Below are 141,737 nucleotides of genomic sequence, written 5' to 3'. Positions count from 1 at the left end.
ACCATTATTATAAAATGGGGTCAAATTGTTGTATAATTGGTATTTGTTGTATAATTGCTAATAGGCCTTATAAAGATAAGACCTTTGATATTTCTGCAGAGGTGTAAGGATCCGTACATTTGGTACTGGATCAGAGTAAAAAAGACAACAGAACATAGAATATATTAAAGATTGAATTTCTGCCAAACAAAACTGTACACTTTTAGAGTGATTATCCCTCTTGGAATGATGTAGTTGCAGCCCAAAACCTCTAGCAAACCATTTCACAACACCTGAACAGTCCCTATGCACAGACTGATGCTTATTAAGGGAAGCAATGCAAAGTTGGAGAGGTTTTAGTCGAGGCACGTAAAGGTGGAATCTCCAAATTGGTCATTTCGGTACATTTAGGTTTCACCTGTGCCATTTCAACTGTTCTCAGGGAACTGTAAAACTCATTTAGTTTAATTTACATGTGACTATGGGTATTAATTCCATCTAAATCCAACTGTTTTGTCTCTTTTTTTCTAAATCAATCAATCCGACCTCTATACATGTTCCCATTCAAACAAAACCATAACCCATTTTGTCTATGTGGAAAATGAGTGCAGTAGCACAATTATTCCACCAGAAGGAGAAATAGACTGTGTTTTCACATGCAAGGCTGAGGAAAGACTGCTTTATGCTGGAGGAAGACAGAGTGCAAATTAATGCCGATTGCTGGAATAAACTCAGAAATGATCCAGAGACAATGTATTAGACATTAGTAGTGTTGATATGACCCTGAACACAACTTTTTATCACAAAACAGAAAAGGTTAGACATGATTCATAGTATTTATAATTATTTAAAGGCTGTATGCAGTGAAGCTTATTTTTTCTCTCCTCTGGCTGCTGGTTCTGTGAGTTTTGTTCATTGATTGGTAAGACTTAAGGAATCTGTGTAGTCTCCACTTTCATTTCGCGCTGTATCCTTTGTGTGGGTAGCATGAAGTAGCGAAATTGCTAACATTAATACGCACATCTTATTAGTTTTTTGCTGTATGCCCTTTAGTTGCTTGCTGTTGGAATTACGTTTTGTTTTGGTAAAATGGTTAGCGTGAGATTTTATCCAAGTTTCTTTCTTTTACGTGTGTATGCAGGATGAATTTGTTGTTGAAACTTTTTACCATGTTATTCTCTGTTTTTTGTTGCAATGTGAACCCAAAATTGCGGTTGGGTTCAAGAGGTTAGGATTTAAATTTTATTATCTGATAATATCATTGACTCATGTTTTAATCATCAGACAGCCCAGAGTGCACCGAAGTATAAGTTATTTGATGTGTATGCACAGTACACAGCCAGATGATAACCACAAATCATTAGTCATGCAACCATATTGTGCTTCTTAATCATATTTGCCTTTGATAAAGAATTCAGGAGACACTCATTACTACAAGATTACCAGAGGCTGATAAATCCTTCTGATTTATGATTCGCTTGTCAACGCATCATGTCAGAATAAGGCTGGGGCTAGACATCCTCGGGAACATTACCTCAGGAGCCAGAGGTTCAACATAAAGATATACAGACAGAAAGAGATTATGCATCAAATGTTGAGTTGTGAGGACATCAAAGGAAAGCATCTGTTTCATAACCTTGGAGGACTCTAGAAAAGAACAAATCCAGGCTTCTATACAACAGATACGCTGTCAGGAACAGAAGGTGGGCTGTAAGCTCATACTGTAGCATCCTCAATGAGGGTCCCACCTTCAGGATGCAACTGCTGAGAAAGAGGAAACAGTATATCTGTACATTTCATCAGCAGAGAGGATAGATATGTACAATGTCAACAGATATATGTTAAAGAGAGCTTGACAGGAAATGAGATGATTTTTATATGTTGTTGTTTGTTACTATGATGGAGGAGTCAGAGCAAGTTGTACATGTCATGGATATGGATAAATAGCAGATACAACTGCGTATCGACAATACTTTGTGATGATACAGCAATCAATAATCTTTGCATCCGAGTCAATGTGATGGTCCCCATCACAGTGACTCAGATGCAAAGATTAGTAAGTCCCACATTTCTATGCTTCTGCTTGCAGACATTTCAATCTGTGTCCAAATTTCAATATTATGAAGCAGCTCAGGTTTGTGTCTCTTGACTGTGTCATGGATCAGTTGCTCTGGTTTCTATCTATGTAATAGAGTGTTTAACATTTAAAAAACAATGTATTGAACATTAAAGTAACTTTCTGTTTATGGTGGATTTTTGGTTATTTATTTAACCAAGTTTCGTTTTGGAATTCAATGGCTTATTGAACCCAAACAGTTTACTTCAGTCAGCCTGTTTATGCTACCACTGTCATGGCCATGTCTCTGGCTATTCCTTGTGTTTCATGTGTTTTCCCTTGCCCTTGTGTCTCCTGTGCTCCCTTGTTTGTTTATCTCTCTGTGTGTGTCTGTGAGGTGGGTGTGTCACCCCTCTCACTCTCCCCAGCTCCCTGGTTACTGCCAAGCATACTCACCTGCTCCAAGCCACACACCTGCCTTCAATCTACTCATCAACTCTGCAGTATATCAACCCCGGTCATCCACTCACTCACCGCCAGATCGTTCTCCGCATTATGCCAGACCTTCCAGCGTTATTCCCCGGACTGATTTCCCGTTGCCGACCCTGCCTGCCTGTCTGGACTTACCTGCCTTGCCTGTGCCCCGGTCAACGACTCAGCCTTCTGTCCCCGACCCCGAGTTTAGCCTCCGCTTCCTCTGATTTCCGTCTGCCTGATCCCTGCCTGTTTCCCTCTGTGAGTCATATCCTGCCTGTCTGTCTGCTGAGTTCTCCGCTTTGAATAAAGCTCCAGAACTTTATCTGTCTCCTGGTCGTTCTGCTTTTGGGTCCACACCACACTCCGTGACAGAACGATCTGGCCACGACATGGACCCAGCAGACTCCCTCCTTGGTCAGCACGACCAGTTCCTCCGTGAGGTAATGGAAACCCTCAAAACCCTCATGCCCCATGTGGCCAGGATCGGCAGCCAGGTTGACAGACTGACTGCTAGCCTCTCGAGCCCAGCTCCCGTAGTCCAGCCCGACCAGCCTGCCCCCACAGCGGCTCCAGCCCCCCCGGCTCCCCCTTCCAGAGAACCCCATGTCCCGGCGCTGGAGCGCTATGCGGGGGACTTGGGAACGTGCCGTGCATTTCTGATGCAGTGCGCCCTTGCGTTTGAATTACAGCCTTCCACCTACACCACAGATAAGTCCAAAATAGCTTATGTTATAGGTTTACTAAAGGGGAAAGCGTTAGCCTGGGCCACAGCAGTGTGGGAGAGCCAACCGGCCGTTAGCTCCTCCTTCGCTAACTTCACTGATGAGATGAGGAAGGTTTTCGACCACCCCGTCCGGGGTAAAGACGCAGCCAGACAGCTCTTACACCTTCGTCAGAGCACCCGTAGTGTAGCAGAGTTTTCGATCGAATTTAGAATCCTCGCAGCAGATTCTGGGTGGAATGACGCCTCCCTCCAGGGGGTCTTTTTTAAAGGTCTGAGTGAAACTATTAAGGACGAGCTAGCCGCTAGGGATGACACCAACAGCCTAGACTCCCTTATATCCCTCGCCATTAGGATCGATAACCGGCTCCGTGAGCGCCGTAGGGAGAGAGTTAACAACCCACCATCTCGGCCCACTTCTCACCACCTCTCTCCTCTTCCTGCTAGAATCAGTCCTGTTCATTCCCCTGTCACTCAAACCATGGTCAGTGCCATCCCCTCTGTCCCCCAGGGAGAAGAGCCCATGCAGCTGGGCCGGACTTGCCTTACCTCCGCTGAGCGCCTACGCCGAATGAAGGCAGGTGAATGCCTTTATTGCGGCCAGACCGGCCACTTCCTTGCCTCCTGTCCCCTTCGGCCAAAAAGAAGAGGCTCACCAGTAGGAGTGGGAGTCCTGGTGAGCCAAACTACTCCCTCACAGTTCCGACGCATGCAGTTTCAAGCCACCATCTGTTGGGACCAGCAATCCCTACCAGTGCTAGCGTTAGTGGACTCAGGCGCTGACGAGAACTTCCTGGACCAGAACCTTGCCTCTCAGGCCGGCATTTCCACCGAGCCACTGACCTCCCCTTGAATGCCAACGCACTGGATGGGAGGCTTCTGGCCCGAGTCACACACCAGACCAGTCCCGTGCTCCTCATCCTCTCTGGTAACCACCGCGAAAGGATCCGGTTCCACCTCATCTCTTCCCCCCAAGCCCCAGTAATTCTTGGACAGCCTTGGCTAAGGCTGCATAACCCACACCTTGACTGGTCCTCCGGCTCAGTGGCTAGCTGGAGCCCCTTCTGCCATTCCTCCTGCCTGCAATCCGCCCTTCCCCCAACCAAGGGTGCTGCCCCCTCATCAGTTCCTGAACCCCTGGACTTGTCCACTGTTCCCTCTGTTTATCATGACCTCGGCGAGGACTTCAGCAAACAGCGAGCTCTCTCTCTGCCCCCCATCGCCCTTACGATTGTGCCATTGACCTACGCCCTGGAGCTCCCTTACCTTCGAGCCGGCTGTATAACGTGTCCCGTCCAGAGAGAGAAGCCATGGAAAAGTATATCAACGACTCCCTCACCGCTGGTATCATTCGGCCATCTTCCTCCCCTGTTGGTGCTGGCTTCTTCTTTGTCTCCAAGAAGGACAACTCCCTGCATCTGTGTATCGACTTCCGTGGGTTAATAATAATAATAATAATAATAATCAATCCTTTATTAGTCCCACAATGGGGAAATTATTTCTCTGCATTTAACCCATCCCGGAGGAGCAGTGGGCTGCAATGACCCCGGGGAGCACTTGGGGTTAGGTGATGCCTTTCACACCAACGCCCCTGCATGTTGCCGGTAGAGGGGTTTGAACCACCAACCTCTGTGGTTACGGGACACATCGCTCATGTACCTCATGTGCCACAGCCGCCCTGCAACAACATCACCATCAAAACAAATTATTTATCAAAGCCCCTCATCAACTTCCGCTTTCTGAGCCCCTTCACGGAGCCACCGTGAAGACACCAAACTGGACCTAAGGAATGCTTAAACAGCTTGGTCAGAATTTTTAAGACGGAGACTACAGTCGAAAACAGCACCTCTGACCCAACTCACCTCTCCAGCCACCCCCTGTTCCTGGACCCCCGAAGCAAATCAGGCTTTCTCGGAGCTGAAGAGGCGTTTCACCTCCGCACCGGTCCTGGTTCAGCCCAACCCCTCCCGTCAGTTTGTCGTGGAGGTAGATGCCTCTGACACTGGGGTCGGGGCAGTCCTCTCTCAACGCTCCCTCTCTGACCAGAAACTCCACCCCTGTGCTTTCTATTCCCGACGACTGTCCCCAGCCGAACGCAACTACGATGTGGGAAACCGTGAGTTGTTGGCGGTAAAACTCGCCCTGGAGGAATGGAGACACTGGCTAGAGGGAGCGGAACACCCATTCATTGTATGGACAGACCATAAGATCCTGGCTTACATCCAGACTGCTAAACGCCTTAACCCTCGTCAGGCTCGTTGGGCGCTGTTCTTCGGTCGCTTCAGCTTCACACTCACCTACCGGCCTGGTTCCAGGAATGTTAAACCGGATGCCCTCTCTCGCCAGTTCACCTCCGAGGAGTCCCCCACCAGCCCTGATACCATCCTCCCGTCTTCCTGTGTGGTGGCGGCCGCTACCTGGGAGATCGAGTCCCTGGTCAAGAGGGCGCAAGCTTCCCAGCCAGACCCAGGTAATGGCCCCCCCAATCATCTCTTTGTCCCTGACTCTGTTCGTTCTCAGGTTCTCCAGTGGGGACATACATCTCGAGTCGCCTGCCATCCGGGCGTGGGTCGCACCCTGTGCCTCCTGAAGAGACACTTCTGGTGGGCCACCATGGATACTGACACTCGAGCCTTCGTTTCCGCCTGCATGGTGTGTGCTCGTGGAAAGTCCTCCCACCAACCCCCTGCCGGCCTGCTTCGCCCCCTGCCGACTCCCGGCCATCCGTGGTCTCACATCGCACTGGACTTTGTCACAGGGCTACCTCCATCCCTAGGTAAATCCACCATACTAACCATTGTTGACCGCTTTTCCAAAGCAGTTCGCTTTGTGGCTCTCCCTCAGCTCCCCACAGCCTTGGAGACGGCCGAGCTACTGGTCCACCATGTCTTCCGCCTCCACGGAATCCCCTCTGACATTGTTTCGGACAGGGGGCCCCAGTTCATCTCACAGGTATGGAAAGCCTTCTGTCAAGCCCTTGGAGCCTCGGTGAGCCTCTCGTCGGGTTTCCATCCACAAACTAACGGTCAGGCGGAGCGGGCCAACCAAGACCTGGAGGCCGCGCTTCGCTGCGTCGCCGCCCAAAACCCCTCTTCCTGGAGCTCCCAACTACCATGGATAGAGTATGCACACAACTCTCTGTCCAGCGCTGCCACAGGTATGTCACCCTTTGAGGCTTCGTTGGGCTACCTACCCCCTTTGTTTCCCGCTCAGGAAGAGGAGATTGCTGTACCCTCAATCCAGGCCCATCTCCACCGGTGTCGCAAGATCTGGAAGGATGCTCGCTCTGCTCTCCTCCGCACCGCTGACCGCAACCGGCGCCTCGCTGACCGCCACCGTACCCCGGCACCCAACTACCAACCAGGTCAGAGAGTGTGGTTGTCCACTAAGGACATCCCATTAAGAATGGAGTCTAGAAAACTGTCACCCAGATTCATCGGTCCCTTTGAGATTGTTAGTGTGATTAACCCCTCTGTTGTGAAACTCAAGTTGTCCATGAGAATCCACCCCACCTTCCATGTCTCCCAGTTGAAACTGGTATCAGTCAAGTCCTTTATGCCCTCCAGCCGTCCCCCCCCACCCGATCATCCCACCCAGCGTTCACCGTTCCATGTCTCCCTGGGAGGGATTGATCCCAATCCTGGACCCGTATCAGATTTCCAGTCCTGCCTGGTGGTTCCCTTCTCATTGAGGGGGGGGGGACTGTCATGGCCATTGTCTCTGGCTATTCCTTGTGTTTCATGTGTTTTCCCTTGCCCTTGTGTCTCCTGTGCTCCCTTGTTTGTTTACTCTCTGTGTGTGTCTGTGAGGTGGGTGTGTCACCCCTCTCACTCTCCCCAGCTCCCTGATTACTGCCAAGCATACTCACCTGCTCCAAGCCACACACCTGCCTTCAATCTACTCATCAACTCTGCATTATATCAACCCCGGTCATCCACTCACTCACCGCCAGATCGTTCTCCGCATTATGCCAGACCTTCCAGCGTTATTCCCCGGACTGATTTCCCGTTGCCGACCCTGCCTGCCTGTCTGGACTTACCTGCCTTGCCTGTGCCCCGGTCAACGACTCAGCCTTCTGTCCCCGACCCCGAGTTTAGCCTCCGCTTCCTCTGATTTCCGTCTGCCTGATCCCCTGCCTGTTTCCCTCTGTGAGTCATATCCTGCCTGTCTGTCTGCTGAGTTCTCCGCTTTGAATAAAGCTCCAGAACTTTATCTGTCTCCTGGTCGTTCTGCTTTTGGGTCCACACCACACTCCGTGACAACCAGTCTGCCAATATCTCTTTTTTTCCACCTGATGTTCTACAAAATGTGTGTTAACAGGTGCTATTTTATGGAAGACGGAGAGCAACTGGCATAAACCACCCCACTCAGCTGATCACACTGAGGGCAGAGCATTTCTGTATTTGAGACTGCAAAGTCCTCACATGCTGCCAGAGTGTAACCCTGAACACCGCCAGGGCTTTGATGCAGCAGAGCCAAGCTGGAGGTTTGACAGATCTGTGAAACCAGTGCGAGAAGGAAGACGATGTGAATGTGAGAAATGCGGTGAGCCTGTAATGTCTCAAAGTTAATGAAATCTGGGAAAACACCACAGACACATTGAAAAAAGAGGGGGAAATGTTGCTGGGGATCACATTATCGTTAGTTAGTGACCATCCCAGCAAGAAAAAGTTACATTGATCTGAACAACAAAATGCCTCATTTAGCATATGTAGAGCAGATATTTGAATAACAACTAATTACACTGTAAGCAACACTAAGTGGAGGTGGAAAGAACATTTAACATGATCATTTTAGAAGGTTTTATTTTAAAAGATTTGTTTTATCAGTTGTTTCAAGCTATCTGATAATAATATACAAGCATATTTTATGTAGTGAGATGTTTGAGACACAGTTGGAGATACTGTTTATTCTCATAATCATTCTAATTATCACATAAAGAACGAGGAATCTTTACAGTTAGAGATCGATGTGAAGTCTTGCTGCTTGCTACATATGACTGCAACACTATACAAACATAAATTAAGATGATCCGGTGTTTGACACTTGGCAATAGAAGCACATTCAGCTAAAAAAAACTCTCTTCACATATGAAAACAGGATTCAGCTGTGATTGTGAAGGCCAAGCTGCTATGTCTTTAGTATTCCGGTTACAGTAAAGTTGTGTCTGACGTGAACCATTGGGTGAACTATTGCTTTACAGTTTCCTCTTGTGCTTCAAAACAGTCTGTTCACATAGCACATGGGCAAATAGTGTCCACACAATAAAGAAAGTTTAATTATAACGTTGAAATAATTATTCTGTCCTTATTCATGTGGGTGACGGCAAACTTAAATTAACCTCCCTATTTTGGGAGGCAACAGATAAAACTTGGAGTGCAGTTGTTTGTCCTTTTGAAAAACAAGTGAGACGAGAGTGATCTGTTGAGCAGATGAGTCACAATGCACAATGTTGTTCAGCTGTACTTCACTAAAACTGAAGGGACTAAAGCATGTCAGCGTCTGGTGATGGAAATCAGTACACGTTTTCTTAAAGGCTGCAGGGAGATATGTCTACTTTAACTTCTGCAACAGCGTGAACCAACAAGTTTCCTAACAAATTAAATAATTGAGCTTTTGGTTGAATAAAATGAGCTTGTAAAGGAGTGTCTTCATTGTTGAAGGAGAAACAAATGGATCCAAAAAGAAGTTGGTCAGAACGTAGTTTAAGGCAGAGGAGCATAAGGAGGTCAGACCACTGGGTAAACTAAATCTGTGGTGCTCTTAATCAGTGGTGGAAGAAGTATACAGATGTTAAACCTAAATTAGAAGATACTTTAGAGTACCTTAGAATGAGCCCTTCATATCTCCATAGAGGAGCTGGATCCTCTTCACAAATATAACACAGCTCAGATACCTCAGTCTCAGAAAGGGTATTAATTTGATTGCAATCTGCAACCGCACTGCGAAATGCCATTACATCTTACACAGTGGCCCTTTAAAATATTACATTACAATTTCTTAAGTTATTCTAAATGTTGTATGTTTTGTACATATTTTGTATTTTAAATGAATTAAGTCTGGCAGGACATCATTTCAGGCATCACACTGCACTGAGTCAGCTGACAGTTGGCCCACCACACCCAACACATCTCACGGTGCTGGTCGGGCAGCCAGTCAAAGGGCCTCACACCGTCACCCACTCGGTCTCTTGATGTTTGCTTGATGCTGTTGGCAGGATTCTCCTTCACCACAGCCTCCACCTGCTTTTGTTTTTTTCAGTTGCACAAACCCTAGACTGTGTTTATGTCTAGATCTACATGCTCTACATGTTGTTTATGATGTTATGTGTTCCATGTTTTTATGCCGTACTGTCACAAAAGGGAGCAAACCGCCCAGTGCCATCTCCATTTTGGAATATATTCGTCACTGCCACCAATTTGTGATTGCTTTATTTTCCTTCTTTGCATGAAATATCTAAATTGTTCCCTGCATTTATTCTCCCCATCAAACCATTTATTGAACCTCCACAAAGCACTCTTGAATTTTTACCTCATCACAATAAAAGTAAATATTGCACAAAGACATCTGCTTTCCTAACCGGATAAACCTTAAAAAACTTAAGTAGATTTACGAAACTTTGCTAAATGCTAGCCAAGTCGCCAGCTGATTGTTAACATTTTATTTATTTATAAAATACACCAACTTTAATTTGGTTTAAATATTTTTGGATTTGACTGCAGTTAAATTGGCATACAGCTTAAAATAATAACACTAGCAAAAAGCTTGATTACCCCTCAATCTGTAAATTAAAAATACATTGAACAATCATTTAGAAGCAGAATGTATAAAGTTGCTTTGAACAGTGGCAGGGGCAAATTTATTTTAACTTGAAATACATCACCAGGAGAAGCTAGAGCAGGTGGAACCATCAGTCAATCAGCTAACTGATACCAGCTGTGCCAGCTGATTGCTCAGGAGGATCCGTTAGACAGAACCACATACTGCTTGTCCTCAATACAAGACATATTAACTTGTCTTTTGACCCTAACTCCTTATAGGGGAGCAAAACATGAGCTTTTCCTTTCCCCCTGTTTTGTTATGGCCTAAAGCACGTTTGATAACTTGCCAACACTTTCCCTTCCCAATTGTTTTATTGTCATCTCAGTACTGTTGACTTGAAAAATGGGCTTACAATAAATACTTTGTCAGATTCTATGATAAATTATGCAATATTTATAAAAACAAGTGATGGAATAAATATGGTAACTAAGTGTTTTGCAAAGATTAAATAAGAAAAAGATACATACCTAAAAAAATAGTCCTAACACAGATCAGTACAGAACTCATATTTTCTCTACACTATATGGCAGCCGGTTTGTGTAATCCAGCATCGACATGCTGTTGACCCCTATCATATTCTGTGTGTCATTAATCATATGCTGTAGTTCATTCTGAGTTCATGAGATCGACTCATACGTGAAGACATAATGAGTTGCCTGTGATTGACTTCCAGCCACTTTTGCCTGCAAAACAAGTGTGGTGTGGTTTCAGCCTCTAGCTGGCACGGCTCACTCAGGCAATCTCAAGTTCCCCTGTATCATCAGATGTACTGCTATCCGATGCCGTGATTGTATTTGTCTTGGACATTGTTCTAGCTTTGATCATAAATTGCAGTAATTACTCCGGGTCTTATCCTGCCCTCTGGAAACAATGCTTGGAACAGGAGAAGCCAGTGCGTACACAAGAACCAACACAGAGGCCTCCAGTATGTGGGAGCACCGGTGAGAGAATAAATAGCCTGATTAAATGCAGCCTTTATGTTTTTCATCCACAATACACTTCACAGCTTCCAGTGTGCAGCCACTTAGCAGCGGATCACTTAAGCCCGGATGTGCTAACGAAACAGGGTGTTCTGTAATTGAACCAGATCTTTTTCTGCCTCCTCCTCCACCTTCCTTCTCCTTTTATCCTTAGGTCTGTAAGCACAAATAAATAAATGAGCAGAACCTGAGACGTGACTGCAGGGAATTGTTCATTATGGACTCTGGAAAACAGCAGCAATCAGGACTAACAACAGGCTCAGTGATTCATTTTGGTCTCTGAATAGTACAGGGGCCACACATTTAACCCCCCACTTTCCACATGCCTTGCCTTTCATCTTCTTCACACAAAAATGGTGTCTTCTGTAGCCTCCCCTCAACAGGAAACAAACATGTTTGAATTCCAAGTGCTGCGTGCATACCATGATAAAATTTTGTAATTAGAATTCCTGTTATACTGCACTGTAACTTCCTGGAATATCATGAACCTCTGTCTCTGGGAATTAAACACCAGGCCGCGGTGGAACCTCAGTGTGGTTATCCAAAAATATGGTGACAGAAATTCCAAAAATTCTCTATTTATAACCATAAAACCTTTAATGATGTGAGATCTAACTTCCTGTGGTGTTAGGACACGTTTTTTTTTAAGGCTAAGAGGTTGTGAGAGAGCTGATTATCAAAGTGCTCCAGTTTTCTATTTGAAAATCACACATACTGGAGCTAAACATGCAACATTGAACTTGACCAGGGTTATATGGTATACTTTTGTCTGTAATCTTTAAAATCACGTTTTAGCTAGTTCTTCAAAACTACATCTGTTTACGTCCCAGTGATATAGCCCTTTAGAGGCATTGATGTATAAAGAGAACTGGAGACAGCGATGGAGGCCGGGCCGCTATCAATCCTACAAATGTTGCCTTCCACCCACTCAGTCTGGGCTAATTCACATGAAGGAAGTAAAATAACTTGTCTATTGGATTCGGCTATTAATGCAAATAACAACTTCAAGGACCTATTGATGTAAAGAGTGAAAAAAGAGTGAATAAGTCTGTGTTGGAAGGCAGCCTGGTCTTCTAATAATGATGTTCCTATACTACAAAACTGCATTGTCAATTACATTTTTGAAGAAAACCTATTTTCTCCTGGATCACAAATATGTTTCCAATCATAGTTCGCAAAAAGTCAAGAGACCCCTGTCCGTGTACAATGGGAAACCAAAAAGTCAATGTTGACTTATTTCAATTAACCTCCGTCAGGTCATAGAAATAAAGCAAGCTTCTTTAATTAGTCCTAATGTTGTTTCATATGATTTTGATTTGTTCAAAATGGTTTGCCATATTGTTTGTGTTTTTTCTGATTGTTGTTCAGCCTGTAAGGGATAGATCTGCTGCTCAATCAGGGATAGTGAAAACAGGTTTGCATCATTATGTCCTCTAAGCAGAGAGGGGGCTGGACACTGTTAAGAAGTAGGAAAATAGATAAGATAGTTCTGCAGTAAATTATATTCTGCACCCTTATTGGTGTGTTTGGATGACCATAAATAAATGGTGATGTTAGCAGTAACTCAGAGATTTTACATTAATGTTTAGTTAATTCATTTGTTTCATTTTGTAACTTGCACGCTGTTGAGCTCACCCTTTAATTACCTGGGCAGGTGGTAGGGTCCAGTCTGATGAGGCTGAGAAGATAAAATGCCATTCATTGAAGGAGCAGCGAGGAAGGAGGTGGCAGTTTGCTGTGATGCTGCTGCTTTGTTATTTATTTTGTTTTATTTTATTTATTTGTTTCTTTTTGCTCCAGCTTAATTTAGCTTGGTTGAATTTTCTGGGTTACAGTTTTGTAATCTGTTTCACTTATCCTTTTATAAAGAAAGCCCCCCTTTTGCACTTACCACTGTGTATCGACTTGCTCTTTTTAAACATCCCTTTTAATCATCATCATCAACCCTTAATATGGGGTGGCAGAGCTAGACTGATAAAAAGTAGATGGATATGACCCAGAGCAGAATGGTGACTGCTTCATGCTGAATGCTGAACACACTTTCCCACAAATGTCTCATTCAGTTACTATAAAGCCACAAGCTGATGCTGATCTAATGTCAAAAATATGACTGGGATTCAACTATTGTTCCCGGGATTCAAGCCAAAATAATAGACTGATGATCTAGAGAATGTTTACTTAAAGGAATTTTAAAAACAAATTCCATGTGCATTAGTTTGAGATAACATGCTTTTTGGACTGTTTGAGTGTCTAATGAAGTTAACAGGAACTCTATACCTTGACGAAAAGAAGTGCTTCAAAATAAAAAGACTGAAAGGTGCTTATTTTGACCAAAAACAAGACTGAATGTACTTTCAGAATCTGCCCCAGTTTTGCAGTGAATTGTGCAACACTTGGGCTTTGCTTTATTCCCTCAACATTTCGTATTGGAAAACAGTGAGGGAAATATGCACCCACCAACAGTATCAAATGTGTAACCTGGGGGAGGTCATTACTTTATGATGTGGTATGTTCAGATGCCAACGTGTAATGATCCACCTCAAGACGTTTTGTTCACTGTCTTCTGCAAGTGAACACTGCTGTTCAACATGAGCTATTCCATTCAGCATTATTCACACAGATCAATGCTGCCTTCGCCTGTTACCACATGAGTACCCAAGAGGAAAATTACGTTGTCATTCTAATGCTCTGAGCGGTGTTTGGTTTAAAACTTAGGAATTTTGTTTTCACAAAAAGCATTGATCCTACTCTAGCAGATAGCAACCCCGTATAAACCGAAAAATATCTATCCTTGATTTGGTGATTTTAAGTTTAAAAAAAAGCACAACATTAGCACATTTACGACTTATTTAATTTACATTACAGTCTCCTACTTACACATCCAGCAGCATTACCATACATTTAGAGTTGAGTTTTCAGCTATCTCATTTGAATAAATCCAATATTTTCTCTCCTTTTAGCTCTGTTTTGGTCTCCACCATCTCCTGAGGGAAATATATAGCTATTGAGCTGCTGAAATGCTGCACTATCTTCACTATCAACTCACTAACATTGTCTGAATACCATTTGGTGCTAGGCAGGTAGTGTGCAGTGGGTTTATTAGAGGTTTTTGCTGTAAACATTTGCCTGCTTGAGCCAAATGTAACGCTGTTTAGCAGTGTGAAAGAATCTAAGCTGTTGTGGGCCGAAAAACCAAAACAGTTATCTGAAAGATGATCCATTCGATGAGGGAGACTACAGAGTCATAATAATACTCTGTGGGTTTTCATTTTACACTTTATCATTTGACCCATTGTTGAAATACAAAACAAGCAAGTTATTAGTGCAGCTTTAAATCTGGGGCTGAATATGAAATATAGTCACCGAAACAGCTTGTATGAAACGGATCTTCACTCTAAACTGCTCTGTGTTTTTCCATATTCTCAGTGGTTTCAAACAAACTTCATAAACTTGTTATGAACTGCCTTCAAATTAATTAAACTGTACATTAAGGTGAAGTTAATGCCCAGACCAATTTTTTGTTTACTGTCACCATATAGTCAAGCATTTATCAAGCTCTGTGCGGTTGGAGTTTTTTGCCTGAGGCTCAGTTTGCTCTTTTAGTCATCAGTTGTGACACATCCTGAACCTCAACATTATAATATTATCCTGCATTAGCCGGGGGATAAGGACCTCCAGTACATGAACACCCTGTCTGCTGGTGTCCATATACCGTAATTACATATTAGCAGTAATATCATGCAGAGTGTAAACAGATTTTAAAAAATAGTTTAGAGTTTGTGATTTTTCCCCAGGAACCCTGTTAACTACAGTAACCACCCATTCAAAAGGCTTCTTGTTTTGCCTACACTGTTGCCACTACACTTTCACTTGGCCCATTACTTGGCACTTTTCTGACCAAAGCAGTGTTCAGTCTTGTCTCAGATTGAACCTTAGAAATTCAGTGGGAGCCTCATGATATTGTTTCTGGGTAATAACTGGGTTTAACTGTAATAGATAATGTTCATGGCGTACTGAACTGAATCATGCATGAGAGCAACACAATGAGCATTCATTACAGTAAGTCATTCATCACAGGTATGATGTGTTTTATGTTAATCAAGCCAAAAATAATGTTTTTATAAAATGTGAGGTTGACAGGCAACCAGCTGTTTACCCTTTTGTTATTTATGCTAAGCTAACTTGCTGCTGGCTCTAGCTTCAAATGTAATGGACAGATACAAGAGTGTCATTTGTTTTCCCTCCAACTCTTGGAAAGCAAACGAATAAGAGTATGTTCCTAAATGTAGAAGTATCTCTTCAGGTGTTAAATGGTTTGTTTGTGGTCAATATTATGTAATGGCTAAACTGAGCTACTCATTGGGATGTGATGGAAGGGCTTGGTCTCCTAAAACTTATGAACCCATACAATGAAACTGCATTTATATTAGGTTTTTGGGGAATCGTATTAATCGTATAACAGGTGTGTATGGGAGTAGTATTGTAAACTATGCTAAACATGTCATAAGGCCCTTTTCTTCATGACTGTTTGTGTGTATGGAAGAGCAGAGCCTCAACCTCGACACAGAAAGCAGAGGAGAGAAGCACCCTGTAAATAAAACCCACATTTTTATAAATTGCAGCCACATGTTGGTACATTTTAAGTTTTACAGCTTTCATCTTTATCATTGAATTGTATCAAAATACAATATTTACTTGTATTTTGATATCTGTGTGAAGCATATAGTGACACAAACCAAGGGGATTGATTGTGGAAATTTGGAATAAATCATGGGCAGAATTTGGTGTACTCTACTGATGAAATGATAATGATTTTAATAATATTTCTTTTTTTTTTTAAACTAAGAATAATAGCTTTTGATTGAACTTAATGACAATACATCTTAAAGTTTAACCAGTGGGCTTTAAAAGGACTTTTTACGGAGAAGGACTCAGAACATTTATCCTATCCAAATATATAAACCTCAAAAGAGGAAGTAGCATGACAATATCAACATGTTATATAACACACAAAGAAACCAACGCTCAACTCTGATTATTTTACATTGCCTGCATTCAATCAGCACCCGGCTGTGGAGGAAATGTACTTATGATTACTGATTCATGATGGCATTCGCTCACATGAGTAAATTATTTACAGCCTTCTGATCCTATCAGGATTAACAGGCGGATAAATCTTTCTTCATTGGTTACGGTTACGGTTACTTAAAACCTAAACTGACCATTTGTTATAACTAATTCAAAATTCATGTTTAAATCACAGCAAGTCTGCCATTTTGAGCCCAGTCAATTAAATAAACAAAACCAGCAGAGGGAACCTACTGATGTTACAGATGTGTCAAAGGAAGCTGTGTTCTACAAACCGGACTGAACGGTATGAATGTTGTGACGTCATTAGCATAAATTAATACAATTGATGACACATCTCTGCTTGTAATTACTGCGCTGCCATCATAAAAGGATATTTATATATGAGCCCTGTAATCTGCTTCAACTGGCAAGCTTTGTGGATGTAGTTAACATTGAAATGGGTCTCAATAACACAGGCCTTGGTAATGCTCAATGTAAATATATGCTTTAATTCAATTCAGCTGTGAGATATGACATTAAGTAGTTTCAAATAGTTTCTAAGTAATTTCTTATTCAACCTTTTTTTTTTCTAAGTTCTCCATTTTTATGCTCACTGTCAAAGACGACTTTTGTTGGGGGTTTGATGTAATAGGTGAAGGCTTCTCATTCCACATGGCCTGGAGCTATTATGTTACAAAAAATAAATGCTGGAAAATGTTTTCAATGTCATTTACATGCAAGAAAAGGGACGTTTTGTTCCTCATTGTTGCATGAGGAATGGATCTTCTCTTTGAGCCTCGGTTTTCCCTACACTTTGTTCACTTTCTCGAGGCAGAGTTCCAACCAACGTCCGCCGCATCAGCGCGGTGACTAAGGAACAAAACATGCCCAATATGCAACACATCTGCCCCAAACAACTCCCAGGGTGGTCAATGGGTCAACATGCCTCTCAAAAATTCCTAAGACCCCCTTAGCATTATAGTGTTGTCAAACCACCATGACAAATATGGTTTTCACAACAATTATCAACAACAATCCCAAATATTACAGAAGGCAACAGTGCGTTCATGGCGTGCTCACTAAAACTGAGAATTCAAATTAACTGTCTTTGTCTTGGCTGTTTCTCTCACTGCCAACCCAACCATTTTTTTTTAAATTAGGTTTTTTAATTTTTCTGAGACAGTCAGTGTAAATCAATGGTCTTTTCAAGTAGCAGACCTCCACAAAGTCTAACATCTGCTATGTAAATATACTTGCCCAGCACAGACCCGCTTCACATCACTCACTATATTGTGGTGTCCTCTCATGCTGTTACAGAAGCTGTCTTATATAGTTTTAACCAACCTTGCATCACCAGTAACACTAGTCCACCAGCATATTTCCGCATTTGTCAAGGTCATTTTTCAAGTTTCTTTTTGGTCCCTTTCAGATCGGCTGAGTGCCTGGCATCTATTACAGCACATATTGGATTCACACACGTACCGAGACACAGAGGTAAACACGCCAAATGACTGAGTCTTTGTTATCATAGTTGTCATAGCTTCCCTGCTTGCACATGGAATTTATTTGTAAAGCCGTAGTCAACAGCCCTTTTCATCTTTAGTTTTTTCGTCAGGCCTTTTTTTCAGTGACACATTGTTTGAAACCAGTGGCGTTGCAGGAAGATACAAGTGCTTTGGGTTTGACTTTCACAAGTATAACAGAAACCTCAAAGCACACAATTTACACACAGAGCGTTAACCAACTTAAAGGAATATCCCTGTTTTTTTCAACATAGACCTTATTGTTGCCACTCTGACTACGGTAATAACCTAACTTAGCTAACTCTGTTGTAGTGATTCAGACAACATAGGCTACATCACCAGGGCAAGCAGCAGGGCCTCCTAAAGCTTTTAAAATAAACTTCCATTTTACAAAAATAATTTAAAACATTTGTCTCTGATCTGACCTTCACTGGACACAGACATTTGCCCGGGGCATTAGTAAGCTGTTGCTAACTGCATAGGGGTTGCTAACCACACTAACTGCATATTTATCTGCACCCGCCATTATTTTTAATTTTCTTTTTTTTAAAGCTGTGACCAGCAGCTCTACTGCTCGGTCTGTCGGTCAGCCCACAAACATTTAACGTGTGTGTCTGTGTGTGTGAAGGTATGTGTTTGTATTCAGTCCAATCTGCAAAAAGGGGTTGTGGCAGTGAGAGGGGCCTATAACCAACCCAGTCTCACGGCAGTTCGTGAAATAGTGACGAAATTTAAAACTAGGTTGCTATAACAAAAGGGCCCATAACTTCTAAACGGATTGACACACCATGGCAAACCTCATGAAACCTTTCTCGTAGATTCTTGTGGGAGGCATCATTGGTGTCAGCAGAGAGTTTGTTATCATTTTAACTGTGAATTGACTGGATGGCAGAGGCATACAACCATGAGGCGGTTTTTCATGTCAGGTTTAAACCAAGACTATGATCTTAAGTGCTGTGAGTGTTTAAAGATAGCCATAAAAAGCTTAATTATGCCGTAGGTGCTAGTAGTGGATATTGTATTGAAAAGCCTGAATGTTCTGATATGAAAACAAATTTTACAGATAATTTCAGTTATCAAAATGTAGTCCCGTTCCTCCCAAATGGATTTGTTGTTATACATTAGTATCTTTTGTAAATTCAAGGGGAAAGGGTTCATGTTTCCATGTTTTAACCAAAGTACACAGATGAGGATCAAATGGAAGAGGAGAGACAATGAATGGGTGGAGAGGCAGAAAGACAACATTACTGAAGAAACTGGTTTTGTTGCAGGATGAGCAGAGGAAGACGGGGCAACATGCTTGAGATGTACTGTAAACTGCAGCATCTGTTAGTCCAGAACAAAAGAGCCAGTGATTATACATTGTAAGTGGAGAGAGGGTGCACCTTGCCACATGGTCATAAAGCATCGTTTCTGAGTGGTGACATCATGCTCTTTCAAGATAAGCTCTCAGCTAATTGAATGGGTGGCTCAGAAACAAGACTGCTGTCCCTTATTTTCTTGTTGTCCCCGGAAATTTCTTGCAGTGCTTAGTGTACAGTAATTGGCCGAGGAAACACATGAAAGGAAGCTTTGCTTGAAAGACGCTCTTTCAAAAGTTGCCAGGTTTGACTTATCACTGTTAGCGCATACAAATTGCTTCAGTTTAACTTTGCTGTAGGGAAATTGAAAACATCCCACATGAATATGTTTCATCTTTGCTCTGACCCACAGGATTTTTTTTCCTGTGGGACAAAACAAGTTTTATCAGGTCAAAGTTAACACCTCGAGACATCTGGTTCCACCCGATCAAACCAATAGAAACGCCAAGGACCAGGACTGATGACAGTAATAAAAACACCCCGATATTTTTAGTTCTGTGATGTATGGATGTTTGACTCGCTGAGGCAGTTTAGAAGACGTTCTGAGCTTGTCCAGGGGGTTAAGTCCTGTGCCTCTGGGATATTGCTGACGCTTTAAGGGTGAGAGGTTGTGACAACTTGAGAGGCCCACTGCTGGAGAAAAATTCCAGTAGAATTATTTTATTAAGAGAAGTGGGTGTTAGAAGAGATAATAGTCCTTCAGGGGGTCCAATACTCATGGCTACACGGCGCCACTGCACATATCCTGCTCCACTGAAACAACCGAAACCAGAAAACACAGATTTGTCTCCTCCTGTCTCACCTTTGCTTATTTTCAAATTTCATATTAGACATATGAAGGGAAACAATCTTAAAGTAGAACACCATTCTCACTCTCAACTATAGTCTGCTCTCAACATTTTACTTTTAATTCTGATTTATTACACCTTCTTATTTTCATAGTTTTGTCCATCACTTCTTTACTCACAAGTGAATTTCTAAGATCTTGGATCACTAAAAAGAAGTTATACAGGGCAAGAATTATGAGCAGTCAGGTGATCATACAGAGTTTCAACAAATTTCAACAATTATTTGAAAGAAAAAAAACAACATTCTTCATGGGTCTTTAGATAAACTGTTGGCTCACTGTTTTCCTGGATCTCGGTAATTACTGTTATCGTAACTACAAGAAGGGTTGGCCAAAACTACATTGTTTTCAACGTAGATTTTCAAGGTCCATTGCATGACAGAACTCCAGTGATTTAGGACTTCTGCACCTAAAACATGCGTGTGTGTGTGTGTGAAAGCAGGATGCTGCGGCCAGGATAAATGTGTGTTAAACAATTTCCCTCTGTGGATGAGTGGTTGTTGGTGTTGACTGAATGTTTGCAGATGGTTTGTCCATCTCTGACCAAGAAGCCTGGATGTCCAGAGATGAGTGATCTCTTTTACGATGGGAGGGTTAGAGAGTTTGGGCTGTAACTTAACAATATCCTCACACTTGTCCAAACCAGAAATATTCCATCACTGACCAACACATCTGTGTGTCCTATGACTGAACTGTAAAACATCCAAGGTCACAGATGTTTGTGGTCATGAGGTCAATGGTGGTATTGGGAATAATAATTTGAAAAAGCACTTGCCCTTCCCTTACTATCATTGCTATGGAGCCATTGAGCAAGGCCCTCAACCTCCAACTGATTCCACCGCTCGTCCAACAGATAGGACTGTGTTTTTAGATAACCATGGATCTCATTTTGATTGGAAATGGATGATGATGAAGATCCTCGCACCCACATTCATTATCATTTTAATAAAAAGAAAGATACCTTATTTCAGAAGGGATCCGAGGACAGCCAGAATAGGTATAAACAGACTTCCGGATTGTTAAACGGGGTGAATGCTTGAAAATAACTAGTTTGTATGACAAAGAAAGAATATGGGGATAGTGTTGTAGTAACGTCATAGGGTAAGGGAGGCAAAGCCCCCCATGCCAACAACTCACAATTGTCCAAGTCAAAAAGGTGGTTGCATGATTTCATTGTTGATGGTGTGAGCATTAAGATGATGTGCATTGACAACACAATATACAATAAATGTGGCTTTGAACCATAAACCTAAGCTGAAGTTCGTTTCCCAGTCATAATTGTGACTGAACCCTATTTTCGTCATTCTGGATAAGTCCAACAGAGTCGCTAATTACGAAACTCCAGCATTACATGATTGCGTCTTAAAGGTGTTCAGTTTTGGACAATCTTTCCTGTAAGGCATTCATAGTGTTACACTCAGTTGAACGCACAAACACACAGACACAGTTGTGTGAAAAATTTAAGCTTGAGAGAGAAGTTCAACCCCTGCTTACTTTCTCAGCTCGGCACAGCTGACCAAATTCTGTGTGATGAAGGAATGCTTGTCGGTTTTGGGAAGTTACAAAAATTGAGATATGCAGGCCCCAAATGCCGGGTTTATGAGCTGTTTGAACCAGTACTTCAGTTGGTGCAAATGCCTTTATATCCCAAATAAAGTTGATCCTAACAAACAGAAAGGCCGTCAACTCTGGTAGCAGAATGATGAAATACCAGTGGGTGAGGTATTTGATCTCAACTGGATCCCAATATTGACATTATAGACCCATATTAAAACCAAGTGTACATTTAATCAGGCTAAATCATATCTAGATATGCGACTAGATACTAGACGCATATCTCTGTCTCGAATCAAGATGATTGTGAAGCAACACGAGATTGACATGCAGGTGAAAATGTGTGTGAATGTAGGTGAATAGGGAGCATTGCCTTCAGGGGAACTACACTGAATAAATAAAGGTTAAATGTTCACTGTGATGGATCACACAACACAATAGATTTTCTTACTGTGCGGAAGTTAATGGAAAAGAATGGCATTCTGGAACAGTCCGAAAAAGTATGCATGCATTTTAAATGGTCAGTAAAAATGTAAAGTACATGTGATTTGTGGTTGAGAAGTTTATTGCAAACACATTGGTATGGACCTTTTATATCCAACACCTCTGCCTTGGAAAGCGATCATCTCCTCCACGATCAAGCGAGCACATACAGAAATATTTGGCTAGATTGGATACTCAATAATAAATAAGAGCCAATATAGCACCACGATAAGAATGATATGTATTAAGTTAAACGTTTTTAATAGTACACTATTAAAAACAAACTAGGCAGGGAAAACCATGATTACTAATAGAAATACAGTGCTAAGTGGTCACAAATGTGCAGGGATAAAAAGATCTGAGAGGGAATTACTCTGATAGAACCTACGCTTGAAATGTACAAAAAGGTCCACCTCCATGACTTTCCTGTGCACCGACATCACACGTTCGGGGACAATGGAGCATTGTGTGGCAGTCATTCAATCCAGTCTTAGCAGTAACACTGATAGCGAGTGATCACAGAAAAATGATGTCACCACAGCTGCTTGCAGGAACAACAAAGAAGTACCTTTTAGGATGGGCAGATCTGAAGTCAGATTAAAGCCAGAAGGGAACTCGGAGTTAGAAGAGCCCCAAATAACACACAGAGACATTGATTAAATGACTCTGTTGGGTGAATTTCTCAGAAGATGTGAACTATGACCTAGGTCAAAAGTGTTTTGAGAAATGAATCAGTTTGTTTCTATTCGAATCCTTCTAAACCTCTCATTGAGTTGTTTTTATTTATTTAAAACATTCAGTGAACATTTTGACAAGACTTTAAATTGCTTTTAGAAAGTAATGTCACATTAACTACAATAACGGAAATGCTCAGTTTCTTTATAACCATGGCTACAGCATGTCTGAGTACAGCTCTTCCACAACTTTTATAATAAAGTTAGTCAACTTGCTGATACAGCTATTGGCTACAGTACAGCACACTACAAAACCTGAAAACACTGTACCCAGACAGCTCTGCGAGGTACAAACCAAAAATTGTACGCTATAGTAATTACTGCAGACATTTTAAAGCAGCACTTTAGGGTAAACTGCTGAGTGCATACGTGAGCCAGACATAGCATGTATACCACTGGGCTCTCATGCGTTTGGCCGGGACTGGCTTCAATTAAAACCCAATTACTGTCAAAGCTAATCAACACTCCTCATGGGGATCCCAGCAGGAATAATTAAGCTTACATTTATCTGTGCTGTCCATGCACTGTTGGGCTCTAAGTATGCTATTAAAATCCCACAGATGGTATTATCTAATTTTCTGGTTTACCATATTGATTCAATGGAATATTTGGAAAATCACAGTTTATCATGGGAACATGGTATTTATAGTCCTTATTGGTCAGACCCATCATAAATCTCATTTGGAGAGACGGCCACAAGCTGCCAGACTCTGGCCCCAGTGTATACTGCTGAATATGTACCTGGTGTCTGTTATTCATGGTTCATGCTAGTCCCAACCACAAGCTTAAATGTACTTTTCAAATATGTCAACCTCAGCGTAGACGACTATATTAAACCCTCCCTCCTCCCCTGTAATGTTGCAGTAGCCTTGGTGTTGAAGAATAAACAAAAACCTTGTATGTGTGCATGCTATTGTTCTGTGCGATACCTGCGCTCTAATGTCTTTTGGTATACGTCTTTGTAACACTGTGCAATTGCCCACGAGACATGATTGTGGAAAGCCAAAGCTGCCTTTTCTCTGATATTAATTATCTATTGTGAAAATTCAGGAGGACAGGCAGCTGCATCTGTTAAAGAAGACTTCAAATAGCAGGGGCAGCAGTGACAGTGCGCCTCTGTGTGTCGCCACTTCCCACAGCCCAAAGGCAAAGAGGGCATCGTTTGATTTAGCGACAGGAATGGCCTTCCGGGCCCTTGATTACCAGAACCCTGCGAGCTTTCATGTGGTCAGCGTTCTGCATGAGAAGGGTCACTGTTATCGATTAAATAATCTGAGTCAGTTAAGGCAGAAACAGGGAGCATTCATGTTACAAACTGAAGGCCTGACTCTTTGGAAATGGCCTAATCCATCTTCCTGGGAAATGAGGGGATAGGAACAATTATCTGCCAAGCAATAGAGCCATGCCCAGCGCTCACTGCAGCCTACAGTTCATCTTCCTGGAATGTGCGGTTGAAAAAAGTTACGAAAGCAGTGTTGGACTTCTGATTAAAGTGATGTTGTTAACGACCCAGATCAGATCTGCAGGACGTTTAATGTATGTAGACTTGGCCTCGCTGGAACAAAGAATCATTTGATTTTGGAGGAAGTTATTCAGTGGATTTTGTTCCACTGGCTCATTACTACTGTCGTCACAGCTATTCTACACTCCTGTATGCTGGTTTAAGTCCTACAAATGTCTTTCACTCATTGACTAATGAACATACACATGTGACAGAGATTACCTAATCAGAATCGATACTATGGCAAAATAATTAACTTTGCCCAAGTACCATTGATGTAATTAAGCACTTTGAATGTTTTTTGTGTCATTGAAATTACAAATGTAAGGAAAACATTCATACATTATGTTTGATGTATCTTATGTATGTAATAATTCTACTAATGCATTTTTAAAGCACCTAATGGTCTAGTTTCCCAGTACATTTCTGACATGTTATTTTACTTTTATCCAGTCAGACCTCTCAGGTTTCTCTGTCTTTTTATTCTTTTCATTCTGTTATTCTAAATGCTATTTGATGCTGTATTTGTTTTATTGTTTACTTAATAAAATTTGTATTTAAAAGTTTTTTCAAGTCTATCTTAAACTCGCATGCCTGTAAGCACTTTAAAACTTTTATTATTATTCAATGTTTGAATAGGCATGCAAGTACTGTTTTAAGATGGACTTGATAAAAACATTAACCAACCCGTATTAAAGGAAGACTTTAAATCATCCACCGGCAAAAGTCTTCCAGATGGCACAAAATGACGTGTTAAGCGTCATCTACCAGACTTTCGCTGGCAAATGAGCTGGCAGCGTGGAGGGAGTTTGAATGTTGTTTATGCATTCACTAGCTCAACCAGTTCTAAAACCAAATGCGTCAAAAAACGCAGCTTGGTCAGTGCTTCTCGTGTCTGACACCGACTCTCAAGCTTGTATGTGTCTCAGCGAAAAACAAGTGTTTGGACCCTTTGATCCCAAATTTCTTCATTTCTCGCCAGTTATTGTATCTGTTAAAAAGCTCACCCACTTTATTCTGAACATATGCATATGACAATTTTTATTTTTCTATTTGGAAGAGTTGAGAGACTATTAGCAAAGTGTTAAAATAAAACTGTCCAGATATGTACTCATCTCTGCAATTGTTAGTTCTTGTGTAGGATTTTGCTGGAGGAAAAAAGTTGGTTGACCAGTGGATTAAGCAAACCGAAATCCTGTTCCGAAACAATTCTTAATGATTTGCAGATAATCCATCATCAATGTCAGACTGAAGAATTCTGGTAATAAAAAAAATAAGAACAGTCATTGTTTACAACAGTGCATTTAAAATCAAAACAACTCCCAACAAATTTGTTGTTTTGGGTTGTACAAATTCTTCATTTTCTGGAACGGGACCTGCCTCCTCTTGGCCTGTCGCACTAATGGTTAGCCACCTGCTGCATAGACAGCGTCATCAGGCCGCTGAGCTCGCATCTGCAGGCCACAAACGTAGTTATCTTCTAAATAAGGGAGGGACATTATCTTGGATAATTTGTTTATCATCTAGTGTGGGTGTTGTCCATATGCATGTTCTGTGTGAATCACATCAAAGTCAGCAAGACAGCCTTTCACTGAGCTCCACCGCAGTAACAAAGCATGATTTACCGACATGTTGCTGGGTCCCAACTGTGGGGAACCCCATATTCTGCACAGAGCATAAACACACATATTTTTGAATTTTTGAATCAAAGGCAGACTCAGGGTGGGCTGACTGATGTGTTGTACTGATGCGTGGCTGCGGGTGGTCAACCAGGAGGGAGAAACCAGTCCTGGACTGTGTGATCCATTAATAAGAACCAGTCTCTCTGTGCCACAGTGAAACTGGTTAACACTGTCTTCAGTTACATGAAAGGATCAGCCCACAATCACTTAAACCTCAGTCCAAGAATTTAAATCTGAAGTTGGGACTCCACACAGCTTGTAGCCAAAGAGCGTACTGCTTTCATGAATGTCACATTATTTGTTTTATTCATGGCCATTTAAATCATGCTTTATTGTGTATTACACAATGTGAATTCAATAACATCAAGGAAAAGAAAACCAAGAGCAAGGTGCACAAAGACAAACATCTTAGACTTGAGTCTAACTTAAAGTTAGAGACACTGAACTGTCGTCAGTTTGTTTTAAAATATTCCTAAGCATTATGTAAAGTGCATTGAATTCCTTTGTGTTTGAAGGTGCTTTACAAATAAACCTTTCTTGCTTTGCCTTGCAAAGTGGTAAGACTGAGCCTAACATATATAGCGAAGTGTGCAGTTCAAATTAAGTATATAGTATATTAAAACCCTTCAAAAAAAAAAAGAATTAGGATGACAAAACAGATTCAACATAATAGAACATCACTTTTCTCCAGCTCACCATTATCAGAAGAACGGCAATGCAAGAGAAACAAGCTTTGGAAGAGGATCACTGAAAACATGTGTAAACCCAGTTTACACATGTTTCTCACAGCAAGCCAGAGATTTGTCACACTGTGTGTTGTGTCAAAATAACTTATCTGAGCTATTACCATTTTCATATTTTGAAGCATTACATAAAAGGCGTTTAACCTGCATTTATTTTATTTTAATTTTTGTTTTGGCCACTTGGGGGCAGCATATAAAGCTGTGAAAACAATGCTGACACATTATCACTTTGTAAAGTTGTTGTATTAACATTAAATAGTTGCCTATTTAACAGCAACATTAGCATTTATTTAGAGTATGTTTTGATTCTTCTGTCGCCTTTTAGCTCTGTTTGGTCTCCACAAACAGTCAACATCTGTCTCTTTAGCTGCTTAGTGCTCAACTGTGTTCACCAGCTAGTCGCGTCTTTGTCTATCTGTCGTTTGGTGCTTGGCAGGTAGCATTCAGTGGAAATCTGAGCTATTTTTGCAAAAAACAACGACTGCTGCATCTGGAGGTGATTGTGATGAGAGCGCTGACACTGAATCAGAAAATTAAGACTGTAAAATCAAAACGATGAGCCAATATGCTAAAAATGCTTTGTGGAGCCGAGCGTAACTGCAGAGTGATTATTATGGCAATTGTTTGTGTGTTTGTCACTATGAGAAAACCATCTTACATTTACTAAGCCATATCAACCATTAACATAAAATATTACAACATGGAAGGGGGGGGTGACTAAATTAAAATGACTAGGCCTAAACATTAAGCTGAGTCAGCTAAAGATCTAGACTGTGGCGCCTGGCAGATGACCACCTGCGTCAAGGCGCTGTCTCTGTAAGTATTAACATTACAACAACTCAGCTGCAGACAACCATTTCCAGTTATGATTCACCTGCAATTGATGCCAGAGTTACCCAGTTTGGCGTCAAGGGAGTCTACCTGCCATGATACGACTTTAATCTTACCTCAAAACAGATTGCAAATCAGCAGTGTTTTGCTTTCCCCGCGGTCAGGTGAAGTGATATTGATACGTTCTCAGATATTATTTGACAGATGGCTTGGATTTTTCAACATCTGAGACTCTGCAACGGTTGTGTCGTCAGAGCATTAAAGCTGCAAAAATAATGGTCGAAATGTGATTACCGTGTGGAGGCCAGGGTGATGATAGCATGTCAGAACACAAGATAATCCCACAGCAAACTCTTTCAAAAGTGTACGAGCCAAGAAAACAATCACAGTTTTTTTTTAGCCTGGGTGCTCATGTATGTATGTCAGAGAAGTCAAGCAGCGAAGAAACCGAGCCTGCTTCGTCTCTTTCTTTTCAAGAGATCCTATTTTTGACATTAATTGGTGACATCCTCAAAGCTATTTATTAATCCGCCATGTTGAAAAATCACCCACATCCTTTAAAACGTCGGCACACAGTCACCACATGCAGAACCTTTATCTGACGCACCAGAAGCTTTGCTGTCGAAGAAAATTCACATCACCTTCCGTCCATCGGAAATACTTTTATCATCTGTTACTCAGATTCTCGTCACATCTCATTAAATGGTTCCTCTGGACTTCTCCCCACTTATCAGCACCAGAGCATCAACATGCTGCTCATGCTCCACCGGTGTTTCAGCAGAATGTCATTTTAAGTGTCTCCTCTTTTCTGCTTGCATGTATTAAAGTGATTAATGTGTTTGTAATGCCATAGACACTCCTGACCGGACCCATCCTTCTTTGCTGTGGTCCTCCAGTTCCCTTTAAGCCACTTTCACCCTCTATCTTCGGGGACGTTTTCAGCCATTTAATCCGATGAAGGCAGACAACATCCAGCTGGTCATCACCTGCTGTTTATGGAACAAATCAAAGTTTTCCTGTGAGGCATTGTTTTGTTTTGCTTGGTTATTTGAACATACTCGTTCATTTATCCAACAGAACACATGCATTAAATATTCATAATGGCCGTGGTATTTAATCAAGTTGAGCTGTCTCACTCTTTTCTGACATTTTAAAACATTATATCCAGCAGGTCCTCTTTTCCTGAGAAAATGGATGATTTATTTTAAAACTCTTATCTGCAAAAAGCAACTGTCTGATGGCAGTCTTTCAAGGTAAATCACTTTGCACTCGGATGACAAAGGTGGCTAAAAAAGTATCGCCTCTAAGCATCTACAGTTACATCAAACAAGTTCGATACTTCCTCCCACTCCCCAGTTCAGTTGGTTGTCTATTGTCTCCAACAAAAGACCTTGACACTTTGAATTGGAGCCTGTGATGGATCGCTTTTGAGGTCAGAAGCCTTTAACGGTATACTGGTTTCATCCCAGCCCAGCCGAGCTTCCAGCCTTGAATAGATAGTTCCAACTTGTGTGACGACTAGAGCATTATTAGGCGTAGAGTCATAGAGCCATTGTGGGAAAGATGGTTTTGATGACTGGCTGATCATTTAGGTTTTGTGTTTGATTTACATGCACTCTGGTTTCTATATGTGCATCACAATTTCCATTTTTTCAGGAGTATAATAGTCATGAGGTTAATGGACTAAGAAGATGATTTGATGGATAGCTACAGTTGAATAATTGCAGCAACATTTGAAGTGGCACCTTTCAAAACATTAAATACATGAAAAAGGCAGTAGAAGACATACATTTGCAATCATTTTGAGTTTACAAACTTTTAAAATCACCAAAAGGAGTTATCACCAGACAGAACTTGGGTCCCTGTCCTAAATGCCTCATTCTTCCAAAATCATAGGCTTTACCTGCCTGAAAGAGTTCATTGTACCTCCATATGCATTATCTAACCAACATGGATATAACTTGTCTTGATACAAAACTCTAGGAATCAAACAAAGGAGTCTCTATAATACTTGTATCACTAACTTTATCACCATTGGAATTCCCTGCATCACGAGGGATGCCTCTCCCACAGAGGGAAAACAATGGTTATCAGATAGTTTTTTTTTATTCTAAGTTATTCCGGAATGCTGGTTAAATGGACCCTGAACCGCCTATGGCTTATTTACATTGCACATTAGTCAGGGCATCATTTCAATGACAAGCCTAATTCAAGTCTAAATGAAAAATGTTAATTGCTTTTGAGATGTCCTGAGGGTGATTTTCTTTTAGATGATACATTTTTACGCATACAGGTAACAGTTTCCTAGAAACACGAATTTCTTGTGATCACGGAAAATGTTCCCCGTTACCTACAATCCCTCTTTTTTTAGCAGCCTCACCATGACTGTTTTCCGTTTTCTACGCGCCCAACCACCTCGCAGTAAAAAGGGTCAAGCGCCCAGTTAAAATACAGAGGGTATAATTTTATAGCCTTTTCCCAACGAGGCTCCTGGTGCCGGTGTCGAGACGACAATGTGCAAGCAGCAGTGCCGCATACAGATCAGTTTCATTCTTTGTCAGTTGTGAATAGGGGCGGAGGAAGAAAACTCATTAGAATCCTATAAAAAGAAACTATCCGAGATCATAAAACACCCGACTGCAGGACTAAGTGCTCACTCACAGCCAGACAGAGACAGAGAGGAAACCTCTCGTCAAGTTTCTCTCTGACCTTCAGAGCATCCGCATTTTAAACAGATTCACTTCTTGGTTGTTTCGCTTCCACACTGGGCTCTGTGTATTTTTTAGTTATCTGTGTTGATGGCAGTCATTCCTCTGAATATCTGATTTTCAGGGGGAAAAAAAAAAACGTGGTCCCATCACTACTCTCTGTATTGCAGTCGGGCAAGCGTAACGCATGGACACTGACAGGGCGCACAAGCTTCATTTTTGCGGCACAAAGTTAAGGTTGTTCAAGTGATTTTTTTTCTTTTCTTTTTGGTATCTCAGATTTTTTTTTTGTTCAAGGATGCTAGTCTTAACTTGGAATAGATGCTGTGCTGTGGTGTTTCTCGTCGCCACACTGAAGACGGGGACAACCCAGGTATCAGAGGCGCACCCAAAGGCGAATTTAATCAAGCCAGCTCTGTTGGGAGAGACACCTACACCCCCCACAAACCGCTCCGACACTGTCCACCTCGGGATCACCAAGAAATATAACATCCTTGCGCAGGTAATTTCATTCATTTAATTATCTGTTGACAAAAATTAATGTGCCAGACCTACATTTGCGCAAAGCCTGAAATTGGGTTAAAGGATTTAGAACCATTTATTATTAGTGGTAATAACAACCGGACTATTCCAAAAGTAGTGTCTAGTCACTCTAACAAGCGTGACAAGGAAACGATCAGATTTTTCCTCATTTTAAATTACATTATAAGTGTGCTATTGATCCAGATAAGCGTGCGTAATTGTGCGGTACGTCTCCAAAACTTTTCCTACGGTGTATCTTGAGGTGTGTGAGTGAAATAGCCCAATGACTTAAAAGAACTCTCTCACGTGGGAATCGTTATTGGAAATTGCAGGGATTGGACCCCTCATAAACCCTAATTGCCTTTCAGACCTGACGCCACAGTCGGGTGCAGCGCACATCGACGGTAAATCATTAATGCCAGCAGAAATGTGAGAAAAAGTTAACACTTGGGGTAATTTTCTGTCTGGGTCTTAGTGTCATTAAAGTGGTCCAGACGCTTGCTGGGATTATGAGATTCTTACTGGTGGGCCTCTGAGGGATACTCTTACCAACCACTTAATACCCACTCAAAGAGTTATCAATTCCTGCTGTTTCAACACAGTGCCATATTACTGTAGTTTGACACCAAACGTGGAATAAAAAATGTTAAACATTTGGCAGGTTTCATTCTGGCAAACGTAAAAAGTTGCGAACATTACGAGTTTTATCAAGGGCGTAATTAGAGCTGTATATTTATATTGCTTGGCCTGGAAAGCAAAGTTTGATTTCTCATAAGTGGATATTTTAGTTTGTTTTTTGAAGAGGAAAACAGATACTGGTGTGAAAAGAAACATGATTCATCAGTCAAACAAAAAACTGACAAAAGCCAGCAGGCCTTCATTTCCCATTACCACTAACTCTAACTTTTAATTAAACATGTTGGAGTCTGATTATGTTAAGATCAGAGTACCTTTTTGAGCAGCAGATGGCACTGCCACATCTCCATCACCTTGAGTCTGCTCATCAGTTCACTGAAACAGCTGATCACTCTTGTCCTTGTTTTTTTACCTGATGGGCTCCCACACAACTCTTGTTTACATTTGGCCTGTTCAACTGTCTGTAATATCACTTTCAGTAGTGAAAGTGTTGGATATCTGTGAAGAGCGTAGTGCTGAGAGCAGCTCCTTGACATCCAGCTCAGGCAGCAGAAATAATGAAAAAGCCACTTTCTCCAACCTCAAACAATCCTGCCAGACCTCAATTTGAACGCCTGCTTACATCTTTGCCATCACAATAATCTGCAGCGGTTTGGAAGAGTGGACTGAGGGGAAACAATATGTGTATGCAGAGACCACCATACTATTGCAAAAGTAAAATATCATGGTGCTATGTGTCCAAATGAAGATGGCTATCAATATATATATATATATATATATATATATATATATATATATATATATATATATACACACACACACACACACAAATACATATATTATATATATATATATATAATATATAATATATATGTATTTGTGTGTGTGCTCTGGCTCCCAGGAGGTTTTCCAGAGCTGTAAGTAAAAGCCTCAGCTCAGCCCTGGCCAGATATGTGACTTGATTCTGGCAAGCAAAAAGCAATGACCTTCTGCATGTCATCATACAGTGGCCATTTATGAGCAGAATAAATCACAGATAACAAGTCAGCTCTCTTCACAAGGCTGTAATGGCAAAGTGTGGTGTCTATTTAGTCTGGGAGCGATCACAGGGAGTCTATAACTGCAATTACTCTACCTCAGATTTTTTTTAATTATGATTAATGCCTTGAAACAGGTTGCAAAGCACAAAACAGCACATTACTCAGTCATTTTCTTTCTGAAGTGGTTCACAGCAGGCACCCCAAAATATTTTCATCTTCGTCTGCAATTGTGGAGTGAATTACTGCTGATTAAAGCTTGGGTGTAAGTTTGGAAAATGGGCATGCATCAACTCACATTTTTTCTCTGGCATCTGCATTATGGGAAACCTCAGAGCTGATATACTGCAAGTAGATTTATGGTCAAGGCGTCTTGCTGTTGAGTTTGGTACAATTGGTGTGGAATAGTTGGCAGATTATCACACCTCTGGAGGATTCGCAGCGAGTTCAGGATGTGAGGGATTGTGACCTTGACAGTTATGTGAGCGATAATATAAATAATTCACCACAATGGCCATTTCAAAAAAAATCGTACTCATTTTTTTACTACCTTTTACAGTTAAATATTTCAATTTCATGAAATCTTCCCAAAAAATCACCCTCAGTGGTTTACTTTCAAATGTAGCAAATTATCGAGGGAGAGAGTCCAGCCACCCTGTGGAGAGAAGCCGCTGAAGCAGGAAAGAAGGGTGTAATTTGGTGTTTTATCCATCAGATTAGAAACGCTGCTGAAAAGCCTTAGCTTATTTGACAGCTTAATGTGCTTTTATTTCCTGTAGCTGCTGACATTGTTTGGCGATAAAGCTTACATAAGCCACACGCAAACCAGGGTCAGGTTTTGGCTATCCCTTGCGTTCAGTCGGGGAGCAAACCGCTGAGTGTTTTCTCGTTGTCTGATCCTTTTCACACCAGTAAATCTAAGAAAACCAAAAATGTACGCCTCTGAGACCTTGACACCCGGCACTCTTGGGTGGCACTGTTGGCTCCTTGGAAGGGAACCAACAGAAATGGATAGCATGGGCAGGCAGTGCTCACCACGGTAACCTCTGAACCCACAAGGGAACCGACAGCGTGGCGGCATTCATGCGGTACGTGTCTGTAAAAAATCAGCAGCCTGTCAGTCAGCCCTAACTAGTTGCTTTATTTAATTCAACACAGAGATTACTTTAACAAGCGATCTCTGAGCGCTCTGCCTATAAAACTAGAGCCATGTCCATTTCTCTTTCTTTCTCTAACTTTAAATGAATGTTTAGTGATCCTAATGAGCTGAGAAAAGAAGTGCAAGTGCTTGTTAGTGCTCGGCTCAGTTTGTGCTACAGCCTCTTGTCCTGTAGCCCTTCCAGTCTGTGGGTCCCTTGGGCGCTGTGAGGGTCCTGCACCGGAGCCATTAGGGGTCTCCTGTGGAAACCTCCTTTACTGAATTGGACCTGTTAATGAGAGAGGAGTCCCGTACACCTCTCATTCCACAGGATTACACCTTTTAGAGCAGCACACCTCCTAGATTACCACCAAGAGCTTTTCCGCTTTCCTTTGATAGTCTTTGAAGAGAGCAGTCATGTACGCCGTCTGTGTGCCTCTTCTCGTGTCCGATGAATAGGATCAACCCAGAATGTATACTTAACTTAAGGAAGGTCTAGTTTTTGGAGACTACGGATTCTAGCACTCAAAGGGACATGCCCATAAACACATGTGTTTTACGTGATGAAAGACGCCAAGCTGTGTTTGAAGACATGGTTTGTACGAGTGACTTGTATGCAGCCATCCCTATGTTATCTGATACCGGCTGTCTGTGCTTTCAGGGCATATGAAGGTTGTTTATTCAGTGACCTCGTTTATTTGGCTCTGTAAGGCCCCTGCCACTCATTAACACCATTCACAGTTTCAGGTTACAGGCCTGATTTCTGAAGGTCAAGTGCAATCACGACATGGAGCTCAAAAAGCGTGGATGTGTACTAAGAGTGTGAAGAAGTCCTTTTACTTAAAGCTTTATTGTAGTTTTTTTAATAATGTTTTTGACTCAGACAAACACTATGGAAGTACAGCATGTATGGACTTCTCTTATTTCTCAGTAGTGTCCCTTCACGTACGAGCAGTAGGGGACCGTATGTAAATTATTAAGGGGGAGAGTGGTTCAGAAAAGAGGGAGGGTATTACAGTTTTTCTTTTGGCACTTTTTTCGGTAGAGCATGGGAGCCCTGAAATGTATTATTTATTTTTGCAATATAGTTAATAGTCCCATTAAAAGACAGCCCCTCACTTTCTCCATGATTCAAAAAAGTGCAATTCCGAAACATAATTCTGTTTTTGATGCAAAAAACTCTTTTTAGACACAAAATGACTCACTTAAGTTAAGGGAAAGATTTTGGGATAAGGTTACTACTTTATGGAGGTTAGTGTCATATTGGTACATTGTTTAAAAGTTTACTCCCTGTAACCACGACGATGAAGTTCCCCTGTTATATTACTTATTACTTGTTATGGGGAGATGTTGCCATTTTTCAGTAAGTCAATAGGAGGTTTCTGAGAAAACACGCTGTAAAAGGGCCTACTACAGAGTAAAACATAAAGTTCAACCCCCCTAATCCCCAACATTTTTTTTACCCTCCCTAAATTTGAAGCCCTCAGACTGAAACTAAACAATAGAGACAATATTTTGCGTTTTTTATGCATTACAGTGCACTTCTATCGAGTTATATCAGCACTTTGGAATGACTCTAGCAAGGTAAATAAGGGACCCAAAGACCAAGGGGGATGGTTCAAAGCCCTGTATATCCGGCAGTAAATCCCTTGTAGATTGTTGCTCCTGCACATTTAAGGTTCTTCTTCAAAGCCACAATGCTTAACCAGCACGAGAGCAGCACGAGACAGGGCCGGGGGCTTCCCTTATGGCTCTGTCTGTCTCCTCCTTTATCATCTCACCAGCATACCAAAAGAGGCTGCAGAGTACACAGTTTTCAACCCGCTTCCTCCGCAGGACCCAAAGGCTGCGCTTTTATGTGTGAAGACTGTCGAGGGAAAAATAAGGGAGCAACAGAAAAAAAGATGTGAGATAAATGAGATGCATCCATATGAAACCCCATCCCTCAGAAGTTGCGAATGAGGCAATTTAAAACATGACAAGATAAGGCAAGATTATCAGCCGTGATTTGGGGGTCAGCCTTGTATCATTGGGTTTCAAAGGGCTGTCTTGCAGTTTGAGCCTATATGGAAGAGGTGAGCCCTGTGCTTAGTCTTCTTCTTCTTCCCTGCTCCCCCTCCACATGCACTATGCACTGTAATCGATCCAAGCCTCTGGCCAGAAAAGACAGATAGGAATCAGAGCAGGTAGTATGAAGTACTACTGCACTCGCCCGGCCCATTTATCTTCATATTTAGATAACAGCACATTTTTCATGTCAGGGGAAAAAACTCCCACTGCACTTTCTTGAATTCCTCTTCAGAACATATTACCTTCCTCAGCTGTGATTACACCCAAGGTTGAAAGTTCATTCTTGACTTTGGTAAGAGTAGTTTGTCAAAAACAAAATGATTATCTGGATGTTCTTTTTTTTTTAGCAAACTCCATCAGTTGAAGAAGACAGTGAGATGTGGTCAAAGTGGACTTTGTGATTCACTTTCTTGTTGAGAGTTAGATTAGCTGATCAAAACCATTCTCATGTCTTTGTCATGGAAAAAGAGCTTGAGCTGATTAGTTTAGCTTAGCATTAATAGTTGGGACGGCTTTTTCAAGAATCTAACATACACCATAGCTCCCCCAAAGCTCACTAATTAACACATGATCTCTTGTTGTAGTTGTAAACAGAATAGGAGAGTCGTGGTTTTTAGAGGGAGCTCTATTATTTTGCGCAGGAGCAGTGACTTCCTGGACTCTGAGTGAGTTTCTAGGCAACCTGCTCAACTGTTGGTGTCAAGAAATAGTTGCACTCCCTCTAGAACCACAAATTTAAATTTTTACATTTATTTAATTACAGATTAAACAAAGGGGAAACATTACATTAAAAAGTGAGCTGTAGAGGTGCTGGTGAGCATATTTTTGAGGAGAGAGCTGGGTTAGCTGTTTCCCTCTGCTTCCAGTCCTTTTACTAAGCTAGGCTAATTGCTTCTGTGCTCTGCCTCCATACTTAATGCAAATACTGAATACTTGTGAGAGGTAACCTTTTTTTCTCATTCAACTGTCTGCAAGAAAACCCAACTGTCAAACTATTCCTGTAAGATTAATGTTATTATTTTCATTTTTGTAAAGGATATCAGATTTTAAAGGCTACTCCACTTCCATGAAGTAAGGGGACTTGCAAGAGAAAGCTTACAAAACGGATGGTCAAATTGCTGGATCTTATGCTTCCCATTGATGCCGTTTATTCATCATTAAACCCTACCTCCTATTTTCTCAGATTTTAGTTACTCCAGAGCCACAGAAGACAGTAGCCTATACAACTGAATATTTCGCCTCACGACAAGTAAACTGGTCTTCATGTGTAGAATTGGTAGAGTGTCCCTTTGAAGCAAAGCCTTTGAAAATTCTGAAAACAGCTCTGAACACATAATTAGGAAATATTTGGAATCCATCAAACATCAGGGCTTTGTTACTTTCATCAACACATTAAGCATCTGCATTGTGGGAATATGTCATAATGATGGATGAGGATTCAGTTTAATATTCCTGCTCATTTTTCTATGCCTGTATCATTGCCTCCATGTGTTTCCAGGCTGAGAAAGTCAGTATGGCATTGGTCCAACAAGTCCAATCTCGTTCACTTTCTAAAGCAGAAGCACATCGTCGGGTAACAACTTCCAATGTGCTGAAATATTGATTGTCGAGTTAATTTTAACATGTGGAGTACATTCATGTGTGCCTGTTCTTTTGGGCATTGCAGCCCCTCCCTGCTGACCTCTATACCCCAAATGGAGTTTGCCATTAATTGTGGCTAAAATGATTTTACTCTGTTTCAAACCTCTCTCTTGTTCATTCTCATGTTTATTGTTCCATGTTTGTCAGTGGTAAGCCACACTAAATCAGATCTGTCAGGGCAATGCCAGCTAAATGTGGTTGTGGTGCCGGTGGTGGTCTGCCAGGCAAACATGTTGTTGTAATGTCGGTCTACACTGGACATAATTTACAATCCGGCCATATTCTCCTAATTTTAATTTAAATGGGTCCTTTCATCGTAATAAACATATACTAAAACATTAGAGAAACAAAAGAGAGTGGCGTAAAAAAATATAAAGATGTGCAGAAATTTGAGAAACACAATGACCTAACCTTTGTTATGTCTCGCCCAACGGATGTGGACTTGAGCCAGAGTAATGATGCTTCCCTGCAACTCTTCAAAATGTCCCTCGGTCTTGATGAATTCAGTGCAAATGTGTAACGCCATTTCATTTGGACCGGGGAGTTAATTTGATTTGTGAAAACTATTTAGGACAAACTCCTTTGCTCCTGCTCCAAGTCTGATGGGGACATGACTTGCATGTGTAGGGAATTATAACAAGTACCAGTAAATCTTCCCATTGGTGCATACAATTGTTATGGAAAAAAGTAATCATGGCTTTAATTGTAGTTCTTGCTGCTGTGGACAGCGGATGTTCTGTTTGTTAAGGTGGTCATTTTAGTGCACTTACGGAAAAGACTTAAAGTTCTTTGTGCGCTTTGCTGAATAACAGAATATGTCTCAACCTTTCAGTGTAAACACAAAAATACTAAAGCACAAACAATGGCAAATTGACTGTGAAGGAGTATGACTAGCTACAGAAATTGCCCCACAATTATGTCTGTAGACTCATTAAGCCTCTGAACACTTTTGGAGAAATTGAGAGAAACTGAAGTGGTCTCTCTTGGTTTGCAAATTGTAATAGCTCTATTGTCTGGGACCTGAATCAAATGACCACGCCAGTGGGAGAGATGTTAATCCTTACAACATGTTGTCCTCTAAAATTGTAGAGAGTTCACCAAAAGAGAACAACCAGCATATTTTCCCACTTAGCCCGAATGGTATCATGCCTTGCAAAGAGTTTGGGGTTAATTTGCTAAGGTTTCAGATCTCTGCATGCTGCTTAGACCTCTGCAACCGACTAAATACAGTGAAGGTTAATAGCATTTGGTTTTGATGTCCAAAACATCAAAAATTACATCTGTAATACTTAACAACACTGTCTCTTTCCAGAACCTAGGTTATGTGTAGGTCTCAAACTGTTAATGAGTAAACAGCCAAGTAACCTTTGATTAAATACAACGTTGTCTCTACTGGAACATGCTATGCTGTTAAAGTAAAAAATTTCTAACATGATTAATTACATTTAAGTTGGGCTTTAGTTGGGTCTTCATCAGGTTTTGATTTGGGGCCAAGTATCTTTTCTTTTCTGGGGATAGAATAAATACCTCTAACCTGAGCATAAGTTTTATTTGGCTTGTTAACTGCTACAATTTTAATTTTGCGACCTGAGGTGCATGGTGCAACTGTGGTGCGCTGTCCAAAGCATGGAATTAGAAGGAATGCAGTAACTTTGTTATGTCTGGGTAAGTCTAGGTTTACGGGGTTGAGACCAAATAAAATCCACTATGTTCGTTCTCTCTAACAATAGTGTCCTCTGCCACACAGCACTCTGATTATCTGGGAGAAATGTTGTGAACATAACAGATGTCCTTTTGTGGGAGATGTATAACAACACAACACTAGCAACTGTATGCCCCATCTAATTAATCTAATTTGGATGGAGATAACGCATTGGTTTTGCCATACCGAGAAGATCCACTGCACAATCTAAAGAGACTGTTTCGTGACGTTAGATGTTGAACTGAGTTTGACAATGTGGCTAGGGGCCATCATTGCCAGTCTGAATGATGCAATTAAGGGAATTTGTGACTTGTGCCACAACCAGATTTGTGTGATACATCAAAGGCAAATATAAGCGGCAACATTTTCTGTATAATTCACAAAAAGGGTATCTGATCTTTTGAATCAAACCTGCTCGTGCTTGGCAATATAAAGCCACAAAAATTACATAAAACACGAGTGCACCTTCTGACATGCACCTTTGACTTAATATGAGAAGATGGTTGGAGCAACTGCAACAATATTGGCTGGCGTGTTTGATTCTAACTAACTAGCTTACCTCACCTACCACTTTGTACTTCTAGTCAAGTGTCTCACTGGGTTAGAGCTCTGTACCTGTTGAAACTGCCATCTTATCAATGCAAATATTTCTATTTACACTTTCCCACAAAGTGTTTTTAAAATCAGGTTTCTAGCTTTGGGGAGAGCTGTTCATTAAGTTATCACTGAAATGATGCACTTAACCCATACCTTTGTTGAGTAAAATTATGAAAGTATGCTTGTGTACTGCAGGATCTTTTATAAATCGAGAAAATTGATTGAGTAAATGCATCTTTTTCCTCAGCAGGTGTATCCATGCAGCAATGATAAGGAGTGCAGCGTGGAAAGCTACTGCCACAGCCCTCAGCAGGCTCCCTCTCGCTGCCTCAACTGCCGCAGGAGAAAGAAGCGCTGCCATCGAGATGCCATGTGCTGTCCTGGGAACCGCTGCAGTAACTGTACGCGTCTGACACAAACACGTTTTCAGTGCATGCCAGTTTCAGTTTTGTTGTGACTGCAGGATATCATTCAGAAATAGGCTTCTTGCCTAATGCGGATATTCTGTGAAAAATTACTTGTGCAGTATTTAGCCCAGAGAGGAAGTGAAGGAGCCAGAACATTTAAGTAATGTTCAACACATGCTTTCAGACAGAATCCTATTTTTGAACTGTTTTCAATTGATGCCAAGAGGTGAGAAATCAGTGGTCAACGTTTGTACAGAGGCTTTGCAGTAATCGTTTTAGTTTTTGTTGACATAGTTTACCAACACTTTTGCAGTTAGTTCTACTGTAAAACCTAATTTAGCAACACTAACACAAGCTACTGCCATATTGATCCGATCTTTTAACTTGTTGGCCATCAGTTGGAACAATCTCTTAAGTTGACTTGTTGTTTTCCGTCATGTTTGATCTCTTCTTTAATCTGTCTGCAGATATTTGTGTCCCTATCTCCGAGAGTGTGCTCTCACCTCACATCTCGGCTTTAGACGAACATAACAAACTCTCCACCAAAGACCCCAACTGGAGGAAGAGTGGGAAGGCACATGCTAAGCATTCTCTTAAAGGTGAGATTATGTTTAAAACATTACCACTGGAAACCCTGCCCTCTGTAAACACTGTCACTGTTGTTTTTTTTCTCAGCTTTTCTGCTGTCGATGGTAGAATCTCTCTGTTGTTCACTGTCTGCATGTCCTACAGAGTCCGTGGACGACGCCAATCCACAAACTATGTTGATAATTACCCCTCTGCTCATGTGTCAGTGTCTGTGAGCCTAAAGCACAGCATGGGGAGCCTAGAAGAAACCACAATGCTCCTGCTGTTTCTGCACCTACATAAAGCCATGCAAACCCTGTCATTGTCAGCACACACACTTGTGTGATACACAAGTGAAAACCACAGAATGCAGGTTTGGCATGATTATAGCTAATAACTCTCTGAGCCCCCTGCTTAGTGTTCATGTCACCTGATTTAAGTCAATGTAAGGGCCTATCCATAAAGCAATTCGTTTAATGACACACTTAAATTACTCAACTCTAAATGCACCCTAAAGACAGCAGGCTGCAACGCTAAAGTAAATGTGAAAATAGCAGCACTACTTAAAGTTGCTATAAATAAGACCATTTACTTTTATTTTGTGCTTGACTCACTCCCTCTCCTTAAACATTATTGTATTATAATGGCCTTATGTTAGTTGCTGCTTGAGAAAAAAATCCACAAACAAGAATCTGTGGTGTTGAAGCAATGAACAACCAGTCAGGCTTAGCAGTCCATCATGCTGATGCTTGGAACTTGAAATAACTAATCAACAAAGTGTGGTTTTGTCAGCAATACAGGGCAACTGGCTTGAATGATAAAGCTTTTGGCAGGAGGTGATACACATTTAAAAACTGCATGACTAAATTATACTAATAATGCCTTCATAAGAGCAATGCTAACATCCTGCCAGGAATATCAGACTCAGACCAGATGGGACGATTCGGTTAATATACAGAATAAGCAAATTGTTTTCTTGATTTATGTTGAAAGCTTCATGATTTTCTTTGGTCTCCGACATGGCCACGTATAATGCAGTCTGAATTGTGAAGAAAGGGTTGCATAAACTTATCCGTATGGAAAACATAACAGCTTAATGAGCAATAATCGTACATTTCCTGTGCTTTACTTAACTGAAGCTCTATACAGCAAAACTCTAAGATGCTGGATGATTTATAATTTCATGCAGGTCTTTTATGTCTCTGATGAAGCATTTGGTTCTGTTTTATCTGCGCAGACAATATGTCAACTCCAAATACTGTTTGAAGATGTGTGTTTTGCTGGTTTCCAACTGACCAGTCCCCTTTCTTGTCCTCCTCTGTTAGGGCATGAGGGCGACCCTTGCCTGCGGTCATCCGATTGCTCAGAGGGCTACTGCTGCGCCCGCCATTTCTGGACCAAAATCTGCAAGCCGGTGCTGAGGCAGGGAGAGGTGTGCACCAAGCAGAGGAAGAAAGGCTCTCACGGCCTGGAAATCTTCCAGCGCTGTGACTGTGCCAAGGGCCTTTCCTGCAAGGTGTGGAAAGACGCCACCTCCTCGTCCAAGTCCCGGCTCCACATGTGCCAGAAGATCTGAAGCAGGGGCAGCTGCTTTCAGTGTTGAGGCCTCTGTCTCCATCTGCCAGGGAAAGTTTTTTTAAAGGATGGGTTGTGGCTGTATTGAAAAGGAGTAAAAGACAGAGACTAACAAGAGACAGAACAGACTGTGTGGGTTCAAGCTCGCAATATGGAGAGTGAGTGGGATTGCTTTAATGTGTTTGCTGTGAGTGGTCCATCCCTGCACCCACATACAAACATGCACCCTCACACACACAAGAGTACACACACACACACACACACACACACACACACACACACACACACACACACACACACACACACACACACACACACACACACACACACACACACACACACACACACACACACACACACCTCATGGGTTTGTGAGATCAATGAGCTCACAAACAAAGTTAGCCAGTATATGCTGTGATAGGTGTGGACCTTTTCTAGAAGGAGGCAACAGGCGTAGCAGTCTTTTATCAAGCCCCAACTTATAATAATAAGACAGAACGACTATTTATAGACAAGCCATATATTTACTGCACAGTACATGCTTTACCAAACCCCAAAGTCAACGATCTGATGTGTGATCTGATTCTGTGTTTCATTACTGGATCTGCCATGACTTGTTATCTGTTTTGTCAGATTTCAATATCTCACTCTACTTGGTGTTTGCTTTAAGTATTGTGGAATTCAGCTATTGCGATGCAAGACATTTACAACCAGTAACAATGTCCAGGCCCACAAAATACCAGTTGTATCAAATGAAGAACATATTCCATGCACTGTTCACTCCAGAGCTTGACTTGTGTAACAGCATCCTGAGACTTCAATGAGTGCATAATACTCTTAAACCAAAGAATGAAAGAATATTTACATCAGAGTGATATGTTACATCTGGGACATTAGCTCCTCGCTCGATTTTTAGCCACAAGAAGAGAGATAAAGTATTGTGTCTGTTGTGGAAACCTCGTTTGATCTGTCAGATACAGCTGCAATCTATTGTGATACAACTGCGTGGGTAACAACAGTTTGCACTGAGGTAGTGCTCTGCTGTAGACTTAGTGGTTCCAATACCGGACCAGAGAATGGTTCTGCCTTTCCAATCAAATGAACAGGATTCAAGGATACCATGGAAGGGCTTTTTTTATTCTTTTAACAAAGCCAGTAGGAATGGAGACGTGAGAAGATTGATTAAAGTAACTAAAACATGAACCTGATGCTTTCATAGAGAATTTCAGTTTGAATCAACGTTGTGTTGATGGCGTTCAGCCCTGTTTATTTTTCTATTTTTCAAACATGACTGCATACTTTCTACTCATGAAATACTGTGCAGTTTTGGGTTACTGGAGGAGAAGCAATGCTTTTCCCCCTCAGTACAACTTCTTTAAACATCCACTTGTTACCTAAGTAGTCAATATGTTATCACATTTGCCTCTTTTTGCTTCAATGGTTTTAGAGCATCAACTACACATATTTTGTAATCATTTAAAATATCAATAAGCTCTTATATTGTAAATAGATTGGAAACAATGAAAATGTATTTAAGAATCAGTGTATATCATGTATATATAATTAAAATATGAATCTTAAACATTACAACAAATTGATCTAGGTGAGAAGAGTAATGAGGGATGAAATGGGACGAGCACACTTCATTATTATTCAAAATAATGTAGTTGAAATGATAATAGCTGTGTGTATATGCAGAGGGGAAAAACATAGCTAGCTTTCACTGTTATTACAGACTGGATGCATCGAAAGGATATTCGGAGGAAGAGAGACAAGCTCATTATTTCCAAAATAGTTTGTGTAAATGGTGTCAAGATTTATATCTCACTAAATATTGTCCGTGTTAATACTTTAGATTTTTTTTGAATGAATAAAAGAATGTATTTTGTATCATTTGTTAAACTTGACTGGTTATTACTTGTGTTGGTTGTTATGTTTTGTTGAGTTTTTATAGTGTACAACATGGAGGTAAAACAGAACGAACATAAAATATGCTTACATTATGCATAATGTTTTTAGAATGATAAAATGAAAACGAGAAAAACGTTCATTAATCGTTCATTGTTTCAGACATACAAAACCTAATTTAACAAGTTGCAAATTTAAAAGTATGGGCTGATTCACCTGTTGCTTTGCATGACATGAATGTTAAATCCCCTGAGAACTTGGTTTCAGATTTTAAAGGTGCCCTGTAAGTTTTCTTGTAAACAAACAAAGATATGTTTACATTCAGTGTACTCGCCAAAATGCGTTGTGTGTATCCTTGATGTCTAAAAAATGTGCTGAATTAATTTCCATCCTCAGAAAACATTTGAAAAGCAGATTTTTGAACAGTTTAAAACCTTCATTATTTACATTCATGTTTACTTTCAAGCAATCTTCTTCTTTGTGTTTTGTTGGCGCATTGCTACGTTTCTTGTTGCTGCCACTCACAGATCAGTGGAATAATGTAGAACTATTGGCAGGATTATGTATTTATAGGACCCACTCATAAACACAGTGGTTCATTTCACTTTTAGTGGTCAAAAACTCTACAGGGTTCGTTTTTCTCAAATAAAAAAATAAATAATCAATTCGTTTTTCTCAAATAAAAAAAAAAATAATGACATGACTCAATCAACAAACAAAGTTATGGGGGACATTTTTTTGCGGAAATTGCGGAAATTATAGCCCTTAAATAAACATTAGCAACCCAGCTAAAATCTATCAGTCACTGCAATGACAAAACAAAGTGATCTTGAATCTCAACCAAATCCATTAGCTGTTACAAGTAGTTGCACTGCTAAAGCATGATCAAATTTAACAGAGCTCTTATATTAGTGAGATTATACGCAAACATGTAAATTGACCATATAATCCAAACTGAAATAATCATAATTTAAAATATATGTTGAGGCAAACTGATGTGGTGAATCCTGAAACAGTTCAAGGTTCACTTAAACCACCAACCAACCAACTGTGTCTGAATTTTAGATTATTTCATGGGAACAAATAAGACTTCAGAAAAACCCACTATAGGCTGATGCATTGCAGATGTGATTTATAGACAATGTGCTTTGAATGTTCCCTTTACAGTAAAAAAGGAAATGTTTGATTAGACCCCTTACTTTTTTATTGCATTTTATACAGGGAATATGATTGAATAGGAATTATTCAGTGGCATCTTTGAATGTAATCACTGTCCTCCATCACTTCAGACAATGTGGCAACATGTGCTGAAAGCCCTTCGAGAGGCCACTTTCCTGGTTAAACTCACAATTTTTAGAACATTATTATACAACTTCACTGGGTCCTGTTTTGACTGTTCTCAAGAGTAGGACATATTTTTTCCATCATCTCTAACAGGAAACCTACAATTTGCAAAAACATCAAATGCAGCAGCATCGTTGTGGCGCTATTGTTCTCCATAATACTCCTTATTATGTTCAAAATAAGCTTTTATTTATCGGCCAGGAAGCTTGGACTTTCGCATGTTAAAAACTTTTCATGCCCCCTACTCTAGGGCACAAAAAATGTTGAATAAAATTAAAGCTCAAATCTTAGCGGCAGTGCCATGCAGATACTTTCAAGCTATTTTCAGGTTGTTGTAAAAGCAGTTTGAACCAGATGTTATTAGGTGGCCAGAGAAACTGCTACAGCTCTACAATATATCTACTACAATATTGTATGTGATATACAAGCATTCTGCAGTAAATTTTACACCTTCTGTCAGTATACTTTTACATAACTGTCAGTGTAGCCAACATTACAAGATAAGCCCTACTCATTGGGATCAGTAAGTACAAATTCTTTAGTCTAAACATCTGGCGCTACTATGAAACAAACAGAGCACATTGGTATAGCAGGATATTTTCTGCCTCGTTGCAGTCTTGCTGGATATGATTTGCTTTCTCTCTCTAAGTCCTCTGTAAATTATTTAATAGTACATACTACATTTTTCCTCCAGTTTTTTAGCTTATTTTACAGACTGTGGAAAAGTCTGGGAGTGACCTCTTGTATAAATCTGTTCACCAGATGTTTAATATTTGTATTTCAAGAAAGATGTGACTCTTCAAGGTTTAGCTATTTACACCATTATCTTCTTCTGTTTTCTGTTTGTCTTCACCTTATTTAACAATAGAAGCAAAATCATGCAACAGAACTTTTCTACTATATGCAGTCAGTTTTGATGGATATTTTAATACCTCTTTTCAGTTTAAAGTATTGAGAGACACAATAAATAATTTCCTCACATGACAGTTAAAAGCAGAAACCTGTAATAATTATTCAGCACCAAACTCTGCGCTTTACAATGTTGGGTTTTCAATCCAGCAAGTGTCCAGTCATTTTTTTCCCATGTGTTTTTGATTGAAAGTAATGACTCTACCCTACCTTTGTTTGGATAAGGTTTCTATTTGCTAAAACATTGGATGCCTTTTTTATCTCCTCATACACTGGAAAAGATACATTCAGGATCTCCATGGAAAGAAGAGGTACATACAGAAAGAAAGCCCTTTTCTCCAGCTTCAGGCCACCCACAGGCTCTGGAGTCTCTACCAAAAACCTGCTAATGAGAGAGTCACTGTCACTGGCTCTGCACTTTCCAGCGTGTGTCAGCAGAAAATACAAATGAAGGAGTTCACACAGACAGGTTTGACTGCCCATGAAGTTGCCAGCTAAATAAATATGCTGAACGATTCAGGCTTTGATTTCATGCCCGAGTTGGCAAAGTGTGGATCATAAATGTTATTTGGGTATTTATGGCTCATATTATTCACTGTGGCAGAGAGGGAAAGTCTTCTCGAGCAAGCAGGCTTCATAACTTTATCACATGGACATCTGTCAAACTAACACTTATGACAAGTTGATGAAAATGATGACATCATTAGTTTTATGATGATTTGGGCACTTAGATGGCTTTTATTTGTCTTTTATCTATATGTCTTTATTTTAAAAGAAAATTGATTCGCACCCTGAGCAAAGTTAGACTAATATAAAGCCTGGGGGAAAAAATCTTAAACATAATGAAGAAGGTTGGTCTGACCACATGAAACTTGTGGTTGGATGCTTGGCGACATTTCACCCTTCTGTCACAGGGTCGGTTGGTCATTTTCAATCCTTTCTTCAGTCATGCAACCCAAAGTTCATGAATGTACTTTTGCCCTGCGATTATGAACAGGTTACTGTTAGCAGTCATTTTGTTCTACAACATGTAGAGGAAGATAAAAGATAATTTAGACACTGTCGTACTGCATCTAAAACAATGATGAGATCTAGTTATCACATTTTAAACATTACATCTGTAATTTACAGTGGTACACAGATAGTTTCAAGTACCAGTGCAAGAATGTAAAATTACTCAAGTAAAAGTCCAGAAGTATTATCAGCAAAATGAAATTAAAGAAAATACTTAAAATACTTGCTCCACAGATAGATGGCCCCTGAATGTGTTCCATTATTATAAATAACAATATTACTGTTAATAATGATGCATCAATGTGTAATAATATTTAACTGTTGTAAATGGTCGAGGTGCAGCTAATTTCATAAACTTTATTATCATTGAGGTTTTAGTATTGTTTAGTTTAGTCTGTTGATCCCCGACCTTGGGGTCATTTGATGATTATTGGGGTGGGAAAGAAGAATAAACGAAGTTCTCCGACAGAAATTTGTAATCATATTTTGGAATTTTTACTTATATTTGCTTGTTGGCAAAATAATAGATACTTAAACTTCTTGGGCCTCAAAACTTTATTTAAATAAAACCACCTGGAAGTCTTTTTTGTGAAAATGTTAACAACTTCCAGACATTTGAAATGTGAAAAGGAACAATGCTTTTTTTTGTAATAGGTCACGAACCAAAAATGATTGGGAACCACTGATTAATCTTAAAAAAATGTTTTTCCTACAATAAGAGCATATCAAATGTTTTTATGTAAAATCTTAATCTGAAAAGTTACTTTTCGCTTAGTTTTTCCTTCTGGAATGTAATGGAGTGTGAAGTAGCATGAAATGGAAATAATCAAAGTATACTCAAAGGAGTAATATGTAAGTCTACTAAATATCACAGAATATACTGCCACAAAATGGAATTATTTCATTCAATTTGTGAGAAAGAAACTTTCCTAGAAGCCATTTTGGTTCATGACCTATTGTCATTGTCCAGAGAGAACATACCCTTACTGAGGGCTAATATAAATTACTAGACTCAGCCAAAGCTATATCAGATATAAAAAAACATCTCAGCTTGGAGGCTACTTTTTTGCTTATCTTCTCTATCTATTGTAAATATGCAGTCTGCTCACATTAAAGCAATCATTAAACCTGGCAAAGTTTTGATTGTATCATTGCAGCAAGGTTCACAGTTATTATTTTCCACGACCTCTCTTCGCATTAGCAAACGGTCCAAGAAAAGAAAACGTTTTTTATCAGAGGTTATCCAAAAAGATGAAGTCTCTCTGCCAACTCTCAATCCCTGGACCTCTGCCTGGTCAACCACTGCTCTTTGTCATGCTCCACTGTTATTAAACAGTTATATTAGTCCTTAATGGAAATACCACAGTGTGTGTAATAGACTGTCCAATAACCGTGCAAACCTAAATACTCTAGAGTGTCATTTAGAGAAATCTTATCATGTCATGACAAATCAGTCCTTATTCTCTGAATATCATGATGTTCCTTCCATCAACAACACTCACGCAACACTCAATTTAAATGGTGCTTTTTAAATCCTCCAAATTCCCACTGTGGCTCTCTATCTTTCTCTGCTTACCAACATTTTATTTCAATACTTCAGTCAGTGGACCATTTGTTTATACTCATCCATCACACAGTGTTCAATCTATGAGTCACTAGCAAAAGCAAAGTATGGAGCCAGCGTGCTTTTTTTTTTTTTTTTTTACTGCGGGTAAGTTACAAAATGAAACCATTTATATGACCATTTCTATCAAGTCACTGCTATACCAAGTACAGTAGATTATCAATTGGTATGTCATCAGCAGTGGTGGAAGAAGTACTCTTTAAGTTAAAGTACCAGTTCCCCAATGTGAAAATACTCCACTGCAAATACAATAAAGAAAAGGTTCTGCATCCCTGTCAGTGTTTCACTGATTGTTTTTTTTTTTGCTGCATAAATGTGTATGTTGCATTTTACTGCTGTTGATGTTGTAATTGTTACCTATTTTCATACTGTTATGTGGTTTAATCTACAGCAATGCATAATCTATAAAATTGAAAAAAAAAATGATAAAATTGATATACTCTGTCCTACCATTCATAATCTCTCATACTGCTGGACCCATCAGCCGAGTTTTTTGTGTTCATATTTGACTGTAGGCTATGCTAAAGGTCCTCTTGTGGTTGAAATGATTCACACTTTTTGAAAAAACATTTTATTGACTGTTTTATACTGTCATACATACTGCTGACTTCTTAGTCCTAGAGCTTGTTTTGCTAACCAAGCTAACAGCTAACAGGGCTAATTAAGCTAACAGAGCTAGCAGCTAACATAACTGAACACCAAAAGGAGACTGAGAGTTTATTTTCAAAGGATGTGTTACACACACAACATGAAGCATAGATTTAAATGAGAGTGTATTTGTTGCGTGAGACATGCCAGTAAAAAACGTGTCTGATAGACTCGCTGTCTAGACGGGGTAATATTGGTCTGTATTGAATCAAACATTACCACAGTTGTCATTGCAGACACACTTGGTGGTGATCCGGACTCTACTGAATGCACTTTTCTAGTTGTAATTTAGTTTAGCATATATATACAGACAAAACAGTAAAGCTGAAGCTGCCCTCACTGTGTTCACACCGAGTAAAGTACTTTCTAGTTGTTGATGGGAAAATTTCAACAAAACATGGCAAGAATTAAAATAGCCATTGAATTCTTTAAATGCCTTTTCAAATACATCTAAAGCTGTCTACAAAGAAGTCATCTGCAATCACTTCCTTATTGTATTTCCTTGCAACTAGATATGCTATGTGCTGCAGCTTGATTACAAAAGGGTGACAGTGACAGAAACATTTCTTGGGCACAGCTGCTACATGGGCCGCCACTTTCATCTTATTGCTTTATGTCTCATATGTAGGGTAATTACATTGTTGGGTGTTGACAGAATGAAGTAAATATTCAATTAAAAAGGACTTTTGAAGAAATGTGTTTCGTTTTAAAAGTTCAACTGCCAGGGATGCAAGATTTCTGCTGCATATGTGAACTAGGGGTTCAAGTTTCCACATCACACTTGTGTACGTTGTATATTGGACCATGAATGGCTTCCGAATGTGATATTACAATTCATGCTCGTTAATACACATGTTAAACTCTGATCTAAGATGAGCACAGAGAAACCAGATAATTAGAGAAAGTATTTTTGAGTTAAATTCTAAGCATACAAACTGGCATTTCCAACAATTCCACAGAGGTGTATCATCTTAGCTCAGATGCCAGTTAATTGAATTATTTCCATCTCATTGTTTGTCCGCTCTGTTGGTTGATGTGTGGATAAAATGTGTTAGTGTAGTTAATATACAGTATGTTCTCATAAATCTCCAGCCTGTTCCCAATGATTTACCAAATATATTTTTATTTTTTGGTCACAACAATTTCACATCTTTGAAGTTGTGTTATTTTTCTCACATTGTGGTGAAAACTTTTTGGGTTTAGTGCTAATTTGTGCTCTTTTGTGGCTAAAATGCTGTTAGAAAGGCATTTAACTTTGCATGACCCAACTTTGTTGTGGTGTTTATTTCTATTAAACAGCTACAAAGTTAAAGCCATATTTATTTGTCACCTTTGTGTTTCTGGAGGACATGTTTAGTACAAGCCAACGTCGGGGGAGGAAAAATCATTGGCAGGTTGAGATGCGGAAAAAGGAATGCTGGTTTATGTGCCAAACCTCAAGTATTTCCTTTTTGTCCATTTTGTCTGTATTTATATTTAGTGATTTCTGTTTTTATACTTGTGAGGTTTACATTTTGTAATCTCTCTTATTTTATTCAACACGGCAGGGAAACATTAGAAGACAGTCCAAAACAAGTGGAGACAAACACATGGCAGACCGCCAACAAGTTTTGTCCGTATACTTTTCCTGAGAAGTTTCAGATGGATGGTTCATCTGGACATTAGGCAGGACATTCAAATAATGGGTCCAGTTACTTCATGCACAAGTTATGAATCAGAAAACATGTGCTCAAACGATTTCTGTTTTCCAAGGCCTCACATCTGCATAACAGCCTACATATATGACATCTGGTGGGTGATGTCTGTATATGTATATATCCAAATATATGCATAACCTCAGGTATATTTATATGTGTACATTATATGTATATATCAAGACCTTGTCATAGCTGAAGCTTTTACTATGCCTATCCCTTAATGGTTTAAAACAGGTGATATAACCTGACTGTATATCCAGCAGAACCTAAGCACAGACCATTTTTGAGTTAATACTGTTCCTCATGGCAACATTTCTATCATTAAAATAAACCCATTTGCACCTGTCTGAGTCTAATCTCCAACACTCTTTTGGGGTCACGACTGTTTTCCAACTTTGTCAATCTTGGAACATCTGTTTTGGCTTCCTTGAGCTTTTGCCTCTGCCAGACTACAGGGTGTAAAAAATTATGAGAACCCAAGAGGGAACTAGTTGTTTGTTGGTACACCCCTTGATTTTCTTTTCAGGAAACAGCACGAGGAGTACAGCCAATTCAAAGAGTGGGTAATTACAAGAGTGGGACCACCCTGGCAAGTGCAGGATCTGAACAATAGAAGTTAAGTAAGACAACAGAAGAAAACACATCAGGGTCAGTTTTATTTTGGGTACAACAAAATTAATGTAAGAATGTTCTCCCCAGCTTGATGTTGCTTGATGTAATCACGGCTAACGTTCATGCCAAATATATGTTTATGCGTGACCATTTGGGTTTTTGTTACATTTCACAATAAAGGATATAAACAGGCTTATATAAACTCACATCAGAAGACCTGCTTTTAATCTTACTGACCTTAAGATGTCAGCTTCATTACATCTTAAGTGAAAACCACATAAACCTACAGCGTAAAGCTTTTGTGGAAAATATAACACTTTTTCCTAACGAAGTGCTGCCTGAAAGGTGAGCTGACTTACCAAAGTTTCTTACAAAACTGGAAGTTACTGTGATGACAAGGTGGTCATCTCCCTCTGTTCGATGTGTGACAGTGAACCTTTTTCACAAGCTATGTCCCCCTTAGTTACTGTTGCTATGCTTGTCAAGCTTTCTAATCTAGCATAGCACATAAGGAGAGCCTAATTCATGATGTTTTTGCTGGGGATGCTAGCTTTTGTAATTAAATGCAATCTCTTGTTAAGCATTTCCGTCTCTCTGAAAAGAATGAAGTGTGTCACTGGAGTTTACTTGACATATTCTTAGACAAATTGGCATCCACTGCAGCGCACTGGACATTATAACTTGAGACTGTAGTGATTTTAAACAATGATTACTTTTTTGAGCGCAAGAAAAAACTAAAGCTTGTATGAAAAAACTCCAAGCATGGCAACACTGGTACTTACGTCATTGTTACTGAGTTCATTTTACTTTGTATATTATCACAGTTTATCTAATAGGCAGTTGTTTTGATTTCATTTGATTAATTTAAATTTTATTTGATGTTACAAAGAAGGATATCAATTGAAATCATAGAGGCCCTGAAGTGGGTCCTGCTTACCTGATGGACAGAGGTGATGATGCAACGCCTCCAAATTAGGTCTGAAATGCAAAAAATCTCTAGCAGTTGTCCAATTTATTCTTAGATTAAGAGAAAACGATAAAGATGTGCAATGTCAAAAATGCTTGAATCTTGGCTGAAAAACGCAAGAGCAGACAGTTAGCTCCATCCAACATACTTGAAACTGTTCTGTTCTCAGTAACTGATGGGTAAACGCTAAATCCTCTAACTAATACGAACACACACACAGTATCATAAATTCTGACAGAGTGTGACCAATCTCCATTTTTGCGCCAAGAACAAGCTTCATGCTGTTTGAAGATCCTACTATGGTCAGATGAATTCAGCTTCAAATGGAATGAACATTCAGCGCTCCAAATGGATACGGGGTCAACAAACAAGTGCTACGCTTTTGAGTGCAGCATGTGAATGTGTTTAGTGTGGAATGCAGGATATGCCATGTAAGATTCACAACCCCGCTTTGATCAGCGCTCACCCTGATTTACAGGGCCTGGATCGAAGATTTGTGTGTGGTTTTACTGGCGAGAGTAAGTCGAGGATAGCAGTCTCTCAGTTCAAAGGCTGTTTTTTTTGTACATAGGTGAGGGTTATACTGACTTCATGGTCAGATATGTCAAAACAGGTTCGATATTAGGTATGAAAATGTGTGCCTGTGTGTGGCGAAGGGGCTGTCTTGTCGTCATACTCAGAAATAGTTTGGTGATGTTGACCTCCTTAAATCACTCTTTAGTGCCTGCGTGTGTTTCTTATCACTTCTCCAGGATATAAACTGAAGCAAACACAATGTGAGGTCTAATGTGCTGGAGTGTTCATCCTAACCGAGTAAAGCATTGTTGTAGTGGGTTGCAGATGAAAAGACATCTGTGTGTCCAGGATGAAGCTGGACTAAATGTGTTTAATCATTTAATACATATAGAATACATATTTTTTAACCATATAAATTACTGTTTTTGGACCTTTTTTGATGTATTTTAGACAAGATAATAAACAAATGTTTAAATGTTTTAACAAATTTGGCCTAGTTTTAGATGCCTATACATCTCTTCTTTACCAGTAATTCATCAAAACTATGCTTACCAGGATTCTACATCTGAATAATGCAGCAATTCATTTCAGAATAGCTATGGTCATTTGCATGGGATTACAAAAGCCAGTGTTTCCACTTTGTTTGACAGCTCCACTTCTTTGGGACATTTAGTGTGACTAACTGCAAACCAACACAGCCTGTGTTTATTTTGCCATGGCTCCTTGGATGTCAAGAGCAATGCTAATTTTTTTGGGTGACTTGTTTTGTTGCTCAAAAACGGAGAGAAGTGGTTGGTTTAACTCTGTCTTTTAACAATTTACACCAATAGAAAGTCTTCATATGCTCAAAAGCATACATTTTTACACACTTGCTTGTAAACATTTAATAAAATGCTCCGTATTTATCTCCATCCTATGTTGTTTTTTAACAGATAGGGCTCTTGCATTCGCCACGATCACAGCAGGAGATCCATTTGTCAAACAGGCAAACTTGATACCGGGCGTCATTGTGCTCATTTCAACAGCTCCAAACCGTGACACTGCCCCTCCTACTCCTGGGGGACAAGCTTTAACCCCCACCCCGTCCCCATCTCGCTGTCATCCCTCATCTCGAAAGGGAGGCTTTGTCACAACGTCTCACTTTGGCAGTTTAACTTGATAGTTACCATTGAGTGCTTGTGGGTGGCAAAGGGTACAATTTCCTCTCTGCCAGATAATAAACTTTTTACAATTACTGGAACCTTCCCATGGTGGATCCACATATCCTTTCTCTATTTACCTGTCCTTCTGTCCTTGATCTCTTGGTTCTACGTCCATCTATCTTTCTATTATTCAAAACCTATAGCAAGGGCGTAGGTTTGCATATGGAGGGTATGGACATGTCCTTACCAATATTTGAGCAAACTTCTCATATAACGTTTCCATTATCTTCTATCTCACACGCACAGAAAGACTGATGAGCAGAATTGATGTTGACCGTCATGGAGAAATGCGCTTCTGCTGTGATCATTGGTTGTAGCCAGATGTCACCGAGATCTGGATCTTATTTGCTAAAAAAAGGTGACTGGAGAAGGCAGAGAGTGTGGCGCATTGCAAAATCTCCTCTGAGCTCTGTGCGAATGACAGCATATCTATGGTCACTGCAGCGATGTTGCAAACAAAAACTAAATTAGAATTAATTTAATTTATCATTGAGGTAAATAGGTGCCACATGCACTTTGAAATAGGTTAAAGACGAGAAAGAGGGGGGAAGACATTAATGAGAAAAGTTGATCTACAGGAGAATAAATGTTTGACAGCAATATAGAGTGCTTTAAGAGCCTTACTGCATTATGTTTAAATATATTTTTATATTTTGAATTGTCACCTGGCGCCTGAATTTAGTGTGTTCCTTTGCATGAGTAAAGACTTTTCCAACATAAATGGATGCATAAAAATTCACCAGAATGCAGGAAATTAAGTGTTTGAAGCTCAAAATTTTCTTGTGTCCCCACCAATGTTGAAACCAAACCTACACCCTTGATAGCAATCAATCTTTGCTTCCCTCCCACTGCTCCGTGGTGCAGGTAGTGGAATATTCCGAGCAGACCTACCAGCTATTATTTAGGTTTACGTGTCTGCAGAAGGCGAGCGCCAACCGTCTCTGTAAGCAATCAAGACAATGAGACAAATACATGCAGAGTCCCAAAATCATGCAAGCTCATTCTCGCTATTTACATGAGATGCCCTGCCCTTTGCCAAACATCTCCTTCACGCCATGTACCTCTATTTGAGCAGACTGTTGACGTTATTTTTTCAATCCCTGCTGTTAATCAGTAATGGAACCTTCCTTAAGGTCATCTCTGTTGCACAAATTGGACAGGACAGTCTAGAACATTGCTGAATGTTATAAAAATTGTCGATTTATTCTCCTTGAGAGCTTGTCCAAGGTTGTGCAGCATTTAAAAAAGGTTACTCAATGGGTGGCTTGGATCCCAACATGCTCCTTTGCTCTCTCTCTCTCTCCCTGGCTGGACTAAATTCATTAAAAAAGCACATTCATGTACCATGGGGATATTCAAAATCCATACTTGTGCCTTATCATGTATTACAGTTTAATGAGAGTAATGATAGAGCTGCCAGCTAATCCATCTTTCTCTTTACTAGAGGGTTCACTCAAGTTTTTCTGCACATGCAGGGATTGTGTTTGGATTCAATTTCAATTTGTGCAGCTTCACTAATTAGACTTCGAATTTTCTTGTGAAATAACAGCTTGAGCCAGATAACCAAATGCACACTTCCGTTTACTCGGTAACCTGCCTTTCCTTAAAACTGCTAAAACGTGCAGCAGTAGACCACATGTGTGATCGAACTCAAGTTGTGCTTTCGTGGGAAAAGTGTGAAGGGCAGCAAGCTCAAGAACCTTAAGCATGTTAAGTGAATCTGAAACACATATGATAGTGTTCTTTCACTAATCGCATGCCTCTTCACCATTTTACCTCCACCTGCAATCTTCCCGCCTCCCCCCAATGCACACACAAACGAACGCACACACAAACTCACACACTTTCCCTTGAGGGCGATCCTTTACCAGGCTTCCCTCTCTCTCTCTGAGCAGCGTGCTCAGTGGGGACCAGGGCATGAATGAACGACCTGGAAATCTCACTGTTTCAAATGAAGGGTGTGCGGAAGTGGAGCTGGCCCATTATACTTCCAAAGATTCATTCACTAAGTAAAAAAAAGAGAGAGAGGCACATGGGGAGAGGGAGGACAGAGGTATGGCCCCACCCAGCTAGCTCGTCCTCCCCCACAAGGGACTCCACTAACGTGACATCATGTCTCTGTCACAGAGCAGACTGCATTGTTGTCACTGACTGGCTCTAACTTTCTGCCTTCCCTCTCCCTCCCTCCTCTCATCCGCTCCCTCATGCGCCCTTTTTTCTTTTTTTCTCCCTCTCTCCCCTTGTCCTCCTCTCTTTTTGTTTTGTTTTCACGAACAACAAAGGGACGCCACAGTCAAGGCTGGAGACATCCTTCCTCTCTCTGTCCATTTAAAAAGACAGCTTCCCCTCCCACCCGTTCCTCCACTTGAATAGACAACACATGAACACACACAAACCTGCACAGACACACACACACACACACACACACACACACACACACACACACACACACACACACACACACACACACACACACACACACACACACACACACACACATACACACAGGACCTTTGGCTGCGCCCACAGCTTTACATTGGCCTCTAATTTCCTTTTATAGCAATGCCCATGTGCACACCGTGAAGCGCCCCACCATGATTTCCTCCACCCTCATACACACAAACATGCAAAAAAATACAGACACATACACAGAACCACAAAACTGGCTGCCAACCCATCATTTATCAACGCCTCGCTGGGAGGTTTTCTCACAGACACTCGAGGTGACGTCCCGCTTGCCTCTTGATGAACTGCTACCACCCAGATTCATTTACCATAACTGATAGGGAGTGAGGTTCTGTGTGGGCAGATACATTACATAACATTTGGTTTTTATTTATTATTGCCACAATGGTTTCAACAGCACATAACCTCCAGAAAAAATTGAATCAAAATTCAACCATCAAAACTTATATGGATCTGAGATTAATAGCAGGACATTTCCTATAGATATAACTGCACCAAAGGCGCCATGCTGTATTTATGATTTGGTCCATTATATGTACTTCATAACTCATAGTACATAGTGCTTTTCATGTGCTGCTTATTTCTTCTTTTGTTCTCTATATGTCTGGAGTCACAGCAAGTGCTGTCATGTATCATCAGAGGTCACGGCCCTTGTCAGAGGGAGTGATTTATATTTATCTCAAATGCTTCTCCCTGTTTGGGTCCCACTGTGTTTGAACTCAGCACAATAAGCAGTTAGTCGCCTGATATGCCTGCATGGTTGCATAAAGGAAGTCTGTTTGAAGTATTTAGGCGTCATTTATGGTGTGATATATTGCTTCTATCAGCTGCAGTGCATGATAAATTATACTCTTATCCAGTTGCTGAAATAAAGCGCCCCTCTGCTTTAGCATAGGTTTTCTCACCCAAGGATACTCTTGCCTCTGTTTTCATTTTTGGAAATGCTGAGAAACGCTAAGTGGGCTGATTATGAAGAAATAACACAATCTGTTTATTCAGCGCAGTCAGGCATGTCCTGTTGCTCAAATGTAGTCCTAATGTTATATCTGAAACTTTATCCTACACTGTCCTAATTTTTTAACAACTTTTTTTCCCTTTAAGACGTTTTACGTGGTATCTATAAATGTTAACAGTAAACCATGGTGAGTGTCCATGGTGACTGAAGTAAGATTTTCTGGAACAAATGGAATGCAGAAACAGAGCTGTGCATCTGCCGGGTCATTAGGAATACTCCTCATATGTGACATTAACGAGAATCACAGGCGTAACACTCTGCCACACATTGGACTTGAGTGAGTAATGAGACCTGAACCACTCGAATGATGGAGCCCTTCTATGTTTTGTTTGGAAAAAAAAGGTGCAATGAGGTGTTTTTCATACGCACGGATCTCTGCATATTATTAATGAGCGTTGGTGTTTTCCTCTAGTAACTCTACCCGCGCATAACCATGAGAAGTGATTGTTTTCCTTTCCTTTGGCACAATATACCTGACAGACGTGATTACTGTTGAGTCAGATGTTGCAAAAGTATACTGTATGTGTTCAGATATCTGTTTCCCAGCATCCTGATAAAGGCCCGACGGGGATTAAAAGTCAGCCTTCATGTTAAATGATATCATGTTTGGTTCAGTTAAAAGTATTCCAGTCTTGGCTTTTGTTGCAGACTTTGTGGCCTGAAGAAAAAATCAACCCTGACAAATCACTCTGTGACCGTCAGAACATCTGCATATTTGGGGTCTCTTCATTGTCATCATCAGGACTCATCAGTAATCACCAACTTCTGGGGTATGTTTCTGTTTTTCTGTTTGTTTTGGTATGTTTTTAAACAGGATCACATGTATAATATTGTGTGGAAGATCATAGGATTAATACATTTGAATGCATACATTTCTACCTACTGATAATTTACTATTCTGAGCACCCCACACAGAATACACTTGCTGTTATAGATTTCAGAAATCAAAAGTTGGTAGTAGTTGAAAATCTGCTATTGAGGCAAACATTGTGCCATTCCAAAAAGCCTGATGTAATACAATACTTTGATTTTTGTTTTTACAAAATTCTCAAGTGTTGACCTTCAGTTCATTCATTGTTTCATTGTCACATATTTTATTGGGTACTAAAACATAAGCATAAAAGACCCTGAAATCACACGCTTTTATATTTGTATTAAAAGTCAATGCTTTAATAATATTTGAGCGTCCCACATGATATCACTAAATATTTTACGACAGCATGAATTGTTTTAAGGTTCAAAAGGCTAACATGTACATGCCAGCCACTCCAAACGCTTTGACTAAAGTTATTGGGAGTGTGACTCTGGTTTCCAAATACGAGTGGATGATTCAGAGGGAGAATTTCACTTTGGGCTGGATGTTTTCAAAGGCTTTTATATTAATATAGAAGGTGGAGCCCAATCAAAACCATTGTGCTTCTTGCTTCCCACTTTTGTCTTGTTTAACAACTCAGAAAAAACAAAAGACAAATCAAAGTCAAGTAAATCTGGCAGTAACTTGGCAGTCAGCTAAAAAAAAACACAACCCAGATGTAAAATGTTGCCCAGCAGAGCTGCTCAGTGATTCAAACAGTGATTCAACTATCAGTCAGTGGCAGTCTCACCATCCAATGAGTCCTCAGGTGAAATGGGTAACGCCAAGTGATGACAGTTGTTGTAAGTGACCCCTAACTTTTCATTGTTTCTGTTTCATGTCACGACCCCATTGACCATCAACTGATACACTTGGCCAAAGGCTCCATCCCAAAGCCTTTTCGGTCCAGCTGTCTCCTCAGGCCATGACTGACTCCTGAGACAAACCCACTATACTCACCCAACTCCAATTATTATATCAGGTCTCCAGGCCTTTGTTTTGAGGCTTTGAAGGATGTTTTTTTGTGTTTGTTTGAGAAATTATGGGTGTCCGGTCTGCAAAGAGGGGAAAAAAATTACCTGGGATAGAAAATAGAGCGACCACAATGCTTTCACAATGCTTTTAGCTTCTCCTTTCTCTTACCAATACCTCATGCTGCAACCTGACTCCCCTTCTATTTTAACTGTGTGTTTATCTAAGCGTCTCCACGGACAGACTGATGTGATTCTTTAGTGGACATCCTTTCAGTGTTCCCCTATGAGAAAAGAGCAGGATTCCCATGCAATCTATTCTTCTCACACAAGCACCAACTGGCCTATACAGACATAGTACACTCACTCACACACAAAATGTACATGGATACTACCTATGTCCCGCCATAAACTTGTTTTAAGTAGTGATAATAAATTAAAGAAAAAAAGGTCAACATGTCATCAAACAAAGAGGCTAACACATGAATAAATCAAATACTTTAGATTTTAATACCTAAAACCCACAAACAGACAGTTTTGAAGAGCTAGATTAAACCTATACCTATAATAATTTTTCTTAAAATCTTTACCTTTCTAAAAGCTTTCGCTTAGCGTATCATCTTTCTCTTGGAATTCAGCACATTGGACAGCTCAATTTTATGTGCCTGGAAGTGACATAATCTTTAGCATTTGTTCACACATGCACAGGCCTTACATCACAAGCAAAACATTTCCCTCCAAGTGGTATGAATTCTTGTCCTGAAAGATCCTTTTAAAAAGTTCTGAACGATGAACCATGAAAACTCTCTCTCCAGGCAAACTAGGGTGATTGGCTCCGAATTGTATTTATAAGCATTTTGAATCTTCATCTGACAGTAGATAATAGTCTGTTTGTCAGAGGAAATTATTTGCATATCTTTGTCGTTATGTGAAGGAATGAGCCTGTATGGAGCCCCATTATCCCTGTGACTTTTTTTTGTTTACTCCTGTAATATAATCTGAGGCCTTCCGTGAGATAAGATCAGTGAAGGGGACGGCTTTATACTCCTACGTGACACTGAGCGTATCTCTCAATCAACTGCTGCATGATAAGGCAGACCTGACTGACAGGGTTTTAAACTGAGGGTCACAATACTGGGTTCAGGGCCTGAGAGTTATAATGGTAAACCCTAAATTACACAGTTGCACTTTAGACTGTGCGGTTGACTGAGGAACTGTGGTCTTTTGGCATGCCACTCGTGGACTTCATCGTGGAAGAGACAAGATTAAGAGTCTACAGCCATGCTAGTGTCTCTGTCAGGCTGTACTCTATAGCACAGTGATGCTCAGAGCTAAATGCTAATATCAGCATGCTAATATGCGCACCAGGACAATGCGAACACGCTGATGTTTATTAGGTATAATGTTAAACATGTTCACTAACTTAGTTTATGCTAAGTATGCTAACGTTTATGACTAGATCACAAAGCACAGGGCCGACTGGAATGTAAAATAGTTGTGAGGGATGTGTGAATAAACCAAAATACTGGACAGATAATAATTTTAAAATCATGGTAGTGCTTGGTGAAAAGTGAGGGGATCATCAAATACATGAACCTACAATTCATCCTGAGGGGGGCCTGAATGTTAGTATCAAATTGCATGACAATACATGCAAAAGTTGCACAGAGATTTCACCCAAAAACCTTAAATGTTAAACCACTCATGGTGGTGCTAGAAGAAAAGTCAGGGATCATCAAAGTCATTACGATTCATCATCTGCTTACCATTAATGTCAGCGCTGAATTTTGTATTGCCCCTTTTTGGAGATGTTAAGATGTTTTAATAGATAAGTGAAAACTCACTGCTCATGGTGGCACTAAAGAAAAGGTCAAAGGATAATACTCTGGGGAACAAGAATGTGAAAAAAATGTCATCGCAATCCATTAAACAGTAGTTGAGACTGAAAGTGGTGGACCGACTGTCAGAATGGTTGACATTACCACCCGCCCCACACACAAACAAACAAACAAACTCTAGGCACTCATGACACTGAACATTCAACAGATGTTACTATTTGTGATAAAACGACTGCAGGGCAGCAATGATGAGGTTATTCCTTAAAAGTAAGCGTTGCTTCACCACTGTGCTAGAGATTGGGTCAGACACAGTCATAGCTTATGTGTTTTTCCACTCAGGGGTGTCATCAGAGCCCACCATGCCCCTCTTGGCTGCTGAGAGGCATATTTAACCAGGACACACACACACAGTGGTGAGTCAGCAGCATGGTTCAGGTGTGTTTTTTTCGGGGTCTGGAGTTCAGCCCTTTGGTCTGACTATTAGGAGACACTGAAGTCATACCACTCAGAATTTCCATTGTCTGATGTTGTGTTACTGGAGTGATGCACAGCTTGTGTGAGTGGTCCCTGAAATATCCTTTGCATTAGTCACAGCTGCTGAGCCGTATGCAGTTGAAAGGTAGCAAAACTTATTATTGGAATCACCTGCTCCACAGCTGAACGGATTCATGGTGTAATAACATTAATAATTAAATACCATATCGGCAATTCAATCGAAAATTTTCACATGACATTATGAAACCTGTGTGCTCTCCTCTATGTAAAAACATTTCATGTCAGCATATTTTATAGGATATAAAAGGTTAGCCTGCTTGTCTTGGTCTAGTTTATAGTTTGATTGTGCGCATATGTGGCTATATAGTGATTCAGTGCCAGGATGTCAAAACCCTGCATCAGCACTTCCCCTCCTGTCCATGCACGAGGGGTTTTCCCACAAAATGCAATCGCAAATAAGCTAAATCAACATGCATCAAAACAGGAACATTATATCCAATGTGGCATCTACAGTAAGGACTGTGGGCACAAATAATGCCTGTCTTCGTTGTTTATACCTAAAACAGCTGCTCCGCTGAGTGCATCGCATGTTATTCAAGACAAAGCTGGATTACATAGTAACTAATATCTCAATATCCCTTGTCCATCTATGGTAATTGGCCGCATAAACACAACATCTGCTTACATGCAAGTTGGACTTTGTCCCCAAACCAAATCCCTGATGCAGCTTAGAAAGGTAAACTGATCTCATTCCCTGAATAATAATGCATTATAAGACAACAACCACAGCGAAACAAGAGCTCCCAGTCCAACTCTCATTCCGTAAATCAAATAATTGTGCTCACCAATTCACTGGGTATAAAATTACCCTTACCCTACACTTCTGACTGTCATCCGCCATCATACCCAAGAACCCATCGTCCTTACTGGTGGCATACAAATCAGTCATGATGTTATAAGTAGACCCCTCTAATAGGCAAGAAGCCATAAACCAAAACAGGTAAAGGCTCCCGAGCCTTAATTTGTCCAAAAACCTCCTATTCACATCTCCCTTCCTTGTTATCTTGGGTTTCACCTGTGGATGCAGGGGACAGTGGTGTCCTTGTTTGATTCTAATTATGGTCCTCACCTCAAAAGTTCCCTCCTGGGAACTTCCCTCCTCCCCCTCCAAAGGGCCTAAAGACGCTCAGACTGACTCATTAAGTGTCAAGGAAAATTAAGACAAGCCAGAAGTGTCTGAGAGGACGGTGGAGTCTCATTGGAGAGACTCTCTGTCAATTGCCTTATCTGCTTTGGCATGTGGAAGTGTCTCCGCAGGCCTGTTGACTGCTGAAAGATGAATGAGCTCATCAAGATGCTAGACCCTGAGCAGAGTTTTAGTGTTGCTGCCCCAGACATCAGTCTAGGGTCACTTTTGTGTGAGCTCTTTTATTTTAAGCTTAGAGTGGGTTACCAAGCTGGTCTATGATCTGTGCTGACAAATATAGCCCTGATAAAGTGTTTAGAGTTATATTGTTTCTCAGCCATCTCCTAAGATAAATGAGGTTATAAGAGCGAATGGTGCAACTCGAAACACGTGTCAGCAGCCTTTTCTTTTTTCATTCTTTGGCAGCAAGTCCAGTAATTAGGGAAGCTAACCACATCCTTATTTACTCTGTTCTGAAAGATTTTTTTAAACTCAAATTTCTGTTTCCAATATAGCCTTTCATCACTTTGCGCATTGATAAGAAATGGATGGCTAGATGTACCAGGCCAGTATGGATCAGTATCACAAATGGATCAGATAAGCACAAACAAAGCATTTTCCTCAGAAAGATAATTATACAGTCATTTAATACTTCCTCCTCCTCTGCATCCTCTTACACATTGCTGCAGGAATGAATGATTCCCCATGAGCAGGAGTTTCCTTCTGCCACTTCAAATTGTCTTAAATATCAACAGACGGAAAAAAGACAATTCAGCATACTAAAGGTCAGCTCAATCAAGCACATTTAACTCTTCTATGAAACGCACAAAGCCTATTCTTTGTGCACTGGGGATGGTAATTTAGTGGTGGGGCTCTGCCCTCCTGTGGTCAGCTCAGCTACTCTCAAGGTGTCTCAGAGGTACAATGAATTTTCCTGTTCAGTTTCTGTTCCTGTACACGGACGATTATCTCTGGAGACAAAGACCCTTTGGTTGCATTTAGTTAAAATTGTCCCCTTTGCTTTGCGTTATTCAGATCGTCAGCACTTTTTGACATGTCACAGTAGGAACAGCACTGGTGTAAATTATACAATAAATTATGGCTGAATTCCATTTAGCTGCTACAGTTTCAAGGCCCTTGTATTATGAATACACAAAAGCAATCAATGTTAAAAAGAGGTGAAATTAAAATAAATCATGAAGGAAAGCAGATATAATATATAAATAACGCTTGCCTGAGCAGGAAAGAGCTGCAGGTGGATTCAATATGGATCTTCCACCGGGCAAAGCTGCTCCATCTTTCATCCGCGATGCCTCTAGACAGCTTGTGAAGCAGCTCTCTGCTCTGCTCCGTTAAAAAGCTCCTAGTCCATAGTCTATTTCTGACAGAGCAGCGAGCGTTTGCACAGAGCAGCTTGAGCATGGAAATTTAACTAACTAACTACTAGATGTATTTCAAATGATATTTTGCATTTACTGTACACTATATTGTTTGGGAACTCAAACGTCAGACTTGTACTATCCAATGCTGGTGTCAATATTTTTTGTCGTGGCTCAATCCATTTCTTGAAATTTCTCATCAGAATCCCAAGCTGGCTGGGATTGTTAAAAGTTTCAGTAAAATACAAAAATAATAGTTTCAGTCCTTGATTATGGTTGGCCGAGCCGCGTTTGAAGCCATTGTAAAATCCTCTATAAACACACAGCTGTGACCACATTACATCAGTATTAAAAACAAAACAAATTGTTACACAATGTCAGATCTTGTTGTGAATTTTGATTTACTGTGTGGGTTAAGCGTGGATTAGTGCTTGGTGGAAAGAGATGGACAGGGTAGAGGAAGAGGTGGATAGAAAGGAAAGAAAGGATAAGCTGAAATCAATGAGAGAGAAATTGAAGAGCTGGAAAAGTCAGTAAAAGAAGCAGACTGTAATATGTGGTCCGTTCGCTGCTTCCAAATATGGTTTGCCAATAAAGATCTGGATCTCAGTTTTACACAATCAGCAAAATGTAGTTAAACATCTTGAACACTATGGGTTCAGCAGTTACGTTGGCCTACATGCTGAGCGTGAATGGCTAGAGAAGATGCTGGAGCAATTTTACTGCTTCTGGCTCTGTGCAAATAAAATGCACCTGTCCTGAGTCAAACACAACTGTACCAGCAAAGAGGAATGCTCATTAAATTGAACAATACTTCAACAATTATCCAGATAAATGTTAACAACCACCCCAATCTTTAAGTGTGCTTTCCACTCTCAGTGTGTGTTGCTGGACAACCATTGTGCTAAATGTTGCTGAAGAACTCCATGGAGTAACCTCTTGTGGCTTATTGCTTAATTCTACAACGCAACTATAGAGCTACTTATCAGCAAATTCAATATTACAAAATATCAATAATTTACAAATACAGTATTTTCAATCGTTTAAATAGAGCATGGAAGATTATTCTTGGCGATTGGGAGTAGTATTATGTTATAAAACAATCTAGACTCAAACGTTCACTTACTGTATTTCTGAGCTTTCTTTCAGCAGTCTGCCATCATGCACCTAGGTGTGGAACTTGATACAGAATAAATGGATTTTGAGAGCCTACAGCTGTTTCCTTTGAGTTAAGTATCATATTAGTCTGAGCTGCTCCCCAGGAATTTATTTATTCTGTAATTATCGTAGTTGTCTTATTGCTGCCTGAGTTTTAAAGGTCCTATGAGAGAAACGTCACAGCAATTAAGTAACAAGTGAAGACAATTTGCAGGAGTTTGCTCACTAATACTACCAGCTGAAATTGCATTGGCTGTCTAAATTTTCTATCAAAATACTAACTTAACTCAGACGAGTAACAGAAATGTTGGCTTGTGTGTAAGCAGTGATTTAAAATAAATAATAAAAAGGGCCCATAATATGGATAAAAGATTTCCTGCAGTTGAAAGAGAAGCTTGGATAATTCTGTTCATTGTGAACTCTGCCGAAGCATGAAACCACACACAGAGGAGCATGCAAGAGCTGCTCTTTCAACTACAGCCAACATATGTCCACAGAGTTTGGTCTTTCCCTTAGCACTCTACAGTATTTTCCACCCAAATCATGTTTCTGCCCACCTACTGCTATTATTGAAACAAAGCTGTTGATTATTTTAAATTTGTAGGTTGACTGTTTATTGCTGAACTGATCCAAATATTGTTAGGTTGTGTTTAACAAATTTTCCATTATGTAATAACCACCCACACCATGTGGAAGGATTCTGATAGCTGAGCTGAAACGTTTATATGCAAATGTTTTCATTTTTAAACAACACACATTCTGAATCAACACTTTAGGCTTGGTGTTAATTAAACTGTCTGGAGTGACAATTAATCAAATTAAATTATAAATTAAGGTGATTTACGTGATAAATTAGTTGTATGATTTGTGGAGGACGAGGCAGAAGGTTCATCCACATTCACTCAATGCTGAAAGATCATCAGCAGGTTAAGCAGCACAGAGGACTCAATCGCTGGCATTTACACTCTACCAGCTGTATAATAATACAAAGAGCAGAGTTTAATAACCACTTAAAGCTCTACAAATCATTATTTTTTGAGTATGTGATGTGAAAGAAGTTGCATGCAGTGATGAAGCTACAAAAAAATTGTCACCCACCTCTGCAGGTCTACTTGGCTTTTCAACAATTTTAGTTCATTGTTTAGGTTCCACTATCACATATTAAAGGTACTGTTAAATTTCACATTTAGAGGGGTTAATACCCAGAAACGTTAAGCTGTTGGGGTCCAAACAGAGTAATGAGGAGAGAGAACATTGGACTTATTGATGTGGTGAGCAGAAACAAAGTTCCAAATAAATGTTGCAATGTTTGAATGGACAAATGCTGTCATATTAGCTCTAAACCTTGACATGGCAGGGCTGTAAGTCTGTCAGCACTGTTGTGGAGTTAATCTTCCCGAAAGTGGCCAAAATAATTAAATACATTTAATCACTAAAATGTACAAAGCAAAGCGAGAGGGGGAAATGTCCTTTGAGGATAAAAAAAAGTATTACAGCAACAACCTTGGCTTGGAAGATGTTCATGAGGATTTGGAAATAACAACACATCTTGATATCATTATTAGTTGTAGATGTTAACTAAAGTCCTGTCAATGTACAAAACAAAAAGCTTGGCTTGGCCACTAAACATCACTTGGTAGTGATGATAATAAACAAATGATGGTTAGGTTTGCCACTTCCAATGTTTCTTCAGCAAATAGAGTCAGGACTTGACTCTTTTTCATCACTTAATAGTGATAAATCATACAATGTCAAGACAAGTTTCACGTAACACATTTTAGCTTGAAAAATATCTCTTGCAAAGAATTTCAAATTATGACTTGTGACTAAATGCCACACAATGCATCAAAGAACAAACACTGAAGAAAGGATCTGGCTACAGCAAAAAGCTACTGTACAACACTAAAATATATGTATTCTAAAACTGTGTCTTTGTATTAGTGTTACATATAATGAAGACAGAAGGCCATTGTTGATCCAACAGTTCAAGTCAACTAGTGGGAATTTTATTGCCAAATAAACACAGCTAATAGATCATTTTTGAAAACAAGGTTGGGGAGAATATAACAAAACAATAACACATTTATCTATTTGTCAGGACCCTGCACACATCCAAAGGGTCTTGAAGTAATCAAGAAACATCCAATATCTTGATTCACAGCAAATCAGATCTTGCAATATCGAAATGCAAATCATGCTGTCCAATATGAATCACAGCTTTGATCCGAGAGGTTTGCATTTCTTCAGAAAGACCTGTCATAGTTTGACTTTCACGCCTCGACACAAACTGACTCGTTGGCTTCAAAGATGAGAAATATATTCCTCATGGCCCCTGCTGTTTCACGATGTTCTGGTTGTTGGGTCCCTCTTTGTGGAACTTCGAACTCAACATTTAGAGAAACATAGCATTAAATTGCCTGTTAGTCAAAGTTACCAATACACCAAATCCTTTTGTCGAATTGGTGAGTTAAAATAGTTGTTTGGGTTTTTCCAAAATGTTCTTATTCCTTTTCTTCATATACTTTCAGGTCTGTCTGAAGGTGTCACATTTGTATGTGTCCGCCTCCGTAAAGGCCTGCTAGAAGAATTATCTTTGCTCAGGTCATTTTGAGGACATATAACCTGGAGGATAATGAGTGAGGGGGAATTAATAAAGCAGCAACACATACAGGTCCTCTTTAGCTTTTAGCAGTGCTAACCAAACATCACAAGGCAAAAGCAATGTTTTGATGTGTGGCTTATCAGAGCATAGGCAACCTCTGAAATCAGTAATGGCCCCAAAAACTCACTCACATTACTAACTCAAGACAAAAGTGTCTCATTCCCACTTATGATGCTAGATCTTAATAAATAAATATAAATGTAGTGATCAGGAAAACTCTGATAATCTACAGTCAGATATGTTTGGATGAATAGGTAATTGCTCCACATAGTTTACACCAGACGCAGCTGAAAATTCCATTAGGAAACGAATGGTCTCCAACAGTCTGACTCAAAATATCCTGGAGTGAGTTTTCTCTCAGGTTGCAAGAGTCGTGGTCACAGAAAATCCAGGAAGAAGTCTGTGGTTTAGGTGAGAATAGGTTTTAGCTGAGGCCACTTACTAAAGCTGTATATGTCATCTTAACCAAAATGAGAGGTTCACCTCATTGAGGATTTCTGGTTATTTTTACTTGAGGTGTATTGATGTCCTGAAAAGGAGAGCTTTAGTAATTTAAAACCATACAAACCACCATAGGACATTGTTTAATTGACCATCAGGTGGGTGTTTAAGCACTTGTTGGGAGCATATCCGTGTGTTTCGATAAAAGTCTGTATAATCCCTCAATCTACAATCAGTAGAATAACAACAGTGTCACTGATGTGAAGTACCCCAAAACCGGGCCCACCCCATGCAGTCTTCTTGCAGACTGGTGTTAGCAGCAGTTTCACAGCTGCAGTTCAAATATATACTGCTCCATCTATTGGCAACAAAAGCAACAGCAGCAGCAGTTTAGACCTGCAGATGTATGTTGAGACGCACCATCTGCAGCAAGGAGATTACTGTCTTTCAAACCTTTTTATGCAAAATACTGAGAAAGTTTAAAGAATTGTCATCCTGTGTCTGTTTTGTGTTAGGGGGGCAGACAACAAAACAAAATTAGCAATATGAATTGACTCATTTCTGCATTTGGTGCTAAATATTGGAGGTGAAAACTGTTATTCATATAATTTACATTTCCTCTATCTGTGGTCTATTGGTGGGGCAGTTATCTCAGCAGAGGTGACTGTCTCTCCAGATAATTAAGAAAGAGAGAATGCAATAAATTTGCTGAAGAAGAGGACTCAAACAGTAAGCAGAAGTTCTGTGCGATGCTTGTATTTGACCCATGACAGTTGTTTTTGTAAAGTGGATGGCCTTAATTACTGTGGATGTAACATTAGAGCCTCTGGTGCACAGCTTTCTGTCTGTTTCTTCTGTGTAGTCTGATACTTCCGGAGGTGGGTAGACTTTTTCTTTCAAGAAGACAATAAAATAAAGCACATGGTACTGGCATCACAGAGCACAGACTGAGATTCCGACAGTTGGCCAGAATATCGGAGAGCTGGGACTGAGCGCCATCTAAATAGCCCCTGCAAAGAGCTCAAGAACCTGATCTGTTTTTGTTGGGCTTTGTTGTACAACATCCCTGTTTCATCTCCTGCTCATTAAAATGCTCAGGACTAGACAAAGTGGAAACCAATGACGCTCGCTCAGGTCCAGCACTGATGTCCTTTAGAGTTATAACCTCAAAATCAAAGCACAATCGAGCTAATGTGCCTCCGGAGAGAGGACGAAGTTGATGAACGCAAGCAGAAACACATTTGTATTAAATAACTTCACTTTGATGTGTATATTTAAGGGATAAAAAACAAACTGATTGTCATGTGACAGATTCTTATGACAGACATTAAAAACATGTACTTTTCAAAACCCTTTATTGAACATCTTCAAAGCATTAACTTCCATTCCTCGCCCTTCTGTTTCTCAACAACATCATCTTCATCACTGCAGATGATTGCCAAGTAAACACTGAGCTATTTCAAGCAGCTCTGTTATTTTATTTGATTCCACTGTTGGTCATGGTTTGGGCTTTGCAGACTCCCTTGCCGGCAACTTCAAAGGCAGCTCCCTTGTAGGTTGCGACACACTGGCCGTCCGTGCGTAGGTCTGGCTGAACCTGCTCCCAGACCTTCTTCTTGGGGTTCAGCTCTTTGTCTGGTTCACCTGCAATCAAGAAGTCAGTTTGATGCATTAGAAACTCGTCTGTTCTCTGCTCATCCATCACACATGCAGGAATTTTTGGATCCGGACTGTACTTGCATAACTTCCTGAAACACTGTTTTGATATATCAATGCCATTGACAGATGACCTAACTTTGCTCCATGGCTTTTTCATATTCAGCATACACTGAAACGATCTGTGTTATAAGCTGAAGCAAATACATATCCTGAGCAAATTACCAAGATTTATCAGGCCAATTCTAATTGTATTCATCTCAAGTGAATTGTAAATAGTTTATAGAATAGAATAATTGTGACTTTCTATCATCTTCTGAGTGTCAGCCTTTTAAAATATAGTTTGTTCATAGCCTTAATTCCAAACATCTAAACCGAACTTCTCAGAATCAAAGCATGCATCCGCGGAAAACAATTAAATGAGCTTCTCACTTCACAGGGACTTGTCTGTCTGGCTTCTGTCTGTTTTCAACCATCTCAGGGCATGAGGACACAAATGTGTTTCCTTTCCCAACACTGCCATTTACTACTCAAGAGTGGCAACATTCAGTTTTGATCAGAAGCGTGCAAGCGGTTTGGATTAGCAACTTGAGCACATTCTTAAGTTCAAGCAGAGGAGCTGGGCCCCTTTAGTTGGGGAAATGTGGGCAATTACAACCATGTACCCACACCAGCAGGGGATTGGCTGTAACTGAATCTGTACCATGGCCCTTTGGTTGGAGAAAAAAGGGAAAATAGGAGAAAGAAAAAAACCCTTTCACCTATTATTTCCTTTTATATGTACTTCAGGAAACTGAACAGCTGTATTGTTAAACAAACAATACCGCAACATCACGACAAATTAACCAATCCCATCATTGCACTATCCTCCTCCACTGTTCTTTGGTGAAGTTTTAATAGGATATGACTTTTTAATTCAGTATCCATAAAAATAATTCCAGCCATAGAGATGCCTCGTGAATCAAACAGCTTTTGGAGTGGCTGGGCCATGTGTACTGCAGGGATTAAAGCCTCAACTGATGCATCTGGACTGTTGGGAACTTTGACCACAGATCCACATTCATCATATCTTACTCTTACTTTTTTTTCACAGGAAAACTTCCCTTTTGGTTATTGCTTTCAAATGAATATGAGAATATCTTTCTGACTGAATAATAATAAAAAAAAAAGGAGTAGGTTACATTCCCAGCAATGAGCGTTGATTAGTCTGTCAATTCAGCAGTCACAGGCCATTTAGCCACCAACAAACAGAGCCGAGTCCTTCAATGAGAGCTTTCAGAGGGGTCTGAGAACACATCATGATCGGTGTTGTTTCTGGCAGTGAGAAGCATAAACGACACCCTCCCATTTCCTAAAGTCAGAGGCATTTCGTGGAAACTAGGCTGGGAAATTCTTTCAGTGGGCTTAATTCCACAACAATCATCAACCAACACTCAGCAGTGGGGGAAGCATTCTCTGTTTTTCGTGGGTACAGTAATCTGGTGCTGGTACCTGGGAAGCCCTGGAAAGTAACTCTGTCCCCTGGTGCTGCTCCACTTGGAGGATCAAGAATTTCGATCTTGTCTGGTGAGCTGGCACACATGACCATAGCCTGGGACACCACTCCTCTCATCTTGGCTGGCTTCAAATTACACATCAGGATTGCCATGCGGTTCTGCATCTGCACGGGGGACAGAAAAATAAATTATACCCATTTCAAATTACATACAAATTACATAATCCAGTATAAACAATAATGGCAATGCCAATCTACTAATTTAAAATTGCTTTGGAGGTTTATGGTTTGTTTTCCTCATTTCATAAATCAAAGGGAAAAGCAAACAGAAAAACCCTTAACTCTTGTCTGGAGACCTCTGCGGCTTACCAACATTTAGAAGAAGACCAGAGGCCGTTTCTACCAAAAACTGAGAAAAAGAACACTCCAACATTCCATAAAATGATGCACTGCAGATCTAAATAACAAATAATCATACCATTTTTTTGAGGAACACCAGAAACACAAGAAATTGTTAGATAAGCTACATTTAAAATCCCTCATGTTCTTTTGACAGGGTTTTGGTTGTGCTTTTCATTTTTCATCTCAAGTCAGGGACAGAATGTGAATGTTCTGTAACAGTATTTACTAAACAAACTGAACTCGTATAACATCTATTATTTCAAGAGTAACAAGAAACAGTTAACATGTAAAGTAAAGTAATGAGTTGATTTTAGACTGTGGGTAATGGACTGCTGCAGACACACAAAAGGCAGCAGAGGTTTGCTGTTTTAGAGAGCTAAAACACTAAAAAATTTGTCTGTGTGCGTGGAATAAACTTTTCCACTTTTAATGATTTATCCCTTAGGTATAATAGTTACTTTTTGACAAAGTCAGACAGGGTTTGTTACACATGATTTCAGCAAGCATATGGTTCCATTTAAGTGATATACACTTTGAACATACATTATAATGCAGAAGTTTAATGAACAAAGGCTCCCTGGTCTAGAAATCTGAACAGTAAAAGTGAGAATTACTGACAACCATACATTTGTTGGCTGCAGGAGCGAAACATAAATCTGATGCAAAATAAATAACAATATTCTATAGAAATCCTGAATCACCCACATGAAATATTGAGATTCTAAGCAGAACCGTCAGAATGGAGATTACTTAACTGTCACTTTAAATGGACCAATAAATCCTTGTTATGACCTTAGAGAGCCATTAATGCATATAAACTTATATATAGCACTGCTTGTGTATTTGGTTGAAACAACTCTCAAATAGAGTCCCTGCAGGGATTCATAAAGTTAGTAGGAAAATATTGCATTGAAGTCTACATTTTCCTACTCATAAGCAGACATTGTAGAAAGTCTGCATATGTTGATTTTGACATGTACATGCTTGTGACCTGGGTCTGATGAAACATTCAAAAACAAGCTAAATCAGGCAATGTGTGTGAATCCCTACACATATCTGGATTCTTCTAAGGTAGCCAGTTTAGCATAAGACTAAGTTCCATGACCCTACCTCTGTTAAATACACTGAACTTTACCATCACATGATGTTGCAGAAATGTCTTTATGCCACTCTGCAAATTGCACTCAGTTGCCAGCTACAAGGGCTTATGTATTGTTTTAGCTAGCTGAATATAATAACCTAGCAACTGAGTGTATATGAGTTGTACTGTACCTGGTCCAGAGGTATGTGCTTGACCAGCCCGCTGACCACTGTCCTAGGAGAAGCCTCTCCCACATCCACCTGCTCCACATATAGACTGTCGGCATCTGGGTGCTTCTCGGCTGTGATTATACGTCCAACACGCATGTCCAGACGAGACACGTCCACCTTGGCATCTTCTTGGCTGGGGGCTGCCTGCTTCTTCTCTGCTTTCTCCCCTCCTGGCACACAAGGAAAGAAATACTGTTAAACTACACACTTGCATTAATCTGTTTCATTCCAACAAATGTGTGGTAAAACAATGTACTGGGGTGTTGTAAGTTTGGTTGGGTGCACTTTTAGCACAGACATTCAGACAGTAGCTATCAATCATATGTTTAGGGAAGGTTTGCTGCATGACAAGAGACATCTGTGAGAGTTTTCATGCTATTATCACTAAAATGTGCATGATATTAATCGGAAATGTTTGTTTAAAAGCACTGACAATATTTCAGCCCGCTGGTATGGTTGCAAGGGAAATTATAAAAAAACAAATTATAGTTGAAGCAAAACCGGGCATCTGTCTGGAATCTGATTTAATTTCCTCCCATAAATGACAACAAACCCACCAATGATCAGCCTAAGGGTTGCACTTTTTTCGCCTCTTCCCAGAAATGCGGGGCACATACCTTGACTAAAGGAGTGTAGCAATGTGCACTTTTGGGTGAGTGCCTCATGATCCAATGACATAGCAGAATAGCAGATGCTTCCTCCCGGGACAGAGTACCTTTCACTCGCCTGGTTTGCTAACACATTCATTCCAGTGGGTTGCGCTGATCAAATGACCACATGGTCTTTAATCATTCCTCTGAGCCGACACCAGCTCTGATGAATATGAATTCCAACCCCTGCCTTTGATATTCAACATTTTCTCCTCTGTGTAATCAATGCTCTGATGCGATGACAGCGCAGCGACGTAAAACATTACAGACTACACTAAGGTTACACGTGGGTTTGCAGACTAACGAGTAATGACTGTTTGGATTAGGTGAGAACACAGCTACATTAATGCCTGAGGTAACAAAGGGATTTACATGTACCACACCTTATAAAAGAGGAAGATGCAACTCAAATTAACAGCTCCCTAACATCTGGATGTAAGAAATGTCAGACACGGCAATCAATTTGTCAGTGTCTTAAAGCTTGTTTCTTCCCTTTTCATAATTATAAACCCATAAACACATCCAGTGCTAATTATTCCCTGTCTCTGCCTGACAGCCCTTCTGATGATGATGATTCCAGGTTTCTTATTGCTAAAAGTGAAATAGATATTTGAGTGATTTACTGCAAATAATTGAAATTATGTGGCAGGGATTTTCTTGTTTTGTGTTCTTAACTTAATCATAAATGTAAAACAGTTTAACGCCATTATATTTGACACATAGGGATACTTTGGTTTTATGAGGGGGTCCTAGAATGACGCACATCAACAAAACAACAACATTAAATCATTCTCAAATTGGACTTAATTGCTGGTGACAATAGACAAGGACGTCTTTTCATAAACAAAGCTTAAAAACCATAAAAGTCCACGACAAATGAAGCTTTACTAAAAGTCTTTTCTACTAAGGTCTAGAGATCATGGATCCATTTAGAGGCCAATACAGGCGGAGGGCAGATACACACACCGCCACAAACTTCAAGGGTTCATAAATTAGAAGAACAGGGATTTGAGTCAATACATATGGAAAGTCTTACCCATTCTGCCTTTAATTTCCAAATAATAATAATAATAATAATAATAATAATAATAATGCTGATGAAGTAGGAATATATCCTGAATGGACACTTTAATGGCTTTAATAAAGTCCTTTCTGATAAAACTGAAATAGAAGAAAAACTGTAACTGAAATTTATGATACAAATGTTGCTAGATGACATATCTAAAGAGATTTAATTAAATTCTATTGGATGTGAAAACTTCAAAGGATTCATAATAAAACACTGAAATGCGCCTTCATTTTGTTCTCCAGCTGTTACCTTTTTTCTCTGGCTTCTTCTTTTTACCCTCATCTTTGGGAGTGGGGCTCTGGACGGCAGCAGCAGGGGAAGCAGAGGATGCTGGTCCAGAGGGTTGAGGAGGGACGGGCTTCGAAATGCACTCGACACTGTTGTCACTCGATGGCATGGCCACTGCTCGCACTTCAGGAGGAAAAGCGGGTAAAAGGTCAGTAGAAAGACATGATTAAATAGAGGATCATGCTTGCTGTCTGAAATACTTTTTTTTTTTTTTTTTAAATATCTCTGACAACTGTTTTTCTCGGCTCGTAGTGTCCATAATGTTGTGTGAAAGTATGAAACGACAAGAGCATAGCAGTTCTGATGTAAAAAAGATAATTTACGTTACAAATACACAGGGTACACTACTTCGTACGCACAGAGCTGGTTGCATCAACATGTTACAACGAAATGATACAGAGGGAGAATTATTTAAACACCCAGTGGGAGGACTGCTCTCATGATGCAAACAGCTTAGATGGGAAAATGACACAGTGTCCACGTTGATGGAAACAAGGATATGGAGCCATAAAGCAGGGAACAATGTCCGACAATAACTCTCCAGAGAAAAATAACCCCTCATTTAAGGCGCCTGATGTTTGAAATCCTACAAAAATCCTGTGCCTGTGTCTGACAAACATCGGTCTGCAGGCACACCACCGTTGCCATAATGCTTTTAATTACCTTAATTCTATGTTAGGACCTGAGCTCAGGACCTCTCCGGTTTACCTTGGAATTACGGGCAACAACCTCTTAAACTCTGAACATTCCCCTTAAGTTTGCTGTGAGGTTATATGGTTGCACTCTTGTATCAAATGACATTATTGAAGATGTCCTGTGCATTCTTTTATTCATGTATCTCTGTAAACATTGGGAACTCGAGTAGAATTTTAATTAAATCTGCACTTACCCATATTGTTACATTAAAATGAATCAAAAGACTGTGTGTAATGAAAAAACGGAGGGCTAGCAGTAACAAACCCACGGAGAATAACTAGAATCAGGTCTACAGAGGTTGCTTTTAGCCTACTGCAGCTCACAGTTTTTTTTGTTTTTTTTACCCTGACGTCGCGTCTGGCTGGTGAACAAAATAAAGCATTTAGCAGCTAAAGAGACAGATATTTTAATCTGGAGTTGGCAGAGACCAAAACGGAAGAGATTAAGAAAAGAGAGTATTAGTCTTAAATGTTTCACATGGCAAGAAACGAAATTCCAAATGAATGCCTATGTTGCTCCATGTAGGCTGGATGTTTACATTAAATTAAAATCATGTTTGCCATGACAACTTTATGAGGGTGATAATATGACAACCAAAGTGGACCTAAAAAAAGTATTGCAGTCATAACTTATGTGGGTTATATCAATGCTTTATTTTCAACTCAATTAAAATGGTGTTGAAGCTATTTTGACACTCAACTTCATAGTTTTTATTCCTCGGCTGCAGAAATGTTGTTTTTCTCAAGGCACCATTATAATCATATACAATAGTTTGTTTTTCTCATCTCGATAACAAATCAGCAGAGCAGACTGAAAGTGCTTAAAAAAGTTCTTATTTATCCATGTTTTGATTAGGACATTTAATGCCACTTTAAATCCATTGAAAAGAAAACCCCCAAAATAAACATCACAATTAGAAACACAGTCTTTGGTTTAATTGAACGCATTCCTTCTACGTTCCAACACTAACATATTTGGTCTTTTTGAATAAGGTTAAATTGCTTATTTCTTCAAGCCTTTCTTTATTCCTGTAGTGTCTTTCTGGAAAACATTAAATGTGTGTTAATGATCTGAGCTTTTTTCCCTTGAATGTCAACGTATGTCAGATGCACATAGCTATTCTTGAAGCAGTATGGCTGCTTATAATAAAACAAGATCCAACTATAATGGGCTGAGGCGACAATGAAAAAGATGCCATCATTGATAGTAAACCAAACAATGCTATAATGAGCAACAACTGACATCAAATGTTACTATTGCTTCTTTAACCAGATATGAAGGATAACAACATCAAGGTCTTTCAAAAGACAAACAAACATTTCATCTGTGATGGAAGATTTGGCTTGGAACCAAACCCAACATACCTCCCCTCTTCTTCTCTTTTTCCAGCAGCTGTTTTTTTAGTTCCTCAATGTCATTCTTCAGTTTGGCATTCTCCACCATCAGCTTCTTCTCTTCTCTGACACTGGCCTGGATGACTGCAGCAAGGCAAATTCTTGTTAGCTCTCAGCACAGGAATGAAATTTCACTATCCCAGAGGGTATTTTCAGAACTGCTGAACTTGTAGAAATACATTATCGACTAAAACAAAGTGAATATTAAAATCTATAGTTTGTCTCTTTTGGAGTTAAAGAACCCACAACGTTTTCCATTCATCCAGTTTTTGGATTCCCAAGGAGTCTTAAATTACAGTAAAACACTCTCTCTCTATGTTGCGTTAGAATAATTCATATCTCTCCCATTGTTCAAGTGATACAGTTGTAATTGTACAAGATCATAGAGATTATTCAAAGTGGAGCTTTATCATTTACACCATTGCAACAGAAATAGAAACTTCTGCTCCCTCATTATATTTAGTTAAAATAAGACAGAACTCTACCTAATAATGTGTTTAAAGCATTTATTCATTTATAAATGAATTAATATGTATGAAATATATATGTCCCATTTGGCCCCCTTTCTATGAGTCAAGCTTATTGATACCATGGGAAATTAAATTCTTGTAAATCTAAGTGCACTTTCCCATAACTGGGGCCTCAGGTATCATAAAACTGCTAGTAGTCCGACGGGGATTTCACTCTTTAAATCATAACACTGTGATTTCATGCACGTAAGCAGTTCTTCAGTCCAAAAGTGTGTCACTCCTACAGCCAATACAGAAAGGAATTACGTTGTACAACTGAACGCAGGACTTTCTGCACAGAAATATAGACACAAATAGGAAACAACTTCAGAATTCATAAAAGTGTACTATTAACATATATATATACTTTTTTTTAAGACTCGGTCATAATATATTGGCTCTTAATCAGCTGACAAAATATTCTATGTACAAGCGATTTAGTGTCTGGTTGTGTGAGTTTAAGTGTGTCTCCTACCGGCTTTCTCTTTGAGCAGCTGGACTTGTTGTTTCAGGTACTCGATGATCTGGTCAGCCTCGGACGCTCGCTGCTCCAGCCTCAACAAAGGATTGTGACTTGACATCTTGTACAAGGAGCGAGCTAAAAACCTAACAGACAATAAGACATTCATTAATCTCAATAATACAAAAACTAGAATCTTAGAGCTGGACTATATATTGAACGGATTGCATTCGCAGTAGGGGCATATTCTGCAATATCTTTCTGGGTATTATAGATGGAGTATCCTTTCGTTTGTTTTGAATGGAGGCAAATGTTTAAGCATCAAGCTCACAAGTAGAATGAATACTTATAAAGTTACCCTATTCCATGAAATTTCAAGTTTACCCAAGTGACACATTGTAAAAAGAGATGGTATTCTAAAGTACTATGCTGAACATCTACAAAGATACATGTTTGGAGTTACAAGGTTTGCATTCCAGTACAACGCAACCACAAACTACAGCCTTTAAAATGACCACTGAGTTAAGTGAACTCCTCTCTGACAGTCGCAACAAAAACATTACATTTCTGCAAAGGTGGTATGGGTTGCAATGCTGTTCTATAGGACTGCAATACATTGTAGAGGTATTTCCTATTTGTTCAACATATAATATAATGTACTGGCGCTTCATTAGTAAACACTGTATATTCCAAAAGCAAAATCTAGACACTGCGGATGATATGTTCCGATATGTCTGAAAACAATCAGAATCTGAAATGTTTTCCAGGAGGTATAAACCATGTCTTAATAACTTTTTAAAGTTTGACATATTTGAGCTTGTTTAGTGGCAAAATCTGATCTTTGTCCACAAAGCATGCTGCGAGATAATCGGAAGAACATATGTTGCTCTAAATCAGTAAATCTTGTTTCCAGATTCATTAAATTTGAAAGTTTGCTGCAACATTTTAGTGTATAAAAAACCTCACAACAGCCTTGACAAGTTCCAACTTGACTTGGTCAAGCTAAGTTCTTGGATGAATTCCTATCTGTGATTCATAATATCAAGTCTAAAGAATTAAAATTCTGATAGTTTATCCTTTGCATCACACTTAGCATCAACATCATATGCATTCAGTTTTGATCATGAAGTTCAAAAAGGTCACCGGACACCAGTTTGGTTTTTGGGGTAACGTTCCTTTATCATGTTGAGCTCGGCAAATTACTTTTAAAAAAAAAAAACAGGAAAAGAAGGATTTTTACAAGGCTGAGACATGAAGAAGAAAACTTCTTACACATATTACAGGGAGGCGCTGGAAAACAACAGCTGGCTCGAGATGAAAACAAACTGTTGGGGGACGAGGAAATTAGAAACACAAAAGAGCTGGAGTTGATAAAATCAAGGATCAAAGCATTGCTTTTTGAGAAACTGAATTGATTGAAACAGGACCAGTGGTGGAGTAATGACAAGAGCCACAAAAAGGCTGCTCTCATTTGGATAACCCCTGAAAATGGGTCCTGGGGCCGAGGTCTGCACTGCAGACTGAAGTGGTCATTTCAGCTTTGGATTTCAAATGGAAATAGCAAAAAGTGTTAACAATGTTAAAGTGACGTGGGCTTTCAGCAGTCTTCAGGATGCCTTTAACTCGTCTTTACTGTATGGATATCTAAGTGTCTTTGATTCATCTCCTGTTTTGCAACTGTACATATCTAGCAGGTTAACTGTGCTTCACAGGGGACAGCTGGTGCGCAACTGGAGAGGCTTTTGCATTATCAAGCTTCTAAAAATAGGCACAGCTGACTGGTTTGCTTAATCAACAGTTCCCCACGCTGACATTTTATGTCTACATCCATTATAAAATTAAAATATTAAAAATAATACTGCATAGCTATACACAGACTAAACAGGGGGGTTTGACTCAGATCTGTAAATCTGTTATATTGAACCATCAGCTCTCTCTTGTATAGTGATGTAGAGCAGACTCACCGGGATACAAGTGATTGCTCTTTTCATGCTTTATTCCCACATTAAAAATAAACTATAGGAGGATACTTCCCCACATGTCTTCCAACCAAACCATTGTAAATGAAAAGAGAGAACAGTATGCCAGCACCACCTGAAGGCATTAGAGGGACCTACACATTTTAACTTAAAAGAAACAACACCAGATGCAGCCTTGTCAGTGCTTTTCAGGAGACATATGCACTCTTTTATGTCATATTTGCCCTTAAATCATTTTTCAGAATGCACATGCAACGATCAATGAAAACACAACTGAGAGAAAACGAGAACAAAAAAATAAAACACTATAATAATTGAGACACCGTGTCAGAGTTTGATAATGCAGAATCAAATTTGATTACAAATTTAACATGCCGGTAACTAAGTTACATGCATACGAAATTGGTTAACAAATGTAATGAGGTTCATCATTGACAGAAACATAAACCGAAAAACACCAATTACTGTCTATGTCTGCATAGAACACAGCAAAACAGTTGGGAACATGACACAGCAGGAATAGTGAGACTCTAATTAAATGTGAATATATCACATTACATTACATTACAGTCATGTAATGTGATATATTACATGACTGTAATGTTAGTTAAATGTTTAGAGTACACAATGTCATTATGCCCATTGTGATTTTTTTAATTCTAGATTATTTTAATTGTTCAGAGGAGTACTGAAAGGATTAGATTGGATAACGGACAGCAAATTCATTGTAAATTGAATTAATGTTAATTAAAAAGCGACTTAAAAAAAACTACTTTTCATATCACAATTCAATCATGCAGTTTACAGTTAATTTGTATAATGGATTGCATTATTATTTGCTCCTCAAATGTGGGGATTTACTTCCAATTCTACTAATTACTAGCTCGTTTCTTGGTTATACAGTCTATGGTTATAGCTAGACTATTAACCAATATTAAAGCATGGACTCACTTGCAAATAGAGTATTAAAATTAAAATAATTTCATATTGTTGATATTAATGTAAATTAGGAAAATAAAATGTATAGTGATATGTGGAGGATTGCTCAACAACATTAGTAGTGAGTGAAATCAGTAAGCCATTAGTGAACAACACTGGGACAAGGAAACCAATCTGCCTCTCATGGAGCTTAGCACTGGCAAACCACTAGCTCAGCGTTTGGTTTGAGGTGATCGACGACTTGCGATCGGTTTGTTAATAAAAAATAAAAAGGTTTTGTGGAACTTACATGGACTCTGAACCGCAGCACGTTTCAGGGAGAGGAGGGGGCTTGACAGGCACCAGTGGTGACTCCTGCTACAGGCGGCTGTCAGCTGGCCACAGAGACTCTGAGGCCGTCAGATCTCTGCAGTACCCGGACATGAAACAGGTCCACAGCGTGTCTAGCGGCGTGCGACAGTCATCTCTTCTACAGATCGGATACCGTCGCAAAATGTGAGGAGGCAACGGATAATGCCTGTGTGTAATAACTACAATGATAAGCCAACTATTCAAAACAATACCGAACAAAAAATAACTAATGAACAACCTTATTGTGTTTTTTTCCCAAATAATTCTGTTGGATTTAAGTTCCCTAATTGTTGTGTTTTGCTTCACTGCGCTACTTTGTCGCACACAAATGACGTCATTGATCACGTTCGCTCAGCTGTTCCCATCGCATCGCAGAGGCAGGAAACGAGTTCATTTAAAAATATATTTCAAGACTATTTCCGAGTTAATTCCGTCAACATGGCCATGCAGCTTTACCTTTAAGCGTGAGTAGGATCGTTTTTCGGATGTTATGCACATGACATTATTGTTTTCCTATCCGGGACAATAAGGAAGTTAACATTATTTTTCATAATATATGCTAAACTCCCACAGTGGGTTTATCTGCAGCATCACTGTGCACATTGTGCCTTTTGTTTCAGACGTTAATGCACAACTATATGCTGTGAATACCGTTTTATTACTTACATGTGTTACTTACTAGTACTTGCAATGACAGTGTTACCCTGTCACTTGCTCTAATGATGGTATTTGGTTAAGCACTTAAATTAATTTCATTCATGTTTTTCGAATGACATAAATGAGAATATGATTTACTACATCCTGGCGATGATCAGAATGTTTTGCTCATTCAAACATATATATATATATCACATATCATTAATCATAATGACTTCTCTTTCCCGTCATCAGTGCTTCAAGCCAGTGGCAAGATGAGACCCCTCAAGGACGCCCAGCTGGGGGCCTTCACCTTCTTTGCCTCAGCTCTCCCTCATGATGTCTGTGGGAGCAATGGCCTCCCTCTCACACCCAACTCTATCAAAATCCTTGGACGTTTCCAGATCCTCAAAACCGTCACTCACCCCAGACTCTGCCAATATGTGGACATCTCCAGAGGGAAACACGGTATGACTTTCTGTCTTGCCCGTTGTAAGGGGTCTAATCATACTGTATATCCTGTCTTTCTATTTTATTACATTTCATTTTTTCGTAATATTCTCCCCTTGATGTGTACTCTCACTGAGCCTATCCAAAACATACCTGGCATTTTATTTGGACAAAAAAGTAGAACCTGGGTATTTATTAAATTTCCAAGCTGGTGACAGTAGTCTTGTTTCATCCAGTTGTTCTGGTTGGAATGCATGTTTGTTGTGATAAACACGCAAGTCTGTTGTTAGTTGATTATATAAAGTTTGTATTTGTAAGTAGTAAACACAATATATTGTAGGACTGCATTTTATTGTAGTCCAAAACCACAACACCACAAGTTACCATTTCAATAAGTGAGGGTCAACCATGCAAACTCCACCGCCAAAGTTCCTAAATCCTCGGTAAGTACTACCCCAGCAGAAGATATTTTTTTTGCCACCTAACAGTCACATTTTAGTGGTTCCTTAAAATGCAAGTTTCGTCCCTGAGTTCCTCAAAAGGTTCTTGGTCCTTTAAGTAAGTTCATGAAGTGAAAACTTCTTGGATGGGTAATGTTTTGTACTGCAATACCGTATATCATAGAGGTGTCAAAATACATTTTAATCATAATAGTGCATTTTCACTCTGCTCTACAGAACGGCTGATTGTTGTTGCTGAACACTTTGAAAGCAGTTTAAGTGACTTCCAAAAACAGGGGAAAACAGCCAGGTGAGATTTTTTATTAAAAGTCCTCATAAACTATTCTGAAGTAATTACAGTGTATGTGATGAACAATTTTATTTTTCCTACCTTCACTTTCCTTATACTGTTAATTACAAGACGGCCATGGAAATAGTATGCATGGACCTTGCCATCTAGATAAGATAAGATAAGATAAGATAAGATAATCCTTTATTAGTCCCGCATCGGGGAAATTTGCAGGCTTACAGCAGCATAGAGTTAAAGTGCACACAAGAGACATAGTAAAGAAAGACAAGATAAAAATAAAAAAATAAAAAATAAAATAAAAAAACAAGTATTATAAATAAGCAAGAAAAACACAATAACTGAAATATAATATTTACAGACAGAAAAAAACTATTTTAACTATTATTGCACAGTGTTGTTATTGTCATGTGTCATGTGGTCTGCTGGGAGCAGAGCACTACTGGCCGAGGTTAGGTTTGCAAATAAAAAACGGTGTATTAAAACTGATACTTAACTGTTGAACATTTAGATAAATTCTTTGTCATGACTTTTCTCAGATCCACTCACCACTTGGTTTGACACACTGTCGGGTATTTGTTTGTGTTAGCCCAGAGAAGGTGCTGCAGATAGCCTATGAGGTCCTTGAAGGTCTGGAGTTTATGAACAAACACGGTATGGTGCACAGAGCCCTCAGCGCGCACAATGTGCTCATGGACTGCAAGGTAAAATTAAGCTGATTTATGTATGTCTTTTTAAGAGCTGAAAGTCTGTCCAAATAAAAGACAGTAAATGAATTTAATTTTGTCACTCTAACAGAGATTGCTTTTCTTCATAGGGGAATGTCAAGCTGGCAAAGTTTGGTCTTTATCACATGACTGATCATGGGGCAGATGTAGATTTCCCCATTGGGTACGTCTCTTTCTCCTCATTCATCACAGATAAAGATCCATTAGCGCTCTGGAACTCCTCAATTGTTGGCACTGAGCTATGTGTGCTGTCTGTTCAGGGTCAAAGTTTCACTTGTATCTGTTTGCCGTTAGTCAAATCATAAAAAAGGCAATTGACTATAACATTGATGCATAATGGCCTATTGCTTTTTCATACAAACCAGCTTTTGGGGCATCAAATAGCTTCCTGGTTTAGAAACTGTAACAGATCATTGGACTTTTATCCTAATCCAAAGGCCTTTGTGTTCCACCAAGTATCTCTGTGTAATATCCTTTTGCAGATTGAAAAGAAGAATGATGGCACATACCCATGACTCTCAATAACATCTGGATGAAAATATTTAATAAATGTAATTGTCAAACAGCTATGCACATTCTTAGGAACAACTGGATATACATCACTTAATGAAGCAATATCATCACTTTTCATGGAATACATTTTTTATTAGATAATATTATGTATTAATGTATAATATGGGAATTACATAATTAAAACCTAATAATACAATAAAGCTGACAAATTAATAAAAACTATGACAGGACATTTCTGCACTGAGATGTTAAACTAGTAATTAATTTAAATGGATTTTAAAGGGAGTGCTGGATATCAATATTATTTAGAGGCTGACAAAGTAATGTGCTTATCTGCTCTGTGCACATGACCTCAGGTACCCATCATACCTTTCTCCAGAGGTGATCGCTCAGGGCTCCTTCCACCCCAGTGACTCTTCCCATGACGAAGCTCCTCTGCCTTCAGGACCCAAAACTGATGTCTGGTCGCTTGGGGTTTTGTTGTTTGAACTATGTGCAGTAAGAATCCATCAAGAACCTCTTCATTCAAGAATAAGACATTCATTTAAGATTTTTATTTTGCTGTTGGGCTAGCCTGAACTCAAGCTGTATGGCTCATTTGCCCCATAAATTCTAATGCTGTGTATCAATTACAGGGTAGACGACTGCTGCAGAATATTGATATTAGTGAGAGATTGAAATTCATTCTAACCTTGGGTGAGTGAAAAGGACATAATGAATCTAAGTACTGAGCAATATGTTCTTTAATTTAATTAGGCTTATACTGTGATATTGTTTGTCATTCTCAGGTTGCATGGATGACATTGTCACTGTCCTTGCTGAGGAACATGGTTGTCTGGATGCTATCAAGGTGACGTCAAAATCATTGGCTGCCTCAATCTAAGTCAATAATAAAGACAATAATAAATAAGGATATTTAAATGGTATGTTTAAGGAGAGAGCTTTTAGACATTACTAGAAAATTAGGTTGCATTTTTGGCATCACAATATTATATAAAAAAAATATATATTTTATGTTTTCACTCCGCAATAATACCAAACTGCCCAATGCATCAGGATTGAATAAAGCATTTTCCCCTTAACAAATGTTGTCTAAATTACAAAAGGAATATCTGATAAAAAAAGATAAGCCTAAGAATCTGACAGATCATTTGTTGCCAACTTTACTTGACTTAACAAAGATTGTATATACAGATTTTTGTTTCCTATTAAATTAGAATTACACACTTAAAACTGTTTTATTTGAAAGTATTCAATCAGACATCTAATCCTACTTTGAGTTTTGTGTAAGCACTGCCTAATCTTTCTTGACCTTTTTGTGAGATTAGTAGAAGTTTAAATGGGAATTGTGTGTACTGTAGTTAATACGTTTTTCTTTTTTTTGTTTTACAGGCGCTGCCCCAAAATGTCCTCGAGTTGTTAAGGAAATGCTTGGCATTTCTTCCATCTAAAAGGTTAATACAGTCTTATTTATTTTGTTCATAAACACTTGGTCAGGCAGGTTATGAAATACTTGCTGCAAAGGATTCCAGCATGCTAAAACCAAGTGAAATGATACCAAAGTAAACAGTTGCAAGTTATTGCCTTACGACTTTTATGACTTTATATTACCAAATGTTTAATATAACAAAATGTCAGTTCTAAAATAACAACTTAAAAGCAGACTCCGTGTTTGTGGATATATTTCTGTCATGACCATGTGGTCTTTGTATGTGTCCTCCAGGCCGACCCCTGCAGACCTGCTGGGAGACCCTGTGTTTAGTGGCGTTTCGAGCCTCTACACGCCCTTCAAGAAGCCTGTTAGTCTGTTCTCTTCATCTCTGCGCTGTGCACATCTGGAACTCCCAGAGGACATCAGTGAACTTTGCAAAGGTCTTTACCAACTTCACACAACTGCACACGTAGCCTTACACTCAAACGTACACGCTACATACACACCAATCACCTGTCAACCCTTCTTACTCTTGACTAAAAAATTCAGTTTCTCAAAGCTGAATTGATTACCTTGAAGTAGGTTTGTTAAGCATGCTGGCATCGGTATTAATAATATCAGCAGTATTTAGTGTAAAAAATATAATTGGTGTCCCGTAAGATTTTTCTTTGATTTATGATAAGCCTTTAATTCATGTTCTTGAAAGCGTAGTTAATTTCTATTCTTGCTCCTACCTCGTATTTCCTCAAATTGCACTTATTTTAATTTGTTCCATTCTAAATTCTGTGAAACATACTATATGTAAAGCCATCTTAAAATTATCAGGACTAACTAAAAAACTTTTTTGTGGATAGGGCTACATATTTTCACTTTCAATTGCTACACCTCAGTTTCACGTACGGGCCTATGGTTAGTTCCAAAAACTTGTTCAGTGACTCCACAAAGACAAGAGCTTTCTAGCCTCTGCATATTGACAGCATCATATATAGACTATTTCCTCTGGACAAATTTATTTTGGATGAGATGTTCTTAGATTTACTTTGTTTGTTTTACATGTTGTAGGCCAGATTAAATCACATATTTTCAGACAAGATTCCACTGCAATATGAGTAAACATGTCTTGATGTCAGGTGATGATATTGAAAAAACTTGCTAATAAATTGATCATTAACTGTGTATGCTGCAGCGCCACCTTTGCCTATGGAGGAGGGGTTGACTGTTTTGTGTGTATATGTGTTATTAGATGATGATGACGACTACCTGTCGGAGCGGGCCATAGATGAGGTGTACCATCTGTGGTGTCTTGCGGGGGGAGACCTGGAGAAGGAGCTGACCAACAAGGAAATCATACAGTCCAAACCTCCAATCTGCACACTGCCCAAGTACGTTACCCACACACATATACACTGATGAAGGCGTTTGCTAACTTCAGGTGATCTTTAGACATCATAAAACATCTCCTTCTCTCTTTCTGTTTTTCTTTAGTTTTGTCCTGGAAGACGGGGAATCATTTGGCCAGGGAAGAGACCGCAGTTTCTTGCTTGACGACACAACAGTCACCCTGTCTCTGTGCCAACTTAGAAACGTAAGACCACAAACTTGTCAAAAGACATTTGGGTAACATGTGAATTGTGCATAGGATTAGATTTAGCATAGATGAACGGAAAATAAAATATCATAAGTTTTTAACCCAATACCATTATATCTGTATATGAGGTGCGAATTTAATGACTAAGTGGGTAAAGGCAAATGATAAAACAGCTAGAACAGTCTGGTAAGTTATGAAAATGACATCACATTATTGTAATGCAGAATTTTAAACCAGGAAAAGACACTTACGCAAGATTATGATACCTAAAATCAAAGACGCTATCTAGTCTCATGTTGCCCAGCTGTGGTGGTATTTATTTTCAAATATGTTCCCAGTTTTAAAACAAGTTTCCATATCCCTTATTCTATTATTTTACCATAATTTTGTTACAAACAAAGGGATGAAAACATTTCAACAACAGAGCACTTATTACCCTTTAAATGATTTGTATTGATAGGTACTCACTATCTGACAACTGTTCCATAAACACAATACATCAATACATTTATGTTGTAAGTGGTTTCAAAATGCAACCTTTAACAGAATTTAACCTTAACTGTGAATACATATTATGATTTTCTTTTTTTTAGAGACTGAAGGATGTATCAGGAGAAGCCTATTACCCTCTACTGGAAGACGAGTAAGCAATTCATCCTTAACTTTCCGCTTTTGCCCCTCCATCACCTGTCACTATTTTTCACATCACCCCGTCATTTATTTTGGCTCGTGTAATGTCATATTCCCTTTTTTTCCCCCTCCTTCAGACAGTCAAGTCTGCCCCAGTCCAACAGCAGCAATGAGCTGTCGGCCACCGTCACGCTCCCACTCATCATCCGCGAGAGAGACACCGAGTACCAGCTCATCCGCATCATCCTTTTTGACAGGCTGCTCAAGGTCTGCTCCATACAAAGTCAAACATACGCACACACTTTAACAGCACATACACTCACACATAAGCATCTCTGTACCAAATTAGACAGAGTGCCTAAATATGCTAGTGCAAGGTGCTTGATCCAGCTCAACTTTTATTTAAATTATCATTTAAACAGGTTACTGGTGAATTAAAGCTTGGTAATTTATATTCAGTTTCATGTTTTGTCTTTAGGCCTATCCTTACAAGAAGAACTTTGTGTGGAAAGAGGCCAGAGTGGATATTCCCCCTCTTGTTCGAGGCCTGGCGTGGGCAGCACTGCTTGGCATTGAGGTACAGGAGAAATTGTCGTTGTGTGATGAGAAAAGCTGCAGTTTTAACATTGTTTTTTCAGCGGACACTTATCGTTTCTTTATTTTTACACAGGGAGACATTCAGGCCAAATACGAGAGCATCGACAAGGATACTCCAATACCAACTGACAGACAGGTAAGTTGTTGAAATGACGACACAGCAGTAACGTGTTTGAAATGAATTTAGCTTCATTCTTTCGTTGGTTGTGTTTTGGTGCACGACTACAGATTGAGGTGGACATCCCACGCTGTCACCAGTATGATGAGCTGCTGTCGTCTCCTCAGGGCCACATCAAGTTCAGGCGTGTGTTGAAAGCCTGGGTGGTCTCCCACCCTGACCTGGTCTATTGGCAGGGTCAGACACTCTTTCATCAATTTCTTTCTCTTTCTCACTGGATGTTTCTTTTATGTCTCGTTGTTCTTCTGGTTTGACTCTAGTTGCAACCACCAACACCCTCCTCTTTGTATGTGCTATTACTTACTGTAGTATGTACGACCGGACACTAGATGGTGCTCATGTCACATCTTGTAAATTCCCTTCCTTGCCCTAAGTTACAACCATGTGACAGCATTTTTGTATTATAAATGTATTTTCTTTCCATCATATCAGGTTTGGATTCACTTTGTGCCCCATTCCTCTACTTAAACTTTAATAATGAAGGTAATCATTTAAATTCTAATACCTACTAGCTTACTGTTGTCACTGCGTAGTGTTTTCTTTTCTACCTTCCTTTTTTAGTTTTTGGCTTCCTTTCATATTTATCTTATACTCTCCACAGCCCTGGCATATGCCTGCATGTCTGCCTTCATCCCCAAGTACTTGTACAACTTTTTCCTGAAGGACAACTCTCATGTCATTCAAGGTAAGATATACTAGAATAAGCACTTAGTCTGCTGTGTTTTGCACAGCAATACAGTGATAGTGTGATTTTAAAGCTTATCTTTTGGTTTCTCCTGATATATATTACACACTCAATCTTACTTGTTTCCACTCCAGCCATCCAGTGTTTTTTAGCTAATTTTGTCAACTGCCACTGCAAGTTAAGTATTAAGTATTAAACATGGTCAGCGCATTCAGCTAAGTTCAAAAACAAATTATCACCGGCTGGCACCGAGCATCAGGCCGTCAGCTCAATGTTGATTACATTTTGGCTCCATGTTGTTCCTAAGCTGTAAAAAGTAATTTTAGTTTGTCTTAATGGAGTTTGCAGCTGAGCCACATCATTTAGAGATAGGGAAACAAATGAAACTGCAAAAGCAGCCTGCAGAGAAATGTCACAAGCAATTCTTATGTGACAACAGCAGCACCATACACCTCTTGAACTCTGTGGGGAATGTGGCTATTATCCTTTCTCTCCACTGCTAGATGCCCTGGAGAGCTAGCTAATGTTTATCTGTCTGGTTGGAGGATCTTTGTTCATTTATAGTGTGAAGAATGGGGCTAGTACAGCATTACAATGTTTCCAATTGACATGTGCAGAAGTTAATTTCCAAAGTTGCCCATTTGACAGCAGTCCACCTGCAACTTTTTGTCTTCCTGTCTCTTTGTTATAAGGCAACAAATTGTTTAAAAAAAGTATCTGAACTATGAGTTCTCATCGCTATATTCAATTCAATTCAATTCAATTTCAATTCAGTTTATTTTGTATAGCCCAGAATCACAAATTACAAATTTGCCTCAGAGGGCTTTACAATCTGTACACATGCGACATCCTCTGTCCTTCCCTCACATCGGCACAGGAAAAACTCCCCTAAAAAGGGGGATCCTTCTCCCAGGATGGACAGAATGCAATAAATGTCATGTGTACAGAATGAACAGCATAACACAGATACAACACATTCAATGTATATGACATAAATGATTCATATAATAAGACTACTTATAATAACAGCAGCAATTATTATAGTAGAATTATAATTATGAAAATAGGGATAGTAATGTGATTAATAATAATAATCGAAGTAGCAGTGGGTGTCAGTCGGCTCACAGCAGGAGGCATGACTACGGTCCAGGTACCACAACGATTCATGGAAACCTGCAGAGCGAGAAAGCAAAAAGGGCTTCAGGGTGGAAGTAAAGCTAAAATGCTTAATGGTACAGGTAATAGTAATAGTAATGTGACTAGTAATAATAATGGTGGTAGCAGTCGGTGTCAGCAGGGCCGTAGCAGGATGCACGACCACGGTCCAGGTACAGCCACGATTTATTGAAGCCTGCGAAGCGAGAAAGCACAAAGACTCCAGAGATCTGTTTTATATAAGAGTTAAAAGACAGATCCTGATCAAAGATAACTCCAAGGTTCTTAGCGGTAGTGCTGGATGCTAGAGCAATGCCATCTAGAGAAACTATATCGTTAGATAATTGATTTCGAAGGTGATCTGGGCCTAGTAGGATAACTTCTGTTTTTTCGGAGTTTAACATTAAGAAGTCCGTAAGACATGCTTGAAGTTTAGAGAACTGGTTAGTTTCGTCTGGCTTAATTGATAGATATAACTGGGTATCATCTGCATAACAATGAAAGTTTACTGAGTGTTTTCTGATAATATTCCCCATGACTGATTTACTAAATCCAATCATTTATTAGGTAGGTTTGTGTTTATTTATGTCTTGTCTAAACCATCTTGTGTTCTTACTGTTGACTGTAAACGCTTACTGGTAGTGTGCCATTGGTTTAGTTACCGTGTACCAATGGTGGCATGTGTGTCTAAGGTTGCTTACGCCTGCTGTAAAGTCTTCAGTCAAATACACTTTCTTTCATGTTTTTAGCACTCAAGCTGCACAATAAATTATATATATAACTTGTGCCCTTTTGCCTGTGTTTCAGAGTACTTGACCGTCTTTTCCCAAATGATTGCCTTCCATGACCCAGAGCTAAGCAACCATCTAAATGAGATTGGCTTCATCCCAGACGTAAGTTTCCAAGTGTGCAAGTCCCCTGACACGCTGACGACAATAGGCAGCAGTGGAGGGCGAACCAGGATAACAACCTTGTCTTCTATTGCAAGTCAAAGAAAGTAACAAATATTCCAGTTGTTTTCTCCGCGTGAGGGCCAAAGGAAATGGCCAACCATAGATCACAGTGTATATCTTTTCATTGTCATTGACACTTTTTGTTCCACATCCTCCTCTCCAGTATTCGTGGCGAGGGTCAGGTTCTCCCGGTAGTCCAATGGTGATTTATACAGCGATTAATGTCTTCCAGGCACACTTAATGATTGTCCTCTGCAAGGCTTACCTTATTTCTCTTACTATATGCCACCTCTTCCTGCCCTTTTACTTCAGCTCTGCTCAGACAGTGACAAGGTTAAAGTGTGTACAGTCTCTCTGCGGTTCCAGTTAGTGTGCTGATGAATGTGTGTCACCTGTGGGCCGGCCTCTGGGACATTACCCGATGAAAAGTGGGGTCTTTGTCATAGAGGAGTCAGGGATCAAAGCGTCCTCTTCCTCCTCCTTGCAGTTTCTGATGCTGCAGCTCCTTTTCTAAAGTGGTGCAAGTGAAATGTTGATAGTCTGCTATAATTTGAAGTGTGTAGGGAAACATGAAATTAGGAAAGATACTTTTGCTTGATGCACAAATGTTACCTGTAGTTGTTGATGCTGTATGTATATAAGCCTCACCTTGAACAGATGTGCCATTGTGATTCTTTCAGGTTCTTACTTATCCATTTTTCAAATTTGCCACTTCAAAGAAAAGCATGCTGTTATGATGCTGACTTGACACGTACTGCATGTACAGAGCTACCAGTATTGACTTGCCTTTCAAAGGACTCTCTGTATGCCTGTTTTTGTTGGTAGGCCACGATGAATTGGAACAAGCTTTGTTGATACAGCTTTCATGCTTGATTTCAATCCCAGTAATTAGACTTTACAGACCATAAATCTCCTTTTCCTCTGTGAACTTCAGAGAATACTCTGAACTGTTGTTTTACTGAGGAAACAAATCCATCGGCCCTAAAAGACCAAATGTCACTGCAATATGAAATGGATTTGATTCCAATTTATGCATACCAAAATATGGCAAGATTAATACAGTTTGCCTTGTGCAAGCACACAGAAACCACAAGTAATCTTTGGAAATGTTGTGGTGTTCAAGGACTCCGCTCCAGTAATGCCTGAAGCCATCGGCAGAGAGACAGATTGCATGTGGCCAGCGGTTTAATTCAGGCCATTCTCAATTTGGCCACATCTTCTCGCCTGGGTCTGCCATTTACACTTACACTAATCCAATCTGGCTGGACTCGCAGCTCTGCCGGTGAGCGTTTGAATTGAGACTCAGTGCGGTGTGGCTCTCTCTCCTGGCCATCACTGGCCTCAGAAGAGGTCTACTGAACAGTCGCCAGCTCCCACGCATTAGCTGTCAATAAACTTACTGAGATTAGCTCCAGTATTCCTGCACCCTCTGCTCCAGACCCTCTGCTACTGAATATTACAGAGCCTCAGCAACAGTGGCCAGTGATTGGCAGGTGTCATACCAGGTGGTTAATGGTGGGGTGTGTGTGCGGTCTTTTAATTTTAATTTTATGCATTTCCTCCAGGGAAAGTGTAGAATGGAGAGAAAGGAGGATGGATGACAAGATGATTTGTATAATGCGATTCATTGTAAGCCTTCTCCCCGCTGACTAATAACCAAACTCAGCAGTTTGCTGTTTATGGCCGTTTCTGTTTCTCAGAAGGCATAGAGACTTGTGCTGCACATCTTAAAGAAATCTCTATTGTAAGAAAGCGGTTCACATATTTCATGCGAGCTTTCGGCAATTCGATTTGACATACTGAATATTGCATACAAATGAATGCTACATTATCTCATAAATGTGCTTACTGTGTATCTTATCTCTTTTTCTTACCACACAGCTTTATGCTATTCCATGGTTCCTGACGATGTTTACACGTAAGTAGCTTTTCGTTGTACTCACAATGTGGATGTGATGTGTCACTGAGCATAATCCCAAACTTTCAGAGGTTATTTTGAGTCTGCTTCAATTAGAGTATGAATAAAAGACACTGAAAAGGTCAGTGGGTCCAGTATGGACCAGATCTGTAGGTTTTAATTTTTTTTCTCTCTGTGACCTTTATTCCAGCTGCTAATTAATTCCAGATCTGAAAGGAAAGGACTTGACAGCTCAGTCCCACACTACCTCAAATTTTCACCAGCACATGTTTTATTTATTCTCATTCTGTTTTTATTTAAATACATTTTAAAAGCTGTTTCTGGGCTTTCAACTACATCTTGCAGTCTCCAGTCGTGGATGGAATTTGCTCAGTTGTCATTGATGATCTATAAAAGGATACATGACATAAAAAAAACAAATTCAAGTTCAAGGTTCAGTCGATGGACTGAACTGAATTTTATGTTAATAGGCTTAAAACCAGAAGTGAAAAATAACTGAATACATTAAATCAAGTCCTGTAATTTTGAGCTATTTTTGTTTTTCTAATTTATTTACATTTTCTCCTACTTCATACTTCTACTCCATTTTTTTATCTACTGCTGGAGTACTAGTTGCTTTTCAGAGATGTTACATTCAAAATATATGATGCCTTGTTATTGATTAAACTATCCAAAAGTACTCTATATACTTTTGGATCGTGTGTAAAGCAGATAAAAATCAACTCTACGTTTAAGTATTTATAACATGTTAATGTATCAGTGATGATGATCCAAAAATACAATCATATATAATATAACACTGACATGGACCATTCTTGTTGCCAATACTTATATACTGCACAATGTCAAATACATGGCCTGTAATTTAGTGTGTTGTACTTTTGGCCTAATTACATTATCTGACTTATTCTTCCAATGGTCTCTTTTAAAGTACCGTACGCTTAAAGTACGCTATCAAAAAGGAAGGTCTTAAGCCTGCTCTTAAAAGTGGCGAGTGTGTCTGCCCCCCGGACTGAAACTGGAACCTGGTTCCACAGAAGAGGAGCCTGATAACTGAAGGCTCTGGCTCCCATCCTACTTTTATATAGTCTAGGAACCACAAGTAACCCTGCATTGATTGAGCGCAGCTCTCTAGTTGGGTAATATGGAACTATAAGTTCCTTAAGATAAGACGATGCCTGGCCAGTTAGAGCTTTGTAGGTGAGTAGAAGAATTTTAAATTCTATTCTTGATTTAACAGGGAGCCAGTGCAGAGAAGCTAATACTGGAGTAATATGATCTTTTTTCTTAGTTTTTGTTAGAACACGTGCTGCAGCATTCTGGATCAACTGTAGAGATCATATCACACAGCTATATCAAAAATATTGATTACATTTGCATGATTTTATAGTCAGCTGACCTTCAGTTCGCAAGAAGATTTCTGAGGTAACATTAAGAAGGAAACAAATAAATATGTTGAGGTCCAAGGGTAGGATGTGGCAGACAAAATCAATTCCAGGCGCTTTACTCAGGGATGGTAAAAATAAAAAGCCTTTAATAAATATTGATTTAGAACATTATAAAAATACATCAACACTCATCGGCGAACTTCCCTTCCTCTGGAGAACCTTTAGGAGGGCGTGTTGTTTTTTTGACATTGTTATGCCCATATTTATTAAAGTAGTTCTTTTTTTACGATCTTGAATGCCCTAAATTGGATTTTGTGTACCACATATTAATGAATCTTCTCCCTCTCTGATATAACTTCAAGAGCACATGTGGCTGTAAGGGTCATAAGATACACTACTGCTACTAGTCAACTAGTCAACAACAACTATTTTTTTTTGAAAAGCTTATGAGAAACTTTTGGCAGATCTATTAACGTATTAAGATATTTCCATTCTAATAACACTGGGGCTGTACAAAATAAGGAAGGAGCACCTCTCGACTAGAATTCATTACAATAGCACTGCAGTTAATGCAACCTTTGTGAATCGTGTAATGTTCAGCTTCGGTTGAGACTTACAAGCTTGTATTGTGAGAGTGTAGATTAAATTAGGCGCAGCGTAGATTGTGATCTTAACTTGGACTGCAGGATTTTGCATGGTTTTTATAATGTTTTGTCATTAACCAGTATGTACAGGGTCTAAGTCAGCATAAGTTTAGGTGTCACTCATTACAATCAGCTCAGGCCATGTCGGCCAAATGATTTCAGTGACTGCAGTTTACGATCATTTTTAGATGTCGATGATGTCTACATGTTTGATATGTTTCATACCAGATTGGCTGAAGATTGGAAGATGATGAAATATTACAGATTCCAGCAATAATTGTAGGCTACCTTGCTTAATTGTTGATTCCAAAATGAATAATGCACAGTAAGAGTCATTTCACCTTCTGTGCTGCAGCAGAGGTACATTTTTATTCTTTTTTTACTGGTTTTAGCATGCAGTTTGTCAGTTGATGGCAGCATTGAGCTTTTATCTTCTGCAGGGCACAGCTGGGGCTCTGGAATATGAGCATATAAGTGAGGGTCACAGATCATTGTTACGATTAAATAATGTGCAATTAACCTCTGTGTCTTCTAGGTACAGATCCATCATATGGTACAACAGTTTGAATAAAATTCTTTCTTCGTAATATTATTTTAGATAGTTGGATTTGAACTTTGCTCGTCTGCAGACTCTTATAGACCGCAAACACAACCTATGATTTAGATTAATTGTAGCCAAATTGATCTGGTTCAGCCCTTTGCAGTGAGGATTTGATTCTTCAGTCAAACACACACACACACACACACACACACACACACACACACACACACACACACACACACACACACACACACACACAATCACACACACACAATCACACAATCACACACCGACCACTCCTGGGGCAGAGAGTGTGAGGTGTGACCCTTTTACCCCCTACCCCTTATCCTCCCCCTGAGGCAGTGTGTGAGTCCAGTATTCAGGAGGTGTGCCCCTCTGACTGCTAATGTCCTCAATCCAATATGAGACAAGGTTGGAGGGTCATCCTCAATTCACACACACGCATAGAACACACACACACACACACACACACACACACACACACACACACACATGGATACACTGCCTGTCAGTCACATGCTGCTCAGCTGACTGCTAATGCTGCGCGGCCCCTCCGAGGCATTTTCTCACCACTACTGCTCACTCGGCCTCACCAAAGCCACATTCCACACACACACACACACACACACACACACACACACACACACACACACACACACACACACACACACACACACACACACACACACACACACACATCTATTGCTCAGCATCCACCTTAACAAACCGCGGGATGATAGAAGCAGGTGGACAGTTCTGGTTTTCATGCATAAATCTCAACAGGGAGGAAACATTCCATTTAAAAAAAAACCAACTAAAAGTAATATATCTGAACTAATAACTTCAGTGGGACGCATTATCAGGATGTGGTTTTAGTTGGCTTTAAATAACCTGTGCAGGTTCCTTGCTCTAGAGCTCCTCAGCCCCCTGATGTTCTTCCTGTCATTTTTCCACCACAACACCCAGCTAAAAACATTTTTCCCAGCTGCCTCCCCCACATCAAATATCCCTCCAGGCAACCTTGCCAACGCACAATATTGCTTAGGGACCTTCCCATTTTAAAGCCATAGAGCCATCTTAAGTAAATGCACTATGCATATGCAAATCACACTCATTATGTAAAATGTGATTCCCCATTTCTCTCTGCCTGTGTGTTGCATGCTATTATATCCCGCTCGCAGAGGCCTATTGTGCATCCTTCGTGGGATTTGATTTTTCTGCCAATCTGGTATTCAGTCATTTTGTAAAATCTCCCCTTTGTTGTTTTTATTTCTGTACACTCCATACAGATGTGTTTCCACTGCACAAGATCTTCCACCTGTGGGACACCCTGCTGCTGGGTAACTCCTCTTTCCCCTTCTGTATCGGCGTGGCTATATTGCAGCAGCTCAGGGACCGGCTTTTGGCCAATGGCTTCAATGAATGCATCCTTCTCTTCTCTGACCTGCCAGGTGAGAATATCTGCTGGTATATTTATCTTTGTAAATACTATATTTTCCCTTTGTCCCTCATATCAAGTGTATTACATAATTAGACTTTCGGCCAAATATTACTTTATATCAAACAACAGCCTAACAGCCTCTTTATCTACTTTCTGCATGTGATAAGCAGTTGTACAGTTACTATATGAACAAGGGGAAATCAAACAAACCTTTTCTGCCATCTCTAAACCTTTCTCAAAGGTTGTCCATCTGTGTGGGCAACTGCAGGAGGCTGTTTTTTCATTCAACAGAGTACCAATGTGTGCTGATGTGTCTTGAGTTTATGAATTCCTCAAAGCAGGCAGCTCTGCTCTCCAACAGACACACTTCTTCCTTGATGTGCTCTAGACATGCCACGCTATGCTCTGCATCTGTTGAACAGTCAACTGCTGCACCCTGGGAATTGTCTGCCACAATAATCCCAACCTCCACAGTATGGTTCTGCAGCATCACTTATAATCTTGATTCAGATCTTTAAATCCATCGTTGGTCTGTGTAGACTGCTTAGCAACTAAACTAAATTGTTACTATTGGGTTCTTCGGGGCTATTTCAGTCATGGGACATCTAACCAGGGAGGCTAAGTGGCACCTTTTCAGCTCTGGACCACAAATGCAGGATTACTCTTGCAAGAAAAGTAGATGAGACACACATAAATAAAGCACAGCGTTAGCATGGGGATGTGAGGCCAGCAGGCTGCTTGAAGCAACTATTTGCTTTGCGAATACAAACATACAGAGATATGTATTAAACATTGCACTTAACACAGGGAAAATGTGTGGTGGTTATAAATCGCACTGGTAGGAAAAGAGTTGGAATTGGGTGCAAACCAGCATAAGAATGCTTCTGTTTTATTATTTTTTCCCTCACTAATTACAAGTTATGACGTGCATTGCAGATTCTTGTTCTTTAACCTCTTATTACACAAACTGACATTTCACTGTGGTACAAAAATTAGATGTGCGTGTGCTTGTGTGTGTAGGGGCAAATATCCAAAATATAGTTTCTTATCTCAGCTATATGGTTGTCCCAGTTGGTTTCAGTGCATTGCATGCAAGAGGAGTAATCCTGCCTCCTTTCTCAGGAGGGCCGACAATCAACAAGATATTCAGTGGGTTGATTCTGATCATACAAGCTGATGGAAATACATCTTATTAGCTTTGCTCTGTTGGTGTCATCTATTTGTTAAGTCATTTTAACAGAATGACCCCCAGTCCAAGAGGCTTCTCACATGACTTTTAACTTAACACATTGCCCTGGAGACTTCAATGTTTTTGTTGACTGTATTTGCCTCACAGAGCGAAAACACACTTCGGAGACAATAGTGTCTCTTAATACAGGCCCTCTTTACATCTTATTTTCAGTTGCACAAATAGATTACTTCAGCAAAGTATCGGTGACATAAAATCCAAGAACGGCATTCATAATGTATGTCTTCAGAATGTACCTCTCGCCTGGGGGACAGCTCAAACAATTTTCTTTAAAAACTCAATTTCCAAATGCTGCTCAGCCCTATTTTTTCTAGCTGAGAGGCAGAATTACATTGGGGTTTTAAAACTAACAGAGACAGGGACGATTTGTCCAAAAGGCATGCTAGAGCACTCTGTAAACTAAGGCCAGCAGCCTCCCCCTCAGTCTAAATTCAGCATTGCCGTACTTCACAGAGTTTTACGTCCAACAGATTCATGTGATTGAGGCAGAGGGGAAATGGAGAGCCAGTTCTCCTTATAAAGGTAAAATATGCTGGACTACAGCTGCAGTCAGCTTCTTTGGCAAGATTTCCTAAGAGTGACTACTGCTGCCAGCTCACTTCCAGCCTTATTATCGCAGCTTGTGTATACCTGGGTAGTTACAGAGTAGTATCTGGCAAACTATATTAGGAATGAATTCTGAGCTGTAGACTGACCTCAAACTGTTTATTTAAGTTCTAGCCATGTTCTAGTACACAAGATGGTATTGTGTATCTTGTGACAGACTGCTAAATCCAAGTAAAAAACAGTTCGGCACAATATTTATCACCCCTACTAAATGAGAGTAGAGGTCTATCTACTGTGTGCTTATTAGCCTTGAATGTGCATGGTTTATTTTTTAGACATGCTAGCAGAATGGCTCTAGTGATAGCTATGTTAGGGTCCGTCTGTCAGCTGTTCCTCCACCATTGTCCAGACTGTCATTTTTCATAAGCTGGTGGATGGATTGCCATGAAATTTCACACAAGCATTAATGGTTCCCAAAGGATGACGACTACTGACCTCGGTGATCCGTCAGTAGTCCCATGACTTTACTACGACTATAACCATGATTTCATATTTAAGTAAAGCTTATGAAGGAACTCCTGCAAAAACTAGTGTCGTTCTCAGCCACCTCAGCTGTACTTAAATGTTAGCATGGCAACATGCTTAACTAAGATGGTGACCATGTTACTTACACCTTCACGCCAAAGTACAGCTTCACAGAATTGCTAGTGTATCTGTGGATTCTGTTAGTCCTGATCCTAACCCATCTTAACAGTTAAAGACTGAATATTTTTGATTGAGCATACCATTTTTAGTGCATGTGATTCAATTCATAGCACATGAAAGTAAACAAATAGTAGGTTTGGCCATAATTGAGTTACATAGTTTTTTAATAGACCTTGCCAGCCTTTGTTGGTTTTGGAGGTCAGACTGTATTTGTTCTGCATCAACACATTCATGTAGTTATGAGTACACTAAGCCACACAAACATAAAAACACACACACACACGCACACGCACACACCGACACACACACACACACACTGTGAGTTATGGTAGATATCTTGTGATTTGTGGCCCGCACCTGCTCCTTCCTGACATCAGGCCTGCAGAATTGATGTCCTCATAGAACTGAGGCTCACATTCATTTGTTTCAGAGCAGAGTCCACATGCTCCACATGCTCCACATGCTCCACATGCTCCACATGCTCCACATGCTCCACATGCGTGTAACAACAGAAACTGCTGAGTGTAAAGCCAGAAAAACATGCCCTAATGCTGGCTGAACTTTATAAAAGAAGGGAAATTGACTCATTCTAGTAAGCTAGTAGCACAAAGGAAAGATAAATAAAATAGGATATAGATAGGATAGGATATAGACTGATTTAAAAGAGAAATAATTAAAGATTTAATAAAAAAACATGTTAAAAAATGTCTCCTACTTTCTACCATTCTGGTTTGGTACCCACCATCATTGACATTTCTGTTAATTTCAGCCTTTTCATGATCGAAGCCTGTATTTAGTGATTATGACAGGTGGTGTCACTGGTGAAGAAGTAAGAACATGCATATACATTTTGACTTAATCTAAGGTTTAGAGAAGTGGATGAACTTTACGAGATGCATAAGTAGACTTGACATTTAGTTGTGAAATAAAAACAAGTCTCTCTTTCTATTTCCATCGGCAACTGTCGGAATAAAAGTTTACGGTCAAGATAACGTTACAGGACAGTGGCTCTTAAATGATTCAGACACACTCCTCTCTCTATCCCTCCTTCTAGGCAGTAAATAGGGCCAGTGACAATAATTCTCAGTGACAAGCCTATTACACATAACACTGTGAAGTCTATAGTTGCCAATAGTCCAACGAAGAGAAGGAATCCAGATTCAAGGGAAGTAATGCAGACTATAGGATTGTGCTGCCACCACCTGTCAATACATTTACTGTTACTCATCATCCTTCAAAAAACTTTCTCTCAAAAATATGTTACTTAAGTCCTTTTGGCTCTCTGGACCATAAGCAACGACTAAAATATTACTGAATTATTTTTGTTATAAGTTTTGTGAATGATATCACACTCGGTATATCAGAGTCTGAAATCAAATTAATTGTAAAACAGGTAAGACCTGTGCTGCAACATTTTGCCTTTGAGGCAGCAATTCATCTCAGCTGCCATTTGTTTGCAATTAATCTCATTTTGTGATTCCCATTTGTTTACTCTTGTAGCCTTGGGTAATCTCTAACTTTCTCTTGTTTGGAGACTACATTGATTCACAATAGACCAGAAAGGCTCTCCGGCTGACAGGAACCGTGTGTTTACTGATGATGCAGCGGCATTTTTGCCTTCACGGGACATTAGCATCTGTCTCAATGAGCAGAACCGATGAGCTCTAGTTATAGACGTTTAGTTCTGAGAAAAACAACCACGGGCTGCTGAAAATGCTCAAGGCAATAGTGCACACAGGGACACCTTGAAAACATCAGCAGAAGTAGAACATTGATGTGGAAGGTTTAGTGTTGGGAGTCCATGACAAATTTGGCATGACATTTTTTCGTTTTCATATGGGAATTGGACTGAAAGTGTAGTCTTTTAAGATTGGAGTATGAAAAAAATATTACTATTGCAGGCAGCCAGCATTAAGGAGGATGTGGGTTTAATATCCATAATGTTCTGACAATATTTACCTGGGGCTGAATGTATTAATTATCTCAGATTCACTTCCAGCATTTGAGCTCAAAATTGAACTATGTCCTCAAATACTCAGACCCTCAGAGAAGCTGAGAGTTATTTCTAAGCTCCCCATTTTTCACTTTTAATAAAGAGGAGAAGTTTTCATTTTAGAATGACTAACTCTAAGTGCTTTATGACATTCAGAACTGTAGCATTTATTTAATGTCACCAGGTAGTTTTTTCTGAGTGGCTCTGGTGTGCAATCAACACCTTTAGAGGACTGACAGGCTGCTCTGTGTAGAAGGTCATACATCATTCTTTTTAACAATTCTTTGGCACCGCCTTACATCCCCTCTCTTTCTCTCTCTCTCTCTCTCTCTCTCTCTCTCTCTCTCTCTCTCTCTCCACAATATCAAGGATCAGGATATGCAAAACACTTTTTTTTAAATATTGTAATTCAAGTTCAACAAAAGCAAACACAGTTGTGACTTCCCAAAGCCTTTTCTTAAGTTTCAGTTAAGTTTCAGTTTAGGTTACTTGACTTTGTTTCCTGGGTAAATGTGTTGGATAAATGATAACCACTTTGATTGATCACTGAAATGAGAATGCTAGTACTACTTAAGGGATGTATTCCAAGAATGATACATGCACCGCTTAAAAACATGCAAATCCAATGCACATCATCCATTTATGTTTCATCAAAACAAACAACCAACAATTGGAAAACCCTCTCATGTCTACACGTGAAATTTTAAAATGTAATCAACAGCATGAATCATTCATGTGTTGTCCAAACGTAATCAGTGGCATACAGTATAACTATGAAAACAAAGATGGATAGATGAACAAATCTCTTGACAATAGATAATCAATTTCCACGCTCCCACCTTATGTTATCAATGTCAGCGTGGTTAACAAATAAGGAGCTATTCACAAAGGGAAAAGGGAAGCGTTTACAATGTGTGGTTAATGTACAGAGTCATTATTATGATTCGTCTGTTTTATTATGCAGGGTTGGTTTGAAAATGAAAATGCAACTGATTTTCACTTAATGTTTTTTAATTTACTAAACCTTTCTTCCGCATTATTGTCGAGTCTTTCTTCCTTTGCACCACAATCAAATTCCACAACCCCCCCCCCAGGGTTGCTCTTCACTAATCACGCTATTCTTCTATGTGTGGCAACAAGTCACAGCCCCACAATCAACACCTCCACATAATTACTGAAATGTAATTTTGCTTCCTAAAAAGAAAGAAAATCGCTCTTTAATGAAATTGGCTGCCTTGGAATGCCCAGCTGCGCCCAGGGCTTGTTAAAACCGCTATCAATCTCCTCTTCCCCATTCCCGCCTCTTTTAGCTGGAGGAGTGATTGCATGCAGCATTCGCCGCCCTAGGGAGGGAAAATGTGTTTCCCTGAACTGCCTGTGTTCCCGTCGGTGAGGAATCTCAGACCACCAGTGTGTTTTTCACTGGAATGAGACTTGTAACTGAGTCTGGGAGTTCCTAGCCCATGAGAGCTGACAGAACCTAACCTCGACATCGCTGTGGGACGTAGAGTGGGGGAAAGATGCATCTTTTATATTATTTCACTTGAGCTTGGGCCAGGTGCAGGTCATACCAAGGAGCACTCATTAGGCAGACTTGCTTATCGTCCCCGAAAAAGGGGAGGGAAAGAGAGGCTGTCAGTGTGAAGGAAAGAATTCCTAATTCACCAAAATCCTCGGCTAATCCAGCGAGTCCCTGTTCCCTAATCCTCTCTATTCTCAATGCGAGAAGCAGGAGAAAGATGGATACTGCTGGAGAGGCATTAGGGAGGAAAAGAAAAACATTTTGCTCTGCCCTGAAAACCTATTTTGTGAACAAGTGCTCAGATGAGAAACAGCAGCTAAACTATGACCAGTTATTATCTCAAAGAGCCACTGGCACTGCTGGATGACTACTTAAATTTATTAATGGCAGCAAAATGCCAAGGTCAAGCTGCTCTCTTCTGCAACGAAACCTCCCACACTCCATTTACATAATCGTTTATGCTTTATATGAGGGAAGGAATCACATTTGTATTCATTAATTTTATTCTCTCACTCAGTAGTACAATAATTAGTTAAAGTAAAATGTTATCAGTGCTAATTGAAAATAAAGAGATTAACAGAATACTCTCTGTTCTGAGTTTATTTAGATTTTAAAATGAAATGTTTTGGCAACTATTCAATAGGTTGTCATTAGATTTGGTACAGATTTTCCCCTCAGGATAAATTGTAAATGCTTGAGTTTTCATCTAGTGCCACCTTTTAGGTCAAAATGTTTATTCGTCCAATATTTTAGTTTATCAGCACTCTTATCAGCTTCAGCTTTAATTTGTTTTTCCTTCTACGTAGTGAATGTTAACATCCTAACACACTAAACTAAGATGGTGAATAATCAATAGTATTACTGCTAAACATCAATATGTTAGAATTGTTGTTGTGAGCATGTGTACTTTAAGTCATCCTTGCAGAGCCCCTAACATGACTGTATAGTCTTCTTGTGAAGTAAAAAGCTTCTGTTTTTTACCAGAGGCTACTAATTTCCACCTTTGATTACTAGGCTTTACAGTGTATAAAGATCCACGTATGCTGGCTTGGTTGGGTAAACATAAAAAAGATGTGTTGTTTTTCAATGATTTCATAATAATTGGGTGCAGTTAATAAAAGCAATTCATGAAAAATGCGATATAATTCTCTACTGTTTATGAATTTGCTCGTATGTGACATTTTCACATTACTCTTATTTTTCCTACACAGAAATTGACATTGAGCGCTGTGTTCGTGAATCCATCAACCTCTTCTGCTGGTCTCCAAAGAGTGCTACATATCGACAACATGCTCAGCCACCGAAGGCCGCTGGTGACAATGGCTTTGGGAAAGCAGCAACATACTACTCGTCTGACTACCAGGACATGCCGAAGACAGACCTGGTGAGTTGAATAAATATAGATGAATCTTTTCTTCAAAGGTTGTAAACTGATTTTACTTATTATTTACATAGTATCTCAGTGACTGTTGAGGTTAAGCCACAGTGGCCAAGAAGATAGTCTTCTTTGTTCGCCCTTAGCTGGTGTTTTTTTTTTGTGATTTATTTTTTATAATTTTCCATTTATACAGTACAATACAAGACTTTGTTTCTGAATTCTATTATCTTTATTTTTTCTGAGTTTTTAAATTCCTGCTACTTAGACCCACTTTCTTAGTCGCACAAGGAGTGACTTACTGCAAATTACCCAACACCTGTTGTTTTCTCTAATCAACACCCGATTGTAGAACAGTGCAGTGACCCAAGTAGGCCTGTTAAGCTGTATTGATTTTTCATGTTAGAATGAGTTCCTCGGGAATTAGAACTAACAGTTTAATGCGTGATACAGAACATGGCAACCCCAGTCTTTAATTCCCAAAGTGGTGAAATATTGATTTGATTTAAGATGCATTCTCTTAACAAATACAAACAGGCAAAATTACTCTGCATTAATAAAGTAAAACTTTATTTATGTTGCACTTCTTAAAACAGGGTTACAAATTGCTTTGCATTAAACAAAACGCATTGAATTAGCTTAGTTTGGCAAATGTTAATTTAGCTTCCATAGCAGCAAGTGTGACATGTTGCCAGAAATGTAAACACCATCCCTCTGAAGATACAGAAATACAGATATATGTGCAGATAAAAATAAAACATAGCAAAAATATTTAAAGTTACTGTGAGGAACTGGTCATGAAACAGCTTCAATTTAATACTGATGCCTCTATAAGTAGACAAGACCATCATTGTGAAGATTGGCTTTTACTATATAGTTGTTCTTAATGCTTGGCATCGGTGCCACCGGGTCAGATTTTACACAAAATCTGCTGAAATCATGCAGGTTCACCAGAGATCCTACAGCTCAGAATCCAGCGGGGCCTCTGGCAGAAACAAGCCCGCAGACAGATTCAGATCAGGTTTCGCTGCAGCCTTTGACCTGCAGTTTGAAGCTTTGGTGGAATTAGGAACGCTTAAGGCCCAGCAGCAGTATCTCCTCCAACGGCCAGGAGTAGTGCTTTGCTTAGCTGCTCCACCAGTCCCTGTTGGGAGCCAACAGCAACACCACACTGCTTTAGACCCAGGCCATATTTCTGGGCCCGCCGGAGCGAATGGAAGCACAGTAGAACCAGAACCAGGACTGTGCAGAGCAGACTGTCGGATCCTGCTGCAGTAAAAGGGGACTCTGGTGTTAGGAAACGCTACTACTTTCCTCCACAGGGACTGTCAAAATCAACACAAAATTAAAGTTTTGTGTAGACAAACCTTCATAAAAGTGTTCATATTTAGTTTTAAGGAGTATTCATTGATCTGATGCTGTCTTTCACACATGTCTTTTTTCTTTGTTTAGTTTTTGTGGCGCAGGGCTGTTTGTCTTTCACACCTGAATGCATTGTGTTCAGAAAGCTCACAAACACTCTTGTCAGCCCCTATCTGCTATGTGCTCAAGTGATTGCTGTAATCTTTCTCATTCAGCCAAAGCTGAATGAGAAAGGGGTGGGAGGTGGCATTGATCCATGGTCACTTCTATCTGCAGCGCCCCCCCCCCATCCTCATCCTCAGAAAACATTCAGGCAGTAGTGCACTTTGAAATAACACTCTTATCACTAGACTGACCACAGACACTAATTGCACAGTATGACTGCAGAAAAGAAATCGACAAAATAGGAATCTGAATGTTGATATAGAAATTCTTTGCTCATTACTCATTATTACATATGTCAGCACATATGCCTACACTTGAAGACTGCTGACTCTACGAAATTCTTATCAGGCATTTGACTTTCTCAGCCAAAGCCTGGATAAGTTTGCATAGTGTGTGAAATGCTGCAAGACAAGCCTGTTACAACAGCAAATGAAGGTGTATGGGAAGTCACATCTATCAACACGCAGTCCCTCCCGTTTCAGTTGGCCCTCTAAAATCAATCTTTTCTCCAAATGAAAATGTACCATAAACACACACACACACACACACACGAACACACTGTTGGTCCACACAAACAGCAACAAACCAATTACACTGTATGTTGCCATGTGTTCAATCTAGGTACATGTTCAAAAGTTTGTTTTGAAGTGCATGGCAGCAAGACACCTTGGAATCACTTCGGACAGGGAATTACTTACTAAAAAGGCTGCAATTTTGGAAGATATCTGCTTGATTTGATTAATGGCTGAAGCCTCATATTAGTTAAGATAAATATATATATTTTTGCAAGGAGCAAACACTGTGGATTATATGTCCTTCATCACTAACATTGAAATTGCTTTAAGAAGGGATCATTCTTTGTTCGGGCCAGTATGGACAAGAGGAATGATTACATCATGCAAAACCTGTTTCAATGTTCAAACTGGCACTTGACTGTTGTTTTAAGACAGACTTGAAAACATCGTAAACTGTCCTTTCGGCTTAGGTTGAATAGGAAAGATAGAATAAAATAACAAACAATACTCAGTTTTAGAACTACAGTTATATACTTTTTATGTGGTTCTCCATGATTTCTTGACTAACTCACTGAGTATTGTGAAAATTGTTATGGCTGTTACTGTACAGATGCTTTAACGGTTTGTTTGTGTTGGATGCTGCCCTTATCGCCCTTCGTTCTGGTAAGAGAGCAGGAGGCTCTGTCAGCAGATTCACAGCCCTCGTAGTGAACAGAAATCCATCTCACTGGACAGCTGCTGTCCACTCAGCTTGGTCTGAGTGAGTGAATCAGAGAAAACAGGCTCTCCTTCTCCATTCTCTGAGCCACTAATAAGACAATCTAAACATAGCAAAACAAATTCAAAAAAATGCTCTTCACTTGATCCATTCATTAAATTGACTCTGTCTCATCAATCTTTGACATGATTTTTGTTTATCTCAAGTGAGTTGATCAAGTTAGGTGGTTTCCCTCATTCTCAAATTGGCTATTGATAATGGCGTTAATGTGCCGATTTGTGGACAACTGCTTGCAAGTGAGTGTTGCTCCTCTGTGGAAGCAATAGTAGCAGCATTTGGGAAACGATAGCTGTAGAGCCTAACATGTTCCCAGATGTATAAGCTGTCCATCTCAACACGACTGAAAATGATAAATGTTTGTATTTGCTAACCACTGTAATGTGCTGTGCATAGAGAGGATGGTATTTTTATTTGCTAGAAGGTTTGTTCTTAACATTGGTAGCTTTGAGAAATGAAAAGAAACAAATGCCTTGCCATGCAAGGGAGATTATGAGAATTTTTTTTTGCTCACTTTCATCAAACAGCTGGCAGAGCTCGTATTTCAATGATCGAGGGAGTGGATGTCCATAAAAAGAAATGCTTCCTGGATCCAATTATTCAGAACTTGTGCGCCACATGAACAAATCTGTGAGCAAAGGGAGCATTCACAAATAGGTAGGATAATCTATACGCGACTTGTTGTGAATAGGTAAAACTGGCCTATTAAGTGTTCACTGACTAATACCAAAACACAATCACATGAACACCTGTACAATATACAGTTTATGATGCAATCTAATCTAAAAATGTGTAGCATTTTGAAGCTTATTATATAAAGTTTAGTTGACAATGTGACATGTTTCAACCGATAGAAACATTTCTCAATATTATAGACATTACAGAAACAGCCATAGAATGTAATTAATTCCTCTCCGACACATTGTGAACAGACACTGAACTACAAATGCTTCACAAAGCTAGGATTTATATCAGGGTGTCATAAAGATTTGGATTGCATTACACATTGCTCTGTCTGCCCTGTTTCATTACCAGTTTTTAAAAGCTTATTTAATAGGTAAAGTCTACAACGTATTTCTTTCAAATCAAGCTAATGCTGTTCTTCAAAGTCATACTTTAATATTTCAGTTAGAGTACTGTACATACATAATGTACAATTTGAAAGGTTTTTAGTTGTAAAACTGTAATGAACACCTGACTAAAATAGACATAAAAGTGTTTCAGTCATCAATCATAAGTGCAAACCAAGTTGCTTAAAAAACACTAAAGCAGCATTATATTCCAAGCCACTGTAACTCTGTTGTCAAAGTGTGCATCTGGACTCCAATTGTCTTTTGTCAGCAAAAAGAGATGCATTTTGATTAGGAGGAAGCTGCTTTTTCTCAAATGAACTCATTCATGTTTGAGAAATATTGGTAACTGCTGTGTGGCAAGAATCAAAACAGGAAAGTGGCATGTGTTTATGTGCATGTGAAGCTGCTGTGAAGAATATTTGTTGTCAGCATTTTGCTCAGATCATGGCCTCAATTATTCAATTCAATTCAGTTTATTTTGTATAGCCCAGAATCACAAATTACAAATTTGCCTCAGAGGGCTTTACAATCTGTACACATGCGACATCCTCTGTCCTTCCCTCACATCGGCACAGGAAAAACTCCCCTAAAAAACCCCTTTAACAGGGAGAAAAGGAAGAAACCTATGGGAGAACGACAGAGGAGGGATCCTTCTCCCAGGATGGACAGAATGCAATAGATGTCATGTGTACAGAATGAACAGCATAACAGAGATACAACACATTCAATGTATATGACATAAATGATTCATATAATAAGACTACTTATAATAACAGCAGCAATTATTATAGTAGAATTATAATTATGAAAATAGGGATAGTAATGTGATTAATAATAATAATCGAAGTAGCAGTGGGTGTCAGTCGGCTCACAGCAGGAGGCACGACTACGGAGATCTAAGAGACTTATTAGAGCATCCTGATAATAAGGAGTTACAGTAATCTAGTCTAGAGGTAACAAATGCATGAACTAGTTTTTCTGCATCGCTTTGAGACAGGATTTGCCTGATTTTCGCAATGTTACGTAAATGAAAAAAGGCTGTCCTTGAGATCTGTTTTATATAAGAGTTAAAAGACAGATCCTGATCAAAGATAACTCCAAGGTTCTTAACGGTAGTGCTGGATGCTAGAGCAATGCCATCTAGAGAAACTATATCATTAGATAATTGATTTCGAAGGTGATCTGGGCCTAGTAGGATAACTTCTGTTTTTTCGGAGTTTAACATTAAGAAGTTACAGGTCATCCAGGTTTTTATGTCCGTAAGACATGCTTGAAGTTTGGAGAACTGGTTAGTTTCGTCTGGCTTAATTGATAGATATAACTGGGTATCATCTGCATAACAATGAAAGTTTACTGAGTGTTTTCTGATAATATTCCCCAAGGGAAGCATATATAAGGTAAATAAAATAGGTCCAAGAACAGACTCCTGTGGAACTCCGTGACTAACCCTGGTTTTCATCGAGCTTTCATTGTTTACATATACAAACTGAGATCGGTCTGATAAATATGACTTAAACCAGCTAAGTGCGGTTCCTTTAATGCCTATTAGATGCTCCAATCTCTGTAATAGGATTTGATGATCAATGGTATCAAATGCAGCACTAAGGTTATGCTCTTCATCTCTTTGTCTGACTGCAGACTTGACTTGTGTTTGTGTGCTTTAGAAGTGATGCTCAAACACCCCAGACTGTGATGTTCGATATGTGAAAACCTCAGCACAGTTACAATCATCCAGTGTGAAGGCCATTTAAATGAGTCATTGACCTTGTCATGAAGCTTTATCCAAGCCGAACAACGCCATGGTGTCCAGTTCAATATGTTAAGTGATTGGCTTTCTTTTGGCATCTGTGGACCATGAGCATTTGTGATTAGACGCACACAAACACACACACACACACACACACACACACACACACACACACACACACACACACACACACACACACACACACACACACACACACACACACACACACACACACACACAAACAACTGCAGAGGATTTGTGTCTGCTTATCAGTGGCTCCAGTTTAGCCTCATCACTGTCAGGCCAGTGTAATGCAAAAGTGTCATTAAGCCATTTTCAGCAGAGAGACACTGCTCGTCCTGACATTTAAGTCACCGCAGAGTGCTCCGTCAGCCACAGGCAGTGACAGGCTGCATATTTTGCCTGTTCCTGTCTTATGATATGGATACATTCATGTGTAGTAAGAGAGAGACATTATTTGTTTTTTACTAAAGTAGATCTATAGGTGTTGCAACTCATCATGTGCTTTACACCGAAAATGTGCATATGGTGGGCTCAGCCAGGCAACTGAGCCTGTTTTAGTCTATGGAGAAGTCCAAAGTCCTCATGCACTTTCACAAACGACACAACCCAGTTTGCAAGAGCAGTCAACAGCTTAGTTAGTTGTGTCAAACCCAAAACAGCATTGACTGCTGTGTCAGGAGTTAATTTGCACAGGGATGGACTCTTGATGTCTGAGTAGATCTGAAGCTCCTAAATGAATAATCAGCCAGAATGTTCAAAATGTTGGCTTACACCCATCCATCAGCTATTCTCTTGTAATGTGTACAGAAAAGTTTGGCATGGGTTGTCATAACAACTGCTTTTCTGCGGTATTCTGTTTTAAGTTTAAACCTGCTTGAAAGGCTTTTTTTTTTTTCTCTTGTAAGTAATCTTTTAAAAGCATTCCTTAAAAACTGGCTTGTGATCAACTTGCCATTTCCCACTTCTTGGAAGTTTAGAAAAATGTACACCGCTCAAAAGGGTGATTATTATCTAATTTCCTCATAGCTCCCGGCATGTGACAACATGCTAATAGTACTTATGTTGACCAGCATATCTAGTGTACACAACTGATTTATGCACACACACATGAAAACAGCCACATGCACCACTGCTTCAGTGATTAAGTGGTACGTGATAGTCATCAGGATTTGCTGTAATCATTGCTCATCATAGCAGAAAACCTGCCAGCTCGGTAGGTGAAGCCCAGCTGAAGACAAGCATCGTTGTGCTCTTTGGATTTTGATTTTATGTCATCTTGTTGAAGTTTCAACAACCAAGTACAAGTTACATATGAAATAATAAACTCTGCTTCCCAGTATAGGTTTAAGTGCTATCTGGAAAGCTTCTGTGTTTATGAAAAGAACTCGCACTGTCACCGGTTCCCATTTTATTCCACCATGATTTTCTTATCTCTGGGTTTGTACAGCAAAAATGTAAAACAATGCTAAAAGCAGTAATTTAAAGCTGGTAATTTAAATCACAGTTTACAGTGACATCATGTGAATAGCGCTTATGTAACGTTGACAAAAAGAAAATGTATTCAACTTACTTACCATTAACCAGATCATTGTATCACTCGAGCATGTAAATTGATCTCTGGGGTTTTACAAAGATTAATGACTTAAAATGTCATTAAAACCTAGATGTACCACCAGTGGTTTTATTCATCCTTCTTTGCAAATATACAATGCAGTGCAATCATGTTTTTTTCATAACTTCCTGTTCACATCTTGCTCAAATTTTACTTTTTTTAAGGATAATGCGCATCTGACATCTCTCATTTGAGTTTATTTACATCAATGATGCAAACCATTCCTTGTTCTGTATCTTTAACATCATTAGAAATGTTTGTGTTGAGTAGTTATTTTGCAATTGTACAGTTGTTCTGGATTAATGTGATGGTATTAATATGTGGATGTGTGCTTGTAAATCTTTCTTCATAATTGTAATTGTGATAGAGACTATGTAATTGTGCATTTAACTGAATGTTATTCGAGTCTGGTGACTGTTCTGCCAAGGGACTGCAGATGGAAAATAGCTAATTGCTTAATCTGGCATCAATCATCTCTTTGTGCATGGTTCTATGATAAAGACTACAGTGGGTACGGAAAGTATTCAGACCCCTTTAAATTTTTCACTCTTTGTTTCATTGCAGCCATTTGCTAAAATCGAAAAAGTTCATTTTTTTTCCTCATGAATGTACACTCAGCAACCCATCTTGACAGAAAAAAACAGAAATGTAGAACTTTTTGCAAATTTATTAAAAAAGAAAAACTGAAATATCACATGGTCATAAGTATTCAGACCCTTTGCTGTGACACTCATATAACTCATATACATTTCTGTTTTTTTCTGTCAAGATGGGTTGCTGAGTGTACATTCATGAGGAAAAAAAATGAACTTTTTCGATTTTAGCAAATGGCTGCAATGAAACAAAGGGTGAAAAATTTAAAGGGGTCTGAATACTTTCCGTACCCACTGTACATCATGATTATAACAAAAGCAGGGAGCACACCGAGCATGGTTCGTTGCAATTTGTAAGCTTGTCTCCACAGGCAGGTTTTACTGAGCAGGTGTGCTCAGTCGCACCCTGATTTACTCCAAAGTTTAATTCACTGAGCTCACACTTTTATTTTACATGTCACAGTTCCCTGGACCTGGACAAGTGGCCTGCAATTGATCTTGAACAAGTTAGAAACACACGCCATCACCATGTCATTGTGACACAGAGGTGTTGCCTCAACATCGTGGTAATTTTGTCATGGCACTAAGGCACCATGAATATGTAGATCCTAGCTCTGCTTGTGCTCTTATGTTTCCTGGAATAGCTGTTGTTGTAATTCAGGAGAGCAGAATAAAGGTGTTTGTTGAAAACAATGCAACACTCCTCAAATCTCTTCCATTTCCCCATGGGCACACGAGGTAGAGCGCTCGTCCCGTAACCACAAGGTTGGTGATTCAAACCCCTCTTGAGTCAACATGCCGAGGTGTCCTTGAGCAAGACACCTAACCCCAAGTTGCTCCCCGGGCACTTCTTAGCAGCCCACTGCTCCTCCGGAATGGGTCAAATGCAAAGAATTGTAATTTCTAATAAAGGCTTAATCATCATCATCATTCTGACTCTGTGTTGTTGCGTCAGAGTGAAGCTGCACCCTTCAGACATTTCCTTACAAATTTCTTTTTTTTAACAATACCGCTATTAAAAAGTAATAGCTCAGATGAACAGTGCACAGAATTGTTCAATTAAAACATTCTACCAAAAAATATGATTCGTAAAAATCCTTTCTGGACTCACAGATGTTACTGAGTTCTACAATGTTGGTTGGATGGATTGTCCAGCTAGCCAATGGAGTTAAATGCTTTCAAACGTTTTATTTCATGGATGGCAGAGTTTTGTTACTTAACCTACTCAGCACGCAGTTGGCCCTTCTCTGTTCTGTCAATTGCTTTCAAACGGTGTGATGAAATTTATAGATGAATCTGTTAGTATTTCTCCTACTTTTGATTTGCATAAAAGTGAAACTGATTAATGACCAGTCATTATCACAATGCATTTGTTTTTTTGTTTTTTTTGAAGGAACTTGGAAAATAAACTGTCACCATACTCCTTTTTTCACATTTAATGCTTAAAATGATTTCAGGGCATCTGGGAATCATAGAGGTATAACACCCATTGCAGTGACCAGGGTTCTGTCCACTGCAGCCTCGCCTCTGGCTCAGTGCTTTAATGAACCCATTTGGCAGCAAACATGGAAACTGGCAAAGGACCATATTCTAGTCACTGCTGCTGGTTGTCTGTTGTGCTCTCTGAGCTGTAATACTGAGTTAGTTTAACAAACTGTTTTTAAGGACGTTGTCAAATTTTGAAATAATACAGAGGAAATTTAGTTAACAGCTGGGATCGGCTCCAGCCCTCCCACGACTCTGAAAAGGATAAGCGGTTAAAGATGATGGATGGATAGAAGGCATTTAGGCCTAATCGCTGGTTTCTGGATTTTAAAGATGCAACAATATCAAAATTGACACTATTCTTTCTGTCATTTTACCATAATTACTTCATAAATTCTCTAAAAGCCAGCACCACACTTTTCTCCTTCAAATGATCTCCTGTTACCTCTTTTCTTGTAGTCTCGGGAGCCTCTTGGGCTGTGTGAGCTGAAAGCTGAAGTATCTCCAAGGATCTCGGCCGAGGACTTAATCGACCTCTGTGAGCTGTCGTTGGCCGGGCCCACCAAAAGGACCAAAGCCGGCAAGCCCAAAATCATCGCTGTTGACGTACGTAGTGTCGAGGAGTATCCTTACCATTTCAGAATTTTACCTGCCAGTCCTTTAAATGCTGACATTTTAACATTCAAATACATTGCGAAATATTTTCTGCTGAGCAAGAACAACAAATGTTCTGCTGACAAATTATTGGCAGTTCCAGAGAAGGTTGTTTTGAGAAGAATTTACTTCAGCCAAGCTTCTCTAACTTGAAGTTTTCTGATTCTAAGGAGGGTTTTAATCATTCAATTCTCAGTTAGCGAGATGCGACCCAGCTGTGTGTTGCTTTGATACACAGCTACTAGAAATGAAGTGTGTCCTACAACATGTCCAACCATGTCAGGAATCAAAAATGTTTATAGTTTTTCCGAACGGCTACACTTGAAGGTCGAGTGAAAAGCTGGCTGTCAGGTTAGAGGAGGGAGATGCAATACCCGCCTGTACTGTCTTTCCTGGAAGACATTCGTAGTGTTACGAGAGTTTGTACACATTAAAAGTGACAGGAAACGTTGTGTAAGGAATGAAAAAAGAGAGCTAAAGAGAAGTACGAACCCTGGCTTTTTTTTTCATCTTGTTAAGTGGGTATGAAATTATGTTATTGTTGACGTTGTAAAAGTGTAGGGGGAGGGGTTTCCGGCACTAATGACCATCCAACAAGTACTTCAGTATATTGGCAATTTTTTTCCTTCTAGACAGGAAAGGAAAAAAAGCATGAAAAGTGTTGTAATTAAAAACAGTTGGAGCTGGTAGAAGCATGATTTAACAATCCCTTTTATTATTTACAAACACCTTAAAAAGAACCCTAGAAAAGTATTTTGTCTTTTCCAGTCTAGTAGGCAGCAGCACAAGATTTTGGCATCAGAGGCATTCTGTTTTCAGTTTGTAGATCTAGTAATATTTACTAATGAGTATGGAGCAGGCTTTGGTTGAATACAGGTAAACAGTACATGTTGAGAACCCTCCGGCTATCGTCTGATGATGATTTTTTGGGTTTAAAATGTATATGTAAACTGACTACTTCTCTTAAGAGTCCAAGTTTTTAGCGGATGCCAGGTCCCTGTAAAAACTGTGATTTATGACTGCATGTTGGCTATGCTAGTCATTTATATCATGTCTGTACCTGTTTGGCACAAATGTGTCATATCTGTGCCTCATCTTTGCTGGTTTGGCATGTCAAACTGTGTTTACCTGATTGTTGATGAAGATACATTTTTTAATTAACTCAAAATGATTATTCTCAAGGTTAAAGACCCACAAACTAAATTTGCATTCAGTTGTATCTGTGCATGCATGAAACCTTTAACCTTTTTCCCACAGTGCCTCTGATTTATTGCTTACCTCTTGACTTGGTGCCTGCTTTTAACAGAAAGTTAAACAGTGAGATTCCCATCGAGGCAAGTAGGAGCAGATTCCGGGTGGATGATCTACTTTATGTCATGTGCTGCCAGAGTCTGCATTTTGCTAAACCGAAGTTTCCTCTTTTAAATGGAATTTTGTTTGTCGTGAGAGAATTCTTAAGTCTGGTTAATGTTTGAACAATCAGCTGCTAGCCACGACCAGCACATTTTAATGTAGAATGTAGTCGACATTGTTATTTAAAAGCTGCATACAAGAGTAGCTAATTTGTTAAGCTAAGCAGTAGGATACCTGAGTATATCAAGTAAAGAGTTTCTTCGTGACAGCTCACTGGGTGTACAGTATGTGTGCGTGCGTATGTGTGTGTGTGTTTACTGTCCAAAGGAAACCATGTATCTCCAGAAGTGGTAATTAAGATTCTTTTTTCAGGCAAAGTGTTCCTTCATGATTTGAGAGGGTTTTCCTGCTTCTTAAGACATATAAACAATTGAAAAAAACACATTTGATGAACTGATATTGTCAGAAAAGCATAAAATAAGGCTGTTTTTCTTTGTGAGATACGTTTTCTCATGCGACAGTATGCATTGATTGCTGTGCATACACACATTAATGTAGCTCTCCCATACAAACAAATTCCCTATAAATCCTTTAGATTACAAATGAAAATGTCTACTGCTTGCCACATTCAATAGCATCTTTATTAATCTTTTCGTAGCTCTGCACAAAATTACAATATTTCAGAAATAAATTATTTTTGCTTTTGCAGATGGGCAGTTTTTATTTATAACTAGGAGTGTATTTGCCCAGAGAAACCTGCCTCTACAAAATGCAGAGGACCCAAACTGAGCCTCACCCTTCAGATCAGTGGAATAGTAATTGTCTACGGGGTAAAAGAGCCATTAATCAATAGGGATAAGTGGTGGAGCAAGACTTGTAAATGTCAGTTCCTCTAGCCAAATTCCTACATGAGCGTCCTGATAGACAGAGGCTTCTCAGGCTAACACACATGGACAAAAGGGATTTGACCACTTTCACAGGATTTGGCAACCCTTGTTCACCTTTAGTGTGATCCTAGGCAAAGCTCTGTTGTGGGTTTCTGCGGTTACAAAAAGTGGATTAAATTCTGTGGATTCTCAGGACTATCTAGATTTGGCTGTCTAGGTACTTGGTGGTTATTCTCTGCTGTTAAAACAACTGGCCACTTGTATGTCCAAGGCTTAACATACCACATCAGGATTTGTCAGCACATGGATTATACGCTACGTTATGTAACACACTGACTATATATGTTCCTGTTGCAGCTGGTATGATTTTGTGAACATTATCATTTGATCGAGAAAGAAGCACCACTTGTCTTAAGATATGTAGCAATAATGGCAATAGCTACGCTCTCAGAAATAGGACAACCTCCTTTTCTCAAGAGTAATTATTCCATTACATGCTACTGTGGGGTTGTTAACTGTCCCTGTGCTGATACTTACTCAGTTTTTTAAGCAAATCCCCCACTAAGAAGCAGTCTTCTTCTTTTCTTTTCATTTCTTTGTATTTCTTTTCTTTATTTTTTCTCCTGCTGACTCCCTCATTACATATCATATCCTGTATCTCTATTATTCCTGCTCCTTCCCTTCAGTTGAAAGAGCTAGTTTTTCCCAAGCTTCTTAGATGCTTGTTGTATTGGACGCCATCCTGATAAGCAGTATAAGTTCTCTAATTAGTATATCATTGAACTGACTTGATATTGTTTAATTCTGTCGGTTTTATCCGTGTTGCTGAAGGGAATTACTGTAACATCTCGGCCTTTGGCTTTGATGTAAGGCAGGTCCCTTACCTTGTCAATGCTGTGCTCCTTAACCCCTCTGCTTTAGCTTCAGCAGAGGCCATATATCTGGCAGCATCAGCATTCCCTTCAGCACAGCGTTCAGCCCTGACGGTGAGCTGGTGCAGTGTCCTGCAACAGGAATCCTCCAGAACTACAGAGGACGTGTCATCGTGATCATTAGCCACGCCATGAAAAGTGCTGCTTTGGTGAGAAAGCAGTCAAACACACGCACACACACATACATACACACTATTTAAACTCTTTAATGTTAACTCCGATATATAAACCCAAGATGTTTATTAACTTAACTACAGTAGAGATGTCAAATACAAACACTTTATACTGTTGTCCAATAATGTTGCCTTTTGTAATATCTAAGGCAGACATGTTGGTACCAATATTGTTTGAACTTGCAATAGAAATATTGAGAGATCAGAAGTTATTGGAGGTGTGGTGCAGATAACCGATGGTAATCTTGTACTCCTAAAGATATTAAATTATCCTGTGGCACTTCTAAATCTCTAAATCTCTTTCCCAGTTTACTGTTTTAGCCATGCATATATATTATTATTTGCTTTAGATTGTATGAAAAGCTTCTCTTGCATTTCATTCTTGTTTTATAATTACACACACGCACACATGTTTCAGATCATCAAACTAATTTTAATATTAGACAAAGATAACCCGAGTAAATACAAAATGCAGTTTTTAAATGATGATTTCATTTATTAAGGGGGAAAAAGCTATCCAAACCTACCTGGCCCTATGTGAAAAAGTAATTGCCCCCCCTTGATAAATCATGAATGAACTGTGATTAACCACATTTTTTGGAAAGCTGAGTTCAATTCAACTAGCCACACCCAGGCTTGATTACTGCCAGACCTGTTGAATCAAGAAATCACTTAAATAGAACCTGTCTGACCAAGTGAAGTAGGTTAAAAGATCTCAAAAAGCAACACATCATGCCGTGATCTAAAGTAATTCAAGAACAGATGAGAAACAAAGTAATTGACATGTATCAGTCTGGAAAGGGTTACAAAGCCATTTCTAAGGCTTTGGGACTCCAGCGAACCACGTTGAGAGCCATTATCCACAAATGGAGAAGACTTGGAACAGTGGTGAACCTTACCAGGAGTGGCTGGCCAACCAAAATTACTCCAAGAGCCCATCGACGACTCATCCAGGAGGTCATAAAAGACCCCAGAACAACATCTAAAGAACTGCAGGCCTTACTTGCCTCAGTTAAGGTCAGTTTTCATGAATCAACAATAAGAAAGAGACTGGGCAAAAATGGCATCAATGGGAGAGTTCTAAGGCGAAAGCCACTGCTGACCAAAAAACACAAAGGCTCGTCTCACATTTGCCAAAGAAAACATCTTGATGATCCCCAAGACTTTTAGGCAAATATTCTGTGGACTGACCAGACAAAAGTTGAACTTTTTGGAAGGTGTGCGTCCTGTTACATCTGGCGTAAAACTAACACAGCATTTCTTAAAACCAACATCATACCAACAGTCAAACATGGTGGTGGTAGTGTGATGGTCTGGGGCTGCTTTGCAGCTTCAGGACCTGGACGACTTGCCATAGGTTTTGGAGTGGCCTAGTCAAAGTCCAGACTTAAATCCGATTGAGATGCTGTGGCATGACCTTAAACAAGCCGTTTATGCTCAAAAACCATTCAATGTGGCTGAATTAAAGCAATTCTACAAAGACGAGTGGGCCAAAATTCCTCCACAGCGATGTGAAAGACTCATTGCCAGTTATCGCAAACGCTTGATTGCAGTTGTTGCCGCCAAGGGTGGCACAACCAGTTATTAGGTTTAGGGGGCAATTACATTTTCACATAAGGCCAGGTAGGTTTGGATAGCTTTTTTCCCTAAATAAATGAAATCATCATTTAAAAACTGCATTTTGTATTTACTCGGGTTATCTTTGTCTAATATTAAAATTTGTTTGATGATCTGAAACATTTAAGTGTGAAGAATATGCAAAAAAAGAAAAAAATCAGGAAGGGGGCAAACACTTTTTCACAGCACTGTATATATATCCATATATAGTACAGGCTTTTAAATTAGCTGCTTTAGATTGTATTTAAAGCTTATCTTGCAGTTCATTTAAATACACACACATATATATATATATATATATGTATATATGTGTTTATGTGTATGTGTGTTTGTGTGTGTGTGTGTGTGTGTGTGTGTGTGTGTGTGTGTGTGTGTGTGTGTGTGTGTGTGTGTGTGTGTGTGTGTGTGTGTGTGTGTGTGTGTGTGTGTGTGTGTGTGTGCATATAAAACAGGGAAGGAAATTGAAAAGACTTTCCTCAAACAGCTATTCTGGTTGAGCTTTGGTTGGGTAAATGTATAGGTCTGATGAACAGAATAATAAAAACTGTGTCTTTGCCTCTTTTCTAAAAGACACTAGGACCTTAGCCAAGGCTGAAACCGGATTTTAAATAAATAATTTCAGAGCACAAAAATAACTTCAGCGTAACAGAACAGAAAACTATATTGATCATTAAATATTCTCCTTTTCTGCTTTCCTTGGAATAAATTAGCCAATCTTAAATAGAATAAAAAACTCAGCATGGATATTGCTTCAGGCAACATCCCAATTTAGAAAAGATGTCCTCCTTCCATATGTTGGAAAGTAAGAGAGGGAAATAAGTAGTTCTCCTTAATTGAAGAGACATGAGTCCTAGATTTTTTTTAGGGAGCAGCAGAAAGATATCAGATTCTACCCTGGTTAAAAATAACCGTAACAGAGAGTAATGGAAGAGTTTTTGTGCAGATAGACTGAAGTGTAAATAAAGCTGTTTGTAAGATGTTTGTGGCTCATGTAACAAAACGTGGTTGTAGCTCGACTATTTTGCAAAGCAAATACAAAATCTGAGTTGTTTTACGGAATAAGTGTACAATCTTCATCATCATACTTTGAGACAAGTATGATGACTAACCCCCCCCCCCCATCCACTGTGACCAACCCCACACTTGAACTTCCACATCTGAGGTTCAACCTCAGTAATTCATCAGACCTTTCAGTCATGCAGGTCACAAAATTAAAGGTCAATAAAAGGACTCAATTGTGCTTAAATGCCATCCACATCTTTGTGCACCAGACCAGTGGCATTATCATTAACTCTGGGGCAAAGAAATGAATGCACCTTCTGTGCTCAGGCTTTACTGTAGACCTTTAACATTTAAAAAACATTGGCATTCACAAGTAAGCCCGATTCTTCATGCTCTGTTTTTGTTTTATTCAGTTTATTGAATCTGAGTTTTTTGAACTGTACTTCTAAAACTCTTGAGTGTGTGAGCAACAACCCACGCAGACAAAGTATGCATTTTCTTTGGTTTTGTTTCTTTGTGATGAACACATGAATAAAATTAGATAAATGACTCAGGTAAATTAATCATTACAGTTTTTCAGAGGGATTATTTTTGTACATAAATTGTTGCTGGGTTTCACTCCGCATTTTTCAAAATTTTTCCATGACCTTTATTTGTTGGACAAAATACAACTCTATCCCAATAAGTAGTTCTTGAAGTCCTGTGACCTTGCGTATTTCATAGAATAACTCCAGCCACCTCCAACCTGAGCAGAGCTCTAATCCAAAAAGCCAAAATAACTGAAGACACTTGAGGGTGGTCAGGGACTTTTAGGGCAATCTCACACATTTTGGATGTTTTATTTGTTAACATAGAATAACTCACAATTTTGCCCTGAGATCATCTGTAAAGATTGACTGATTTTGTTGAAATTCTACTTCCAGTTTTCAGTGTTGATATTTTTCTTTTTGGAAGGTGATGTACCATTGAAATACATTCAACAAAAAGCGTCCTCGTTGGTTAGGAACTCCCTGGAACTCCTATCTGGAGATAGGGGAGAATTAAGTATCAAGATATTAATGATATTCTTCAAATATATCAATGTATATGACAATTTCGTGAATATACGCGAAATCCCATGTAAAGCAATCAAGACTATGTTCAGTCCGATGTGTCCCTCTTTAAGGCATACATCACACAAAAGTCTTAGTACTACAATATAAATGCTTCAGTAACTTAGTTATTTATTTAAATCACTACTCGCTTAAAATAATTTTGGACAACATAATTTTGTATCATAATATTGTATCACAATACATTTCCACTAATAGTCATTAAGCATTCATTTTGAATGGCCAGACATAGCTGTACATTGTGAATAAAGATGAACAACCAGGCAGAAGATTAGAAAATAAGGCAAAATCAGGGAATCTTTAATGGACCAAAAATAGGTGTGTTTTTTTCTCCCCTAACATTTAATTAAGGCTATTCATCTAAAGTTAAGTTAAACTCCTGATGAATGACAAATATGTTCATTAATGAATTTGTCAGTTTGTGTGTAATAACAGTTGTGTTTTGATAAAATCTTACAATCCCATCCAGAGGTTTCATATTCAGATAGCTACAGTAAATACAGAGGGTTATTTTATCAACACTGAGTCCAAAAAAAAGTCATTGAGAAAAGTCTTAGAGGCAGGTTCACACCAGACAAGTTCCTCTTCTCATTACTTCCTCAAACTGTGTTTGCTCCGACACGTACCCGATACATTATGCAATACGTTGAGTTCAGTTATTTACATTTATTTATATAGGGACCATGTACAAAAAAACAATAATCTTAAAAAAGAGAAAAGATGCTTTGTACCAGATTTAAATACTAACTCATTTCGACCCCTGGGCAGGTGAAAGGAAACAATGAAACCCACACACACAACATTGCACATACGTCAATGTTTTTCCTAAGAACCGTGATTGTGTAAAGATTTTGTTTGTCATTTGTTGCAACTGCAATAGTTAACTCAAGGAAACCGCACAATTATGTTTGAGTCGTTAGACGTCAGGAATAAGTGCACTTACTAAAGGGAGAAAAAAAAGAACTGCCTTACACATTTCTTCTTTTTTTTTCCTCCCAGTTTGCAGCACACCTGGTCAGGGTGAATTTTCAACGGGTTTGTATCCTGGATGGAGGAATCAACAAGTTGAAGCCCACTGGACTCCTGACTGTCCCCTCCCCTCAGATCTGACCCCGTATCTCGGCTTCACACTAACTAAATGGACCAGTGTATAATGGATTTTGAGCTCAAATTGAAGCAAAGAAACAAATTTAAAATTTATTTAGTTTCACATTCAAATCAAACTGTGGTGCAAAATGAAAAACTTCATTGTAATCCACTTTGTCTGAAACAACTGCTATGTGTTGTAGTTGCTTTGCACTGATAAAATTGATCTGTCTGTGACAAATATTAATATCTTGATGTATGTCAACCTGTCTGTTCTGGTCCAGTTGATCTAAGGAACTGTGTTGTATACGCGGTGGTCACTTTATGAGGTGCACTAGTTCAATCCGTGGCAATCCACTCCAATAGTTCTGCCATAAATTCTACTTTTATGTCTATGATGTTCACTGAAAGAAAGTTGTTATGTTTTAGCATTGACTAAGCCATAGTTGGTGGTGTTGTACCTGATGTTACCTGTATTTCAACAAAACTGAACATTATAAGCTTTGCAGAGGTAAAATATATGGCAGAGCTGTTTTATTAAATTGCATTAGATTGTACATGTTTACTAAATGAAGTGGCCACTGAGTGTATGTTTGTGTTAGAAACAATAAAAATAAGTCAGTGATTTGTGCATTTGGTGATTTAATAACTTTGCCTTTACCTTGTTTAAATGCCACTGAATTGTCTATACTAGGTATTGTACTGTATGTATTTGTTATGCCATAGAAATTGGGTTTTTTTTATGTTTCAGTTTTAATAAAACTATCTGAAGAATAATCTGGATAAACAGTGTAGGTGAATGTTTAGTTTGTTGTTTTATAGTGTCCTTAATTGACTTTGATGGCTTCACATTTAACGGGCGGCTGTGGCGTAGTGGAGAGCAAGGTAGTTCTCCATTCAGAGGATCGGTGGTTCAATACCCGGCTTCGGCAGTCGATGTGTCCTTGGGCAAGACAGAGTTAACCCCAAGTTGCTCCCGAAGGCTTGCCATCGGTGTGGACTGGATGTTGTATGAATGTTAGTTAGAGTCTGATGGTGGCACCTTGCATGGTAGCCTGTCATCAGTGTGTGAATGGGTGAATGATATGCAATATACTACTGATTGTAAGTCGCTTTGGATAAAAGCGTCTGCTAAATGACTGTAATGTAATGTAACTGTTAACAAACTGGTTTGTCTTGCATGATGTCTTAAAACATCCTTATTTGGTAATCTTCCTGTGGTTTCATGCAGAAAGTGTTCATACATGTCCAACATTCCATCACCAGACATGCCTAGTTACTATTGATACTGACTGGACACTCCCACAAAACTGTTTGCATAAAAAGAGGAATTAGAGTTGATAACTTTTATCAAGAGAGCATTTCATCAGAAGAGCTTCTTGGTTTCATAAACAGGTAAGAGAGAGACGCTTCATGAAATTATTTCAACGACTAGACTCTCACAGATAGATGGGTGAGAAAAAACATTTATATTTTTTCTCTCCCATATATATTTATATATATAATATCTTTTGCCAATGCAATTTGTATTGTAATACCAGTATGTTAGAGTTTTTTGCACCAAGGTTAATCTGGTAAAATTTAACCTGATCAGTTCTAAGAATGGTTATTTTTATCTCCCAACCAGGAGTCCTCTGCTTGCCAGTGTGAAAATGGTGAATTATACAGTGACCGTATCCACTACCAATCTCGCTGCTGCCTCCACTTTGAACAATGTCTTCATTAAGCTGGTGGGCACTGATGGGGAGAGCGAAAGCACCTGGCTCGTAAGCCTCAAAGGGGCTTTAACTTTCATGAGAGGAGCAGTAAGTCTGAAATTTCCTCTAAATGTATAACACTCTTCTTCAACTTCAGATTATTATATCAAATATCAATTTCGAGAAGCTGATGTCAACCCTTGTCAACTCAGACTCATGTGTGCAGCAACAGGTTATGTGCTGCTCTGTAACTCTTTAACTTACGTCCACAAAGATGACCAAAGCAACAAAAAATCTTCATTATGAGCTTGCAGTGTATATATTTTATTTTGACCCCTTCTACATTCAGTATTGCACGCTAAGTAGCGGGATGTTACAGCTCAGTTCTTGGTTATCAAATACACTTTTATCTTGCATGAATGTCAACCCATTGCTGTCATTACTCCAGGTGTCCAGTTTTACCGTGTGCTGCCCAGTCTCCATTGGAAAGCTGGTCCTGATAGAGATACAAAAAGCGTATTTCCCACTCTTCCTTGAAGACTTTTGGTTCCCTGCCAAGGTGGAAGTGAAATCCCCTGAGGGTGACACCTACAACTTTCCCATCTACCGCTGGATCACTGACAGTGATGTGCACCGCTTCAGAGAGGCAACAGGTTTGTGTAATTTTGACTATGACATCTTGTTCACTGTTCACTGACCACAGAACACATAAAAGAAGGAAAATCTGGTTTATACGGAGGCTGGAGTAAATTCATGCTAACATGCTGTATTTATCAACAATTTAAAACCTTGTTATTCTTTCTTCCTCAAGCTCTGACAGTTTTTGAAGACAACCATCATCTTGGCAGGTACAGTCGGGAGCAGGAGCTGCAGCAGCGAGAGAAAGACTATCGGTGAGCAATCAGAGCTTATACACTTCATAACTTTATGCACCCAAAAACTAACATTCTTCTACACCCTTTTGGGTAAAAATATTCATTATAAATTCACCACAATATGACAATGTTACACCTGCCAGGGTTTATTGAAATGTGTTTTGCAAAATTGCAATATTGAAATCAAGTTGAGTACATTATGCTTACATACTAAATGAGTATACTGCCATCAGTATCAGTGCAAAGTTCTTCATTACTCTGCTCTTCTCTATTTTTTCCAGCTGGGATGTGTATGTAGAGGGAATACCTCACTGCATAAAGGCAGAGGACCCTCTTTCTCTGCCTTGTGAGGTCCGCTTCTCCTTCACCAAGACCACGGAGTTTCTCTACACAGCATCCACTGGGTGAGTCAGATTTGTCATTCTGTCAGATATTTATCTATGTAACTGTACCTCCCTACGAAAATGATTTAAGGCATAATAATAAAGTTAATCTATGCTTTTATTCTCTAGGCTGGCTGAGCTGCAACTGAAGGGACTCTCTAATTCCAAGGAGAACTGGTCTGATATTGATGCTATCGATGGTGTGTTCTGCTGCAAACGGACAGACATATCAGGTACTATCACTGTAGTTTAATGAAATACTAGATACTGTATGCATGATAGTACGTTCAACTGTGTTCATTCAGATATACATAATGCTAGCTTAAACATGTTATAATTGTTTTTCTTATTTGGCTGAATAAACAGGCATTGTTTAACAGTATTTAATTGCATACAATAAAGAGATGACTTTGAAACTATAAACAGTGTCCAACGATTTCTGTGACTGCAATCTGTGTAACACAATGTTTCTGGCTTTCCAGTTTAACGTGCAGTGTGAAGTTAAGCTGATAATTGTGATAGAGTAAGATTTTCCAGGCCAAAGTTTGAAATACAATGAAATTCAACTCTGGTTTTTTTTTTCCAGAATATGTCCAGAAACATTGGAAGGAGGACGCTTTTTTTGGATACCAGTTTCTAAACGGTGTCAACCCCATTTTGATCCGACAATGTTCAACCCTTCCCGATATCTTTCCTGTCAGTGATGACATGGTCTCCCTCAGTGGTCAGTGTAGCTTGGCAGAGGAAATGAAGGTGAATGTCTTGACTTTGATGGATCTTAGAGTAATTTTTTTTACATTTACTTATGTTCAATTTGTATAAATAATATTCACACTGTTTCCATGTGAGCAAAATTGTTTCTCATCCTCACTAAAATTAAATACAGAAAGGCAACATATTCCTGTGTGACTACAAGCGTTTGGAAGGACTGAAACCAAACACCATCAACGGAAAGAAACAGTACTTGATGGCTCCCCTGGTCCTGCTCCACAGAACACCTGATGATGAGCTGATGCCAGTTGCGATTCAGGTGAGATTAACACTCGAATGGCACATTATGAGAAAAAAGAAGTGTTTGATTGTAGTGATGCCTCTTCCAGGACGGACATGCATGCAATACTATAGATGCCATATATACAGAGAAGACAGAAATATATTTAGTTAAATTGCACAAATAGACTGCAAACGTATATGAAGAATGTCGATCAGGCATAAAACTATATTTAAAGTATTTTCATTGCAATTGCAAGATTGCCTCCCTTTTCTCTTCGTCAAAGACATGTTAATTTAGGCATTAGAGCATTGAAGTCTTTAAGACTGAGGAAAGTAGGGCTTCTGTTCTCAAATTTAACCTGGGACCTGGGATCCAAAGAAATTATGAATTATGAGATCAACAGAGTATCTTACTGAATGGCAGATGAAACCTGTAGTAAACAAACAACAATTGCATAAATCCCTAAACATTGACCACCACTGGTAATAGATTGTTTGGATTTGATGAACCACACCTCCCTTACTTCTCCTGCAGCTGAAGCAGACTCCAGCAGATGACAACCCCATCTTCTTTCCTACTGACTCTGAGTACGACTGGTTGATTGCCAAGATTTTTGTGAGAAGTGCAGATTTCAACGAGCACCAACTCAATACTCATCTGCTGCGCACTCATTTGCTGGCTGAAGTTTTTGCAGTGTCACTGCTGCGCAACGTGCCCATGGTGCATCCACTGTACAAGGTAACTAAAAGAAAGAATACTGACCTTTTATTGTAATTAATATTTTTTCAATTTGATGATTTTAGTGTCTTTCAAAGTTGATGAATCATAATGTTTTAGTCTGTATATACTTTCACACTGCTAAATGGTTTAGAAGCATCAAGATTTGTGCTTTGAAGTTAACAGAGTTTTCCTCTTTCTCTCAGCTCCTTGTACCTCACACTCGCTACACCCTGCAGATCAACTACTTAGCTCGAAATCTTCTAATATCTGAAAGTGGAGTCTTCTCAAAGGTACAAAAAGCCAAATGCCTAAATCCCCCCCAATTTATTTTTTGAAAATCATGGACATTATTAATCTCTAACTATAATCCTTACATTTTTGACTGTTTCCTAGTTTGCATCTTCTGGTGGAGAGGGTATGAAGACACTCCTGAAGAGATCTCTTTCCTCACTGACCTACAGCTCCCTCTGCATACCGGACGACATTGCTGAGCGTGGAATGGAGGCTGTACCAAACTTCTACTACAGGGATGATGGACTCAAGCTCTGGGATATCATCCACAGGTAGTACAGGTGTCCTGATATTAGAAAACAAAAGCTCTTAATCCTCTCTTCTAGCTAGCTTTTCATTCTCTTATGGTCAGTTGGTTTCTTATAAAGGATCAGTCTAGCTGCAACATGTGTGGAGGGTTTTCCCGTTCTTTTGCCCTAAACAAACATTTCTTTTTATAAAGTATTTCTGTTAGTCCATCTGAATGCAATTTCCACTGAACAGTTTGTGTTGAAACATGTTCTCTAAAGCAATCATCAGAGGCATTTCTGCAAATCAGATTGACAGTGCCTTAAAATATGACAAAACAGTAGATGAGTGTTCTGCCTCTTGATTGAGTAGATTGGTAGTTGGCTATGATTTTTTTTTTTTAAACAAGCTTGAACTATTTCGATTGTGAAACTCTGCGAGATTAGGGAAGGGACATCCCTACCCTTCAACATTGACGATGTCAGTTTCAATAAAAAGCAATCATTAGTTTGGTTAACACAAAGGAGGAAGGTGATGTCTGAATGTAATCATTTGTATTATGGCAGATCACACTGTACTGAAATGACAGATTGCAAAATATCCAAATCTTTTGAGGTTTAGTTAAAGATATAATTCAACACATATAGAGATTTTTTTAGACGTTTTTACTTTCTCGCCATGTGTTGACCAGGAGATGAGAAGATCAATACCACTCTCATGTTTGTGTATTAAATATGCAATGAAGAGGCGACTATCCTAGCTCAGCACAAAGACTGGAAGATCTTTCAAAATATAAAAAAAAAAGCCTCCCAATACCTCTAATGCACCTTAATTAACATCATTTTAAATTGTTTGTTTAATACTGGTTATTTGTCATAACTGTGAGGTTGCCAGAGAGTCAGGAGACTCCAGAGAGACTCCAATAATAAGATGCTCCATGTATCTATTTTCTTCTGTTTGTGTTTGGTTTAAATAAAATAGAAACAATGTGTCCATAATCAATTTTAGAGGTGTTGGTAGATATATTTGAACTATTAAGCTAGCCAGCCTGACTGTTTCCAGTCTTTATGCTAAGCTAAGCTTATTGCCACCAGGTTATAGTCTATATCTATACTTAACGCACAAATATGAGTATGGTAGTGATCTTCTCATCTCACTCTCAACAAGAGGGACAACAGGCATGTTTCTGAAGGTGTCACACTATTTTTTTATAATTGTGTGATCCACTTTGTTGAATAGGCTATTGCACCAAATTCTTAAAAAGAACAGACCTGATCATTCTTAAGAGATGGCCTTAAAGTGTCATACAAAATAAAGTCTTATTACTGCAGTGTGTATTAAAAAAATGCAGAATTCAACTGGGAATGTGTTTAACAGAACTTATCCACATTTCTGAAAGGTTTGTGAAAGGAGTGCTGAGCTTCTACTACAAGAATGACGCTGAGGTCCAGAAAGACTCAGAACTGCAGAAGTGGATTTTGGACATTTTTGAACATGGATTCCTTTCCCAAGCCGGCACAGGTGGGCTTAAAGACAGGCTCAGTCTTAATTATGATACATTTATGCACATTTATTAACCATTATATGAGCCTATTGCAAACAGAAGTCAAACTTTAATTTTCCATCTAGACATTTAAAATGCAGTTTATTCCCTCTAATTCTCAGGAATTCCCCAGAGCTTTACAACCCTGGCCGAGTTGGTCAAGTTTGTCACCATGGTAATCTTCACTGGCTCAGGACAGCACTCAGCTGTGAACACTGGACAGGTAAGGACTTTTAATTCAGTTATAATAATGCTATTTTTGTGGAATGGGTTCAGGAGGTTTTGACTGTTAACAAGTCTTGGTTATCAAATAAACAAGAGTCCACAGCCATGCTAGCAGGTTTGTGAGGCTGCTCTTTGGCACGATGATGCTTGAGCTGAATACAACAAATGCTAACATACTCACAATGTTAATGCTATCATGCTGACCTTTAGCAGGTATAATGCTTATAAGATCACAATCTTTGTTTACCATGTTAACATGCAAACATCAGCAAGCGCTTTCTAAACAGCAAAAAACAAAAAGCACAGCTGAGGCTGAGAGGAATATCATTCGTATTGAATTTGGTCATAAGACTGATGAAAAGTCATAGGATCACCAAAGTTATTATAGTTCATCCTGAGGTAAACATGAATGTCTGAACCAAATTTAATGACGACCTAGCTTAAAGTTGTCGAGACATTACTCTGAAAACAAAGAATGTTATCCTCATGGTGGGGCTATAGAAAATAAATCAGTGGATCACCAAAGTCATTTTCGGGTCATCCACTTGGGACCACAAATGTCTTTGTTCCAATCCGATATTTCAGTGTGGACCAAAGTAGAAGACAGGCTGACATGGCATAGCTTCAAACAGTATTTATCAGTCATCTGTCAATCATTCATTCATCACAGTTTGACTATGGTGGCTGGATGCCCAACACTCCCATCTCCCTACAACAACCTCCACCAACCACAAAGGGGACAACAAGTGAGGCCACGATGCTGCAGACATTTCCTGATGTCAACACAACGGCTCAGGGAATGTCCGTCATGTGGCTACTCAGCAGGCAGTCCAGTGACATGGTAAGTGCCCAATACTTTAATCACATAAATCAAATTCATGTTCAAGTTGTTTAAATCAATAGGTCATTAGAGTCCTGCTAACTAAAACTGTACATTACTGTTTATTGCCAAAAGTCTGTTTTTAAACATTCTAAAAACATTTTTTAAATGTATCATTGATGTCATCAGGTCCCTCTTGGACAGTACCCAGAGGAACATTTTAGTGAGAAGATTCCCTGCAAGCTGATAAAGGATTTTCAAGGAGAGCTTGAAGTATTAAGTGCAGCCATCAAAGCCAGAAACAAGAATCTGGAGGTCCCATACACATACATGGATCCAACGGTGGTCGAAAATAGCGTGGCCATTTGAATATCAGAAGGTGTGACCTCCACAGATGTCGTCCAAATTCAGCTTCATATTGACAAAAGTGAGAAAGGGGAGAACTGCATGTTCTGTTTTTTAGTGGAAAGAAAAACTGCTTGTGATTGATGTATGCTTATTGATTTTACCGTGGTAAAAATGCAGTTTTAAGCCACATCTTAAGTCTTCTTGGTTCTTCAATGAATATTCAGGGCAGGTAATCAAAATACATTTGCAATTGTGTCAATTTGCTTTGCTTTTTCTTTGTCAACAAAAGAATGATTTTATCTAATATTTTTTCTGGGAATACTCTACAGCATATGTGTTGTGTTGTAGCTTTTTACTGCTAATTCATCAACAGTCTGTTCTCTATGTGAGCCTCTTTGTTCTTTGCCAATTGAGCTACAGAACAATAAATATATTTTTGTAAAACATAATGAAAAATATTTCTATAACTAGTATAAGCTCTGTTTTGTCATCAGAAGCAACTTTCAGTCAAGCATCTTTCAGTTAACTTTATGTTCTAAAGAAACAAAATCAAACATTCTCCATATTATCATGAAATTAATTTGGTTTATGTGCTATTTAAATCACAGCAAAGCCCTAAATTAAACACAATGCCAAACAAATAATGATTCAAAATGTAACTTCTTAATGATTTGTCTCTATATTCAACACATTCTTCACTTTATAGAAAGTTGATCTAATGTTGTTGTGTGTGGGGTAACTTATTTGTGTGAAATTCTGAAATTCATTCTTTGTCCATAATACGTGTGCTACATTCATATGACTTGTAGTGGTTGTCTTTGCCAAATAAAGGTACTGAAATAGTTATCTGCACTGTGTTTGCAATTATCAGAACAACCCTGACCTTCATCATCGATTCAGGTGCAAAGAAATTGACTTAATTCTAAAAATAATTGGGTTTGCGATTATTAACTGTGCCTGCATTTTTGCTACCACTGGTTGTGCATCCGCCCTCAAATGAAGCACAGAAACTCTCACTTTCTCTTTGCCTGTTTGTAGGAGTCAAAAATGTCTGTGTTCTGCCCCACCTCTCTTGGAAAGCTGTTGCAGATTGAGATGACAAAAAAAGTATCCCCCCCCCTGTTCCCATAAGACACCTGGTTTCCTTGCAAGGTGAAAGTAAAGTCCCAGTAGGAAGTCATCTAAACTTTCCCATCTACCGCTGTATCGCTGACAGCGAGCACCTGCTCCAGAAAGTAAAAGGGTTTTGGGGAACTTTACTTGTCTATTACATTATATCGGGCTGTTTACACTTTAATTGCCCCAAAAACATACAAGGGAAGAAAAGGCAAATTTTTTATTCTATCTTTTCCTCAGCTTTTAGAGTCTTTGATGATAACCATCATGTATGCATTACAATATTTGATGATCCCAATCTCTTGACAGAACCAGCCCAAATACACATCAGCATTGAGAACTGTCAACAAAATATAAGGTTGTCTAAAAAAATAATACTTCATGTTTTGATAGGCTGCATAGGTTAAACTGAAAGGACAGTCTGATTGCAAGCAGACTTGGACTGACATTGAGATGATTAGCAAAGTCGTTTTTTTTTCTCTCCCTTCTGTCAAACATTTCTACCAGGTCCTCTGTCAAATAAAGTCATTGTTATAATGCAAAAAGTTATTGTAACCGTTAAAGGTCAAACCCTTACAGTTATCTTTCCAAAAGTCCACATCAGTACTGTAAAATGTTGAATTCTCTAAAATTTTGAAAATGTACCATAAACATAAATACTACATAATCATGTGTGACAACAAGCGTTTGGATGGAGTGAAACCAAACATTATCAATGAAAATAATCAGTACTTGATGTCTGACTTTGTCCTGCTCCATAATACCCCTGATGATAAGCTGATGCTGATTGCTATTCAGGGTAGACTGACCAACAAATATACACAATATTAGAGTTGAACATGTGACCCGTCAATTTTATTGGAAGATAGTTTTGAGATATACTGTTAGATAAAGCTGATCTAGTTGAGTTTGTTTATTGGACAAAGGCCTTTGGATTATTGTTTTAACATCAAACTTTTCTTTATAGCACCATCATGTGGTGATGCTACAACTTCCTCCACAAACCACAAAGGGGACTTCAGGGACATTTAGTTTGGGCCTACCTACCATGTTTTGTTTTATATACCTGCTACTATTGGTTATTCCTAAATATTGATTTGGATATACTATGCATGGATATGTATTTTACATTTAAATATTTTGTTTTGGGTGAGCAAGAGAACACGAGAGAAAAACAAAAAAGAAATCTACACCTCATAATAATGCTAATGTTCATGATTGGGTTTATTTATTTCCCTTGTGTCAGAAACAACTAGTGTCAGAAAGTCTTCTTAGTTCCCAGGTGCCTGAGAAGAGATGCGTTTCACATTTTAAGGAGACACACAAGGTACTGCGTCAAGTTCTGTGGGCTGATGTGGAATGTAGGCAGCTCTACAGGGACTGGCTTCTCTACCGTCACCAAATAATGTTTGGAAAGTCTAAGTGATAAGCAGCACAATAAACAAGCTTCCTTAACAAATATGAAGGAACTGAAAGAGACAGCAGAAACAGCGTTTTAAATTTGAATAAGTAGAATAATAATCAAACCCCAACCCCAAGCAAAGAGTTGAAGAACTCTATATTGGGGGTTGTTAACAAGGCTTCTTGCTTGGTATCCCTCATGTTTTAATGTATTACATGCTGATATGCTGTGTTGCTGCAGGGACCATTTCCAGAAGGAGACATAGTGTGTGTTCCTGAAGGAAGTCAAAAGTAATGATACAAAATTGTAGGAAGAGCAAAACAATATGTCCACTGCCTCTGAAAGGGCCAAAGTGTTCAGTGGTCAAAAACATGATTGTAATTTGTCATAATGTTTTAGTTTAAAATACCTTATTTAAGCAGTGAGTTGTACTTTTCTTAAAGGTTTGTGAAGGGAGTGCATGGCCACTACTACGAGAGTGACTCTGAATTGGAGAAGTGAATTTGAGATATTTCTGAACAAGTTGATGTTTTATTTGTCATATATTATATTATTCAGTCATCCATCTTAACCGCTTATCCAGTTAAGGGTTGCTGGAGCCGATCTCAGCTGTCAATGGGCGAAGGGCAATCACAGGGCTGACAGATAGAGACAAACAACCACTCATGCTCACATTCACACCTACGGGCAATTTAGAGTCATCGAATAACCTAAGGTGCATGTCTTTGGACCGTGGGAGGAAGCCGGAGAACCCGGAGAGAACCCACGCTGACACAGGGAGAACATGCAAACTCCACACAGAAGGCCGTCTGGTCCGGGAATTGAACCCGGTCCCCTCTTGCTGCGAGGTGACTGTGCTAACCACTACACCACCGTGTAGCCAGGTTTATTCTTGATTATTCTAAATAATTAAAGTCTTGTTGTTTTCAATAAAGACTCCCTCAAAGGTTTTAAACCGTGACTGAGTTGGTCAAGTTTGTCACCATGGTGATGTGCACTTGCTCAGGTTAGCACAGGACAGGTGCATCACTGCAATCTATCGCTTGATTAATAAGTTAGAAAACAACAACTCATTGTTTCCTTTTGTTCATCTCTTTCTGTGGAATTATTTTAATTTAAACAAATGAGTCATAGCATAGAGCAATTACAAAAATCATGAATGATATTGATAGAATATTAATATTGGATATGGTTTATACATAATTATTTTTCTTTTTTTTTTATATCAGACGTGTTCATCAGTTGCAGTATGATTATGAGGGGTGGACACCCAACACTCCCATTTCACTACAACTTCCTCCACAAACCACAAAGGGGACAATAAGTGAGGCCACCAGCTGCAGACATCAGTGTCAAGACAAGGCACAGGGAATGTCCACCAGCAAGCAGTGCTCTGACTTTGTAAGTAAGACTTCATGAAAAATCACATCTATCAAACTAACTACAATTAACTACTTTGCAGTTTGGAGTAAACACTCCTGCAGTTTACTTTTGATTATATCTTACCATATATGTCACCATGCAGTCCTCTTGTAACTTTTTTTCTGCATATTTTGTAACAAATTACAGTTTAGATGAAACATTATGTCAGAAAAGAAACATACCTTTTTGGTCATGTCATGTTCCCCGCAAGTTGATAAAGGACTTAAAACACAGAAAATACAGGATAAAAGTCTGGAAGTCCCATACATATACATGGACCCTGCATTAGTGATAAACTGTGCCCATTTGTATATTACAATGAATGAAAGTGTGACCTCTTTCCTGACTCTGATTATTCATAGTTGGCTGATTAAGTATATCTTTCCCCCCACAGGGTTGGTATCCTCTTGAGGGAATCCTTATTAGCCTAAATAGTCTTTCAACTTTCTACTGATGACTTTTCATATTGTCCCTATACTGTGATTGTCTAAAACCTTCTAATGGAAACTTTGGGCAAACATTTCAAACATAAAGTAAAGCTTTGCTTTATACAAACTGCTGTGTTAGCTGTAAGCTAACACAAGATTTAACAATCCAAGCATCTTAGCAACAGTTCTGTTAGCTCAGTCTAGTTATTTAGATTTAATTGTTTTCACAAACAATATATCAATTCATCAGCCACCAAAGAAACAAATATTAAACTATCCTGCACTGGTTGACTCATCACAACTTTGACTCGGACTGATCAGCCTTGTGCTGTGCTTGGCTCGGGTCATCTTGTCTATGAAACTCGGTGTTGATAGCGTTCTGCTGTTAAGTCAATTATTTATGTACTCACACCTGCCCTATCATGCAATGATAATGTACCTTTGTCAATAATAGAACCAGCTTAAAATGTATTATCTTTCTCTGGGAACTCTGGGACTTTCATGTTGTAGTATAAAGAACATAAGATCTGCCAGGAGGTAGAATACACACCAACACATTGAAAACTCAGTGGTATGCTTTAGAAAATGGTAAGCAGTAATTTATTAGATTGACTAAAAGCTATAGTAAGTTGTACAGTTAGAGATGTTTGTAACAATTGGTTACTGACAGGGAAGAGTTTGAAATCCTACTTGTTTGACTTATTTTCAGAATACTTCATCTTCCTTTTATCATCAAGCTGGGGTTGTGCTGGAAACGGAGGGAGCAGAATATAGCAAATGTGACCATTACGCAACAAAGTCATCCTGCTACCAGGTGATTTATTTTACCTGGAGGCTTTCCTCCATTTAGTTATCAGCTTTTGGAAGGTTAGGAACACATCCAAAGGAGAGTAACTAGAGGGGATTGTTACTAGCTTTCAGGCAACCTGGATGCTGGATTTTACTTGTTTGAAAATCATTTTTAATATAGTTTCATACCATACTTTCAAGAGCCAATATATCTCTTTTTTAAGAGAGGTTGTATTATTTACTGCACTGATTCATATATTCATTTATGGACCTCCCCCACATCTTCAAAGGTGAACGACTTGAGTCCCCAAGCATCCCCAGAGATTCCCCCTCTAGGGATTGCGGTTGGCATGCATAACGGGCTCTGGAAAGTCGTGCTCAACTCGTTTCATTTTGGCCTTCACCTCTGACCGCTGTTGGTTGTAGGACGCCTGCATTGGATTTTCAAAGTCCTTTAAAACTAAAAGATTACAATAACATGTAAGGATTACGAATCGAACTGCAGTTCCAAATCTTCATGGTTTGGCTTTTCAAAAAAACATGCTGTCAAAAGCCAGTAAAGCTTTGTTTTATGATGTGCATTGATTGATTTAATTATTTATTTATGTAGTGAAAGTAGTTGTGCAACGACTCCTTAACAGTAGAGCATGGGTTTAGGAAGCACCCATGGCTGGGACAGTAGTCATTTCTGTTTTCTGGGGCCTTTTAACAGGTGGTTTGATATTTGTATCCAGCTATACAAGCATCAGAAAAAATGATTGGTACATTTTATTTACTTCATCCAAGTGGTTGGCCCTAGATCACAAATTTGAAGATATCAAAAAAGCTATAACACAGAAATTGATCCGATGACTAATTCAGAGCCATCTTTAAGACCACTCATTGTTTGTTTAAACATAAGGACCTCTTTATGCTTGCATGCAAATTGCAATTTTTGTCAAATTAATTTCTTTAATGTTATCAGATCAGTGAGTAAAGTTGTCACAGTGCCCCTATGCATTCTCCAATAAACCAGATTTATCATTTCTACTACTGTACTATGAAGAATCACCAAGACCTGAAGCCTGTGTCTCAAAGCTGGTGTTATTAGCCAGTTATCTTTGGCTTCCTTACACTTGTATTTTTCTTACATAACAGTTCTACTTACCACTTTAAGGCATCATCTCACAACAAAAGGCAAATATAACAACCATCTGCCACCTTTCATCAAAAGCACTAGACTAGGTTCAAGGAGGTTGTGTGAGCAAATCCATCAAGTCAGCTGGATACCATCATAATAGCTTGTGGCACAGGCTCCTAATTCAGGCCTACACTTTTTGGCTAAAAGTACCTGCATTTCATGAAGCAAATAATCCAACACATAGAGCCCCAAATCTCATGGAAAATTTAAATGAGTGTGACACATTAAATCACAGAAAATGACTTAATGGGGTTCATGCATTTTGCTGTTTTTTTTTTTGAAGAAGAAGAAGAAATTTCATAACCTCACACAATTATCAGGTGTCCGGCTGTATCAACTGATATAATGGTGACACTGAAGTAACATTGGTACCTCCTTCATTTTTTTTCCTTATTAGTCCTGTTTATCACTTATTGTGTCTTTGCTAACTTCACTTGTTCCTTCTTTACCTCTTCATTTTATCCCTTACTTTCTGTGTGTGTGTGTGTGTGTGTGTGTGTGTGTGTGTGTGTGTGTGTGTGTGTGTGTGTGTGTGTGTGTGTGTGTGTGTGTGTGTGTGTGTGTGTGTGTGTGTGTGTGTGAGAGAGAGAGAGAGAGAGAGTGTGTGTGTGCGTGTGTATGTGTGTGTTTATGTGTTTGTTTGAAACTTTCAAATTGTATACCCAATTAATATCAGCTATGGCCCTCTTTGAGAACAGGCAGGTCATCTACTATGACCTGCCTAGCTTCTCTGTTGAGTCATTGCCAGACTCCTCAGCAAGACAGATAACTGATAAGCACCTTGATAACTTGACAATTCCTGACAAATATCTCTGTTACATCGAAACACAATGTTATGAGTACATTTTTCAGACAATAGTGATGGATTAATCTGTGAGACAACAGACTAATGGATCTGCTGATTATTCACTTCGTTCATCAATGTATTTGCTGATAAACACCTCAACAATAATCTTCTGTAAAGGGATCTGGGTAGGTAGCTAAATCTGGCCAGACTGCTCTTGAGTAACTGCAGTAAAATATAAACAAAACATCAGCAAATGGGCACTCAACAGACAAGAAAAAAAGATTAATTGTGGTTAAATGTCATTTAACTCCTTCGTCTCTATGGTATGTAACACTAAGCACTTCTAATAATGAGAAAATATCCAAATAGTTATACAGTAGTAATTTAGAAGCAATTTAGAAAATAAACACAAACAAACAAATTGATGTTTATAATCTTTGCCATTTAGTTTGTCTTCTTATGCATGATGGAGGACATTACTACTGCTTAGATCTACGAACATTCCCTCATATGTAACTTCACCATTAATCACCGCTTATGGCATGCATTAATGTCCCATTAGCACTGATAGATTTCTTGTTTCCATGGAACAAGCGTAGCAGAGTCTTAGAAGTTATCTCACCTTCATTTAGCCAGAGACTTCATACTTTATTCTTGACTCTGACACTGAAAAGGTGTTTGATATGCGATTCTCTTATTGTGTGCTCTGCCACTTTTTGTGTGTATGTGTGCAGGTTTGTGCCTGACTTTGCTACCCCTTTAAACCACACAGAGGAAAACACACACAATGACAAACACAGAGATAAAGGCAAATACACACATTTGTGTTAGCTATTGGCTCTGCCCTCTTTTGCTTTGGTGGTTTATCTTAATAAGGGGACTGTTTGCTTGCCCTTTTGGTCCCAAATAACCTGCCCAGATGGAAAATGAAGATATTTTAAGGTATTTCCTCACAGGTCAGTGACAGGACTTTGGAGAATCATCGGTTTTGAGACAGATCTAATATAGAGAGTGCAGACCTTATTTGAAAATATATTTGATTCGTTTTCATTTTCGATATACTATACTGTGACTTTTTTCTGCTTTTTTCGATATGCGATACGATTACATTTTTTTCGACATACTATACTATGACATTATTTCCAATTACTGTACAATTACTTTTTTTTGACATACTATACTATGTCTTTTTTCTGCTTTTTTCGACATGCTATACTCTGAATTCTTTTTGACATACTATACTGTGACTTTTTTCAATATACTTTACTATATATATGTAATGTATGACTATTTTCTGCTTTTCTCGACATAATATACGATGAATTTCTTTCGACATACTATACTATGACTTTTTTTCAATATACTTTACTATGACTTTTTTCAGCTTTTTTCAACATACTATATTTTTTTCAATATTCTTTACTGACTTTTTTCAACTTTTTTAAACATACTAGACTATGAATTTCTTTCGACATACGATACTATGACTTTTTTTCAATATACTTTACTATGACTTTTTTCAGCTTTTTTCAACATACTATACTATGAATTTCTTTCGACATTCTATACTATGACTTTTTTACAACATACTATACTATGACTTTTTTTCCACATATGTCTTTTTTTCCACATACAACACTATGACTTTTCTTTCGACATACTATACTATAACTTTTTTTTCAATATACTTTACTATGACTTTTTTCAGCTTTTTTCAACATACTATACTATGAATTTCTTTCGACATTCTATACTATGACTTTTTTACCACATACTATGACTTTTTTTCCACATACTATACAATAACTTTTTTTCCACATACTATACTATGACCTTTTTTTCAATATACTTTACTATGACTTTTTCAGCTTTTTTCAACATACTATACTATGAATTACTTTCGACATATTATTCTATGACCTTTTTTCAATATACTTTACTGCGACTTTTTTCAGCTTTTTTCGACATACTATACTATGACTTTTTTTTTCGACATTCTATAATATGACTTTTTTTCCACATACTATGACTTTTCTTCCACATACTATACTATGACTTTTTTTCGACATACTATACTATGACTTTTTTTCAATATACTTTACAATGACTTTTTCAGCTTTTTTCAACGTACTATACGATGAATGTCTTTCGACATACTATTCTATGACTTTTTTTTCAATATTCTTTACTATGACTTTTTCCAGCTTTTTTCAACATACTATACTATGAATTTCTTTCTACATACTATACTATGACTTTTTTTCAATATACTTTATTATGACTTTTTTCAGCTTTTTCCGACATACTATACTATGAATTTCTATCCACATGCTATACTATGACTTTTTTACCACATACTATACTAAGACTTTTTTTCGACATATTATACTATGACTTTTTTTTCAATATACTTTACTATGACTTTTTTCAGCTTTTTTCAACATACTATACTATGAATTTTTCTTTTCTATGATACTATACTATGACTTTTTTTCAATATACTTTACTATGACTTTTTTCAGCTTTTTTCGACATACTATACTATGACTTTTTTTTCAATATACTTTACTATGACTTTTTTTCTACTTTTTTCAACATACTATACTATGACTTTTTTTC

At 39.2% G+C, this 141,737-nt stretch overlaps 4 protein-coding genes across 4 annotated transcripts; 3 read left to right on the top strand and 1 right to left on the bottom strand.

Annotated features, from left to right (window-relative positions):
- Nucleotides 1-30,370: 30,370 nt before the first annotated feature.
- Nucleotides 30,371-41,965, top strand: dkk2 (dickkopf WNT signaling pathway inhibitor 2). The gene is made up of 4 exons (XM_054605192.1): nucleotides 30,371-30,574; nucleotides 39,663-39,816; nucleotides 40,290-40,421; nucleotides 41,715-41,965. The coding sequence occupies exons 1-4, from the start codon at nucleotides 30,371-30,373 to the stop codon at nucleotides 41,963-41,965; spliced, it is 741 nt and encodes a 246-aa protein (XP_054461167.1).
- Nucleotides 41,966-70,215: 28,250 nt separating this feature from the next.
- On the bottom strand, nucleotides 70,216-82,135 carry aimp1a (aminoacyl tRNA synthetase complex interacting multifunctional protein 1a). Its single transcript, XM_054604135.1, has 7 exons — nucleotides 82,007-82,135; nucleotides 78,815-78,945; nucleotides 77,801-77,914; nucleotides 75,702-75,863; nucleotides 73,695-73,903; nucleotides 72,017-72,185; nucleotides 70,216-70,513 (listed from the first exon to the last, which is right to left on the bottom strand). Coding segments are annotated over exons 1-7 (954 nt in total). The 5' UTR covers nucleotides 82,009-82,135; the 3' UTR covers nucleotides 70,216-70,346.
- Nucleotides 82,136-82,268: 133 nt separating this feature from the next.
- Nucleotides 82,269-125,136, top strand: tbck (TBC1 domain containing kinase). The gene is made up of 26 exons (XM_054604134.1): nucleotides 82,269-82,532; nucleotides 82,960-83,172; nucleotides 83,832-83,904; nucleotides 84,491-84,605; nucleotides 84,719-84,792; nucleotides 85,499-85,640; nucleotides 85,778-85,838; nucleotides 85,931-85,992; nucleotides 86,535-86,596; nucleotides 86,866-87,014; nucleotides 87,818-87,956; nucleotides 88,060-88,159; nucleotides 88,756-88,805; nucleotides 88,930-89,059; nucleotides 89,271-89,369; nucleotides 89,463-89,525; nucleotides 89,618-89,744; nucleotides 90,000-90,050; nucleotides 90,169-90,252; nucleotides 92,215-92,300; nucleotides 94,242-94,278; nucleotides 98,162-98,323; nucleotides 105,540-105,712; nucleotides 115,514-115,677; nucleotides 118,870-119,029; nucleotides 123,784-125,136. Exons 1-26 carry the CDS (start codon nucleotides 82,298-82,300, stop codon nucleotides 123,892-123,894), a joined length of 2,922 nt encoding a protein of 973 aa, XP_054460109.1. The 5' UTR covers nucleotides 82,269-82,297; the 3' UTR covers nucleotides 123,895-125,136.
- A 386-nt stretch (nucleotides 125,137-125,522) lies between these two features.
- On the top strand, nucleotides 125,523-132,394 carry LOC129095944 (polyunsaturated fatty acid lipoxygenase ALOX15B-like). The gene is made up of 14 exons (XM_054604558.1): nucleotides 125,523-125,675; nucleotides 126,016-126,220; nucleotides 126,379-126,460; nucleotides 126,724-126,846; nucleotides 126,955-127,058; nucleotides 127,412-127,578; nucleotides 127,712-127,855; nucleotides 128,354-128,557; nucleotides 128,743-128,829; nucleotides 128,933-129,102; nucleotides 130,458-130,579; nucleotides 130,724-130,824; nucleotides 131,497-131,667; nucleotides 131,836-132,394. The coding sequence occupies exons 1-14, from the start codon at nucleotides 125,523-125,525 to the stop codon at nucleotides 132,013-132,015; spliced, it is 2,013 nt and encodes a 670-aa protein (XP_054460533.1). The 3' UTR covers nucleotides 132,016-132,394.
- Nucleotides 132,395-141,737: the final 9,343 nt, after the last annotated feature.

The sequence above is a fragment of the Anoplopoma fimbria genome, chromosome 9 (assembly GCF_027596085.1).
Source record: "Anoplopoma fimbria isolate UVic2021 breed Golden Eagle Sablefish chromosome 9, Afim_UVic_2022, whole genome shotgun sequence".
NCBI classification, from domain to species: domain Eukaryota; kingdom Metazoa; phylum Chordata; class Actinopteri; order Perciformes; family Anoplopomatidae; genus Anoplopoma; species Anoplopoma fimbria.
Note: the sequence above shows the minus strand (reverse complement) of the source record. Positions and strands in the feature narration are given on the sequence as shown.

Excerpts from the sequence above, each read along its gene's own strand:
- LOC129095944 (XM_054604558.1), top strand. The coding sequence starts at position 125,523 with ATGGTGAATTATACAGTGACCGTATCCACTACCAATCTCGCTGCTGCC. Across the intron at positions 125,676-126,015 it reads TAACTTTCATGAGAGGAGCA|GTGTCCAGTTTTACCGTGTG; the intron begins GTAAGTCTGAAA and ends TCATTACTCCAG. Across the intron at positions 129,103-130,457 it reads CTCTGGGATATCATCCACAG|GTTTGTGAAAGGAGTGCTGA; the intron begins GTAGTACAGGTG and ends CATTTCTGAAAG.
- dkk2 (XM_054605192.1), top strand. The coding sequence starts at position 30,371 with ATGCTAGTCTTAACTTGGAATAGATGCTGTGCTGTGGTGTTTCTCGTC. Across the intron at positions 30,575-39,662 it reads AATATAACATCCTTGCGCAG|CAGGTGTATCCATGCAGCAA; the intron begins GTAATTTCATTC and ends CTTTTTCCTCAG. Across the intron at positions 40,422-41,714 it reads TGCTAAGCATTCTCTTAAAG|GGCATGAGGGCGACCCTTGC; the intron begins GTGAGATTATGT and ends CTCCTCTGTTAG.
- tbck (XM_054604134.1), top strand. The coding sequence starts at position 82,298 with ATGAACAACCTTATTGTGTTTTTTTCCCAAATAATTCTGTTGGATTTA. Across the intron at positions 84,606-84,718 it reads ATGTGCTCATGGACTGCAAG|GGGAATGTCAAGCTGGCAAA; the intron begins GTAAAATTAAGC and ends TTTTCTTCATAG. Across the intron at positions 88,806-88,929 it reads TACCCTCTACTGGAAGACGA|ACAGTCAAGTCTGCCCCAGT; the intron begins GTAAGCAATTCA and ends CCCCTCCTTCAG.
- aimp1a (XM_054604135.1), bottom strand. Across the intron at positions 77,915-78,814 it reads GCTGCTCAAAGAGAAAGCCG|TCATCCAGGCCAGTGTCAGA; the intron begins GTAGGAGACACA and ends GCCTTGCTGCAG. Across the intron at positions 70,514-72,016 it reads TACTTTCCAGGGCTTCCCAG|GTGAACCAGACAAAGAGCTG; the intron begins GTACCAGCACCA and ends TCTTGATTGCAG.